The following is a 144,179-nucleotide window of genomic DNA, read 5'->3' on the forward strand; positions in this document are numbered from 1 at the left end:
ATCAATTCATCTCATTGTTACTCTCTAACCATTGTAGCAATGATCTAAATCTCCTAATAGAGTTGGCTTAACAACTATTTGTAAATCCTCTAACAAGGTGGCAGTTTTATTGAATTGTTTGAAGACCTCTAACAAGGTCACTCCTAATAGGGTGATTAAATCCTTTAACAAGGTCATGCCTAATAGTGTGTTTTGTAACCTTTAACAGGGTTGGCTCCTAATAAGGCTCACTTTAGAAGAGTGAAAAAAATAACTAGTTATAATTGGTGTTTTTTTCCAAATTGGGTTTCCACGTTAAATCCTGGTGTCAAATGTGTTCATGCTATTTTCTTTTATGTTTTTGCAACTAAGTTAAAGTAATGGTAATTACAGATAACATCTAAGATTTGCATAATCAGTAATTACCAAGTCACAACATTTTATGTGTGTTTACCGAGCATCAACAATATCGAGTTATCAGAGTTTATTTCTTTATACTGACATCTAAGCGATCTAGAATTTATTTTAGTAGTAATTGTTTCACCCCTCCCCTCTCAGTTACTCTTATATTTCCAACAATTGGTATCAGAGCTTTTGGTGCTTGAAAAGAAGGTTTTAAGGACCTAAGCTAAAGAACAGGACATCTTACTGAAGAGAGATCCCCAAGCTAAATAGAGACAATTTTGCAGCATGGCATGGACTTATGAGGTTACTATCAGTGACTCAGGATGCAAATATCTTAATACTAAATACAAGACTCCCACTGGAACATTTATTTTTGAAGATATTGTTGAAAAGAAGAATCATAAAATCATGATGATTGATGTTGCATCTACTCTTAGTTATGTTAAATTTGATGAAGTCAAAGACTACAAGACAACTTATGAGATGTAGATCAAGCTAAAAGACATATATGGAGGAGATGACAATGTAAGAAGAGATAAGGCTGGAAGTCTTAGAGGTCATTTTGATCAGATGAAAATGAAAGAAGACGAGAACATTGCAAAATATGTGGAAAGAATCAAAGCAAGTGTAAGTGCAATCAAAGCATCTGGAGGAGACATTAAAGAGAAAACAATAGTAAGCAAGGTACATAGAACTCTTCTTCCTCTTTATGCAATTAGAGTGTCTGTTGTTTAAGAAATGAGATAAGATCCAAATAATAAAATATCTTTGGATGCTCTAGTTGGAAGATTGACAACTTTTGAGTTAGATAACTTTGATAACTATGTTCCCAGTTGAAAGGTTATTGAGTTTGCTTTTAAAGCTAAACTCTCACTCAAAGAAAAGGCGAAGAAATCAAAGTCCAGTCAATCAAGAAGTGAAGAAGAATCAAAAGAAAGTTTAGACAATGATCTTGAAGTTGTTGAAGCCCTACTTGCAAGGAAGTATTCCAAAGGTACAGGAAAGTATAAAGGTAAAGTTCCTCTAATCTACTTTTCTTGTGAAGAAGTTGGTCACATTGTTGCAAGGTGTCCAAATACAGAGATCAAAGTTGAAAAGAAAAGCAATAAACACAAAGGCAAGAAGGATTATAAAAACTACAAGAACTATAAGGACAAAGGTAAGAAATCTTGTTTTATAGCTAAAGATTCTGATAACGATGAAGATGAAATGGTATATATTTCTCTAAAAGATGAATCTAATGATGAAGAATATAAGATGGCACTTATCTCTCATGTTAGAAAAAATGATATATGGATTATTGAAAATGGATGTTCACATCATATGATTGAAGACAAAACAAAATTTGAGCACATGGAATATTATGATGGAGGTAGTGTGAGATTTGGAAACAATGAACCTTGTAACATAAAAGGAAAAGGATGAATTTTATTGACTAAAGAACTTGTATGTGACAATGTGTATTGGGTTGAAGGACTAAATCATAATCTACTGAGTGTGGCACAATTGAATAACATTGGATTCAAGGTAGAATTCATGAATGGATAGACCAAACTACTGGATGGAAAAGGAAATATTGTTGGTTCTGGTAAGCAAACAAAAGATATTCTATTTTATCTTGATCTCAGTGATTGTTCATGTTTTATCGCTCAAGTAGAAGAAAGTTGGTTATGGCACAAAAGGCTATGTCATGTAAACTTTGATAATCTGGTTAAGATAAGAAAACATAGAAGAGTAAGAGGCATTCCTAGTTTGAAGAAGCCTGATATGGGTTTATGCAAGAATTGCCAAATTGGTAAGATGGGAAAGAGTAGTTTCAAAAGAAAAAAACTAGTAGTCAAAAGAAGTCTTAGAAATTATTCATACAGATTTATGTGGACCTATTAGAATAGAGAGTTATAGTGGAGAAAAGTTTTTCGTTTTTTTTGTTGATGACTATTCTAGAATGATGACTATAATGTATCTAAAAGAAAAATCAGAAGCCTTTCAAAAGTTCAAGTGGTACCTGGCAAGAGTAGAAAAAGAAACTGGAAAGAGGTTGAAATGTTTAAGATCAGATAGAGGTGGTGAATTCATCTCCAATGAATTCAATAATTTCTACATTGAAAGAGGAATTAAAAGACAAGTATCAACCCCTAGTACACCACAACAGAATGGTATAGCTGAAAGAAGAAACAAATCTATCATGGATTGTGCAAGAACCTTGATGATTGAAAATAATGTTAATCTCAAATACTAGAAGGAAGCTATCAACACTACAATTCATACCTTGAACAGAGTACAATTGAAGAAAGATTCAAACAAAACTTCTTATCAACTATGGTATGGCTACAAACCTAATGTAAGTTACTTGAAAGTATTTGGCAACAAATGGTATATCTTGAAAGAGTCTAGAAAAGGAAAATTTGATGCAAAAGGTGATGAAGGCATATTTCTAAGATACTCCTACAGAAGTAAAACATACAATGTTTGAATTTGTCTACTCATAAAATAATAGAAAGTGCACATGTTAGAATTGATGAGTTTGCATAAAAGAGTGAAGAAGAAAGCAACAAGGAACCAGAGGATTATAGAAGATTCGTTTATTACAAACCTAATACCCTGCCAAACCTATCTGAAAGAAAGGAGGTTTCATCTCCCAAGTTCCCAAAATCTCCAACAGTCACCAAGTTGCAGACAATGCAACTCAAGTCACAATCAGAGGCTACCGAGCTAGTTCAAACCGAGTCTGATGGACCCAAGTCACAAACAATGGAACCCAAGCTTGATATTAAAATTCATGATGAAGATAATGGAACTCATTCAAAACCCAAAGAGCCTATGTTAGCAAGATATGTCAGAAGGCATCATGCACCTGATCAGATCATTGGAGACAAATCTGATGGAACAATGACAAGAAGCAAATTAAAAAGTACACGTTTACTTACTGAATTTGCACCTAGAAATGTTAAAGATGCTTTGGAAAATGAAAGTTGGACTGAAGTAATGAATGAAGAAATAGAGTAGATAGAAAAGAACAAAACTTGGACTCTTGTTCCTAGACCCAAAGATAAGAATGTAATTGGCACAAGGTGGGTTTTCAGAAATAAGTTGAACAAAGATGAAAACGTTTCAATAAACAAGGCAAGATTGGTATGTAAAGGTTATTCTCAAGAAGAAGGTATTGATTATGGTGAGACTTTTGCTCCTGTAGCAAGATTAGAAGGTGCTAGAACTTTACTAGCATATGCAGCACACATAAGATTTAAAGTGTATCAAATAGATGTTAAATTTGCATTCTTGAATGGAATTCTTGATGAGGAAGTCTACATTAAACAACCAAAAGGTTTTGTAGATCGTAGCATAAGAGACATAGTTTGCAAGTTACACAAAGCATTATATGGTCTCAAGCAAGCTCCCAGAGTTTGGTATGAAAGACTTAATAATTACTTGGTATAGATTGGCTTTCAAAGAACAAATGATAACAATAGTCTGTGTATCAAAGAAGGACCAGACAAGAAGATTGTGTTGACAGAAATATTTGTTGATGATACTCTATTTACAAGAAATGATGACTTGTGCAAAGCATTTTCAAAAGAAATGAGTAAAGAGTTTGAGATTTCCATGTTTGGTGAGATAAAATTCTTTGTTGGGTTGCAGAGACAACTAAACAAAAATGTATCTACATCACTCAATCTAAGTATATCAAGGAGATACTAAAGACCAGTTGGAACCCCTATGTCTACTGAACATAAGCTTTCCAAGAATGATAATTCCAAAGAAGTAGATCAGACCACATATAGATCAATGATTGGAAAATTGCAGTATGTAGTACATACAAGGCCTAATATTGCTCAAGCAGTTGGAACGGTGGCAAGATTCTCAACAAATCCTAGAGAAAATCACATGATAAATCAAGAGAATCATGAGATATCTGAAAGGTACTAAAGACTATGGCTCATGGTATAAACTGAGAGGCAATTTGGACTTGAAATTATTTACTGATGTTGATTGGGTAGGAAGTCTTGATGAAAAAAAAAACACTAGTGGTAGAGCATTCTTTCTTGGTAAAAGACTAGTGTCTTGGACAAGCAAGAAACAAAATTGAATCTCTCAATCCACAACAGAGGCAGAATATGTGGTAGCAACAGTTGTTCTAACATTGTTTGTTCAAACAATTGTTGGAAGGAATGAAGATAGAGATCAAGGATCCAATAGTCATATACTGTGATAACACTAGTGCAATCAATATATCAAAGAATCCAGTGTTGCATACCAAAACAAAGCACATTACTATAAAATATCACTTCTTAAGAGAGTTGGTGTAGGATAAAGAAGTCAGATTGGAATATGTGAATATAAAAGAACAGATTGCAGACGTATTTACCAAGCCATTACCTAAGGATGCATTTTTGTATCTAAGAGGTAAGTTAGAGGTCATTCCCCTATTTGAAATTCACTAAATAAAGTTTAGTGATGCATCAACAAGAGCTAAGTTGAAGATCAATCAATTGGTGCAAAATTAACAAGGGCATATTGCAAATGAATCAGTACTTAAGGTACATTGATGTTAACAAAGTTGTTGTCTTTGGCATGTGTTGTTAAAGAGGGAGAAGTTTACTGTTATAACTCATAGAAATTTTTGTCATTCCAAAGAAGGAGAAGTTTGTTGTAAGAGGGAGAAAGTTCTGTGAATGAACTTGGCAGAAGTTGTTGCAGATAGAGGAAGAATCTAGTGAAAGGTAGAGCTCATACTGACAGAGGGAGTTCTTAAGAATAAATCCAAAATTTCATTGTTTTATGACATGTGTTGCCATCAATGCCAAAGAGAGAGATTGTTGGATACAATTGATTAATTGTGTATTGTCTTTGATGTTACACAATGCCATATCATTATCAGTTAGTATATGTTGAGCTCACTCGAGTAGTGAAGATAGTTTTCTGTGTTTACCAAGCATTCCTATGATTGCCTAGTTCAAAAGGTAGTGTCTACCGAGTTCCCTCGAGTGTCAAAGGAAAGAATGCAGAAGGTGAGTGTTAATCGAGCTCACTTGATTAATGTAGAAAAGTTGGATGGAACCAGTGCTAACCGAGCTCACTCGGTTGCCAAAGGATCTTTGCAAGATTGCAATGTTAACCGAGCTTTTGTTGGTTGACACATGAAATTGCTTTTGAGTTAGTTTCTACCGAGTTGGGTCGGCTAACAAAGGATTTTCTTATCTTGGCATATTAAGCTCAATTGATTTATCTATTGGTTCTAGCCAACTAAGGTGATGAATGTTAATTATTCCAAGTTGTATATGAGCCGACTTGACAATATGAAAGATATAAGTATAAGGACAAGTCAGGGATTCAAAAAGTGTGCAAGTGAAGATGTGATGAATGTATTGAAGATTTAATGGTGAAGATAGGAAGTGAATTTGAATGATAAGAAGAATATCCTTGTGGAGCAGAAAAACTATATTCAATTAGAAGGATCAAGTACAAGCCAGAACAAAGATTTGTAATCAGCAAATCAGTTGTATTCAAATCAGGTCATCTCATTGTTACTCTCTAACCATTGTAACAATGATCTAAATCTCCTAACAGAGTTGGCTTAACAACTATTTGTAAATCCTCTAACAAGGTGGTAGTTCTATTGAATTGTCTCAAGACCTCTAACAAGGCCACTCCTAATAGGGTGATTAAATCCTTTAACAAGGTGGTGTAAGATAAAACTCCAAGGCTTGTTTTCACACCCTCCAAGAGACTTCACTTGCCTCCTAGTATCCTATTTCTCTATAGGATCTTCCAATAGGCTTAGATAATTAACTAAGACCTATTCAAACTCTTCTATAAGAGTCAATCTCTGAAAACTTCACCTTGAATGATCAACACCCTAGTTTTGATTCACTTCTCCACACTCCCTTAGAAGGCTCTAAGTGTCAAATCTCTATAAACATGCTCCAACATTGCAGGGGTCTTCTCCATCATGTAAAAAATCATAATATTTCCCATTTGAACTATTTTGGAAGGATCTTGAATCATCTTCCAATCAGCTTCAGCAATTCATCATGTAGAGACCTTAAAATAGGTTTATTTCCTTGTAGTCTTCACCAGTTCGTTTTTCCCCTTTTTAGTAAATTTTTTCCAAACAACTCAAAAAAATAAAACTTTATTTGGATACCCTTTTGGAAGTTTTAAAACTTTCATTAAGGGTCCTAGGTCTGAAAGTGATCGCACAGGGGGTTCCTATAAATAAGGACAAGATGCCTAATAGGCTTGATTTCTAGGACTGAACTGTGGTTTTGATAGAAAACTTGCTCAAAGTAAATCCTAAATGACTGGTATGACTCCTATATGCATAGAATGGATAGATATGATGGTTATATTCATGAAAAATTCCTGTAGCAGTACGGATACGTACAACCATACAATGTTTCTTCACTCTTTTCACCTCTAAACCTCTAACCGGGTTGCACAAACTCGCCTAGGGCCTAGCATAATATATAGTTCTTCATGCTTTCACAACTCCTAACTCCTAAAAATATATACAAAAATGACTCCTCTTCCATTTCCATCTATCATGAATGATTATCCGTGGTTAGATTTCATGGAGGAGTCATGACTCTCTAAACTACTCAAAATAAGCTGAAAATAGACTGCCTGAACTAAAACGCCCAAAACCAGTACTTAGATGAACTCAAAATGACCTGATATCCAAATGAAAAATTTCATAAACAACCTATAGAACACCAATCAAGAATTATATTTAGTCGTTCAGTCCATTAAATATGACTGTCAACACAAACACTAGTAAAAATCTGTTAAAAATGCTTGCAGAGCTCTCTAAACTTTCTCTAAACTATTACAATAATTCCATCATACTTTGTGTTCGAGTATTAGGTCTCATTAGATGCCATTTCCTTCATTTTAGGGCCTATTGGATGCAGCATAACCATCCTATAACTTAGGGAATCCAAAGATACCTGAATGGCATGCACTCTTTTGCAATAATTGCAAAATTGAAGACAACTTCTTCTCAACACTTGGCAACTTTGTCATGTGCCTCAATCCTATATTCTAGGACTCATAACCACCTATTTTTCATGGATCCAAAGCCATTTATGACCTTATGGAATCTTTACAACAACCATTATGTATTTAGAACACATTTAAGACTCCAACTTAAGCTAAGCTCCTAACACTAGGAAATTGAAATAACAACAAACAAATGTTAATTAGTGACCTTAGTCCTAGTGACTAATTCACCTAACCAACATAAAACAATACCTTCTAAGGTCCTCAACCAAATTACACTAACTTCTTGACTTGGCTAGAGTCAAGTACAAGCCAAAATTGACTAACTAGTAGAGGTTAGCCTAGGTGCTCCTGCACCACAAGGTCACACCTAATAGCATGTTTTGTAACCTTTAACAAGGTTGGCTCCTAACAGGGCTCACTTCAGAAGAGTGAAAATAGTAACTAGTTGCAATTGGTGGTTTTTCTCAAATTGGGTTTCCATGTTAAATCCTATTGTCAAATATGTTCATGCTATTTTCTTTTACGTGTTTGCAACTAAGTTGAAGTAATGCTAATTACAGATAACATCTAATATTTGCATAATCAATAATTACCAAGTTACAACATTTTATGTGTGTTTATCGAGCATCAGCAGTATCCAGCTATCAGAGTTTATTTCTTTATACTGACATCTAAGGGATCTTGGATTTATTTTAGTAGTAACTAATTCACTCCTCCCCTCTCTATTACTCCTCTTATATTTCCAACAGTGAGGTCTTCTGAATATCAACGACTGAAGGGGCCTCTAGTTTGCTAGGGTTATTATGATCCTTATTTGCCTTTTGCACTACAATTTTATTTATGTCCTTTTCTACCTTCACAATTCACCTTGATTTCACTAATTACCATTTGTACTCCATTTTAGGTTGGGGAAGGGGACCTCTATTCCCATTATTGCTTGCAAAATTTGAAATCACATATTTTGTTAAACTATAAAACCACTTTTACCTTTTGAAGGAAACCATCGCATGCGAGAATGCATAGCCATTTATTTATTTCAATCTTTAAAATAAATGTAATTTATAATACCCTCAAATCTTAGTCATACATAACAAGGTATAAAAAATATAGTACATCTTAATACATTAGGTAAAATTATAGGGTAAAACCTTCTAGATTTCATGATAAATGTAGGGAACATGTATATATTAGTAGTCATAAATATGTTGTAGACCTACAAACTTGTCCTTTGATAAGTTAAAGACTTGACATAGAATTTTAGTTAAACACTACTAAAAAGATACTATCTTTATATATGATAGCAAAGAGAATCCATATCCTTATTTATTTGATATCATCCCTTGATTATCAAGTCAATTATCATTAGCCAAAAAATTCCATTTTCAACCCTACTATTTTTTTTTAGAACTATGATGAATATGGTGAGCAAATATTTGTTAGTAATCATAGATCTTTTCTATACCCACAAACTTATCTTTTGATAAATTAAAAATTTAGCACCAAAGTAATATCATTATCCACATCATTAACTTTTCAAACAATTAATGAACTTGTCATGTCTCCTTTTCTAGTTAGTAGTTTTGTTGCACCATTAACCCATTTTGCCTTGGTCCCATAGGCAAACTGGGTTTTCTATGCGTAGGAGCAATTTTTGGCATAGTTGATTTTCGTTGTTGGCTAATTGAGGTTATTTCAATGGGGTTTCTAAACGCTTACTATTTTTTAGTAAGTCGACAAGTTCAACATTCTTTGCATATTAGGGATGGACTAGGAGTGTCTTGCCAAGACCTTTCTGACGAGCTATCGCACATGCATATCCGAGTCCGTTTGGTTAGAGATTATAATGCCTAAAGATTTAACATATTTATTATAAAGTGACTTTATAACTCAAGTTCAAATTGTTAATGTAACTTTATTACTTATGGGCACTTTATTTCCTTAAGTGGGGGAAAAGTGTTATTTTATAAAGGAAATAAAGAAACAAAAAGGAGAATGCAAACCTGTTAGCTTATAAAGGGAAGAAGGAGCTCATTTTCAAAATACTTGATTTTCTGATTTGGATTTCACTCTCTATTGGAAGATTATGATCATTTAAATAAATATCGTGTACATTCATGCTTACTTTCTAACAATTACTCTTTTACCAATTGCTTTCAAATTTGTTGAGAACTTATTATACTCTAATCCACCATTGGCAATCAAATCTATTTCCTACTTTCAATTGTTTATATTCTTGTGATTATTATGGTTCATAAGTTTCACTATAACTCTGTTTGTTCATAATTCACTATAGCTACGTATAGTCTCTTGTTTATCAATCAAGAACAAGTCAATATTTATGATGTGTCTGTTTTGTGGTTCTATGGTCCTTCAAGTATTGCTATCTATATCACAATGGAAATGAATCATTGAGAATTTGTGAATATTCACACGCATTCATCAATCCACGACTGCAACTCAAAACTTTGTCTCAATTGAATTCAAGCTCTATCAAAAGGCATATAAACAATTATGTTTATCTCAATTGAATTCCGACTCTATCAAACATAAACAATTATGTTCCTAAATCTCGATGCTCAAGAAAATTTGTTCTAACTTGATAGAATTGAAAAAAAATAGTGTAAGCATCTACAGATTTGGAGGTACAATTTATTGGAAGATTATGATCATTTAAATAAATATCGTTATTCTCGAAAGGTTCAATTTATTGGAAGATTATGATCATTTAAATAAATATCGTGTACATTCATGCTTACTTTCTAACAATTACTCTTTTACCAATTGCTTTCAAATTTGTTGAGAACTTGTTATACTCTAATCCACCATTGGCAATCAAATCTATTTCCTACTTTCAATTGTTTATATTCTTGTGATTATTATGGTTCATAAGTTTCACTATAACTCTGTTTGTTCATAATTCACCATAGCTACGTATAGTCTCTTGTTTATCAATCAAGAACAAGTCAATATTTATGATGCGTCTGTTTTGTGGTTCTATGGTCCTTCAAGTATTGCTATCTATATCACAATGGAAATGCATCATTGAGAATTTGTGAATATTCACACGCATTCATCAATCCACGACTGCAACTCAAAACTTTGTCTCAATTGAATTCAGGCTCTATCAAAGGCATATAAACAATTATGTTTATCTCAATTGAATTCCGACTCTGTCAAACATAAACAATTATGTTCCTAAATCTCGATGCTCAAGAAAATTTGTTCTAACTTGATAGAATTGAAAAAAAATAGTGTAAGCATCTACAAATTTGGAGGTACTCCAACACTCCAGCTGGTTATCAAATGTTTATAATAATTATGTTTAAGTAAAGGCCTATTGACATCCCTTCTAATGAATTCAAGTTTCTTGGTAACATCTTTTCTAAAAATGAGAAGGCATTCCAAAATGAAGGAACAAATGAAAGGTTAATACACAAGTAAGGCTTAAAACATTTAAGATACTCTGCCCAGAATTTGGTTATTCACATTTGCAAATGGACAACAACATTTTCCACATTATTTCCCAATTTAAAGAAGCAATTCATGTGTAATCAATCTGAGGATATGCTCACTAAAATCATTCTACATACGCATGTCATGGGTCAGTCTAAGCATGTTGAGTGATTAATATGCAATGTAATTAAACACAATTAAACTTATCACACTCAGTTGGAGTCTCACACAATCAGAATAATACTAAACTAATTGCAAGAAGCCAAAATGGGAACTTGGGAAATTCGTAGTTGTCCACATTCCTTCCTAAGCTCGCTTTCCAATCTATTCATTTGGCCATCAACCAACCAAGTGAGATGAAACATTTTCATTGCTCTATTTCCCCTTCCCAAGACGTGCATGGACTCTAGATAGCGGATAGCAATATAGCCATTATAGGATAAAAATGATACACTTCTGGTCCTATTTTGGACACCACCAACCATTTTCTTTTAGAATAAAAGCCTCAAAATATGCTCAATCCTTTGTCATTGGCAATGACTTCCCTTAGCAACGAACATACCGTATAACCTACCCAACATAATCAACTTGAAAACCATGCCATCAAATGCATTTTTAAATCAACAGATGGTGATGCCCTCCTTCCAACTTTCTTACCGAGAGTCCTAGTTTCTGGTAGCCAGAGTTCCTATGGCTACATTAGTCATAGTTTAATTTGATGCTTTCCCCACAAATTCTTACCTCCAATTCCGTTTACATCTCCCCAACGGTTACCACGCAAAGTGGGAGTTACAACTCCCAAAAGGTTGTTATATTTTTGTTAGAAAAATATAGCTATTTCTATTCTCCCATAACTCCTACGATAGCCATTGTTGTTCTAGTAAAAAATTCCATTGTTATTGTTGGTTGGAGACATCATGTAGGTGTTTTACATTGTATTCAAGGTTCATATTTTCTATGATTTAATCTTGTTGTAATTTTTTTAGCTATGATTGGAATTCTGGTTTATTTAATTGTAGAGTTTCAATGAAATGTTAATTTTGAAATGCATTTTTGATGAAGATTCAGTGCAATAATATTTTGGGACTTCTTTTATCTGATTGTTTATTGGAGTTTTGCTAATAAATTCCAAAATAGAGTGCAATATATATTTGTTTAAAAATTTCTAAAATTCATTCAATTTTATTTTTTGAAAGAATATCCAATCAAGATATTACAAAACTCTTCAAATAAAAATAAAAATATAAACTAAGTACAACTTGAGTTGGCCTAGTGGTGGAGAACTTGTACTCTTGAAAGAGAGGTCACAAGTTCAAATCCCACTGGGGGGTAGGGTATGTATGCCTCGTTTGTAGCGCCAAGCACCTCTCGAAAAAGAGTACGAGATAGGCCCATAGCCTCTCGAAAAAGAATACGAGGTAGTCCCATATCACTGTCACCATATGTAAACCCAAAAACTATGGCATAGTGTCGTGGACTATAAAACTCACTCACTTTTTTTTTTATACTTATTTTTTACTTTCATTGCACCACCCCAAAAAAAAAAAAAGGTTATTTCATTCTAATTTCAATAAAAAGGTCGAATTACTAACTTTGGATTTTGACCTTCCAAAACACAATATATATTTAGGCAAATAAATGTCCTATTCCTGAAAATGTTTTAGAAGGAAAAATTGCCCATCGACGGTTACATGAGCGTCCACAGAAACTGTATGTTTCCAGAGAAGCATAGGCGTAGGAGACATCGAGTAGTTCCCCATTAAAAACTAAAAAAAAAAAAAAAAAACCAGGGAATAGCAGTTGGGTGTAAGGAACGGTCACGTTCTATTAAATAAATTTAAGAGTAGTTCGGAGGTTTCAGGAGGGGAAGGGGAAATAATAATTCTGGGGCTGCTGCTGTGACAGGCGGAGAGGAAGAGCAAAATGACACTGGGGAAGCAGAACCAGGGCCAGGGCCAGAGCCAGAGCCAGAGCCATAATCCACAGGCGTACGGAGATGCAGCATACTGGGACAGGCGCTACAGGCAGGACAATGGGGCTTTCGATTGGTACCAACAATTCTCTGGCCTCGCCCCCCTTCTACATCTCTATCTTCCCCACTCCCATCGCATTCTCATGGTTGGCTGTGGAAATGCAGGTACATCACACTTTTAACAATCTCGACGACAAAATTTATCAATTCTTCCGGAATGCAAGTTTTATGTGTATGCTGGTTATATGATTTCATAATAAATGAGATTTATACTTGTAAAGCTGTGCTTTTGTTGAGAGATAGGGAGGGAGAGACCACCCACGTAATGTTTTCCACGCTGTCCATTCGATCTCACAGATACAGGGCCGAATATCAAAATGGTTTTCGATCACTTTTGCAGAAGGCCGTGTAGCAATTTTAAATCTTGTTAAAAGTTAGAACTTTTTGGGTCACATCTCATGATCCATCACCATAGTAAGTTAGGCAGTACAATGTCAAGAGCGCAGATTCTACCCAAACCTAAATAAATTTTAGGATGCTAAGGTGGGATTATCTTTGTTGCGCGTGTTGTCAAATATATAGCACTCGAATTGTTCAGCCCAAGCGTGTCTTCAAATTGGAGAATATGGTGATTAACTTGAAACTTTCATGGATTCTAACCACTAAATCTAGATCTGCCTTAAATTGAGGGCTCCATTTTTGAGGTATCAGTTGAAGAATTTACTCAAACTGATTATATGCGAATCCACTTTCTCTTTCTGAGTGCATATCTAATAATCTACCATATAAAATTTATAGAATTTGAGTCAGAAGCATTGAACATTCTTCAAAATAAACACGAAAGTGAGCAGTAATATTGTGCTTCCTATACGTTGTTCTTATTCTACGGGAATGGCTCAATGTTTAAGTGCCATTGCTTCCGATTGCAAGAGATATTTGGGGAAGAACATATTGAATGAGAAGTGTCAATATGTTGATGGCAGAAGTGAGGGCATGCAACATGCAGTCAATATAAATTCACAGTTTGCAAAATGAACAATAAAAAATAGAATTAGACTTTAAGAATTGTACTTCAGTAAATTGTTTATTGAACAAGTCTTTAGTAAGAAGCATCTGAATACCTCTGCTAGTAGTAGAGTGAGATTTCTTCACAGAGTAATCTAAATTAAACGAGATGTGTCCGTATACATAGTGCATATGATACAAATAAACAAGATAATTCAAATGGGTGGTTGTTCTGGTTCAACATTCATTTTTAACAGTTCTGAATTTGTAGTTGAGGTTTTGCAGTGCGGAATTCTAGAGCCAATTTAGAAAGCTATTGTTTGGCTTTTAAAGCACTTGACACAAGAAATGAATTGGTGGTACAAATCAAATGTTTGACATTTGCCATTGAGTGAAGTTAAACATAATTGTTACTGGTATGGATGTGTTTGGTGCTGGCAGCACTAACATTGATGCTATTTACATCATTGCGTTCGCACTAGAAGTCCTTTGATAAGGACTTATGTCACCACCTTTGATGTTGCTAAGACTTACAGTGAGATTGGGGGCCGCAACTGATGCCAATGAAAGAGATGTTGGGTAAATGAGCCACACGGGCATAGTAGCTAAGTGGTAGAGCACCCCAGCATGTGGGAGGTCCTAGGCTCAAGTCCTAACTGGTCCATGAAAAATAGCAATTTCATTTTTAATGGGAGGTCCTAAGTTAAAGATTTAGGTTATGAGGGCTGAAGCAAGCAAATCATATCACCTATGTTTAAGAGCACACCTTGATGCACCAACTTCCGTTTTCTTGATCAATGGAAGCTGGTTTATGACGTTTTTATATTACCTTACAAGATAGGAACTTGTCATAATTGTTGGAGAGTTATGTTCGTAGTCACCACAACTTTTTCTATCTATAATAAACTCCAGCCCCTGTAAATATGGAAATTAAAGTATTTCTTTCATAAAGATTTCAGTTATGCAATGCACAGGCTCGAGCTAAATTGTTAATCTAAATCCTAGCACCTGTTCATAGACAGGTTTTATGATGTTACCTTTATCTTAGTATTTTTGATTAATTTTTCTTACAGATTTATTATTTCAAGAGATTTTTTTCTACACGCTTTGCACTTTCTAGATGTGTTATAAGTAATGTAAATGTTTACTATTTTTTGTTCATTTCATTAAGTTTGTTTGGTGTTGATAATTTTCCATTGAAAATGGAGATTGTGATTAATAGCCTAATTCTTGCTTCACAAGAGGACACAAATAGATTTATCATCTGCCTTGTTACACTTATGCCATATTTTTTTGGTTAATTCAGTCCCAGCATTGAAACATTTATGTGAAGAATAACTTGGTTGTTTTTGGCATAATTGTGATTCTTTTGTACAAAGATAAGAATTGCTGTTTTATGAATATTATCAACAATTTCCACACTAAGCTCATTTTATAAGCTGATTGGTTTGTTTGATGGTGGTGTTGGAACCAGATGAGACTGTGATTTGCTATAGACTGGACACAAGTTTCACCAGAGTTGAGATTACAGGGATGAGCTTAATCTTCTTGCTTAATAAAATATTAAAATCATTGGAACATTCCCTACCACTAGAAGTATGCTATATCATCCACTAGCAGATGACACACAACATGATTCTATGATTAGTTTTCAGAAAGATAGTCCTTCATTTCTCTGCCCTGATGGTGAAAAATCACGCCTCTCTGATTTACAAAGATAGTCCTATTAAACCAGTACAACATTTTTGAACACTGAGTAATATCACTACCAATCTTAAGAATTCTAGCAAACATTTTTGAAAATAAACACATCAATCCCGTACAAGATCTTCATCTTTTCAGTGTACGAGGTTGCATGCAAACTAAAATGGTTATTACTTGGAAGAAATTACCACAATTGCCACAACTGATGCCCATCTAGTAGGGAAGTTCTCATGGAAAAACATCAGGTCTCGAGAGAATGGTGGATATTGGATATCAACATATCTGACATGTTTAAGGTCATGCCTATGTGACAGCTTTTACAATGAAGCTCTGCTCAACACCCTGGGTGACACTTTTTACAATGAAGATCCATTTAACACCCTAGTTGCCACCACTATACATTTTGCATGTGATATGCTCACTCTGCTCCCATAGATAGAAGGACGATGCCCTCCACATAGTTGCCTTAACCTACCCAACCATTTATTAAGTTCAAAGTTTAACTCTAAAAGATTTTCTCAACAATGGTTTTCACAATGTCATCATGAGATCTTCATTTAGAAAGTTACTGCTGTTGCAATATAAAATCCGTTAAAAAGAAATTGAAAAACTATAACTTAGACTCTGTGATGAATTATCATATTTGTTTTGTGATTTGAGGCCTTCTTCAAGTACGTAATTGCCTTCTATTATGAATGCTCTTGTTGAAATATACAGTTGTAAACAAATGCTCTGTTATTTAGTTTGATGGATAAGATAATATGGAAGATAGTGAGTATTGAGGGTTGGTTTTTAAGTAGATGTTCATTTCGAAAACAGACTTTATTTCTATAGCAGATTTCTCCTTCCATAGGTGCCACCACTATAAATTTTGCATGCGATATGTTCACTCTGCTCTCATGGATAGAAGGACGATGCCCTCCACGTAGTTGCCTTAACCTACCCAACCATTTATTAAGTTCAAAGTTTAACCCTAAAAGATTCTCTGAACAATGGTTTTCACAGTGTCATCATGAGATCTTCATTTAGAAAGTTACTGCTGTTGCAATATAAAATCTGTCAAAAAGAAATTGAGAAACTATAACTTAGATGCTGTGATGAATTATCATATTTGTTTTGTAATTTGAGGCGTTCTTCAAGTATGTAATTGCTTTCTGTTATAAATGCTCTTGTTGAAGTATACAGTTGTAAACAAATGCTCTGTTATTGAGTTTGATGGATAAGATAATATGGAAGATAGTGAGTATTGAGGGTTGTTTTCTCAGTAGATGTTCATTTTGAAAACAGACTTTATTTCTATAGCAGATTTCTCCTTCCCTAAATGCTGGTCAGCCATTACTATTTAGGGTAATGTCCCGATTTTATCAATATTAAATTGTGAATTTCTAGCAATTTCTGATTCTTCTAAAGGCTTCAGAACTCCAAATTTCTTGGAGTGCTAGAGGATGGTTATCTGTAAAATTCCCTTTGTGAAATATGATTTAATAATAAATAATATGTGATAATAATTAAATTAAAATATAAATAAATAAATAATAATAAAAATAATAAAAATAGTAACAAGTTAATTAAGTTAAGGAAAGGTCAAGAGATACATAATGAAGAGATATGACTTCCTCAACATATTATATAAATGGGAGGAGAGTTCATTTGGAAGGGGATGGGGAAGGAAGAAAGAGGGGAGCAAAGGAATTAAATAAGAATTAATGGAAGAAAATAAGGAAATGATTCTTCCGAAGGGTAGCAATGATAAAGTGGTGTAACTCTTTTAAAGGATCATGATTATGTAAGGGTTGTGACTCTTTGAAAGGGTTGTAACTATGAAGGGTTGTGACTCTTAGAAGGGATTGTAACAATGAAGGTTTGTGTCTCTTTGAAAGAGGGACAATTATGCAGGGTAGTATTTTGCCAAAAGGATGACATGATGAAGAGGTGTGACTTCCCCTCATATGGGAAGACATAAAAGGGACAATGAATCATTTGAAATGAGCATCCAAAAAGGATGAAGAAAATTTAAACGGAAGAAGTGTTTGTTCTATAAGTAGGGAAAGAAGAACCAGAAGTATATATCTGATTAAAATAAGAAGTGCAGATCTGATTGTGAAAGGTTGTGTCCCTATCAAAGGGCAGAAATAATAAAGAGTTGCACTCTTTCAAGAGTGCTACTGGTGAAATGTTGGGTCTCTTGCCAAAGGGCATTTATAATAAAAAGGTGTGACTTCTCCTTTACATTGAGAGACATAAGGGGAAAAGTTTCATTTGAGGACATATGTGAGTCTAGGGTGCTATATCATTCTATTATTGATAATGGAGAAGTGATGATTAATTCATCTATGTGCATTTATAATGCATCGTGGTATGTTAGTATATATAATGACACAATCTTAATCTAGCAATAGTTTGACACAGGGAATGGGAGAAAGTCTGCAATTAGGCCACAGCCTCTAGGGGCACACTATTGTAGTGACAATTCAGGGAGAACAACTATGAGGGCACCCTAGTGCATTGTGATTGAGGAGAACCGCTGAGGGCATTGTATTGTAGTCACAGTTTAGGGTGAACAACTATCAGAGCACCTCACTACACTGTAATTGAGGGAGAATTGTTAAGGGGACCTTACTGCAGTGGTAGTTAAGGGAGAACAACTAGGAGGGAACCCTTTTATATTTTGTGTGAGGGAAAGCCACTAAGGGCATCCTATTGCATATACTTCCCCAAAATGTGTGTCAAGGGACTAGTGGTGAAACATTGTTAGCTCCAATCATAGAAGGATGTATAGAGGGAGAACTGCAACCTTATGGCACTTTTCTATACTTACTCCACATCTTCTATAATTGGAATTCACGTATAATTAAGTCTTGAATAATTATGAAGATATATTCCCTTTACTCTATTCCTTGATCAATTTTTGAATAATGCTTGCATTACTGAATATAGGTATATATGCATATCATTTTCTTTTTGGTACGGTGTTTATGTAGCTAATACAATGTTTCAAGTTAGAGATTACACAGTTAAAGAAAGCATTCATTTGGTAAACCCTAACTCTAATCTGTTATGATTGTGGTTTAGGACAACTTATAGGGCAAGTTAGGAAGGGACATTACATTAGTAGCGACTTTAGTTTATGTCAGTGAACTTAGTTGGCTTCGGTGAATCTAGTGATGCCTTCAAAATTAGTTTTTGACCTTTTATGTGCTCTCCAAACTTCTTGGGGGAGTAGTCTATTTTTATTAAGTCATTTAGTTGACTCCAGTCATCATCCATCTTCAGAATCATGTTGGTATGATCATAGTTTCTTTTTTGATGCAGTTTTGATGCTTTCTTCAGCCTGGGTGAGTTATTAAGTAAATAATTAATGCTCCACCAATGTCTAATGTTGAGAACTTATAGGACAACTAAGTGTAATAGCTTGTTGGTGAGGTGATTGAGTGATTGAATGATATAAAAGCTGGATGCTGAGATAAGGAGCCTTGATATTATTATTTTGAAAAAGGTGTCTGTGAAGGAAATGAAGTGAAATTTTACATTTTAAAATTGTATCCCTCTAGAAAAGCTATATAAGGAGTTGATGGGCTAATTTTGAAAATATAGGTGAATGGCATTGTTATGCTATTGGAATGAACTTGAGTTCTTCCAAATCTTTCGAAGAGGAAAGCTCTTTTAAGAGGAAATTATCACCATTGCTACAAATTGAAGCCTCAATGGTTTGTGGTTGTGGAGGCTTTTGACATGCAAATTTTAATTTTTTCTATGATGAGATTGATGAAGTTCTCGAGGGCAATTTTAAGGGTTTTAACAGGGTGGCCATTCCTTTTGTTAAGCTGTAATATTCTGCCTTGCTAGGCTGACAAACTTGGGATGCTAGTGTAAGGGTGTTTTCATATAATTTCATTTGATATTTGGTTTGACCTTTTCATTAGTAGGTTGAATGGTATAACTAGAGTTTGGATTTATGGGGCTGTACCTCATGTTTATTTATTCTGTAAAGGGGACCTCTGAATTCAAGAAGTGAAGCACTTGGGTTTTGAGGCAATTATCATCTTGAATAGAGGAGACTAGCTTGTTGGAAGACAACCCATTCAAATTTGAGCCATTCTTGTGGAGTTACATGATTATAGGAAGATGCACATTAATTGAGATAAATATTTCAGTATAAGTTTGTGTATTTCCTTTCCTATACTTCAAATTATATTTCATGTTGAGTGGCAACTTTGAGGTGTTTTTGGCGGTGTTTGAAGTGATTTTTGGTTACATGCTTGTGGGTGGGTTTGTATGCTTCATTTCTAAGTTTTGAGAGCATCAATAACAGTTTACCAGTTCTGATTTGTCCAAAGTACTGAAGAAAAGGATTTTTCATCTTGTACCGGCCCTTTAATTCATCCATTCAGGGCTTTATATTGTTTTTCATAGCTGGGCTATTGGGTACATATTATTTAGCATTATTGTCTGGTGTTCCTGCAGTTCATTTACATTGGCACTTTTATAGCAGCAGTTAGTCCTCTTATTTGATGTACACAATGCATATGTGCTAACATATAATGCTTTGGATGATTATACCACTAAAAGTTATCATATCTATGCACTTTATTTTGTAAGCACTAAATGGTAGTACAGTATTTTGGTTTAAATTCATTGATTTACTCACCACATTGAACAAGTGGTTTACTTGTATTAAGCTTTCCCACTGGATAAGTGGATGTTGCATAAGCTTTCCCATTGAGTAAGCGGATTTGCCTATATGCTCAACACTCTAATAAGTGAAATATGCTTATTTACATTTCTTGTATTGCATATGTACTCCACTGGTTAAGTGGCTTTGGCTTGTTTGCTGCATGGTGCTTTGCTTTCAGCACTGCATTTCAGTTGATTGTAATCTAGAGTACTCTCACCTTCCCCTAATTGGGACCTCAGTGATGAAAAAATGGAAACATATATTGCATTGTAATCTCACTTCAGCTGATGTTATTTTCAAAAAAAAAAATAGTGCAGGGTGGTTATTACACTAAAACAATTTTTAATAGTAGAGGTATCCTCTTGATGCTTATTCGTGCATGAGTGTATGCCAATTGATTGTTCAATTTAGAACTGCTTGTCCATGATAATATGGATTTTCTTTAACATCACATCTCCTGTCTAGGGAACATGACTAACAGAAATGGTCTGCAAAAATGATGGGATTCCTGATCTCAATTTATAATTTTTTCTTATAAGTATGTACTGCTGATTCACACATGCCAGAGCTATAGGTGCAATATCATTGAATAAAAATGCTCTCTCTTGTATATTGCTTGTTTCTGATGATATCTATGTTACTTTTGAAACATCACACCTCCTGTCTAGAGCACACCACCATCAAAACAGCCTCTGCAAATATGGGAGGATTCTTGATCTCATATTATTCATAACTAATAATAAATGTTCACCGTCAATTACTGCCAATTTTTGAAATTTGGAAACCTATGTTCTGCTGATGTGCCGAGATATTGTGTAACATGCATGTTTTGAATTTGATCAAATTTATATTGTGATCATAAATGATAAAGGTTGTTCTAGTTGTTTGTATTGAGGCACATGAAAAGATGACAAACTACACAGACCAACGGGGATAAAGTTTGATCCAAAACTTTTCACCATTTTGTTCTAACTTGAATGAAATATAGTTTGAAAATATCCTTTCATGCCTTTCTGCAAGGCATTTCAATTTATCCTCCTTTTCTTGACTCAGAAGCTTCATTCTGAATCAAAACTTTGTTCTCATTCCTTATATTCTATTTCAGATCTTCCAGTATGACGGATGAATCTTTTTAGGAAGTATAAAGCTAGAGAGTCTATAGTATAATCACGAAGGTAATAACCATTTAGCATCTTGATAATCCAAGCATTTTCCTATCAGCAACCTACACTGTAATATTTGCTTTCTTGTATAGTCTCTCAGCCATTGGTTGTCTTTGAAACCTGGATGACACAGTTTGCTAACATTTTTCTTCAAGCCCTTTTCATAACAGGCTCTTTTGCAATCTAGTTGCTGCTTCTAGTATTCAATGTACTCTTTGGATTGGGAGGGCTTGAAGACAAGATTTACTAACTGAAGTCTTCTTCTGCGCAAGCCATTTGCCTTTATGTATAGATAATTTTTTTGAATTTACTTGACCATTCCTTTATAGAATTTCTTTCTCATTTTTCTCCCCATCTTGTCTGTCCTAGACAAGTGCTTGCCAGGTCTACCTATTTTGAATTCCATTATTCAAAGGTGGATTTGCCAATCACTTATCTTGGAATGCTTAATTGAAAGATAAAATTTAAGTACCTAGGGATTCAAGAATTAAGATTTCTTTCTTTGTGTAAGCTATACTAGGTGAAATCAGTTTTACTCTATTTCAGAAACAGAGAACTATCTGATCTGATCTAGCGTAGAAATACACAGAGCTGGAATTGAAAAAAGTACGAGGTTGAGATATGGAAAACACTGAGAAATGGCTAGAGGACTATCCATAGAATTTTGGGCTGTTGCATTCTAGGGTGCTTGTGTTTGGGGCTTTGGCATCTCTGTTCAAGGTTTTGTCTAGGTTGCGACGTTTATGCCCAGTTACCTAGTCCTTGTGTTCACTTTGGGATCTTCCTTCTAGCCATAGAAAGCTCACATTAGCCTTCACAAGCTGATGTTCTGCAGCAGAAGTCTAGGGGAGAAAAACTGGTCATGTGCTTTTGGGGAACTACTGTAACCAGTTCCCATTTTCAGAATATTTCAGCCTCCACTGCAGTACATTGAAAAGTTGGAGTATGTAAGGTTGTGTTTTCCTTTGACTTTACAATTAGTTCATCACCACCAATAATCTGAAGTAGCACAAAGTTGCCAACTTCCATTTTGTTGGATTTCTTTGGTCAGCAAGAATATTATATTAATTATTCTGGTGATGAGTTGACAACCATTTAATTTCCAAATTGTTTCTGAACCTACAATAATATTTTATATTTCATATTATTTATGCAAATTCAATAGCCATACTTTAACTTTGCTGTATAATTGTGGTAGTCTGGTTATTATTTCATTATGGAATCAATACTTGGTTGTTTTGGTGAATCGCTATTTCTGATTCTAAAATCTTGTATGACTTTATGTATAATGTGGATGCTCTCTGTATTTTAAAATGTATGTTCTAATGGTGTTTTCAGGTGTGGTCTATGGTTTATGGATTTTTTTGATTTGTTTTCCCAAAGAACAATAATTCTCAATCCTCTGTAAAGCTTAATATATATGCTAATGTTTTTGGTGTTCAAAATCAGTGCTTTCAGAAGACATGGTTAATGATGGCTACAAGGAAATCGTAAACATTGATATTTCCTCTGTTGTTATTGAGGCTATGCAGAAAAAGTACCAAGATTATCCCCAGCTAAAATGTATCCTTTACTTTATTTCATAATATTTATAGAAGTTTTTACTTGTCAGTCATCTAGGTTGTGTTAGTGTATTTATGAAGATTCCAAATGTGTATCCTCTTTTAAAAATGTTTGTCACTCCACCACACTTTCCTGACTAGACACACAGATGTGACAATGGATGTCCGAGATATGTCAGCCTTTGGATCTAGTTCTTTTGATTCTGTTATTGATAAAGGTATGGGCAGAGTTATGCTGTTGTAGCATTTGTCTCCTTCGAAAAAAGGCTTGTACTGAAACTTCACTTCCTCATTGTCAATTTGAATTCTCTTTTCTTTATGTACATGCTTGAGTATTTTGTATATGATTCTGCTAGTGGAACTGAGCTAGGGAGAGTTTGAGTTTGAAGTTCATACTAGAATAATGTTCTGAATTGTCTTTGGTGTGATTATTATATTCAATGACATGTACGTGGCTTCTATTCACCAGGAATGTTAGATTCCCTCATGGTAAGTTTTTATCCCTGGAATTGTCTTGATTGGTTGTGAAAAAGGATAAAATACTAAAATATGAGAGATATCACTCAAACTTTTCTACTGCCTTCTGCAGTGTGGATCTAATGCTCAACAAAGTGCTAGAAAAATGCTTGAGGAGGTTCGCAGGTATGCATGGTGTAGAGTTTTTAGATAATAAAAAAAAGAAGTTATTAGAATGGAAAGAACCGCAAAATGATAAACCTTTCCTTAAAAATGAGTGAATAAAATGTTAAGAATTGCAAAATGATAAACTGAGAATAAAACAGGTTAAAACCTACCATTCTTTGTAAAAGCAAAATGAAATACTTTTGAGTGTGAACAATTGTGTTTGATCGGAAATTTGTGTAACATGTAGCATCATTTTATTTAACTGGAGTGCTTTTGTTTTGAATTTATAGATTTCTAAGCACATAATTATTGCTACAGGGTTTTGAAACCAGGAGGTGTATATATTCTGGTAATTTGTACTCTACAATTTTTTGGCATTCAGCTCATCAGTTCTCACTTTTGTTAATGAATGTTTTCATTATCATTCTAGTAAATCAGAGCTTGGAAATTTGATGCTTGATCTGCTATTTTTACAGATTACTTATGGGAGTCCTCATGTCCGAATTCCACATCTGAAGTCACCATTGTGGAGAATAATTCTTCATGTTGTAGGTTTGTAAACTTGAACAAAGCTTTAGAATTGTCCATTTCTTAAACTAAAATGTTGGAGTTTAACGATGATGGTATATAATTATATTGGATAGTCCTGCTAGTTGACTTGTTCCTTGAGATGTCATGCTTGTTATCTGTTTGATCCTTATATTCTATTGGTGGCGAGTCTCAGAGGTTGCCAATTTAAAAACTATAACATAACATCGCATCATCAAATACAACATTGAACTGCTTTTATATGTTTCTATAATCATTTATAAGGTTCCGGTTATATCTCTTCCAAAGGCCACTTCTGATTAGCCAAACCATCCTTTGACAGAATTGGAAACCATTCATAATTTTCCAGATATATATACTGAGTGCAAAATGAAGCAGTATTCCACCATACCTGATATAAACATATTAAAGTTTTTTCTTTTCTTTTCTGCTAACGATACACAAGGTTTATAAATGGAAGACATAAACATAATGTTTCAGATTAGATAGAAACTTACATTTTTTAACCATACACAAGGTTATAAATGGCAGACATAAACATAATGTTCCAGACAAGCTAGAAACTTACATTTTTTGATGTTGATATAGGCTTGACCTTTGAAAATGCCATGAGGGAGATTTGTTTCCCATTTATGTTGGTGCAGAAACTAGCCCTGCATTGCTTTGATGTGCTTCTCTTTGTACAGCTGTGCAACCTTACTGGAAATTATGAAAACGGAGTCTGGGCTCTGGTTTAACATTCTTTGGAAGGGATATGCAATTAGTCTATGTTGTGTTGGTATTGGATAAGGTAGAGAGCTAGATACACTCCACACTTTACATTGCAGAACCCTTGAATCTTTGACATTCTAAGTGAAGTCCAGGTTCTGGTACTGCAGAAATGCTCTTGTAGCATTTATATTCCATCCTCAACAGATTCATTTCCTCTTTTGTGCAGCGCTCCAGAGCATCGTAGGGAGGATTTTCATTCCTAGGACTGCAGTCTCATTCAAATACAAAATTCTATGTTGTGTACTTTGGCTGCTAGATTATTTGCTGTTCAAGATTCACCTAGAATGCTCCTGATCATTGCTAATGTGCCTTTGCTCTAGATCTTGAATGTTTTTCCCTATCATCAATCTGTAACTACTCTTGCTTATGTGGAGCACTCTAATATGTTCTATCCTCACTGTACTTTGTTATTTTCCAATTTATGCCTCTCTAAAAGATTCATTAAATGATCGTCTAGGTGGCAATAAGTTCCACCCAAACTCTTCAATGGACACCTTTCCATTCTTGAAGAGGGCGGATTTCAGGGAGGCCTCAAACATTTTGATGATTGCCTTTGATATTCCCAAAGCTTTAAGTTTTCAATAACAACTCCTTTACCTCACCTTTTTGAATTTGGATTCTTCTTCCCTCCAAAGCATAAATTATCAATACCACTAGTCCCCTTCAAATGCCATTATGTGGAAATACAGCTCTGGATTTAAAAAAGGTTTTGCATTTCCTTCCAATCATCTAAGCATGTTGTAAACCACCAATAGATCGATTGCATTTGTTGGGTAATTTTTGGATGTTGTAAATCACCAATAGATTGTTTGCATATATTGGAGTAATGTTTAGATGTTTTACCTTAAAATTTATGTGCGTAGTCCTAATTTTCTTCGAGGACAAATTCAATCTTTCAACTAGGCAAAAACTCTTCTACAATGACTTTACTTGTCCCCCCAATCCTAGTTTGAGGCTTTTTACCAATGATAAATTGTTGGTTCTGTTGTTTGTTTCTTCTGCGGCAAGGCAAGAGCTCGCCTTCCAGTAAATTTGCCACTGATCTCTTAGCATGCATTGTGCCCCAACCATCTTTGGATTCTCATGAGAAACCCCATTGGAGTTTATTTTGATTGTTCCCTTTGGCAGGGCCCCCTCCAATGAATTTGCTACTGATCTCTCAGCATGCATTGTGCCCCAAACATCTTTTGATTCTCATGAGAAACTGCATCGGAGTTTATTTTGATTGTTCTCCTTGGCAGGGCTTCAGGTATTTCTTTTCTTTGTTTGTCCTTTTTTTCCTTATCCCCTTTAATTGGTTATTTGATCCTACACTTGATAATTATGGCCTAGAATTTTTTATTGCTTTTGGTTTTGTTGTGAAATTATTAATATTAATATTTTTTATTTTAATTATGAAATGCTGAGAAGCATAGTTGAGTGTGATTTTGGCATTTATTTTTCATTGATATCTTGCTGAAAGTAGCTATGTTCTAGAGTAAAGGCATATGAAAAGGTGTTGTTTGCACCTTCCACTGAAAAATAATATGTTTTTTTTTAACATTTTGAATAGTTAATCCTACTGATTCTTTGAAAACCTTGGGCTTGGATACTAATGCACTTTGCACGGTATTACCATTTCCTGTTATAGTTTTGAACTATGATTTTAGCCGATAGGCTATTGTACACGCAAACAAATATTCAGTGACAACCTTTAATATTTACTTGCTGTTATATATATTTAACACTATGTACAATACTATACATAGGCTCCACTAAAAATTGGAACATAAAAGGGGAAAGTTGAGACATACATTATCTTGAAATTGTTATGTTTTTCTTTCCTCAATCACTTTGCTATCCTCAACCCTTCTAATTGATGTCTAGGTTGGTGCTCCTTTTGGTCCTTCATTTTCTTCTGAAACAATGTTCCATGGGTTAGAGAAGAGTACAGTGCTACTGGCAAGGATGTTGTTTGATACAGGAACACCTGGGAGTTAAGAGCAATCTTGCATCATCCAAAGTTAGCAAATAAAATGCAAGCTTCTATAGGTCTTCATGTACCTAGAAAGTGTTCAAGGGGGAACATAGGGGTTAAGGGTTAAATTATTAAAAGTTTACTAGGTCATATGAAATTTACTTCGAGAAGTTCTTTTAAATGTTCATCCATTTCTTTTACTTTCGAAGAACTCATCGATTTTGTGGTATCATGCTGTATCACAGATTAGAATATTGAGTATGTATCTTGATGTTGCATATGGCCTAAGTTGGTCAGGTTTTGCATTTTTTGTAATTGCCTTTTTCACCTCAAAATCATAATCTGTAGTTACCTTATTAAAAGTTTCCCTATTCTGTATAATCTAAATGCAACTCATCATCTGACTTATTTTTGAACTATATACATCATCAGATTCCAAATGAGCCATTATCTTTACTAAATTTTCTTCGTCATCAGACTTTCTTGTTGTACAACCAAGTTCACACATATACACTGGCTCAGAGTTTCTAAGATCAACATGCATATTGATTACAGGAGTTTTAAATGCAGAAGTAGAAGTACTTGAATTTCTTTTTCATCTGGGAATATGCTCTTCCTTCTTTGAACTGTTAATCTCTTAAATTTTGGTTGATCTATTGAAATTTTTGCTTTCTTTTCCCCGTCTTCCTTGGAGGAGCTATCAAGGAGCAAGCATGTACTTTTGCTGGGCTGAAAATCTTAATTGGTTACAATTTATAGAAGCAGTGTCATTTAGGGGCTCTTCAAAATCATGCAGATGAATATAGCTACGCACACAACCTGGAAGAATTTTGCAATTACCCAACCATAAATGAGTTGAAAGAATTCTCTAATCTTAGGCAATTCAAGAAAGGATTCTTTTGTCACCATTGCAAATGCTAAAAATATTCTTGCAATTCTTGCAAGGAGCAAGCATGTACTTTTGCTGTGCTGAAAATCTTAATTGGTTACAATTTATAGAAGCAGTGTCATTTAGGGGCTCTTCAAAATCATGCAGATGAATATAGCTACGCACACAACCTGGAAGAATTTTGCAATTACCCAACCATAAATGAGTTGAAAGAATTCTCTAATCTTAGGCAATTCAAGAAAGGATTCTTTTGTCACCATTGCAAATGCTAAAAATATTCTTCCAAGAAAAACCTAGATTTTGAATGAGAATATATCTTTTGGAGAAGCAAACATGGTAAGCATTTCTGTAGAAAATGATTCTAAGTTGTTCGCTTAAGCAAATGAAATCTTCAAAACAATCTCATCTAAGTTATTTGCTAAATAAAAGGAACATGCAATGAGTCCCAGAAATTTAAAATGTTTTATTTGTAACATCTCTCATTACACCACAAATTGTTCCAAAAAGTTGAATACAGGAAGATAAATTTATACATTATTTGAACAACAAACTCAGTATTAGGATGCTTTACATATCAATGGCTCAATATTTACATATTGGAATCATGGGTAAGATTTTTGTTACTGATTTTTGCAATTACCTACCCACAGATAAGTTGAAAGAATTCTCTAATCTTAGGCAATTCAAGAAAAGATTCTGTTGTCGTCATTGCAAATGCAAAAAATATTCTTCCATGAAAAACTTAGATTTTGACTGAGAATATATATTTGAAGAAGCAAACATGGTAAGCATTCCCATAAAAAGTGATTCAAAGTTGTTCCTTTAAGCAAATGAAAGCTTCAAAATGATGTCATCTAAGTTTTTTGCTAAATAAAAGGAACATACAATGAGTCCCAGAAATTTAAAATGTTTTATTTGTAACATCCCTCATTACAGCACAAATTGTTCCAAAAAGTTGAATACAGGAAAATAAATTTATACACTATTTGAACAACAAACTCAATATTAGGATGCTGTACATATCAATGACTCAAGATTTACATATTGGAATCATGGGTAAGATTTTTGCAATTACCCACCCACAAATCAGTTCAAAGAATTCTCTAATCTTAGGCAATTCAAGAAAAGATTCTGTTGTTACCATTGCAAATGCAAACAATATTCTTCCAAGGAAAACTTAGATTTTGAATGAGAATATCTATTCTGGAGAATCAAACATGGCATACATTTCCGTAGAAAATGATTCAAAGTTGTTCCTTTAAGCAAATGAAAGCTTCAAAACAATCTCATCTAAGTTATTTGCTAAATTAAAGGAACATACAACGAGTCCCAGAAATTTAAAATGGTTTATTTGTAACATCCCTCATTACACCACAAATTGTTCCAAAACATTGAATACAGGAAGATAAATTTATACATTATTTGAACAACAAACTCAATAGTAGGAGGTTGTACATATCAATGGCTCAAGATTTACATATTGGAATCATGGGTAAGATTTTTGTTACTGATTTCATTGAATATCACGAGTTAGAAGATAATGTTCTTCTAGGGTATCTTTGCCTTGCAAAGTATGAGCCATTACATTTCTGGAAGCATAAATACCACTAAGGCAATGTGGATGGATAAATTGATTATTCCAACCTTAAAAATTGTCAGTCAGAACTCTGGAAAAATATCCGTAAAAGAGTTAATAGAAGAAGGGGAAAAGGAAGTGTCTAATGAAATAAAACAAAAAATTAGAATGAATTCTTTGCAGTTTTGGTCATATGAACAAGAAGAATGTGAGATTGATATCAGACCAAAATGTCAATCAGTGATACCTCGTGAACTAGCATATTTGATGAATCCTCCGTAAGGAAAAGAATTGGGTGAACTGTTAAAATAACTTATGAAGGAAATTCTTTACGACCTAGTAAAAGTCCCTTTTCATGTCCAGTATTCTTGATAAATAAAAGAGCAGAAAAGAAGAGAGGTAAGAAAAGGTTTTGGATTAATTATAGACTCCTCAGTGACATCATCCTTCCTGAGCAATATCATTCACTGCTGATTTATTATAGGGACCACAAAGAAATGATCTTTTGCAATTTTGATCGTAAATCAGGTGTTTTGCAGATAAAAGTTATGGAAGTAGATAATGTAAACTACTTTCTTAGTTCCCTTCGATTATATGAATGGAATATAATGCCCTTTGAAGTTTCGACAACACTTCCTTATCTTCAGAGGCAAAAGAATCAAGCTTTAGAGTCTTAAACATTTAAAAGATTCTTGTGTATTATATATAGATGATGTAGTTGTATTCTCGGATTCAGAAACCGACCATCTATAGCATTTGGAGAAACTCTTTGGAACTATAAGAAGACATGGCATTTATTTGCTGGCCAAAAAGATGGTGATAGGTAAAACTCAGATAAACTTCCTTGGCTTGCTCCTAGAGAGAGAGAAGTATAAAATTACAACCCCGTATGCTTCAAAGAACTTAGGAAATTTTGACATCCTACAAGATTAAGTAGATTTGAAGTTTTTTTAGCTATTTGAATTATTTTTCACCCTTTTATAAGGGTCTTGGAGAAGATAGAAAATCTATCCAAGAGCATCTTGGGGAATCCAAGTAAGGATTGTCTCTAAAGGCTACTGAGGCAGTTCAAAGGATAAAACAAAATATCAATATTTATGCACATTAAAGATTCCAGAACCAGATTTCCCATTATATTTATATACAGATGCATCACACACCACATGGTCAGCTCTATTGATCTAGGAAGAAGAAAATGACAAACAAAGCATACGTGGGTATAGGTTAGGAACTTTAATTGATATAGTGTAATGGGCACCCTTGAATGTCCTAAAAAACTAAACCAAATTGCTGAAAGGAATTATGTCAAATACTTTGCATTGAACCTCTTATTTCTCCGTTTAATGTTTTAAACCCCTTATAACTCCGGAAATCAAACGTTTATTTGTTTGTTGTGTTTTGTGCATGGAATTGGTATCATACAACATAAACAAGAAATAAACTACAATAATATGCAAAGTGGAAATGAACTGCTGCCAATAAAATGTTATTTTCAGAATTCATAAAACCAAATACATGGCAGATTTATCAACTCACTAATTACTTAAGCATTATTGACATAATACTCCAGCCCATGCTTTCAAACTTGCTGCTACAGTGCCGTGTGAATAGTGTCACGTGAATAGTGCTGCGTGAATAGTGCTGCATGAACAGTGCTGCTACAGTACTTTGTCCTTCAATCAGTCCACTACCTTCGTAATATCATTCCCTCAAAGCGGCATAAGCATCAGACAAGTAGTGAAGAAGATATGAGCAAAATACCAAATCTGCTTGTAGCTGAAAATGCAACTAAACTGCCTGATAATGAAGCCAATAACAAAGAATTCCAAAGGCCAAACCCCAAGGGAATGACATCTAGAATGTTACAAGAGAGGATAAACGTTGTAATGCCCCGCCCGAAGATCCTTGGAAACAAGGATTCAAATCAAGCCAAGATATTTTTTTTTTCAAGTATGAATGCACAAGACAACATCATACAGGGATCACAAAGATCGCAACGGAAGACTTCAACACAATCCCAACAACCAACGAATCTCCAAACGCCACTACCGAACTGACACACTCAAACAAAACCAACAACCACCACAACCAAGATGAGGGCACAAGAAATGACCACTCATCAACAAAACACCAAGCTGGGGTAAAATGCAAAATCTCAAAATTTGGCTAAGCTTGAAATCTTGAAGCCCTGAAAATTGGCTAAGTCTGGGTTTCTGAAGCCCTGAAATTTCCTAGAATCCATAACTTATCTCTGAGAGGTCTGAAACCTATCTCAAATGATTTGTCGCATATATTAAAATATATCTTAAGTATAAGCTTAAACGATATATTTTAAACCTTTACAAAATCTGTTTTGATTCAGGAAGGTGTAAAAACCAAAAGGGTGTCCAAAACCAACTTCTGAACTTTCATCCGACAAGCCTAGATAGCCCCTGTTTCTCGCGCGAGAAAGAAAACTGGTCTCGAGTTTCGTGCGAGATCTTTCACCGCTTCGCGCGAGGATTCACATTCTCGTGCGAGGATTCCCTGCGCGCCGCGCAAAGATTTACATTCTCGCGCGGGAAGTGTATTCTTTCGCGCGAGGAAGAAACAGTCTCGCGCGAGGAAGAAACAGTCTCGCGCGAGAAAGAAACAGTCTCGCGCGAGGAAAATACAATCTCGCGCGAGGAAACAAATCAGCGCGACACAAAACACAAACAAAAAGCTAAACAAACAAGAAAACCTCCACACCGGGGAGTACCGGATCCACTTAAATCGAGGAATGAACACTCGAGAGCATTAACAGCAAGGAAAGAGGAACATCTAACCATCTAAAACATAAAAGCAAAGCACATACTGAAATAAACATCGCAATGAACAAAATACATTTCAGAACTAAACAACCAAATAAATGCGCGGTTCCTCCCAACCGTCAATAGCATCATAAGACCATCGTGGGTCCTGGCCATCCCCCGCGCGTAACATCCCAAGCCACCGACCAAATCGTCGGTACTGTCGTAATAGGGACGTCACTACTAAAAACAGGCAACAATATAAGCATAAGGAAATCTAACATGCTAGTAGTAAAGCATAAGATAATCCTACAGTAGATAACATCACCTATCACATGCTAAACAACAATAAGCAACAGATATGCTAATACAATAATTCACAACATCTAATCATATGCTAAACATCATAATAAGGGAATGCGCCAAATAAAATAACATCATCTAAACATGATATACAAGCATCCCAATGAAAGCATAAATCACAAGAAAGCATACTCCGGAACCCGAAGTACCAAGTGAAGACATCCAGCAACGGTCGCACTAGGACAAAAGATCGTCTCTGTACACTGATCCCTAGCAGTGGTGAAGGTAGCTATGCCTCCCAACCACGTGGCACCCATAGGTCCACACCCGCCGTGCTGATGGAGATAATGATCCAACCACAAACACACAGAAAGCACAACATCCAAGGCTAACACTCACGCCAGACAGTATGATGGCTGAACCAAGAACCTAAGACAATGCAGGGAGTACAGGTCCTAGTTAGACACTCAATAGGCTACTAAGTAGGGGCTGACATCATGGAGAGTCGCTTGGCATTGACAAGCCCAAGCTCGGATCTGTGTAGCTCAACTCCCTCAACGGAAGGCCAATACACCGTGTAGCTCAACTCCCTCAACGGAAGGCCAATACACAAAAGTACCATTTTATTATCTTTATTTTTATTACCAGTCACACATTTTATTTAGTTATCACTTATTTAAAACTTCCTCTGCCAACCCTATGGGACTAAGGTCACCAGGCTGCGAGATAGAAGCCCCCTCCATATGCTACCCTACCCTACCCATGCTCATCCTACGACAAGTGCCCGTGGGCATGCATACTCCCATCCCAACCCCAATGATCATAACTTCCGGCAAATCCACGGAAGATCGAGCCTCGCAAGTCACCCAACAAATGTACGCGTACGTGCTCGTGTGTGGTGCACCACCATCACGAAGATCATAACACAAGGACAGGAATGAGAACACAATGCAAAGAAAACACCCAATTGAAAGCAACACGGGAAGGACGGATTCTACACGAATCCCAAAGCCAATAAAACCATACATCATGAAATCACTCAATCGGCCTCAATTCGAGAGTATGGATTCTACACGAATCCCAATGATGTAACAAGACCAAAAGTCATGAACTTACTCAACCGGCCTCAATCCGAGAGTATGGATTCTACACGAATCCCAATGTCCATGAAACAAGGCAAAGGTCCAACAAAAACAATAACAAGTGTAAAATCACTCAACCGAACACAACATCGGGAGTACGGATGCAACACGCATCCCAATGCAACATAAAAGTGCAAAAGTGGTCTGATTGATATCCAAACGGATTATCAAGGTCCACAACCCACATTGTGCCAAGAAAATTAGAGAAAACAGGGCGGCACGCAAAACGAGGTAAAAATCTCAAATTTTTGAAAAACTTCAAAATTAAAACCCATTTGGCCTTTGGGCTCAAAAATCCCAAAAATTCAAAAATAAATGGAATCGGACACCGTATGCAAAAACGGCCAGCATAACGGCGTAAAATCCCAAACCCTCATCTCAAAAAACAGGGAAATGTTCATACCCGCCCAACCGGGTAGAACTAACATACAGAAACAGAGGGGAACACTAGTTCTCAGCCTCCAAACAAACGGCTACCGAAAACAGAAGCAGAAACAATAAAACAGGAAAGCCGTACCTCACAGCTAAAAGGGCAAAACGGGAATCTGAACCATAAAATAAATATCCCACAGAAGTAGCTGAAAATCGCGGCAATCCAAGGTTTCCCCGAGCTGGATCCAACGAGCCCAACCTTGCAACAATCCCATGCCCGTAGCTCCCACAACGAACAAAACAATAAATCCTCATGAAGAGGATTTTGGGTTTTACTCTCCAACTTTCCAATTTGAAAGTGAGAAGTGAGGAATTAAATTCCTCTTTGGATATTTATTCACTTTTTGGGTGAATAATCGATTAGGGCATTTAACCAGCCAATCCAGTTAAACCCCAAATCGACCCAAACGAAAACAGGCTATTCCTATAAATAGGAATTCATCTATGGCAAAGCTGCCAGAAATTAAAATAAAATAATTAAAAAGCCCGAAAACCCAAAAACACAAAAATCGCCTTAACAACTTTCGCGACAATGCGAACTTCTAAATGCACAGACACGCTTACTGGTTTAATCACATAATGCAAATGAGTTCGGATTTAATAATCACTGAAAGGTTTAATTTAAACATTTTAATAAAGGATACATTGACCATACAAGGACAACATTGGTAAAATATGAATGGCTGAATCATTAACTCCATGTGCCACTGCCAGGGATATAAATCCTGCACACTAAACAACACGATCAAGTGCAATTGCATATAATAACATAGCCGAAGCAATAAATGTATTAAATCACTTAATTTAACCATTTATTTAATTATATTAAAATAATCTATTTACATCACTCACGTTCACATAAAGCATAACAACGCAGGAATGAAGTAAATAACCATAGCATTAAATCCATCACATAACATAATCAGTGGTATGTCCAAATACCAGATAACCAGATAACATCGTAAAACACATTGTCATCTCAAAATAGCATCATCATGCAATATGATTAACTGAATAGCATAGTAGTCTAAAATCTATGATACTGGAATCAAAGAGTAACATTTGACCCTCAGGTCATCTCAAATGTAAAACATCACATGAGTAACAAATATCTCTCTAATCAGAAATATAACAAGGTAGATGTCCGCAGCACATAACCAAAGAAATCAACATGGACAATCCATTTCTAATCATTAATGCATTTAATAATGATTGATTACTCTGCATTAAAAAGGCATTTAAAACACATAAGCAAACACAGTCAAAAACATGACTAACTACTGCTACAGGAACCTAGTCCAGTGTAGCATGGTAAAAGAACATAGTGCAATCTTTGCACACATCTCAGGGTAATCATAGAACAACCTCATGATACCACATCGATCCTGGTAACCACTGGCACAAACCTCAGTGAACCAAAAATCACATCATAATCTCAAAGATCAGTCAAAAGCATAATCAAAGCAACTGATACAGAAACATAAATCCAAACACCTCGACGGTGTAGACCACTCAGGGTCATAATCATGATCCCATCACAACAAAAGATCATCAAGGTTGCATCCATTAGGACGACTTACAAAAGTCAAATGGGAGAGGCACTACAAACGTCCTCAAATGCCAAGAACGGAGCTGCAACTCACACACCAATTTCTTCTCATATTCAACCTGTCTAATGAAGCCACAAATGCTTCCTTTTATTCTATTTCCAAGGGTCTGCTCAACTCATATGGGCAATGTGGGATAAAAGATGTGTAATATATAAAACATATATTAAAATCATAGAAACGTGAATCGGAATCGGCAAGGCCGAATCGAATTGTGAATCGGCAATGAATCGGCAATGAATCGGCGATGAATCGGCAAATTTGAAAAAACCCTTTAAATTTAAAGATTTTAACAATTTAAAACTTATTTCATGCACCCTTTATTGAATATAACTTAAGCACACTATAACATCATCAAATAGAAGTTAAAACTTAACATACATAAACATGAAACATAAAATCCATCACATACGTAACTATGTTATCTAAGATTCTAAAATGTAAATTGTAGGCTAGCTGAAGTAAATAGAAATCAAATGATCATAATGATTTAAATCATAGAATGTATGTAAGATGATCCATAAGACATCAAATCATAAATTTATGTAAGAATCTAAGATGAAGATCCATGAAAGTTTGAAACTTTGAAACATATGTCTATCAATGATTCAGTATCAATATCTGTAAACAAAATATAAAAACAAGGCTCCAGCTCAAGCCTCAGGCTCATAGTCATCATCATCCTCAACATCATCCTCAAGCTCGGCTACAGCCTCAGCCTCAGCTTCTGAGTATCCAGTCTGCCTAGTAGCAAGGCGTCTAATGTAGGTCCTAGAGGACTGTCGAGCCATATCTCCCGCATATAAGATGGGCTCACGAATGTCGCTAGGGCCTGTGTCTGTGCGTGCACGTGTGCGTCTACCAATGCCTGAAGAACGTGCTCTAGCTGCCTCAGCCTCTATATCCACCTGGTCAATCCACGCACGGTCTTCCTCAGTGAAGACTGGATCTACAACCTCTGTGAGCCACTCTGATTCTGGATCAATCTCCTCCAGAATGATCGGAGAGGAGTCAGTGCCCAAAATCTGTCTGATCCTAAGACGGAGGTTGTAATGAACGAAGACAAAATCATTCAACCTCTGCACTGTCAACCTGTTTCTCCTCTTCGAGTGGATGTGCTCGAACATGGACCAACTGCGCTCACATCCAGAAGCGCTGCTTGGCTGACTCAGAATACGAATGGCAATTTTTTGAAGTTTTGGGGTTGTGGCCCCAAACATTTGCCACCATCTATCTGAAATAAGGGAAAATAAAAATAATTAGTCTCATTTACAAATTACAAATTACAAGTTAACTCTAAAATTACATAATCAACTTTAAGTTTAGAATCTAGATTCATGAACATTGAATATATTATTTAATTTTTACCTGGCTGTATTGTTTCCCGAGCATCTATGGCTACCCTGCTAGAGAAAAGTGGCCCTTCTTTATTATTGAACTTATCAAGCTCAATAATTGCAGCACTGCTATCCTCATTAGTACTCAACCTCTGGATCACTGTATATAATCCGGTGAGAACCTCCTCATCCGCCTTGAAGTCAGGACGGAAACGAAATGCCGAATTCAAAAAGTAAGCTGCTGCATGGATGGGTCTGTGGAGCTGATTCTGCCATCTCCTATCAATGATGTCCCAAATAGGGGCATACTTCTCCTGCACTCCTGCATACTGAGCTCTAATGGCCTCCTTGGCCCTATCCATGCCCTCATATATGTAGCCCATAGAGGGCTTCTCCCCATCAGCAGTTCGTAGGAGAGATACAAGAGGCTCAGTGGCCTACATATAAAGTAAAACAAAAATTTGAGTCAAAACTTAAACATAGAATAATTCAATAATATAAGGTAAAACTAAATCATTAAACAATTAGCATAGTAAACTGTAAAATATTAAATGTTAAATTGCAATAAAATTACCTTAAGTATTTCTCTAGCAGGTTTCCAAAAACCATCATCATCAAATATGCAATCCACCACATCTATCCCTGCAGTGGTCGTAGCATAGGAAGATGAAATCCACTCCCGCCCAACAAACATGCTCCTCAAATCATCCCTTGATGTCAACAAGGACTGCAAGGTGATGAAATTCGAGGCAAACCTCGTGATCCCTGGACGAGCTAACTCTTTGTCTCCTGTGTACTTCCTCATTGTGCTAAGGACAAATGAATGATTATAAATAAACTTACATATGTTTTTTGCCCTTTCCACACATGACTTGACCCACTCAAGTTTGCCAATTTCCTCCAACATGAGGTCAAGGCAGTGTGCTGCACAAGGGGACCAAAATATGGTGGGGTGCCTCTCCATCAAAAGTTTGCCTACAACAATTTTAAGATAATTAGAAATTCAAATTTCAAACATGTTAGAACTTAGAACTTAAGAAACTTAGAAATTCTAAGTTAGAATTAGAAAAAGTTCAAAATTCAAATAAATTTATTTTCAAAACTTAAAAAGTTAAAAGTTTACCTGCAGCAACATAACTTGCTGCATTATCCGTCACCACTTGCACCACATGTTGTTCCCCCACCTCTGCTATAACTTCCTCAATAACCTCACATAAGTATGTGGCATTTTTTACATGAGCAGAAGCATCAATGGATTTGAGGAACATGGTATATCCTACAAGTAACAAAACAACGAATTATAATTACTATTAGCAATCAACAAATCAAAATTTGAAATAGTCAATCACGATTCAAAATTATGTATGTAGGAAAGTAGAATGATCAATCACCTCCACAGGATACAAGAAAATTGAGGAGTGTTCTTCCCCTCCTATCTGTCCAACCATCAGTCATGATGGTGCAACCCTTTTCGATCCACTCCTTTCGGTTGTCCTCAAGCTCATGCCTCATATCCTCAACCATTTCCTCCAGGAGGTATCCACTCAACTCAGCCTCAGTTGGGGCTTTAAACCCCGGACCACAAATGGCAACTGCATCTATCATGTTCTGCCAATAAGGAGTCCTGTCACAAATAGATAATGATATTGATTAGAAATTTAGATGTCAAAAACTAAAATCATAAAACAAGTAGATATAATTAAAGTTTTACTTTTACTTTTAACTTTAACTTTGAAGATAACAAAGAAAAAAGAATCAATTACCTGGCTGCAATAAATGGAATGTTGCAAAAGTACCAGAATTTGCAAATCTCTTTTCTGGCAGCATCATGAATCTCCTTGTTCAAACCCATGCCCTCAAGCGTGGGTTGGGAGCCAGGAGTAGTGCGGGGCACAAAGTAACTATCCATTCTGCTTTTCCGCACTCTAGGCCGCAATAGGTTGGTGTTGGACTCTGTCTCAGTATGAGACCGACTACCACTAACACTCACATGAGCACTAGCACTAGGATGAAAAGGAGGCCTAGAAGAACCCTCCCCAACACAACTTACGGATGCGAAAGCTGATGCAGATGCACTTGCAGATGTAGATGCGGTTGCGGATGTGGGAGCACGGGAGCCAATACCTCTTAACCCTTCAAGTTGCATTTTCTTAGTCAACTTGTCTTGTTCAATTTTTTCTAATGCCACTAAACAAGAGCGTTTTGCCTCAGCGGTTTGTTGAGTGCAAACTGTGACATCATGGCCAGGTATGCCAGCAATGTGGTATTTCAATCTATAGATACCTCCCGAATTTATTTTTTCTTTGCAAAATATACATTTTGTTTGATATTTGGTTCTCCCAGGAAACTCTTCATTATATTTCCAGCATTCATTTTTTTTACCCATTGTGGAAATTGGAAAATGAAAGCAAAGGGCTGCTGCAATAAAAAAATTCATGTAAAAAATCAAAGTTTGCAACTAATAAACAAAAACTACAAAACAACAAACCCTAGTTTGCAATTTAGTAAAACTAAAAATAAAAAACATTCAAGATTTGCAAATGAAGTTTGAACACTAAAAAAATTTAACAAAAAATGCATACTACACTAACATGCAAAAAAAAAACCAACACTTACCTCTTGCAAATGAGTTGAGGAGTGTTGATATTGACTCCTTAATGCTCCCAGTGCAATTTATGGCCTCCCCAAATGGACTTCTGATCTCTTTGGTGCTCTTCCTTCTTGCCGGTTGGAAACCTATGGATTCTCTTTTCTCTTCTTCTCTCTCACTCTTCCTCTCTTCTACTCATACTAAGCAAATAGAAGGCTCTTTAGGGTTATAACAAAGAGGAAAGTCAACTTAGAAAGCAAATAAAACATGTGTTTTTTTAAAAAAATTGAACTTTCTATCCTTGCTGCCGCGGCCGATTTCTGGAGATTCACGATGGCGATTTTGGCGATTTTTGCCATGAATCGCCGATTCACACGAAAAAATCGCCACCAACGATTTCCGATTCCAAAAAAATCGGGAGCCATGAATCTTATCGCGATTTCGGCGATTTCGGCAATTTCATGGCGATTTTTGGAACTATGATTAAAATACCCCTTATGTCTCCGTTGGGTACACATCCCCATAAAATAAATATTAAAGTAACACTTTAATATTTTACAATTAAATTAGACGTTGTTTTAATAAAACTTCAGGCATTAAAATGTATTAGCAATCGGACTCCGAATAATGCGAGTGATAGCTCATTGGAAAGCTCTCACCGAGGAGTATCAAATCCAATCACCAAAATTGACCTGCACTGTGTCCTGCCGACTTACTAAAAATAGTAAATATGCTTGAAATTGAGTAAATCAACTTCGTTTTAGCCCAAACTGGAAATGACTAGGCCAAAACACTCCAGGATCCCATTAAACCCTTCGTTAGCCCTCGGGACCATGTAGAACAAGGCTAACGCACACACACTTGGTCAACTGCTAAAATGGGGACATTACATATAGAAACTGGATACCACATATTTGAAAATGAAATTTTGATAGTTAAAAAAAGAATTAAAAAATTTGAGATCTTCTTTAAGGTAGTTAAATTTACAGTCAGGACTATTAGTCAAGCAATGGGGCTACTGTTGAAAAGAAACTGAATAAAGATTTGGCTCAAGGATGTGTTGCAAGATGGTATTTTGAATTCCTTGGGTATGATTACGAGAATGAATATGTCAAAGGAGAAAATGATTTTTTAGCAGAGAGGTTTGACTGGGGAATTAGCAGGAATAATCTATCATGGATGCCTTATGTTGCAACTATCAGAATGAATAAAGATCAGATGGGGTTATAAGTATCGCATGGAGCTTCCTAACAATTCCAGAATTGCAGTGCCACAACTTCCAACCCAAATTATTGAAAAAATTCTTGAATTTATTTTTTAAACAAATGGTTAAATGGTTTAAGAAGTTTGAATGTTCGGCATCATATTGAAGGCACCTTTGGAATTGTGCAAGCACTAGTATAACTGGAATCATAGACGATTGCTTAGCGAGTGGCAAGAACTAGCAAGTCTTTTTGTTGGTTGAGTAGTTATGCGGCCTTTGACTACTAAAGAAAAATAACATATAAAGGTCAAAAATGGTCCAAATGAGTTTCATTTCATCATTGCTTCACTTGTATTTTGCTAAGAGGGGAAAAAATACTCTTCCAAACACTTGCAAATTGATTTTCATCGATTTGAAGTGGATTTGAGGCGGGTTTGAGGTGATTTTTGAAAAAAAAAAGATTTTATCTAGGTTTTTTTTTCCCTTTCTATGTTTTTTCTCAAAACATTTTATTTATTTTTTGTTTTATTTAGATGAATAGAAAATCATTCCTAAGTAGTTAAAACTAATTTTGACTCATTGGAACAAGATGTAACAGTATTTTGAAACTTTTGTTAAATCTTTCACTATTTTTTTCGACAAATTTGTATTTTTTATTAAAAATTCAAACCTTAGTTTTTTAAAAATTATTTTTAAACTTTGAATGATGTCTACAATTATTTAAAGTTTAAACTAATTTAGATAGGTTGTTAAATTGTTTAACTAAAATATTAATTGTCTTTTCACTTTGTATGTGTAGGTTAATAGTTAACCATTAATTCAGTATGGCAACTTTAGGGAATGATTGACTGCTAGAACCATGCCCATCTAGATATATAGGCGCCCGTCCTAAATGTGCTAGAGGATTTGGAGGTATGCCTATGAAGAACTTTACCTTGGGATTGTGATTTGCATCAAATGTGAAAAATTAATTTGTGGAGGCATAAACCACCGCAAATACCAGCTTGTAGCCATTCAAAAACATGATGCTAGGGATGTGCTAAACCACAAAAGAAATAAAAAGAGATATTAATGACATACTTGCAGCCAGGGAAGAGAAAAAATGCCAAAGGATGGGACAAAACTAGCTATTAGAGCAGCTATCTCTGAATCTTAAGGTGCTTTAGTTGACATTGAATAAGAAGCAACACTTGAGGGCATAGTGGACTTGTGTTGTGGTTTGCATAACTGTAAACTCAATACCCCCTCGGCCATCACCTCTTCCTCTAGTAGAATGCGTGTTGTTGCATCACCATCAGGAATACAACCTATAGGTAGTTATTTTGTGCTTAGGAACAAATACAGAGCACAACCATCATTAGAGGCCACTAGGTGGAATAGGGATGCACATGAGAAAATAGACATTGCATGTGCTGATTTTTGATACTTCAAGAACATGCCATTTAATGTGGGAGGGTGTCCTTATTGGCTAAATTTGGTCATGACAATGACAGATTCAGGAAAAGGGTAGGAAGCCCCTTCTTCCAAGGATTTGGGTGGCAACCTAGTAAATAGTCCACTTGATTTCATTTTTAATTGTTTTTCTTGTTTATTAAATTAAAATTGTGCACTAAGATCTAATTTCACTTTGCTTTTAACTTTTTGTAGATTGCTCCTAAATGCTGTTGATAGGGCAAGAAGAAGCGAAGGACCGAGGACCAAAGAAAATAATGGGGAAAATATGGGTGCACCATTCCTTTTGATGTGTGGATAGATGGCAAAATTTGCACCACTTTTTTTTGTTGCTTTCAAGGATAATGTGGTGCTCTTGAAACTAGTTGATGCCTCTAATTAGGTGAGAAATGCATGAGCATCTGCTGGAATGTTGGAGCACATTATCATGGGGGTGGGAGTAGAGAATGTGGTGCAAATCATCACAAATAAAGCATCGATAGGTAGAGTCCTCCAAGAGAAAGGTACCCCACTCTTTTTTTGACACTTTGTGTAACACATGCCCTAGACCTCCTTTTGGAGGACATAGGAAAACTTGATTGGGTGACTCCAGTTGTGGAAAATGCATGAAAGATCATAAAATATATTTACAATCACCCACAAGGGTTTTACATTTGATGAGAGAGCACAAAAGGGAGGGATTTGGCTAGATTTGGTATAACAAGGTTTGCAATGATTATCTTGACATTGCAAAACATTCTTGGTGCATTGACTTACTTGAAATAAATGTTTGTGAGTTAGAATGGCTAGACTCACCTTATTGAAAGAAGGTTGAAGGAGAGGGTTATTGGAATCATTTGCTTTTGTACCAAATGCTCAAACTATCAATGGTCGATATAGATGCCAAATTTAACCCGATTCATAAGAGGTGGTTAAGCCATGTCATGAATGTCCAAGGAGGTGCTGACCACAGAGTCAACAATTCCCCCTTAGTATTGACTGAGCCTTCAACACCTACTGAAGTGAGACTCGAACCCATGACCCATGGCTCTGATTCCCATTGTTGGAATCATTTTCTAATGCACTAAAAGCTCGTAATGTCAATGCTCAATACAAATGCTAGATTAATTCGATCCATGGGAGGCGGTTAACCCATGTCACAAATCTTTAAGGAGGTGTTGACCATTGAGTCAACAAGGGTATCACATGTATAGTCTTCAACAACTATTTTTACAAAAGGCTGTAGAGATTGTGAAGGTAACTTCAAAACTTGAATTTTTAATTATTCTTGATTCTAGCCTCTCATTGTTAATTTGTAACTTCATTAATTAAGCTTTATGTAATTTATATTTTTTAATTGTTGGTGTTTGAGCCCTTGGTAAGATGGTATCAAACCCAAATGGGGTATATTTATGAGGCCATGGATAGGGTTGAATAAGACCGAGGGATTATTAGTAAGAGGTGGAATAATTAGCTCCACTAACCCATTCATGCAGCGAGTTACTTCCTTAACCCTCATTTTAAGTTTGGGGATTGTTACTCAAATCCTAATGGAGGGGTATTGGAGGGCCTTATTGCATGCATTCAAAGGATGGTACTTAAGGTAGATGAGAGAGACCTCATTATGGCCAGTTTCCAAAGCCATGAGGAAGCAAGGGGTAAGCTATTCTCATCACAATTGACAAAGAGAGAAAGAACTACGTAAACCCTAGGTATAGAGCTTTCCATTTGGATTTTGGGGTTTAAGGTAATTGATAAAAATATGTTTTCGCGTTTTCTTTGCTTTCTAACTTTTCAATATTTTATTTTGCAAATGCTTGGTGTCAAAGTTGGGGTGGAAATATCCCAAATCTAAAAACAATTGCCCTCAAAATCTTATGTCAACCTTGTAGCTCATCCAATAATTGGAGCTTGTTTGAGGCCATCCACATGAAGTAGTGGAACAAGTTAGCTCAAAAATGCCTCAATGACCTTTTTTTTGTGCAGTATAATCTTCGGTTGTGCGTAAGGCACAAGAAGCAACAACTAGTGCAATTGATTTGGATGATATAGATCCTTACAGTGATTGGACATCATAGGAGCAATCTCCATTGTTTATAGAGGATGACATTATTGATTTCTAGAGGCAGGCTATGGAGGAGGGTGTGGAGTTATTTTTACATTGGATGACATTGAGGAGGATGAGTCAGATGAGGAGTCATTGCCATTGCCAAGAGAAGCTAGAGGTAGAGGCACATTCAAGATGGAGGACAAGCCACAGACTGAGTTAGACATACCGAGTAAGGAGGCACAATCATGCCTAGTGCAAACTTCTAGGACTAGACCCTCTAGTTTTACCTCTCCCTTGGTTTTTTCTAGATCTGGGAAGAGGGAGATGTAATTGTAATGATGTATTTATTTTTAGTTTTACATAAACTATTTACTATTTTGCTTCCAGCCAAATCAGCATTCTGATTTTGTTCCTACTTTGCAGTTAAATATATCTACACTTAACTTGTTTCTTTCGTGTTCTCATTTATTGACTTATTGGATGCATCTTCTCATTGAATTTACTAGAGTCTAGAGCTGCGAAGAGGAAGATGTCATTGTAATGATGCATTTACTTTTAGTTTTACAAGAACTATTTTCTATTTTGCTTCTAGCCATCAATGTTCATCATCAAAATGCAATTTCGTATCTACTTTGTTTTTAAAGATTTAGCTTGTTTCTTTTGTGTTCTCATTTATTGACTCATTGGATGCATCTTCTTATTGAATTTTGCAAAAAAAAAAAAGAATTCTGAAGTAAATTGAGCAATTTTTTAAGTTCTTGAGTTTTTTGTTGAGAGCTGGTCGATTTTTTTCCAAGTTTTTATTTCAAGCCTTGGTAAGTTTCTGGTTTTGGTGAGTTTTCCATCTATGTCTGGAATATTTGGAAGAATTTGGTCTTGAAGAAGCCCCAAATACAAAGTATGTGAGAAATTCTTTCTGTATGAACATCAAGATACCAGGACTTCAAGGGATGATGTGGAAAAAAGAATAAGTTGAATTTGTTGAAAACATAAAATATGGGTTTATAAACAATATTACAATTTGCCATAATGCATTTGAGGAATATGTTGAACATTTCAACCCCATGTTTGATCTTAATATGGTACAGTTTTTCCACCTCATTCATGGAAATCCATGTTATTGAAAAATTGAAATGCTTCACAATATCAAACATAGTATCCTGATAATGGTGTTGATCTTCCCCAAGTTGAATTCTATGCTCTTGTAAACCATTGATTTTCTCAAACATGAAAGATGTGGATATATGACTTCAACTAGCTATAACGAGAAAAAGGACAAAAAGAGATATTGCTTGTCTAGAGAGATACATCTAAATGTCTATGAAGAAGTATTTGCACCATTGCATGAATAATTGCTTAGTCCAATCCATTTCTAGCTAGCGCGTGGGCTTTTTAGTATCAAGATCTCACCCACATTAAGGTGTGATATCAAAATATGACCATGTCATAAAAAAGCAAGATGTCTTTAGCCACTTACTAATTTAAGGTGGGCCTTGCTCCCTATGAGTTTCAAAAATGTTATTCGTCCATTAGCTACTTTAGTTGTCTTTTATGGTTTAGCTAGTAGGATAGGTGTCCAATTCCTTTGGTCAAACTCTAACTCAAGATTAATTCTAGCTAAAGGATAGGTGTTCGATTCTTATTGTAGGATTCCAATTCAAGTTTAATTTTGGTAAATGTTTTGTGTTATGTCTTGACTATAAATTGGATAATTTTCTAGTTTTGGGTATCAAGTCTTAGAGTTTCCAAGTCTTTAGTGTGTGCTTGCTAATTTATAGAATATGCTTTGTCTTGAGAGTTTCCAAGTCTTAGATATTATATTGTAAGATTGGTATTTCTAAGATTAATAGTTAGAAATTGTAGCTATTCGGTCAACAACCTTCACCATTGGTTGTGTCAACAACCCCCACATTCCAATGACTATTGAAATTCTTTGTTTCTCCATCCATATTTCTTTGAGTAATTAAAAATATTTATGTATGTATGGATGAACATGTACCCATGGCCAAGGCAAAAAAAGTTGCCGTACCATCATACTTGTAACCTATACCCTAACTTGAATTTGAATTGATAGCTTATGACCTTGACTTTCTTTTGTGTTTGCATGTTATATTCCTTGTTTCTCACAAGTGTTGTCCTCATTTCTATTTTGTTGATTTTGTATGGCAAAATAGATGCTGAAAATTTGATATTTATCATTTTTTGTTTTGGAAAAATCTTGGTTAAGTAGAGTTTGTATGAGGAAAGAGTCTTGGTAGTTATTGCAAAGATTTTCTAGAATCATGTGTCACAAATTTAGTTGGGCGATCTTCGCTCTACTCTTTGTGAGAAAGCTTTATCTCAATCACAACAAGCTCATGGAGCTCTCCCCCTTGTTTTTGCATTTTGTCAAGTTATCAAACTTGGTATTGGTTTAGGGATTTAGTCAATTTTTTTTTGGTTGGTTGGGTTTGCTGAAACTAAAACCTATAGAAATGAAAATATAGACATCTTTGCAGCCTGATAACAAAAACATGTATGTGTTTCTTAAAGGTGGATGAGGCTATGACAATGATTGCATTCTTGTTGACATTGACATTCCACACCCCTTCCAAGGGATGTGGTTCTCACAATTGTTAGATTACGAGAGCCTCCCCTTTCGATGTTGCCAGTGCTTCTGTACTAGTCATCTGGCTACAAATTGCTCCCTCGTGTCGTAAAGGTGTGACCGCTTGGTGGAAGGATGCAAATGATAAACATTTAGTCGTCATGACCTCCAATTCTTGCTTGGACGGTTCTTGGAGGCTGATGATTACTCTTCCCAAGGTTACACTCCTGATTTTGCCTCCTCATACTTGGTGGACCTGATCCACCTCTTGCTGCTGTTGTGGTCCCGTCTAGGCTCATGGACCCTCCTCCAACAGCTGCTGCCTCTGACCTGCTCTAATCTTTGGCTGATGAGGCACAACATTGCCAACACTTTGATTCTGGTGCTGATTCTCTCAGAAAGAGGGTTCCATCATCTTCCCCTTGTGGTGGGGAACTTAATAAAAGTATCTCTTGGGTGGTTTTTTACCAACAATGAAATAATCGCATTGCAGTCTCTCATTCTCCTCGCTGTGATGTGGGTGAGTTCTCTACCCACTCTTGCTCGTGATGTGGGTTACTAGCTGTGCTGCTAGTCTGTTGCTAATGGTTTGTTCTTGACCTTGTTGTAACCCACTCTTGCTCTTGATGTGGGTCACTAGCTGCGCTACTTGTCTGTTGCAAATGGTTTGTTCTTGACCTTTTTGCAAATAGCTGTTTTGATCTGTTGTTTTAATGCTCCTAAGCTGTAGTTTTGTAAGGGGCAACACCCTTGTTTTGCTTCTTATCAATATAATATAATGGTGCTTTTCAAAAGGAATTGGCTAGCGCATGACTTATTCATGAATAAGTTGGTATGATTGTTAGGGCAAAGCTGTCAATGTTGTCATAATCTCATTTGGTTGGACAGCAGTAAACATGAAACAATGCCTTACAATTTTGCCCTTAAGATTGGTGATTTGATTTATGACTTGAAAAACCAAAAAGGTAAAACTTGTCAGGTTTGTCATGCAAGTAGAAAAATGCATCAAAATTCATCATGGGTCCTTGGTTTGTCTGGCCTAAAACTCATAAATTATTTTTTAAACTTGACTGCACCGACTAGGATCTGGATTCAAAATGGATTGTACCTAAATCAACAAGGTTGTAGGGAAGTAACTAATTTTTTTAAAAAGGTTTGGTTGTGTTGAGATGCCTTGATGTTTTTGGGATACTAGGGAACACCCATTTATTAAAGCAAAAGATGAAGGGATTCTCCAGGTTATGTTTGCGTGAAGGATTCCTGTTCTCATCCTAGAATGTCCAAGTTGTCTGTCAAAGCTCCAGAAGCACAGGCCTACGAAATGATGGCTTGCCACCCTTTTTCTATGGATTGATTGTACCTCTCTTGTTAATGGTTCTTTTATTTGCATGAATACAAAACAAAACATTGATGTATGATGCCTTGATGTACTTGGGATACTAGGGTGCTCCCAATTTAAGCAAAAGATAAAGGGTTTCTCCAAGTTCAAGGAAGGGAAGTCCAGTTCCCATCCTAAAATGTCCAAGATGCTTATCAAGCCCCTGAAAACACAGCTTCATGAAACAATGGCTTGGTATTCTTTTTGTATGGAGCAGTTGTACCTCTCTTGTGAATGTTTGATTTATTTGCATAAATGCAATACAAATAATGGATGTATAATGGCATAGAGGATTTTGAATTGTTGTTTGAATTTTACACATGCACATGTTACAAGGTTAGTTTAGAAACAACTACCAGCATATGTGAACCTGGTTGCTTGCAATCCATGTTTTGTGATGGGTTGCTCACTATCTTCACTTTTGTGTTATTTTTGGCTCTGTGCCAAGCCATTGGTCTAAGCCATACAAGGTTTAAATACTATTTGAATAATTGGGCTTGGATTCATGCATTATTACAAGTGGAGAAAGATTGACATGGACTGTTTATCATCCACACCCTATGGTCCATTGTTATGACTTAAGCTTGTGTAATCCACAATGGAATGCTCGGTTTGTATGAAGTTCACAGCCTACACAGGTGTTGAAGTGAACTATGAATCTATGATACTACAGATTGCACAAGTTTCTTCCAGAAAAATTCTAAATTTGTTCCAAGGATGCTTGGTGTTGAATGACTTTCTCAGTTTACCCATTTTGGACACAAGGCCCAAATGATTTTGACCAGTGTAATTTGCAAGGTGTGAACTTTCAGTTGCTGAAGGGCACAAACTTGCAATAGGGAGTGTATAACTTACTTGGATTACCAAGCTAGCAGGATGTAAAGCTAATATAGTATTGTGCTCAAAATGAATATTGTGTTACCATCTATTCATTTTCATAAACTTTGTAACTTTGGACAGGAAAATGTTGCAAAAAAAGAAAAAAAAACTAAATCAAACTGCAGAACAATATAAATATAAAATTTAATATTAGGATGAGAACAGGAATCCTTCGTGCAAACATAACCTGGAGAATCCTTTCTTCTTTTGCTTTAATAAATGGGTGTCCCCTAGTATCCCAAAAACATCAAGGCATCTCACCACAACCAAACCTTAAAAAAAAAATTAGTTACTTCCCTACAACCTTGTTGATTTAGGTACAATCCATTTTGAATCCAGATCCTCGTCAGTGCAGTTAAGTTTAATAAATAATTTGTGAGTTTAGGCCTGACAAACCAAGGACCCATGATGAATTTTGATGCATTTTTCTACTGCATGACAAACCTGACAAGTTTTACTTTTTTGATTTTTGAAGTCATAAAATCAAATCACCAACCTTAAGGGCAAAATTGTAAGGCATTATTTCATGTTTACTGCTATCCAACCAAATGAGATTATGACAACATTGACAACTTCGCCCTAACAATCACACCAACTTATTCATGAATAAGTCATGCATAGCCAATTCCTTTTGAAAAGCACCATTATATTATATTAATAAGAAGCAAAACAAGGGTGTTTCCCCTTACAGAACTACAGCTTAGGAGCATTAAAACAACAGATCAAAACAGCAATTTGCAAAAAGGTCAAGAGCAAACCATTTGCAACAGACTAGTAGCACAGCTAGTGACCCACATCAAGAGCAAGAGTGCGTTACAACAAGGTCAAGAACAAACCATTAGCAACAGACTAGCAGCACAGCTAGTAACAGAGAAATAGCATTCAACGCGAGGAGATTCCACAGTCCATCTAATAGAGTTAATGCAGTTTCTGGATTCAATTGTGTGAGTATTTTGCATCTAATTTACTCACAATTGAATCCAGAAACTGTATGATCTCTAGGAGAAATATCATGTTCAGTTAATCTGAGGTAGAACTTGTGTTGAGGAAGAAAATATTTGTAAATGAAAGATTTCTTTTTTCTTCTTGATTCCCTATACTGACTTATATATCTTTATAAGCTGGATTTATTACATATTATATTTTGTCACTATGAATTGTCTGGATTTGAGGGTCCAGAAGATGTGAAATGCAATTAATTAAAATTTTCAATAACTCAATAACTCAATAACTATTTATATGCGACTGTTCTTGATTCTTGATATTGAACATAATGACAATGGTTGTTCTATGCAGCTAAACCAGGCTCTCGAAGAGCTATGGAAACTACATCCTCGGTGGTAATTGAACCTGTTCCAGTGGATGATGATGGAAGCCTCGGTCCAGATTTTCACACTGAGGACCCCGATTTGCATTATGTTTATGTTTGCATCATGGTGAGTTTATGCTATATCTGTTGAGCCTGGAAATATTGAGGGTTTGTCATGTTGCTTTCTAGATACTCATAGCCTGCTGTTGAAAATAAGGTGCTTTTTCATTCATATTATTGAGAATGTTTTATACCTCTCATTCAGAGTTCAACTAAGGACGTCAGAGCTCCAGAAGGAGAAGATGAATAGAAAACATGATATTCAAAGCTTCCTTAAGGATTTGTATATAAACACAATAAAAAAAGAGACTAATGCAGTCAGTTGCGTTGCATGACAATAAATCATCCAACTTTGGCTCTTGCTGTGGCAAAATATATGAACTGCTCTCTTGACAAAGGATATTTGACCTGGGTATAAAGTTTTTCATGCCCAAGAATGTAACAACTATATTATCATGTAATGAGTGACCAGATAGAATGTATAATCTTGTTGCTTATTCCAAGTTAACTCTTGCACGTTGATTTCTAGGGCCACATTATTCTCCAGTTTCTAGGTTTATGCTGTTGTGTTTCATGCATAATTTGATTGGAATGCTTTATCTCATGTTATTTATCTTTTGGAATTTGTTGTGCAAGCATTACATTCATGCTTGTTTTATTTTCTCATGCTTTTGTGGAGTTTGCTACATTTTTGGAGTGTTAAATATGTCCTTATTCTATTTCAAAAACATGTTCCAAAACTGGCATAAAGATTGGATGGGATTCTTGCATTCGTAATGGCTGCCATTTTGAAATACTTACTAAAATCCCATCGTGTGGACATGGAAAATTACTTTCCTCTAGTGATTATTTGCTTGAACATTTGAAAATTAAGACATGCTTTGAGCATAAGATATTGAATAGATCTCAAGAGGAGTTAAGATAAATACAAATGCTTTTTAAATGTTGAATTTGGTCATTTTTTTTCTTTATGTAGTTCAGAAAGCTAGCCATGCCTTGAGCATAAGATATGGAACAGATCTGAATAAATTTGGGGTAGAGACATTTGTATTCTTTTTAAATGTTCAATTTAACTATTTAATTTTGCTGCAACAGGTGTTGGAATCAATAGAAATGCATTATACAATCTCAAGCTTACGTTTCTAGGCTTATAGGCAATATCTAAATATAATTTCTGTTATGACAATTGCAGAGCAATGGACTATGCCTACACGTTTGTATGTTGATTGTATGACCCACTAGATAAATAAAAAACTTCCGCCTGGTATGTATTATTTATGTTAATTGATATTGGTGTTTTACCATATGGTTGATGCTTATTGCCAACTTAGCCTTGACAGGGGAAAAGCTAAGTGCAGTTTCTAATCCTGCATTTAGACAATGAGATTCTTCAACACAAAGTCACAAATATAATATTCTGAAGGTAGGTGGAAATCTCCAAAAAAGTTCTGATTATACCTGAGCTTGTGGAAATCTTCAACAAGCTCTTATTTATAACCGTGCCTTTAAAACATTGCAAAGCTACACTATTCATATATGCTGTACCACATAGTATCAATTGTGTCAACTTATACGTTGAATGCTAGATAAAATTTTCAGTTTGTATATGAAAAAACAACAATCTTTCTAGTTAAATTGAGATAAACTTTTAAATCTATTTTTATCTTGGTGAGGCTTACATACAGAGTGTAATTTATTGTAATACGAGATCAATGATCTGTATATGACATGATATTTTAGGTACTTATGCCTACTACATATTTTTAATTTTTTTTAATGATGTTTTAATACTGTATGCTTATCTTGACTTTCAGTACAGCTAAATTGTTTTTTGATATTAATTAGTAGGACAAATAAATTATTAGTGTGAAGCTTGTTTGGTTATTTGATCTAAAACAATGTTTGATGGTCTGTATTTATCGACACTTAGAGCCTTGTGAACCAGTCGGTTGCAAAGAATTAGTTTATATTCTTAGCTATATGGTTTCAATTTAATGATAATCTAAGTTCTCTATCATATAATCGTTTTCTATGAATATAAAAATATCACTTAATTTTATTTTTCTCATTACCAGAAGGGAAGAGGTAATGTTATTTGTAGGTCATCTCTTTCATATAATATTTCTCACCATCTGTAAAAACAATCCCTTGGCTGCATAGAATTATCAGTTTGGTATTTAAAATTTAAAATTTATAAATAATCTAATATTGCAGCAAGATGTCTATTTTTTGTATTTCAAAATCTCTCTCATTGTGATTCGGTTTGTTTAATTTGATATTATTTCTACCTATTTTAAAATGTATTTTGTGAAACTCTTTTACTTTATACGAGTCCTTATTTTATTTGACATTAATAGGAAAGTTTTTAAATGTGACTACAAAGAAACTTGAATAATATGTTCTTTTAAGTTTCTTAAGATTTGGAGTTTCCTTCTTTATCTTATTTGAATGCTAACATGCCATTGTTTTGAGGATGATTTTTTTTAAAGTTTCAAGAGTTTGATATGATAGGACAATCTTTATGACTCAACACTATTCACATTAATAATAATTTGGAATGTAGTGTTGTTATAACATTTTATTATCTATTTTTTAGCTTCATAGAGAACCTGTCGAAGAATCATTTAGTAGGGAAGCTTAGATGTTACATTGCATTATTTTATTTTCGTCAAACTTTTCATTTTGACAATTAATTGGTTGAACTCTCTATTTTATCCTTTTGAATTTACGAAACTAATATCGATAAGTAAGAGATATATTCCACAAGAAGTCAAATTGTGATATTGCTATCAAGATTTAACTATGTAGTATTTAGGTTAAACTCATTGACCCATGTATCATGAGTAGTGATTCACACATGAATCCATCTCTCATGAGAATAAATGGAACACTTAGCACTCATTGGGTCTAAGTGATGCTCACAAAGGTGAAGCTCCAAGAATTCTTGGGAGGTCACCAATCCTAGTACTACTCCAACTCGAGCGTGCTTAACTATGAAGTTCCCTCTATGGTTAAACCCACTCTATTTGCAACCTCCTTTGCAAAACCTTCACCAAGGGTTGTGCCTTATGAGCCATTCATTAGAAAGCCCCTTAAGCTCATCAATTGGTAAGTATGAGATATATTCCACAAGTAGTCAAATTGTGATATTACTATCATAATTTAATTGTGTAGTATTTAGGTCAAACTCATTGACCCATGTATCATGAGTAGTGATTCACACATGAATCCATCTCTCATGAGAATAAATGGAACACTTAGCACTCATTGGATCTAAGTGATGCTCACAGAGGTGAAGCACCGAGACTTCTCGAGAGGTCAGCCATCCCAGTACTACTCTAGCTCGAGCGCACTTAACTATAGAATTTCCTCCATGGTTAAACTCATTGTGCTTGCAACCCCATTTGCAAAACCTTCACCAAGTGTTGTGCCTTGAGAACCATTCATTAGAAAGCTCATCAATTGATAAGTAGGAGATATATTCCACAAGTCAATTGATCATGGTACTTCACCTCTATGAGCATCACCTAGATCCAATGAGCGCTAAGTGTTCCATTTATTCTCATGAGAGATGGATTCATCTATGAATCACTACTCATGATACATGGGTCAATGAGTTTGACCTAAATACTACACAGTTGAATCCTGATAGCAATATCACAATTTGACTTGTTGTGGAAATATATCTCCTACTTATCAATTGATGAGCTTGAGGGGCTCTCTAACTAATGGTTCATAAGGCACAACACTTGGTAAAGGTTTTGCAAATGGGGTTGCAAGCAGAGTGGGTTTAACCATGGAGGAAACTCCATAGTTATGCACACTTGAGCTGGAGTAGTACCGGAATGGGTGACCTCCTGAGAAGTCCCGATGCTTCACCTTTGTGAGCATTACCTAGATCCAATGAGCGCTAAGTGATCCATTTATTCTCATTAGAGATGAATTCATGTGTGAATTCATGATACATGGGTTAATGAGTTTGACCTAAATACTACACAATTAAATCTTGATAGCAATATCACAAAACTAATATCTTTTTGTCTCTAAAATATTTTTAATAATTTTTTTAAATGTATTTTTTTCCTTCTCTTTAAAAAAGAATTAATTTGCTAAAAATTTCTTAAAAGATTTTTGATTCAATGTTTTTTTGTTAGAATGCTATTGGTTAATTGTGAAGGAAACAATTAAAATAATTGTAATGCAAAATAAAATTACTAGGCAACCAGACTACGTTAATAAGCAATAAATATATAATGATAATATGATATAATGAAGATCAATGATTTTACTCAATAAAATTGCATAAAATTGTACAAATTTCTTAGTTGAAACATTGTATGAGATCGTGGCATGGACTTCGAGCACTCTAGAATGTTCCCCAAAAATATATAATGGTAATATAATATAACATATCATGATTGATTATGTTTAAAAATTATAAAGAACAATGTTTTTATTGATGAGAGCTATACACATTTATGCTCTCTTGATTAATTTTGGACATTTGATGTTTGAAAATTTCTACAATTTTAGGGAACACTATTGAGACAGAAGAATTGGTTTTGACATCTCTAACGAAAGGACAATTGTTTCACCTTTTACCTTTGTCCTTTTATGAATCTCAACACTTTTTGTACATGAAATACCTTAACTTGTTTTTGATTAAGGAAAACAAGTTTTGCAGGGTGCTTGAAACCCTTTAACAAAGCAAAAGATTTTCAATGGAGTCCAACCCAAACAACACTATAGACCAAAGTTGAAATAGGTCACCAACCAGAACAAGGTGACTAGGGTGGCTACATAGATAACACACTACTACTTAGCCACAAAAACAAGTTTTAAATGGGCACCTAAAACCCCATGGTTAAAAAAGATAGACAAAAAGTCTCTAACCATGTAAAACAACAATGGACAACAGGCCAAAAAAAGCCAGGCGAGCCATAATGGGATAGGGACTCAAGATTTCCCTTTCGGTCTTGCCTTTTGAGAACGTAATGCCATATCAAAAGTTGGAGTGGAGGGCTTGACCATTTTACCTTTTACAGTTGTCCATCCATCCTCCACCAACCAACCTTTTGCCAAGCAAAGTCATTAGTACCACATCCAACCCCCAAAACCTCCGCAGCTTGGGAAGAACTCTAGATCGTAGCAGAAGGAACAACCACAAGAGGGGCAATTGTTGAAACGCCAATGACAGAATCCAAATGAGGGAGAATAGGAGAGTTCACCACCACAACATCCGAAGGAAGAACATGAGCCACCGAAGTGGCAACATCCGAACCATCACCCCCAATCGAATCTGCCACCAGAGAGTCCTAAGACAAGCCATAGTCCCCAACAGGGAGGAGGCTTTCTGAACTATGAAGTGATCATCTGAAACCCCCTTTAACCAAGAGGGAGACTTCTTCGGTCTAGATTTTTTCGGAGGAGCAATAGGCAGCAAGGTGGCCAATCTTGTGGCATTTCCTATATCGGAAGGGGATACCCTCATAATCAAGCAACTGAATCCAAGAGCCCAGAGGGGAGACCAACTTAATCTTTTTAGGGAGTCCCTTGGAGACATCAATCTCCACAAGAATGCAAGCATACGTCGTGCAAAACACATTGGAAGACACCATATCAACCAACAAGAAATCCCCGAGGGCCTCCCCCACCTCCTCCAAGGCTGAATCCAACCATAGGTGAAGGGGGAGATTCAACAACCTAACCCATAGTGGGATTTTATTGAAGGATTCTGTCAACGGGTCAAAATCCTTATACCAAGGTTTGGCCATCAAGGGGAACTTCTCCCCCCATGAGAAACCACGATGCAGGATGGGATTTCTATCTTCAGTAGTAGCAAATTTCACAATGAAAAAACCCCTTTCCATAGGGTAAATCTAGGCTGTTTCCAAAATGAGGGGCTCCCAAACTCGAGTGATCTAGGCGTGAAGATTTGATAGAGGGCTAGAAATCCTTGAATTGAAAAACAACAGCGATGGAAGAGAAGTCATCCACATAGGTGGAGATCTCATCAATAGTTTCAGACTCTAAATCAATCATAATTGGGTTACTTACAACGACATGCACAACATCATGGAGCCCCAAACACACATCCTGGCTGCCAAAACCAGCTAAAACAACATCACGAAGACCAAAATACCTTAACTTGTTATTGGTCTTATCTTTTTTGGTTCTAAAGTGGGAGATATTCAATAAGAGGACAATTATTTGCAACCAACCATGGGGAAGAAAAGCACTAAATGACCCCAACACCATGTGAAGCTAGCCCCAGAGAGGATTTCAACAAGGGTGGAGGCTTGGGATAAAAATCCCACCTAGGCAAGAAAGCTTTTCTATAACCATAGTTGTAATAGTCTACATGACAAGGGAAGTCAACATTGGCACAAGTTATAAAGGGTCCACATTAAGTCTTGTTAGTATAACAAATTAATATTAATACGAAGATGTAGTAACCCCAACAGGTTATAACTTCTTCAAACACCAAATTTTTTTTTAATATTTCAGTTGTTTGACATTTCGTCAAACACTTTGCAAGCAAGCTTTGATACCACTATAATATCCTCTTACAAGGAACTAATATGCAAGTGCAATTCTTTTGGTATTATCAGTGCAAATACATGGAAACTAGGTGCAAACCAATGACTATAGTAATGCCAAAATTTAGATTCCGAATTATCACAACAAAATCATATGCTGATGAAGTACAATGATAATAGTGATGCTCGAGAATGGAAATGAATCAAACACTGATACTGCAGCGCAACATTGTGCATGTGTACTGTAGCAACCAAAATCTTTTCTCCAATTAAGCACAAATAGAACTCTTGAATTGAAGCTCTCCTAAATACCAAATTCAATGGATATTTCACCACCTCAAATGGTTCCAACACTGAAGAGTTGACATTCTCCAATGGCTGACTAAAATCAAAAACCTTAGTTTCTTCTCCCAACTTGATATCAAATGCAATTCACAAAATCGGATGATCAACAATGAAGCTCTCCCCTCTATTTATACTTTTCCATCACCCTTCTAGAAGGAAATAAAATATTTAATAATTGCATTCTTTACAAGTTTCTCCCTTTCCAATAATTAATGTGTTTTTAGGAAATTAAATTGCTAGAAGTCTCCCTCTTCGAATAATTAATGCACTTGCTAGAAGCTTCTCTCTTACAACGCAATAATTAATTGTGCTTCTAGAAAATTAAATAATTGAAAGCTTCCCCCTTCCAATAATTAATGCATTCTCTAATATATTAAATTAATTAAATATAAAGTCACTCTCTCTCTCTCTCTCTCTCTCTCTTGACTTTATAAGAAATTAATTTAATCAATTTCTCCTTATTTCTCCACTTAGCCTTCCGAGAACGTAAAGGCTAAGAACTCCACTGATATGCTAAAAAAATGGGGACATTACAGTCCGCCCTCCTTGAAATTGCTTGTCCTCAAGCAACTCACCACCTCGATTCCACAAAAAGAACTGCATAATGTCTCTGTCATCACCGAACAATCTCTGCAATATTTGCTCAAACTGAAACTATCGTACCAACTCAATATCACCATCAAGTGTTGCAGAGTATAAGCCTTAAGTGGAAGCAAGCCAAGAGACTGATCAACCTTGCCTCCAAATTTCGTACAAGCTAAACTATCATCCCAACTATTCAACACATGCGCTTCTGAATTGTGCATCATGAATAGGTCATGTACATGAGAATAAAAAATGAAGTTGTGAGCATTCCTCACCATGTACACCTCTGAAATCTCCTCTGTGAACCTTGTTTGCAATCTTGATGCACTAGTAGGATTGCAAATACTATCAACAATGCTCATCTCAAGACTGGAATCAAGAGAGCTATCATCATCCAAGCCATAGAGTGGATTATCATATGACTAAGCGGCTTCGACTTAGAACAATGGATTGAGAATCATCTCAGGTTTCTCCTGAATCACTTTCTTCTTTCTCTTATTGTCCAACCCTTTGATAGAATGCAAGCCTCCATCCGTAATACCCCTCAATATATGCCTGCTACCATCAACCTCAAAAGACATTTCCATCTTAGGTACATTGAGGGTAAATACTTCCAAGTCCTGCAACCACTTCATTCCCAAAACTATGTCCATCTCTTCCATGTTGACCACATAAAAATCTGAATGTAATTCATAGATGCTCAATCTCAAGGTTTGATTAGCAACTTTTCTGGTGCATGCGAGAGTATATCCATCCGCTACTCGAACTCTGAATCCATCAAAATCCTCAACCTGAAGTTTGCACCGAGCTACAAAATCTCCATTAATAAAGTTACGTGTCGCACTAGTATCAAGCATTGCGATGCAACGTTGTCCATCAATTGTCCCTCTAAACCTGAATGTAGTCTCATCTTAAACATTGGCAATATATGCCATGGGAGTAGAAGTCTTCTCACCCTGATCAAGTTCTGAAGCAACCTGCTGATCAACTTCATCAGAGTCGGATCCTCAAAGTATGCCCACATGAAACGGTTCGCCTTGCCCTTAGGCCTCAAGGGGCAATCATGATCCTTGTTGTAAGACTCCTTGCACCAATAGCATAATTTCCTCTTCCTCAACTCTTCTCGTGTCTCCTCATCCATCATAGGTGCTGATTTCTTTCTCATTTCTGATTGTTGAGGAGTCTCATTTCTTGTTGAAGGGATTTCCTTATGCAAGCTCTTGTTCTTTGGTGCTGCAAACTCCATGCTCCTAGCCTTCTTCATTGCTTCCTGTAGTGAGGGAGGATCGAAAGCTTTCAACCAACCCTTCAATGGCTCCATCAATCCTTCCATGAATAAGACTACCAATCTTCTTTCACTGATGTTAGGAACCATGGCCGATAACTGTTGGAAGCCATTCACATAAGCATCAAGGGAACCGTGCTATTTTAATTGTTCCAATTCACATAAACTCACCTTAGGATTTTTGACATCAAACCTTTCAATCAACCTGTTCGTAAAATCCTCATATGTAGTGATAAGGTTGTGTCCAAGAGTGACTAACCCATGATACCACCACTTGTGAGCAGATCCTTCAAGATGTAGTGTAGTGAATCTTATGGCATCCTCTTCAGGCATTGGTCTTAAACAAAGATAATTATCAAGCTTTTGAACCCAAGACCTAGCTGTGCATTTGTTACTTCCATCATAGTAAGGCATGGAAATCTTACCAAGTGTTTGTTGATAGTCATTTCTTGGAGCATAGTGATCATTCCTTTCTCCTCTCCTATCTCTTTGCTTCATGAATTATCAAATGTCTATATCTCTCTCATATCAGGAGGGAGAGTGGTATACTCCAAGTAGGCTTGTCTAGCTTCGTCTCCAAAAGAAATAGCTGGAGCAGCATGTGGTTGTTCTTCTCTTGGTGTAAAGGTGGGAAAAAGAGGCCTAGAGATTAATCCTCTAGTGTCTTCAACACGATGTATAGACCTTTCCACTTCACTATGTTCAACTATGTTTTCATTTTGAGTGGTTTGCTGATCCATTTTTGCTAATAAGTGTGACATCATATCAAGCATGGTATCAAATTTCCTTTTAGCTCTTGCATCCCTATTTTCTTCTTCTACCATATTTTGAACTGTTTTGCCAGTATCTCTCTCTTTCTCTTAATGCTTCTAAGAATGTATTCCCTTCAACTTGAGGATTTTGAAATTGTTGTCTCCGTTGTTCCCTATTATAACATCTTATTTCTCTCTCACTCATCTGCTATTTGACTAATCACAGGATGGCAGGATGAAAGCTTTGATACCACTGTCATAACCCCAATAGGTTATAACTTCTTCAAACACTAAAAAAAATCTTTATACTTCAGTTGTTTGACATTTCATCAAACACTTTGCAAGCAAGCTCTAATACCACTGTAATATCCTCTTAGAAGGAACTAATATGCAAGTGCAATTCTTTTGGTATTATCAGTGCAAATACATGGAAACTAGATGCAAAACAATGACTACAGTAATGCCAAAATTTAGATTCTGAATTATCACAGCAAAATCATATGTTGATGAAGTACAATGATAATAGTGATGCTCAAGAATGGAAATGAATCAAACATAGATATTGCAGCGCGACATCGTGCATGTGTACTGTAGCAACCAAAATCTTTTCTCCAATTAAGCACAAATAGAACTCCAGAATTGAAGCTCTCCTAAATACCAAATTCAATGGATATTTCACCACCTCAAATGGTTGCAACATTGAAGAGTTGACGTTCTCCAATGGATGAATGAAATTAGAAACCTTAGTTTCTTCTTCCAACTTGATATCAAATGCAATTCACAAAATCAGATGATCAACAATGAAGCTCTCCCCTCTATTTATACTTTTCCATCACCCTTCTAGAAGGAAATAAAATATTTAATAATTGCATTCTCTAGAAGTTTCTCCCTTTCCAATAATTAATGTGCTTTTAGGAAATTAAATTGGTAGAAGTCTCCCTCTTCCAATAATTAATGCACTTGCTAGAAGCTTCTCTCTTACAATACAATAATTAATTGTGCTTCTAGAAAATTAAATTACTAGAAGCTTCCCCCTTCCAATAATTAATGCATTCTCTAATATATTAAATTAATTAAATATAAAGTCTCTCTCTCTCTCTCTCTCTCTCTCTCTCTCTCTCTCTCTCTCTCTCTCTCTCTCTCTCTCTCTCTCGATTTTATAAGAAATTAATTTAATCAATTTCTCCTTATTTCTCCACTTAGCCTTCAGAGAACGTAAAGGCTAAGAACTCAACTGATATGCTCAAAAAAATGGGGACATTACAGAAGACCATTTGTTGTGATATTGATGACAAATGGGGCACACAAGGTGAGGTAGACTCTTTCTTTGGTAAAGGAAACATTTCTTTATAGGACCAAGTTCATTTTAGAGTATCATTTTTTGCATCATCAGGTCAACTTTTTCAATTTGTTGATGATATATGTTACTTGAAGCAATATTTAGGCAATCAATTGAGCTATTCTTGGTCAAATAGGTACTTGTTGATAACTTCCATTTTGGGGTTTCTCCTACATTTCTTTAAGTGTTGGTCTTGGTTTTTTTTGAGATATCAACTCCATGAAAGTGACTATTGATAACAAAAATTGAGTATAGAAAAATCATGATTAATTTAATCTATTATTTCTCTCATCACCTAAGATTATTTTTCTAAATGCCTAGGACTAATTTGTCACTCATTTTTATTATTGGGAAGATGGTTATTTTCCAAAAAGACATCAAAGATAGAAACAATCCTTGTAGAATTTAATATTCATCATAAAAAAAGTCTATAGACTAAGGTAAATGTATGACAAATAATATTAGTAACATTAAATGTGGAAAAAAATTTAGGAGTGGGGAATTTCTATTATACCTTTGGTAGACACCTTACTATTTAGTGTGTTTTGTGGTCTATGTGGTTACAAGAGCATTGTTGTTTCTACACATTGTTTGACTATAAGAAATTAAATATTTTAGTTTCTTAATGCATTCCATGTAAAGATTAATCACACTATTTAGCACACTTCAAACAATAATGTGACATGCATGTAAACATCTATCATTTCATTACTAATTAAAATGAAATGCATAATAGCAACTATAAGTTCAGAATAGCACAAACAAGTTCAATAATGTCACATGCGTGTAAGCATTTGTCATCTAATTACTACTTAAAATGAAATGCATAATAGCAACTATAAGTTCGAAAAAACACAAACACGTTCAATAGAGCTTGGAAGACTTGAAAGGTAAATACAATAATTGAAAATACATTAGAGGAGCTTATATTTTCTTCAGCAATAGATATCAATTAAGAGTTGAGGTGTTCAAATTAATGTAGATGAAGTTGCACACACCATGTAGACATAGATACAAACATAGTAGCATTACATTGTAGAATTAAAGATTTTTGTTTCTAACCTTAATCTCATGTGATGAAAAGTGTTTGACATAATTAGTATTTTTTTCATTATGATGATAGGAAAATAACATTTACAATTTGATGAGTTTCATTATCCATTGGAGGACTTGAAAGGTAAATAAAAATAAAGTAATAAAGAAGACATTAGAGGAGCCTATATTTACGTCTACATTCGATGTCAATAAGAGCCAAAGTGTTCAAATTAATTTAAAACACCTTCAATTTGTTGTCCTCCTTTCAAGTAATGACTCAACTCTCTTGACTCCTACTTCTGAGGATTGCATGTGCCTTTTAGACTATAGTCATTATGTTTTTAGTTAGATACATGTCTTCAACTATGTGTTGATGAGTTTTGTATCTTGATTGACAAGTTTTATGAGACATGGTTATTATGATGTGAATCAACGACTGATTTCATGATGATGTTATGTTTGGAATTAAATTCTTTTCTAAGTTTCGAACATGTTTGTTCAATATGTGCACCTCGTCTTCTGTCAAATGAAATGAAATGGTGTATAGATATTATGATGTATATGCAATGTAACATGATGTATATTTTAATTTTGATTATGGTTTTTGGATACTAATCTATTGATGCGAATTTGAGTGATTGGTCGATTGAAGTAGGAGTATGGCATAGGCAAAGCTAGCTCCTCAATAGTGGAAGCTTAGAATGGGTTTGACACATACACACATGCACACCATGTAGTTGCAGTTGCATTACATGTTATTCGAAGAGTCTTGTTTCTAATCTTAACCTCATGCAATGAAAGCATTCAAAATAATTGTTATATCTTTTTCATTATGACAATACACAATTAGCATGTACAATTCAATTGCTTTTAATATTTATTTCAAAGATGTTTGATGATATTGTGTCCGAATGATATATATATATATATATATATATATATATATATATATATATATATATATATATATAATTTTAAGATCATGTAAGGACTAACTTTGACTCAAATGCTACATAAGATTCTTTACCATCAATGGAAAGTCACAAGATAAGTCATGGAGTCAAAATAAGCTTCTTTTAACAAAGAATTGATACATTAATTTCCATGAAAATGAGGCATCAAGATATTGACAATTCAACCAAATTGTCAAAAGAATTATATAGTACAATAGAGAAAGATGCAGACCAACTTGTTATACATCCAAAATACATTATATAAGAGTACATCAATTATAAATTTCAAATCACAAAATACAACACCTGATAGAAATTGATCATAAGGTTGAAACATAAGTACGTAATTAAGGAAACATACTATGTAATTCTCTATGAAGTGCTTGAGATGAGTGTAGTTCAAGCACTCTTACTACTCAACCGTGAAGTGACTAGCTCTCTCGTTACTAATAATGATTGTGTTGCAACCTGGTTAATGGAAAAAATCATGGTGGGGATGAATCCACAAGATAAAAATACTCTACAAAATTATTACAAAATAAAATGCACATGCATTTAAGCACGCTTCCTAGAAATCACTACTCAAAGTACAAAAAAATTATTACTACCTTTGAGACATATACAACGCCACAATAGTAATTGAACTGTGAAACACCACTTACAAATTTTCTTACTGTTCTGCGGCTTTGACTCAGACCTCAAATCAATACCTTATGCACAATCACTCCAATTGCCTTCCACATGCAATCTATTACTTTAAAATGACCAAACATGTCGACCTTAGATATCCGCAATAATAGATCAATGACAAAATAATGAAACATGTATAATCAATCAACTAGATCTGATCGTAAATCACAATGAAAACCAGAGTAATTCTTCACACGTTATCCCATATGTTGGCTGGTCATCCTCAATCACAATTTTTTTGTTTACCAATATCACTCCATTAGATCCACACAAGGATCTCCTATACCAAACTGATGTTCTTCACTATTACCCCCCAAAAGCTAATAGACAAAACCTTCTAAGTTGCACACCCAATAATATCGGACCACCAGAACACGAGATTAGGTAGATTAGACATGACTCAAAATATTGACTTGACAGTGTATACCAGACCAAATACCAAATACACAGTTTGATCAAATCCTATCATGTGGATGGGGGCACTTGGATGATTTTCCATCAATTGCAAACATTCAAGGTTTTGAGAAGTATTTTTTTCCAACAATATGACTAGGCTATTTGAATTTTTCAAGTTCATCTCAGGGTTGAAACCTAAAGTAGCCATTGATGTAGGTATGCATAACCCCACTATGATGGACCAAGATTATTAAAAGACCATCAGCAAGAAACAAAAACAACAACATATGCCAACCTTCCCACATGATTCAAAGATCTATTATCTTATAATAGGGGTACACTAAGAGTAAATCTTAGGGAGTATAACAAAATCAAGGACACTACACTACCTAAAATCTTAGGGGAAAAGAACAAGGGAATTACAATAGGAACTGTAAAAAGAAAGATAGGGTTAACTATTAGAAAAATAATAAAATGAATAGTAATAGGAAAAATAAGCTTGAGGGAAAAGATGGACCTCTAGATGAATGTTATTTATGTGGGGTGATCAATATGCTAGTAGATTTCCTTAGTGTTCATGCAAAAGAAATAGAAAATGTCAATGGGGACATGCAAAACATAACATCTATGTAGGAGTTGACCATAGTCCAATTGGATTTCAAGCTACATCTATACAAATGTTGTACTCACCTAAAATTGGTCTCTTAAACCATAGACCCCTAATGTTAAATATTGATCATAATCATAAAGTCCCAACCCAAAAGGCAATTCAATATCTATCCTTAATCTGAACTGATCATCAAAATTACACAATTTATCTACATATACAAAATAGTCATAAAATCAATAAATTCCTAAATATTACTATCAAATTTGGTAATTAAATCAATCTAAATCAATTAATTTAATTATATATCCGAGCACATTAATTTTGATTGAACCCATTTTCTGTTTACACAAACAATAATTAATTTGAATTAAAAAATGTAAAAATGTAAAAAATGAATAGTTGAAAAAATAATGAATAATAGTTGAGTTGCATAATTAAAGAAATAAAAAAAGGAGAAAATCAGTTAGGTAGACAAAGTAATTAAAAAAAGAGAGATAAAGTTGTTAACTTGAACATGCAGATAATTTTAAAAATCTATGTCATCTCCTAAAATCACTTAAAAAGAACAAACTAACTTGGATTTCACCTCTTACAACATTTGATCAACTCAACATGCATGCTTTAAACTCAACTTTTACTTAGCTTTTGGTTAAACTTGACAGTTCATCTCAATCAATCTTGATTGTTGATTCTACCTAGGTTTTCTATAAACTCAAAGCTCCTCTCCTCATTTCTCACGTGCAACCTAAGAGTATTGAACTATTTTGCTGAATTTTCTCTAGTAGTATTGTGCATCAAATTGTGATTTTTGAATTATTGTCATATTAACTATTTTTTGCATATCATATTAGCTTAAAAATCATGTATTTATACCATTTCCTTGAGGATGATATGGAAATAAATATGATGTATTTATACCATATTTGTGGAAAATTTTAGACAATTCATCTAATCTAAAACACATACCATTTTATGATAAGCTTGTGAGTAAATCCAAACCTGATTATAACACTCTCGATAAAAAATTTGATCACAACTTTGCTAATTGTTTGCTTTGTAGCTACAAGGATCCAACAGTGTCCTCCACTTGAATTGTTATAAATCTCCCCTATGAAGTCAATACTCCACATTTGAAATGGTTCTTGAGCTTACATGGTTCTCAAAGACAGGGCTCCATTATACTTCAATTTTCTAGAGAACTTTTGACATGCTTCACATTTTCTAACATAGGTATGACAATCCTCGAATATATATGGCCAGTAGTATCCTGCACGCAATATCTTATGGGTAGTAGTCTTAGCTGAAAAGTGACCTCCACAAAGTCCTTCATGGAAATCCTTTAAGGTAACTTCTACATAATATTTGTCCACACAAACTAATAGTATACCATCCTTATTTATCCAATAAAGATCTCCTTGAATTAAGACACATTTTGATGCTTGCAATTTTATAGTCCTCTTTTGATTCTCATCAAGATCATCATGACACTTCATGTGTCTTAAGTAGTAAACAACTTCTTTATACCAAGAGAAATTCTCAATACTAACAAATGTATTTTCCATATATACTTGATTCACTTGTTTTGCCTACAAATTAGCATGGGCCACAAGTTTTTCCTAAACTTGACCTCTACCAATTTTGTAATCTAGATATTGATGTTAAATTCTTGAAATTGATTGTTCCATCTACATCTCCTCCCATTAGTTTCTCTTAGTCTAAAGATATCTTTAACAATGACATTTGACACATATGCAATAACTTCAGCTCCAATAAGATAGGGCCTAAAATATTTTATAGCTTTTACCAACTCATAAGCTTGCTTTTTCATTTATTTCATAATTTAATTTAGAGCTTTGTAGGCTTTTACTAAATAATTTAATATGTTTCTCATATCCCTCCTCATTCTTTTGCAACAAGACAACAATTATTGTATGATATGAGGCAAAGGAAAATATTTGAAAAGGTTTTTTAAAATCAGGAGCCTTTAGTATTGGTGCCTCTTTAATTGCCCTTTTTTATGTTAGAGAAAGCTTGTAATGCTTAATCATTCTAGATTATCTTAGCCCCCTTATTTAAGATTTTTGAAATAGGTTTGACCATCTCAACAAAATTTGAAACAAATCTTCTTACAAAGTTAATTTTCCCAAAAATACTTGGATAGCTTTAACAGATTTAGGGACCTTTATATTTTTAGTTGCTGTCACTCTTTCATGATCTATTTCGAGTCCCTCCTTCAATACAATATGCCCAATTTTTTTTACTTCTATAGCTCCAAAATGACACTTCTTTGGGTTTAGAGACACTCCATACTCAAGGGCCCTTTTGAAATCTTTACTCAATGATAACAATGATCCTCTACTTTTTTTGAGTAAGTAGTGAGATAACCTTGATAAACCATGAGAATGAGATCAATTAGACGCTCAAAAGAAACATCCATATCTCTTTGAAAGGCGGCCCCTGCATTGGTTAAACCAAAGGGAATCCTTACATAGACATATGTTCCCCATGGAGTAGTCAAAGTAGTCTTATATTGTTCTAATTCCCTCACTTTGAATTGATTATATTCAGAGAAGCCATCCACCATGAAAAGAGTTCATTCCCTAACCTTCTGTAACGATGCCTCCATGTTGGGAACAACATAATTATCCTTTACTAATGAAATGTTTAAATTTCTAAAATCAACACAAAAAATGATATCCCCATTTTGTTTTCTTACACGAACAAGATTTGAAATCCATGTTGAGTGTCTAATAGGTTTAATAATCCATGCATCTCTCTCACATCAATAAGTTCTTCCTTCATTTTTGGGGCCGCCATTGGATTTATAGGTATTTTCTTTTGTTTGAAAGGCTTACCATCTAGCTCCAAAGGTATTTCATGTTGAAAAAAACCATCTCTATAAACTTTTAGTTCATCATAAGACCGTGAAAATACGAGATGAGGTCTGATATGACTTTAGGAGTCAAATTTTTACCAATGAATATTTCCTTTGGGGAATTTTCATTCCCAAGATTTACTTTCTCAATTTCCTCTAGTATAACAATAGGTTTGTAAGTTTTGAGATTCTCATGTTCATCAAAGATTCTCTCTAATTCCACCAATCCTTTGGGTATTTTATTAGATCCGAGATGGACAATTCCTTCTCCAAACAATTCTCTCTATTATCTCGATTCTACACAAAGCCATTCCAATCAATACTTTGACCTTGGTAATGTCCTTCACATGTCAGGAAGTCAAGTAAATACCTATCATCATCAAACAAATTCCAATTATGTATATTTTTTGGTACAAGTGGGCTATTTTTCATTTCAATTTTCACAATTTCTTATAGTGGGATATCTATTTGTTTGATAGCTAGGTTGGCCATCATATCAACTATAAATTTTTGACTCCTATCAATCTATTTTATTGAAAATTATTGAAGCTTTCAATCAAGTCCCATACATAATTTATATATTGCTTCAATCTTGAATTTTTAATAGTAAACCAAATTCTAATTTGAGATACTCTTAGTTTAGAGTCCCCCAAGACTAATAGAATTTTTATATTGTGCACTTTCTCCATATTAAATCCCAATATTAAGGCTTCCTATTCAACAATGTTATTGGTACATTCAAAATTTCGTAAAAAAAAATTTGAAGATTTTTTTAGAAGGTGATATAAGAATTACTTCTACACCATTACCTTCCATGCTACAATATCCATCAAAATGCATCTACCATAATTCCTTCTTTCTTATTGTAAATAGCCTTCATTGTATTCATCAATGTATTGAATTGGTTTAGTCAAGTTTACTTTGAAATATTCTATATCAATTTGACATAAATTAACTCCACAATCAAGACTAATAGTTTCCACTAGATATGTGAATCTTGGTTCCCTATCAATTTTGACATATATCCCATTAATAGGAATTTTTTCATGGGATATTTCTAGCTAGATGTGTCCTCCAACCAAGTCAGACCATTGTGTTGAAAGTAACATACCATAATAAGCTGATATATCCACCACATCAACATCCATCTTGTATGATATATCAAGAAAAGATGGAAATCTAAATTCAACACCTTTCATGATTCCTATTGCTAGTACTGACTGATTTTGCATTGCATAACATTTCCCATAAGGCATGCCTGCATTTAAACCCAACTCTTTTGTGACATCAACAAGCATAATATTCATTGTAACACCTGAATCTATCATACAATTCCTTAACAATTTATTGTTTAACAACAAACTTAGATAAAAAGGATCCACCTGTGGTGAATTTTCATTTATGTTGGTACCTAGATAGATAATTGGCACATCATTAGCTTTTTGTGAATTATCTTCCTTTTTTTCTTTAGACAAAAGATCTAGGACCTCTTTTCCATAGTTTGGGATTTGAACAATTTCAAAGAATGGAACTAGAATATTTGTTTGGGATAAATCATTTGAAATAAATGAACTAGCATTTATTATTTTCTTAGTCACTATTTTCATAGGATGAGTTTCCCTTGCTTTTTGTTGACTTGGTACTATCTTCTCAGTATCCTTTTGATGTAAATCAATCTGTGGTCTATTGACACTTACTCCTGGTGATTTCTCATTCTCATTATTTATAGTCTTGTTCCTTAATCTAGAAGTACTTCTAGCTTGTTCCACTATTGTAATGGTATAAGCTCTACATTCCTCTTAGTTGACTGTCTTATGCTTGAATTTTCTTCTTCCTCAGAGAATTTTTTTTGTGAACATTGTTGTCTTTCCCTCATCATGTTAACATCAGGGATGTGTTCAAATTTTGAAGAATCATCATCCCCCAAAGTGGTTTTGATGATAGAGTGTTGATAATGGGTTACTCTTCCTGTTGTCCGTCTTCCTCTAACACACAATGAGAAATCAAACATTGATTAGGAGTGTGTTGCAACTTGAAAATTTTACTCCAAGGACCATTTTCAACACAATTATTATTTCCCTTTATAGGGTCAGGGGTCTCATTGTTTATTATGGGTTTTCCATCCTTCCAATTGGTGTTATGTAGCCTATCCTTCAATCTAAACTTGTAAGTATCATTATTATTTTTCTTAACTTGTAAATCCTTAATCATACTCATCAACTTGTCAATCTTATTCTTATCCTTATTTTGTTTTGGGGCTTTAAGATTGAACAATCTAGCATCTTCCCTCTTTCCAATCTTACCAATAGGTTTCCTATCATTCTCAATGGTTGTTACAACTTTGAAGGCTTCTAAAAATCTGTTAGGCCTATACGATCTTATCTCATAGTGATTTTTTTTGTCAAAGACACTTAAATAAAATTTAATTAGAAAAGAATCTGCTGGCCGAATATCTCTCAGTATCGTATTCAAGACCTTGTTAAATCTCTTGTTGAACTGTACCACTAACTCATTGGAATTATTTTTTATGCTGGTTATTTCATGAGATGCAAAAGATGTATCTCTTTGGTCTCTAAATTTTTCAATGTATAAATCAAAAAATTCATGCCGAATTGAAATAGCACCATCAAGGAGTCCTCTATACCATTTATCATCATCATCAGTAAGGGACTGCAAAAGACATTTCATAAGTACATCCTCGTGATTCTCTTCCAATTCTTCAATAACATTTTTTAAAATTGATAACATGTGCTTAAACAGACTGAGTTTCTTCTCTAAAGAATTTTGGGATTGGATTTCTCAGTTCATTTTTTATAGGGTTTGGATACCCTACAATTCCAATGAAATTAGGTTGTTTGTATCTTTCAATATTATAGGAGATCCAACCTTATGTGTAGTGTTCAATTGATGTTTCTTTTGTCCCCTCTGATTGTTTGCTATGTTTTGCTAATCATTTTGAAGATTGTTTCTATTATTTTTCATAGTTCTATTATAATTTCCATTATGATGACATTCATTTCCTTTATTATGGTCATGTCTCCAATGCCCATTTGTATCTTCTCTTCTTCTTCTTTCATATAAGGGGGTTTTTATGTGAGTTATTGTAGATGAAATCCTTATTTTTATGAGGTAGATTTTATTTAGTGGCTTTACTAGTTTCTTGGTTTCTGTTATCATTAGTCCATTTAGGAGTAACAATATCATCTCGTTTTATACCAATCATTTCAAGCAACTCACTAGGAATCTCCTTCAAAGACTTAGTTTCCTTTTAAGGTGAAATTGTACATATTATTTGAAATGTTGCATCTAATCTGTGAGCATCTTCTTCATTTTCCTCTTCATCATCTTCTCCTTCTACATCCTCAACGTGGTAAATTTCTATTTTATATTGTTATCAAGGGATCTTATGTCATAGAAAATATTCTTCTCCTTCTTTGAATTCTTATTACTAGATGTATCACCCTCGTCAGTAAAAGGTCTATTTTCTCTATTACTAAATCTCTTGTACCCTGTATACAACATGTCAGATGATTGGTTTTTTACTCCTACCTCTTTTCTTTAGAGTCCACTCTAGAAACTCTTTTCCTTCGTAGATAGATCTCCTACCCCACATACACTTTATAAACCAATGTCTATAAATTTTCTTTGTTTTAAAGTGACAAAATTGTTCATTCATAAAATTTTACATAGAGCCACCACCTCTTATTTTGAGGATATTTTGGTATATATTTTGGGTTTCTTCTAGCGAAGTGCACTTCAAACATCTTCTAGTTTGCAAAACTAAAAATTCTAGGCAACTTCACAATGTCAATTATTAGCAATCTTCCCCACCAGAGTCGCCAATTTGTTGGTTCCTCAAATTGTTGGTTGGAAAACCCACAATCCTTTCTTGATCAATGTTGTGTAATCCAACACAATTTGGCGAACATCTAGGATTGATGCTCAATGATCAAATCCTCTTCACTTCAGGATCTACTAGGTGGGTATACCTTATGAAAAATTCTTAATGCCAGTTGTGTAGATTTCATTAATTGATGCTCTTGAGATAGCAAGTTATTCTCAAGAAGAAATCAAACTTTATTGATTATTTAAAATATTTTTCAATTATTTGAATGAGTGTAAATTTAGGAACTTGCTAAGCACTTGAGTATGATGATGACTTCCATCAACTTTGATTGAAAATAGGTTTTATTGAAATTAAACTAGACCAGTTCCTTTAGTCTAGTTGGAAAAAATAGAGTTGATAAGAAATTCAAGATCATCAAACCCTTCAGAGACAATGCACGCTTACCATCAATCACCAGACAAAGAACATTAACACAAACCCTAGTTCAATTGTTTTTAACTTCAATCTTGGAAGACCAATTGAATAAAAAACACAATGCTTGTGAATTTTAATTATCAAAGGAATATATTAGATTCAAATCTATCAATGGAAATGTAAATCTACAAGGAAAATCTATTAAACATGAATAAGATATTATTTTTCATAATTCTTGGAAAGAAATAGAGTATTTTTATTTAAATTCAAAAGAGTACAATAGAGTTGTGGCTGATTGCAGTATCCACTCAAAATTTCACATGGATTATTTAGTCTTGTGCTATGCCCTCATTTTTATACTCACTATATTCTTCTATGTGTGAAAATATGATGTTCTATCTTTTAATTTTACGGTCTTGGTATCTCTTCTTATAGAAATCAAAGAGGTGTGATAACAACTTCAAAACCTTTAAAAAATGGTTTAACTAAACTAGTTTTGACCAAACATGATATTTACATAGTAAAAAAAAAGGACATTTTCATAATCACTTTATGGAAGGAGGCCACAAAATATGTCCAACATAACATTAATGTAGGCACAGTCTCCTAGTTGCTCTCCTCACTCTGCTAGTATCTACTCAATCTTGGCCTTGTCCTCCTCTGCTTCGAGCTCATGGAAGTCACTCACATAGATGGCATAAATTTTTCTAAAATCCCATGAAACTACATACATGTTGTTAATGATATCAAATTGATCTTCATCCTTAGGAGTAAGATTAGGTTGCACTACTAGCTTGGGCTCATAACTTGTTGGATGCTCTTGAATTAGTGAACCCATTTTTCACACCTACAATTCAAAATTCTCCAACCTCGAAGAGCTTAGTAGAGAATGCTTGCCAAAACTTTGCTTGCATAATCAAATTTCAGTGAGCTCTTAATAAAATAGTGGCATTTAATGACCCATTAATTAAAAAATCCTTTCAACACAACATTCCACACATGTTTGGATTCTTTAGGTACAATATTTATGTCTTTTCTAATTAATATCTATAAAATTCACTTTGTACTTCTCAAGATATTCTGGCAATGATCATTTCACCTTTTTGCAATCTTTATGTGGCTACCTCCAAAATTGTGATGACCATTAATGCAATGAAAAAACCTCTTTTTCCATGTCGAGGCACATTAAAATTGTGATTACCAATTTGCAAGACTCATTGTACTCCTTATTCAAAATTGTGACTTCACATAGCCCATATGCAACTCATTTTGAAATAGTGACAAATTGCATTTTCAGACCATATCAAGTTTGTTCCTTGCAATCTGGAATTTTTTTTCCATTTCGCACCACCTTTTACACTACACCCCTAATGTTTTCATTGTTTTGCAAAATTCTCACGCGTCCTTCCGAAATAGTGAAAATGAAGCTTTAATACCAATTTTCATCATAAAATTGAGAGTTCCACCAACTTATAATGTCATTACCATATCTTCCCTCATATCCTTTTTATTATGAAAAACCTTTTGAAGATATGATACCATATATTCCAAAAGCTAATGTTATTTATGATGGTACTTTTATCCAATCATTTGTATCTCTTGTAGACAATAATGAAGATAAATCTATTTAGATATGGCTGTATAGAGGAGAGGATGAAGATAAAGAAGTAAAACACTATGAGATCTCTGCTAAAACATAGATTCAAGGGTATGAGCTAATGCAAGGCATGAGATATAAAGGAAAATGACCTATAGGAAAAATGAACAAGGCTTGATTCAATGAATCCATGGAGAACTCAGGGATTCTAAAGATGAAATTGGTCTGGGCTTTAAAAAAAACATTTCATCTTAGAGGAAACAAGAGTACACATAATCTTGATAATGCATCTATCTATGATGATGATTGTTTTGAAGATTAGGATGTCTTTCCTTACACTATTCCTAGTAAAGTCTCCTATCTCCTTGAAGATGATGAAGAACAAAATTCCCAAGTAAATATAGCTAAAGAGGAATGTAAATTTGGAAAAGAAGCTAAAACATCACATCTAACACATGAAGAGTTGTTACCCATCAAGACATTGAATCCTAAGTACCAAGGAGATCTCTAAAGATTAAAACACTTTGGAAGGAAAGAACAACAATACAATAATAAAATTCACAAGAATAGTCCAATCAAGAACCAAAATCAAATCAATTTGAAGAATAAAACAATAAAAACAATTAAGAACATGAATCTCATCAATAAGATGAAAAACCTCTAGAGGAAAATAATGAGCTAGAAGGAGAAGAAGAAGGAAGACCCACGTATGTAGTTGAATATGTTGGCTGACCTATTAATAGTCAAATAGATTGTCATGAATATGAATAGTTATTTACTTCTTTAAGAAACTACTCACAAATATATAGATTTTAATGTGGAATTTGATAATGACATTAAGACTTGTAGTGGTCTAAACATGCTTTCACAACTCAACTTTTTGGTTAGATATTTTGATAAACATACTATGAATGCACTTGAAATTGTTGAATATTTATACACCAAACATGTCAAACTTATCGATTGGACTTCAAATTACCAATCTATGGATATACCCACTTTTCCTAATGACTATGCATTATACTATTTTCTCAATGTTGCTGAACCTATGACCTCTTCCACTATAAAACCTAGCATAAAACTGGCAGGAACAGACAAGAAACAAGTGTTTTGGTGGCTAAAACCACATTGTGGCAGTATTGGAACAAAAAATAGTAAAAAGAAAAGACATATGTGATAGTGAAAACCTCCCTTTGATACTTGAAGATGAGATCATTGATGTTTCAATAAGACACTTTTAGGAGCAGTCATTAGTGTTTATTGAACCAACACAACCTATCAATCTGGGATCATAATAAAATCTACACATAATTCATACATCTTGATCATTACCTGAAGAGGAAAAGAAAGAGTTTAGTAATTTCTTCAAAGAGAAAAAGATCAATTTTGCATGGACTTATTATGATGTGCCAGATCTAGATCCTGATCTTATATTTCACCATCTCTCTATTGCACATGGTGTGAAACCTATAAAACATAAATTACACAAAATGCATTCTCATATTGAACTAATGATCACATATGAATTGGAAAATTTACTAAAAGAAGAACTCATCCAAGTGATTGAATACAAAGAATGGATATAGAATATTATACGTATTTCTAAAATAGATAAATAAATTTGTGTATATATTTTAAAGACTTAAATAAAGCATTTCCTAAAGATGATTTTCCACTGCCTAATATTGACATGATAGTGGACTTGATTGCTGGATATGAAATTTATTCTTTGATAGATGAATTTTGAGGCTATAATTAGATTATAATTGCATCTGAGGATCAAAAGAAGATAAAATTTACATGTTCTTGCAGGATACTTTGATGGAATGTTATGCCATTTGGTCTGAAGAATACATGGCTTACATATCAGTGCACAACAATAGAGATATTCCATGACATGATGCATAAAAACATGGAAGACTGCATAGATCATAACTTGAAAATTTTTATGAAAATATTAACACATCTAGTAGATCTTGGCTTAATCTTGCATAAAATGAGACAATTTAAATTGAGATTGAATCCTAAAAATGTGCATTATGTATTACATTTGGAAAACTATTGGGGTACAATGTTTCAATTAAAGGAATTAAGGTTAATCCAATAAAGATAAGAGATATATCGGACATGAAAGATTCAAACAACATAAGTCAAATAAGATGATTACAAGGAAGGTTACAACCAATCATATGGTTTCTCTGAGCTCAAAATAAATATCAACCATTCACTAATAAAAATCCATACAAATAGGATCAAGACTACAATAAGAGCCTAAAACTAGAAACATCTTGCAGTTCCACCCCTTTTGATGCTTCATATTCAAGGTAAGCAATTGATACCTTATATCTCAATTAAAATTACATAATTAGGGGCACTCCTAGCTCAACAAGATGAAAACAAGAAAAAAGAGCTATATATTACATCAACAAAAGCTCGGTGTCATATGAGATGAACTAAAATGTTATTAAAAATGATTTCTTAGTAATAGCCTTTTCTTCATATAAACTGAGATATTACACGCTTGTACATTCCATCAAGGTGGTTGCTAAAATTGATCCTTTGAAATATCTTCTAAATAAAGAAACATCAACAAGCTAGTTGAAAAAATGAGTTATGATCCTTAGTGAGTTTTATATTAGATATATTGAGTGAAACAATACAAAAGGAAGGTAATTTTCAATGAATTGGATGATACACCTCTTGGGTGATAAATTGGGTAATTGTCAACAAATCTATATTGCATCTCACATGCCAATCTTGGAAGATGTTCTTTGATGATCTTTTACTCAATAAGGTGTTGGTGCATAATTTCTCTTCATCACACCTCAAAGATATTCACTTTCGAAGGCATATATAAGATCATTTTCCCTTGTATTAATAACATTTCAAAGTATGAAGTCTTAGTGAATGAAATGAAACTAGCTATTGAATGGGAGTTCATGGAGCTACATATCTATGGTGTTTTCTAACTTATAACCAAGTAGGTCAATGTCGTTTCTCAAACTTAGGATGAAAAATTGATGCCCTACAAAAGAATGGTTGACGATTTGAAGTAGTACCATGTCTTTATTATATTCCAATAGATACCAAGATATGAGAACAAAAAAAATTATGCTATGGCTACAATTGTACCCATTCTACAAATACATTAAAAATGAGTTCTACTATGAGTTCTTAGTGGAAACATTGCCTTATCCTACTTATAAATTTTCTAATTGCTAGATGGCTTGTTCTATCATAGTACAAGAATAATATATATACAACCATGTCTAGTCCTACATATGTGGCCAAATAATCCTTGAAAACTTAACCAAAAATAAAAAATGACACATAATCCATAATGCTTCATAGTATCTTATCATAGTGAATGACTTGTATAGATGAGGTCTAGATGATAGGTTTCTCAAGTGCTTAGAAATAGAAATGTTTGAGTGTATGTTAGCTAAAGTCCATGACAAAATTATTGGATCTCACTCGAATGGTCTAACTCTATCCTGGAAACTACTAAGGGGTGAATACTATTGGGAAAAAATGGAGAAAGAGGCTATAATATATGTTAAGTCTTGTAAGAAATGCCAATGACCCATAATCTCATACATGCTCCAACTAGGGAGCTAATACCATTTATCACTCAGAAACCCTTTCAATAGTGGGAATTTGATCTTAGTTTCCAGATATATCCTTCATCATCAAATGGTCATAAGTTTATTATCATGATCATTGAGTGTTTCATGAAGTGGATAGAAGAGACTCCTCTTATCAATGAAATTAAAAAATAAGTATGCTCATCCTAAACTACACCATCTTTAGTTATGGAATATGTTCCTCAATTATCACAAATAATGAAGGATAATTTAAGAAGAATATGGATGAAATTTATAGAAAGTATAGAATCACTTAACATTGGTTCTATATTTATTATCGTCAAGGTAATGGATGGGTCAAATCTTCCAACAAAATATTGCTAAATATTTTGTACAAAAAAATGAACAAATTAGGAAGGGACTACCACCTTTAGCTTAATCTAGCTTTATGGGGTTATCAAACAAGAATTAGAACACCTACTGGGTCTATATGTTTTTCTTTAGTGTATGTGGCCAAAGTTGTGCTATCTATTGAAGTATATATCCCCTTTCTATGGGTTTCTTTATGTGGACTTGAAATAAAAGATGTCTACAAAATATCTATGTTGCAAGAACTTAAACTACTAGATGAACATTAGCAAGTGACATTCAATCATCTTAGAGCTTATCAAAAGAGAATTCATAGAGGCTAAAACAATAAAGTTTGACATAGATAATTTTGTTAGAATATTTAGAATAATTGAGAGGGGAGGGGGAATCATTTATCCAAGGTCTAAATGTACCGATTGAACAAACAAACACTTAAACAACTTAAAATCTTATCATTTCAATGCTTTTTCTCTACTATAAACTTTTAGTAACATTAGCTAGTTGTCCACTATTCTAAAATAACCTACTTTCAAAATATAAACATTAATCAATAATGTTGTTTAGTGTGGAGCCTGATCAGTCCCCAAGTGGGAGATTGTTAGATTGTGGTGACTGATCAGGAAAGTACTATACATACTTCATAAATAGTGGGGTTCGGGGCATCGGCCCGAAAAAATTCTTTTTGGGAAGTAGCCGACATATTATGGCCGACATATGGCCGACATGTTATAACCCTAAAGCGGTTTAATACTTGTATAAAAAGGGCTTAGGGTTGGGTATTTATGTTATGTGTGGTGATACGAAATTGGTTCTTACGACGGTATTGAGCTGTAAGGGATTACGGATTGTAATCAAGTTGTAATCACTGGATTGTAATAAGACCGACTTGCTGTTTGGTGGACGTAGCCCAGGGATTGGGTGAACCACGTTAAATCTTGGTGCCTTGTGTTCATTTTTGTGTGTTCTATTATTTTCTATTATTGGTTATATTTGCATGTAGTTTTTTATTTCTGTCCGTGGTTTATCCTAACAATTGGTATCAGAGCCTGGTTTTGGCTTGGTCATGGGTTCAAATCTCCTCGGTGCCTTCCCGACCTGCATAAGCACCTGGTATGCGCGTCGAGGGGGAGATTGTTGGGTGATGCAACGCGCTCCCCTGCCCACAGGTGGTTAATTATGTGGTGTTCCATGTTCACTAACAGTCATGGCTTTTGGTGCAACGACAAATGGGCCTTACAAGTGGTATCAGAGCCTAGTTTTTTATTATTGTAACCCTAGATTGAATCCATGGGAATGCATGAGAGGATAAAAAGAAAGGGCAAGATATATGAATAATTATTGCAGATCTAAGGGTTTTGGGTTTGATGTTATGATGGGATGTTAAAAGATTTGGGCATATGAAATTGTTGGACAAAAAGATTTTTTCGGATGGTTCGTTCAAATGAGGGTTTTGGGGGGTAGCATGTAGAAATGACCTCCTAGGTAAAAAATAGACCTCACCATTGGATCCTGGTCGACATTTCCATAAATTTTGATATATAATATGCCCTAACGCGCATACTAGGTGCTTACGCGGGTCAGGATGGCACCGGGGAGATTTGAACCCATGACCAGGCCAAAACCAGGCTCTAATACCAATTGTTAGGATAAACCACGGACAGAAATAAAAAACTACATGCAAATATAACCAATAATAGAAAATAATAGAACACACAGAAATGAACACAAGGCACCAAGATTTAACGTGGTTCACCCAATCCCTGGGCTACGTCCACCAAACAGCAAGTCCGATCTTATTACAATCCAGTGATTACAACCTAATTACAATCCGTAATCCCTTACAGCTCAATACCGCCGCAAGAACCAATTTCGTATCACCACACATAACATAAATACCCAACCCTAAGCCCTTTTTATACAAGTATTAAACCGCTTTAGGGTTATAACATGTCGGCCATATGTTGGCCATAATATGTCGGCTACCATGTCGGCTACTTCCCAATTTTTTTTTTTTCGGGGTGATGCCCTGAACCCCACTATTTATGAAGTATTCACAGTACTTTCCTGATCAGTCACCACAATCTAACAATCTCCCACTTGGGGACTAATCAGGCTCCACACTAAACAACAATCTCCCACTTGGAGACTGATCCTGTAGCAATACAACTACCGCATGGGGCTCCCACTAGATCAAACCACCCTGGACTCTGCTGTTCTTTTATTCACATTTAGTCTAAAAGGCCAACTAAATTTGAAGAGGAGTTCAGCTTCTCCCTTGTTACAACCTTTGTCAACATATCTGTTGGATTTTCATTGGTATGTATCTTCTCCAGCTTTAACTGTCCATCCTCCAAAACTGACCGAATGAAATGGTACCGCAATTGTATGTGTTTGGTCTTAGAATGCAGAGCGGAATTTTTAGCAAGATGAATGGCACTCTGACTATCTGTGAACAAATAATTATCCTTCTGAGGATGTCCCAATTCTTCCAAGAAGAACTGAAGCCATATCATCTCTTTGGCTGCCTCTGTAGTAGCAACATACTCTACCTCTGTAGTGGAGAGAGCATTAATCTTTTGTAGCCTAGAAACCTAGCTCACGGCTGCCCCACCAACAGTAAAGACATAACCTGTAGCACTCCGCCTGGTATCAATATCCCCAGCCAAATCTGAGTCAACATAGCCCTGTAAATCAGTAGTAGAGCCCCTAAAGTGTAAACACTTATTGGATGTTCCTCTCAAATATCTGAGAATCCACTTGACAACATTCCAATGCTCAAATCCTGGATGACTCATATACCTGCTAACGACTCCCACTGCATGTGCAATATCTGGCCTAATGCATACCATAGCATACATCAAACTTCCTACAGCTGAAGCATAGGGTACCTTGTACATCTTATCCTCCTCTTCCTGTGTCTTGGGACACATCTCCTTAGTCAATTTCAAATGACCAGGTAAAGGTGTGCTGACAGCTTTAGCATTCTCCATAGAGAAACGTTGCAACACCTTCTCAACATAATCAACTTGAGATAGCGTCAATGTTCTGTTCTTCCTATCTCTGCAAATCTTCATACCAAGGATTTGTTTTGCTGCCCCCAAATCCTTCATAGCAAATGCATGTGCTAATTGGCGTTTTAGCCCCTTAATATGATCCATGTTAGACCCAGCTATAAGCATATCATCAACATATAAACATAAAATAATGTAGCTATCATCATCCAACCTCTTAAAATAAACACAGTAATTTGAATGACACCTATTATATCCATGCTCATGCATAAAACTGTCAAATTTCAGATACCATTGCCGAGGTGCTTGCTTCAAGCCATATAAACTTTTCTTCAATTTGCACACTAAGTTCTCCTTACCTTTGACTGCAAAACCCTGTGGCTGAGCCATATATATTTCTTCATCCAAATCACCATGAAGAAAGGCTATTTTAACATCCATCTGCTTTAAATGCAAATCTTCAGTAGCCACAAGACTTAAAACAGTACGAATAGAAGTCATTTTAACAACAGGAGAAAATATCTCATCAAAATTAATTCCCTTTTTCTGTGCAAATCCTTTTACAACTAACCTGGCCTTAAATCTTTTCTTACCTCCTTCCTCTTCTTTCAACCTGTAAACCCATTTATTCTGTAAAGCCTTTTTACCTGCAGGCAACTTGCACAAATCCCATGTCTTATTTTTCAGCAAAGAGTCCATTTCATCTTTCATTGCAGACTCCCACTGAATCTTAGTATCCACCTGCACAGCTTCATCATAACTTTCAGGTTCACCAGCATCAGTAAGTAAAATAGAATACAAAGAGGGAGAAAACCTTTGTGGAGGTCTAATTGGCCTTGTTGACCGTCTAACATTCACTGGTGTGTGTGGTATTTGTTGTTGCAGTGGTTGCACATCATGAGGAATGGCTGGAACATCAGCTTTTGGAGTATCATCCAACACTACATAATCATCTTCTTTGTTCTCATGTTGCTGCAACAGATCTTTGTACAACACTTTTTCATTGAATATGACATCCCGGCTTCTTATAATTTTATGATTTTCAAAATCCCAAAGCCTATAGCCAAATTCATTAATGCCATATCCAACAAAGACACATTTCTTTGATTTAGCTTCTAGCTTGGTTCTATTTTCAGAGTCTATATGAGCAAAAGCTTCACAATCGAAGGTCTTGAGAAAAGAATAACTCACCTTCTTACCAGTCCATGCTTCCTCTAGAATACCACAACCCAAAGGAGTAGAGGGACCTCTATTAATCAAATATACTGCAGTATTGACAGCCTCCGCCCACATGTGTAAGGGCAACCCAGCATGCAACCTCATGCTCCTTGCGCGCTCCATTATAGTCCTATTCATGCGTTTAGCCACTCCATTTTCCTGTGGAGTCCTTGGAACAATTTTTTGTCTACGAATACCATTAGTGGAGCAATAATCTTCAAATTCATGACTGCAATACTCACCACCATTATCAGATCTGAGACATTTTAATTTCTTACCAGTCTCATTTTCAACCAAGCATTTCCATTTCTTAAAAGTTTGAAATACATCAGATTTCTGTCTAAGGAAATAAACCCATACTTTTCTAGTTGCATCATCAATAAATGTAACATAATAATGAGAGCCACCAAGGGAAGATACCCGAGCCGGTCCCCATACATCTATATGCACAAGCTCTAACTTCTCCTTTTTGTTTTCCTTCCCAATCTTTACAAAACTCACTCTCTTTTGTTTTCCATACACACAACTTTCACAGAAATCCATATTCACACATTTTAGACCTGGTAAAACTTTCCTTGAATGAAGTACTTTCATACCTTTCTCACTCATGTGCCCAAGTCTATTGTGCCACAACGCTGTATCAGAATCTACAGCAGCTATTTGTTCTCCCTGCTCAACTGCAGTAATTGTTCCTGAATATTCATTTTTCTTTGAAACAATCAAAGTAGAAGGAACAATATGACTTGTACAAAGATATAAGGTGCCTACTTTCACACCTTTTGCTACTACAAGGGAACCTTTTGAAACCTTCCAATTTTTATCATTAAAAGTAACTACACAACCCTCATCACCGAGTTGCCCTGCTGAAATTAAATTTCTACTTAGTTTTGGAACATGTCTTACCTCATGTAGTAGCCAATGATTCCCATTCTGCAACTTAATCTTAATTTTTCCCTTTCCAACAATCTGACAGGGTTCATTATCCCCCAAATAAACAAGCCCAAAATCCCCTTGGACATAATCAATGAAATAACCTCTATGAGGTGTAGCATGAAATGAAGCACCAGAATCTAAAACCCATGAATCATCAGCACTCTCTAAAGACAGAAGCAAAGCATCCTTTTCGGATTTGTTGCTTACCACATTTGCCTCTTTGTCTCCATCTGATTTATCTCCTTCATTTTTCTTTCGAGTCCAACAATCTTTCTTTTTGTGCCCTGGTTTCCCACAGTACCAGCAATCATTTGGTCCTCTCGATTGAGACCTCCTCCCCTTTGACTTTCCTCTTGATTTCCCATGATTTCCAGAGTTACTTCCTCTTTCAGTCGTTCTGCCCCTGCTTTGTGCATTTAAAGCACTTCCTGATGTAGATCCACCTGAGGATTTTCTACGAGTTTCCTCACTTAAAATAACACCGATCACATCATCATATTTTAGGGTACTAGATCCAGGAACAGAATTACTCACTGCCATTACCAAGCCATTCCAGCTTTCAGGCAAAGAACAAAAAATCAAGAGAGCCCTAATTTCTTCATCAAAATTGATACCCACAGAAGATAATTGACTAGTAATAGTATTAAACTCATTTAAATGATCTGCAACAGATCCACCTTCTGCCATTTTCATATTAAATAAACGCTTCATGAGAAATACCTTATTTGAAGCGGAGGGCTTTTCATACAGTGTCGCTAGGGTTTTCATCAAATCTTCTATCGTCTTTGCTTTTGTAATATTAAATGCCACCGATGGTGCCAAGCATAACCGAATGCTTTCGAGTGCCTTTCTGTCCAAAAGATCCCATTCAGCCTCTGACATAGTTCCCTAATTCTTGGCTTTTCCTTCCAACGGCTTCCATAAATCCTTCTGATATAAATAGTCTTCCATTTGCATCTTCCATAATTGGAAGTTCTGCCCATTAAACCTGTCAACCCTCAACTTACCCTCATCTTCCATCGCTCCCACTCAACTGTGAGACTCCCACTTAATCGTGAGACTTTCCTGCAGAGGATAACTGAAAGACAACCTTGCTCTGATACCAATTGTTGGGCCCATTTGCTGTTGCACCAAAAGCCATGACTATTAGTGAACATGGAACACCACATAATTAACCACCTGTGGGCAGGGGAGCGCGTCACATCACCCAACAAATAAAACATCATAATAACATCCACACAAGTTTCATAATATGGAAACCCAATTTGGGAAAAACTACCAGCAACATGTCACCAATTTTCACTCTTCTAAAGTGAGCCCTATTAGGAGCCAACCCTACTAAAGGTTACAATACACATTGTTAAATGTGACCTTTTAAAGGATTTAATCACCCTATTAGGAGTGGTCTTGTTAGAGGACTTTAGAGCATTCCATTAGAATGTTACCTGGTTAAAGGATTTCCAAAGACTGTTAGGTCAACCTTGATTAAAGGATTTCAAATACTATTCACAATGGTTAGAAAGTAACATGAGGTTTGATCTATAAAGTACAACTCACTTTGTATGTACAAATCTCTATTAAAATCTTATGGACTAATTCATTGTCTGGCTTGCATTGTCATCTCAATCTCTGATTTTCTTGGCAACCCTTCAAGTAATCACCCTTCACTTCTTCTGAACTCAATTCATCCTCCTACTTAGATTCACCAATCAACAACATTACTAACAAATCCAACTCTTTGGAACTCCACACACACCTAGCCTCTCTGTATACACATAAATTTCACCTTTGTTCCTCCTTAAATAGGTAATTATAATCTTTTGCCTCTTAAACACCACCATAGATCTCAGTGTCTACAATTTGATCCATTAGATACAATGAATTTTATCACTATTTAATTTATCTCTTCTTTTCTATAAACTTATCTTGGAATCCATATCTTAGATCATTTACCTAATCCTTTCCTAAAATTAAATGATCCAACTCATTGATCCTTATCTTCAACGCGCTTTTCATATCCCAAGAAATTAACTTAGCTGGCTAGAAATTACAACTCCTTGAAAATAGTTAAAATGATGTTCCTTAACCAACACTGTTTTTTGACACTTGGTCATCACTAGGTCACTCGACCACTATTAAACTTCTTGTATGGCACATACAGTGTCACTTGGTCAACACTAATACTCAGTTAATACTATCTTTTCTTGATACTTACTATGGATCGGTTGACACTAGCATCAATGGACATATACATCAAAATTATTTAGGCTTCTACTCTGTTACTCAGTCAAGCCTATACATTTGATTTATCTTTTTTCACACTTTCAAATCTTGTACATTAGTGTCTTCTTCATTTGCAACATTATTTAAACAATCACTTTATCTCATCAAAGTCTAACTAATCAAGTGTCCATTTGTTGTTTCCTTTTCATAACTCAACCTTTCCTCTAAATGCTTTTGTTATGAACAACTTCTCAAATCTTCTTCATCAATCAAATAGATATGACACTTAAATTAGATAGTAAATTGTCTCACCAATAGGATTGACATCAATTACAACATAACAATTATTTCGATTGTAGTTTCCAACAAATTTTAGGTTGGTGACTTCATCTTGAGATAGAATTTGAAGAATCAACATCATGAACAAAAAGGTAAGTTTTAACCCAATTGAATAGGTGCTTATATCATTATTGTAGTATTTGGATTTGATGCTTATCAACTCTTAACAATGAAAGGAGAAAATATATGTGAATCTATCAACACCATCCATCTAAAGAAATTCTACAACTATCATTATCACATCCTACATAAATAAAATATCCTAAAAAATACAATACAAATTATTCTAAAAGAATCTACAAATTAGAGAAAGTCCTAAAAAAATATTATAGTGGTAAAAGCCTAGCAATAGGTGGCTTGATAATACCAAAAAGTTAAAAGATAAAAAATACCAAAAAAAATCATGAAAGATAAAAAGAACAAAAAAATTGAGAAAGAAGAAAAAATGACTTGGGGAAAACCTAGTAAACAAGCATCTTGGTAGTGAAAAATAGAATCAATTCCAATTAGGTGAAAACCTGAAAAATCAAGCGCCTCTTTTATTTCAATACTCCATCCATCAATGCATTTCTTTACATTTCCTACTTTCCTAAGATCTTTTGACATCTTTCAGTAGCTTTCACGATACCGTCTAGTTATTCTTGGATCCTTTTTGGCTTAAAATTGATTAACATCACAGTCTTAGGATAATTGAATTATAATAAGGGGAGATGCTCTAGTAGATCAAAAAAGTCATCCTTGTGTCAATTATTATTCATCCAACCTGAGTCGGTTTGTTGTCTTCTAACCACTAAAGGGAATTTCCACTAACATCTTGAACACATAAGTCAAAACAAACAATCATATCTATGAATTAAAAACAAAAATTGGAAAAAATTGAGCTATGTTGCAATTTAATTTGTTTGTTTTCTTTTAATTACATTTTTTTTTCACTTATTATTCACTCTGGGAAACTTTGGGATGTCTATTTTGACTAAAGAAGCAAGGACTGGGGCATAATACTTTTCTTTGTTTTTTTCTTGCAAGTTTAGTTCCAATGATATGGAAATGCCAAATAAATTGGGTGTATATGGTATGAGCCTTCATCATGATTGGAATGATGTATATACCTTGACTCATTTTATTTGGGAACTACATTGAGGTTGGAGCTTCTCCTTGTCAATTTTGAGTGAGTTCTCATTACTATTACAATCTAGACATCTACCCTAGGATATGAACAAATGGGTTACTATGAGTATAGTATGATACAATCTATCCTAGGTTATGAAAAATAGAGGGTCATTGTAGAAAAAAAAATCACTATTGCATTATAAGAGATGTGTTTGCATGCAATAGACAATCAATTCATCTTGGTTCTTTATGCCCTGGTGCTTACTTTTTGCCTATATGATAAGGAAATGACATTTTGATCAGCCTAGACTATTGTGCTCATGTCATTTTTGTATCCTCATGCTTTCCCATAAGTGAGGGTTGTATCAACACTCTGTGTCCCAAATACTCAATGATGAAAAAAGAGCTCAAAATTAGTGACTAAAGTCCTAGGTTGCATTCCTATTATACTTTCATTTGTGTATTTTCAATATGATAATGTTAATATTTATATTGCATATATCATACGAGAGTTTTAACTTATCATCCCTAAAATTCACATTGAAAATCCTCATCATTTGATGATCCCAAGTCCATTTTTAGCTTTGAAATGGAAATTCGACATCATTTATCTTGTCAAAATCTCAAATTGATTTTTTGGTCAAATACAATTGAATTCTTGTGTAATCAAATCCACAATATAAAATTAGTCTTGAATCATTTCAATTATTTTCTCAATAAATCTATGTGCTCCATTATTTTGGTCAAACATGGTCAAATCATGGTTTAACTTGGTTAAACATGGTCAAATCATGGTTTAACCAAATTAAACTTGATCAACAAGACCCTAATTAAATGGAAAAGAAACTACTACTAAACATATGTAAATAATTCAAAATTAGATCAAATCTTTTCAATTATTTCTAAATAAAATAAAATGCTTTTTAGCAATCAAATTGCTCAAAATTCCTATGATGTCTCACCATATTTTGATTTTACTCCTAAAATGGCATGCTTAATTCAAATCATGGTTTAACCAGATCACACTTGATCAACAAGACTCTAATCAAATGGAAAAGGAACTACTACTAAAAATATGAAAATCATTCAAAATTAGATCAAATATTTTCTACATTATTTCTAAATAAAATAAAATGCTTTTTATCAATCGAATTTCTCTACATTCCTATTATGTCTCACCATACTTTGATTTTACTCCTAAGGAGGCATGTCTAATACATAACTAATCCATGATCAATATCAAAAATTGATATTTGAATCATCAGTAAGGCTACTTATCAAATAAGACCTCATCACTAGGGGCACTTCATTGCTATGGGCATATCAAACTGAGACTCTTTAATCCTTTTGAACATCTCAATTTCATCATAATCCATATCAAATTGAGCCTCCCTAATCCTTCTTAACATCTCAACTTCATCATAATACATATCAAGTTGAGGTTATTTAATCCTTTTGAATGAATGGTTTTATCATAATCATATCAAGTCACTCAAAAAAGTATCTAATCTATTGTAATGCAATCAAATCTCTAGGGGCATATTAGTTCATTAGGACCTATATCAATCTAATATCATCTTCTTAATATAATAAAGACTCATATCAAGTCAGTTATCCTTCTTAGTCTATTAATGATAGTCAAGTTCAACAAGACAAATATTAATATGATTTTTTTTTGAATCAAACTTATGGTTTAAGATTCCTTATGACATTGATCAATTTCATTACAATCAATACAATAATGAATTCTATGGTCTATCACCAATCACCCTTCATTTGATCAATCTCATAGTCAATTTCTCCTCCTCAAGAATAACTTCATCACTTCATGTCAAACTATCCTAAGCTCCAACATCAGATATTTCTTTGAATCAATGCATTTCTTGCACATCAATTCAAAGAGGGGAAAATGTAATCACCTAAAATTGGTCTCCTAAACCATGGACTCCTAATATTAAATATTGATCATAATCATAATAGTCCTAACCTAAAAGACAATTCAATTTCTATAATTAATCAAATATGATCAGTAAAATTGCATAATTCAAAAATATCTACAAAATCATCAAAAACATTAATTAATTCCTAAACATCGCCATCAAATTTGGCAATTAAATCAATCTAAAATAATTAATCTAATTAATATCCTAGCATGGTACTTAAATTGAACATGTTTTCCGTTTACATACAAAAAAGAATTCATTAGAAAAAAATCTAAAATTGAGAAAAAAATGGATCATCTTCAAAACTGATAAATGCAAGAATAAATTGTAGCTTGAGTTGCATAATTTAATAAATCATAAAAATGTGAAAATATTTTAACTAGAGATTGTATAAAAATAAATACATAAAGTAGTTTACTTGAGCATGGAAATTAGATCAATATGTTTTAATCTTTGTCATCTCCTAAAATCACTCAAAAAGAACAAATTAACTCATCTTTCACATCTTAAAGTATTTGATCAACTTAACATGCATGCTTCAAACTTAACTTTTATTTAGCTTTAGATTAATCTTGACCATTCATCTCAATCAATATTGATCATTGATTCTACTTGGGTTTTCTATAACAATAAGTCTCCTCTCCTCATTTATCATGTACAATTGAAGAGTATTGTTATCATATTGAATTTTCTCTAGTGATATTATGCATTAAATTGTGATTTTTGCATTATTGTCATATCAACTATTATTCACATATTATATTAGCTTAGAAATCATGTTCTCTTCATTAAAATAACTCAGCTTGCATCATAACTATCATTTCATCTATAGATTAAATTCATATTTTATTTGAATTAAAAAATACAAAAAATGTAGTTATAATCTTACATTCCTATAGAAATTCTCTGTCTCAATGTAGTTGAGCCATTGCTATTGCTTAATAAATTTGAGAGTATAATACTTGTATCATTTGGAGGGTGATATATTTATTTGTGTGGTTTGTTTATGTTGTTTCATTTTATTATTTGATTAACCTAACCATGCATGCAAGGATCTATTGAGTATTTTTTATTGCATCTTTCAAGATCAAATTTCACACACATAGATATATGGTAAACATTTTTTATAAAATGTTTCTATTTTAATTGATACAAGATCTATTGAGTATTTTTCAAATCCCATAATTGTATTTATACTTCTTGTTAGAGTTGAATTTATCTTTAAACCTTGGATAGTTGAGTATTATAATAGGGTTGAATTGAATATAGATAAATATCTAACTTGTAGTGAATTGGATCTTTTGAGCTTTCAAACATAGGTGAATTTTTAGGTAGCCCCATTAGGTTCATATGACATCATATTGGGCATGAATTGGCTAAATGAACATGAGGCATTAGTTAACTATAGACACAAACCAATAAATTTCCTTGATGACATAGGGAAATATATAGAGATAAGAGGTGTGAGGAATCTCATTGAACTAAGACAAAGATCAACAATGCAATTCAAGAAGGCCCAAAAAAAGGGGTACATAATTTATGTAATACATGTTAAGGATTTATATAAGAATCCTCCCTCAATCAACAACTATACTAGTTTGAAGGAGTTTTAAGATTATTTTTTAGGGGAATTAGTTGAATTACATCTAAAGAGAGAATTTGAGTTATCTATTGACTTTCATAGACCTCAACCATAATCTAAGGATATCTATGATTATAACTAAATTACACAAATTGAAAGTGCAGATACAAGGGTGTTTGGAAAAAGGATTTATCCTCCCTAGTGTATAACTTTGAAGAACCCCAATGATCTTAAAGAAGAAGGATGATACCTTATGATTATGTATCTATAACAATACACTTAATAATACAACTCTAAAAAATAGGTAGAGAAAATAAAGGGAGCTAAAATTTTCTCAGATATTGATAGGAGATTAGCGTATCAAAAACTCTAAATTAAGGAAGAAGACATATCTAAGAAAAAATTCAAGGCACAATATGGGAACTATAAGTTTTATGTCTTTCCTTTTGGTCTTTGGAATGCATCAAAGCTTTCATGAATTTGATGAACAATTTTTTTTGTGATTAACTAGATGATTTTGTTGGGATATTCATCAACAACATATTAATTTATTCCAAAAACATGGACGAGCAAGATGAAAAATTATAGATGGTTTTGCAACATTTAAGAGACATTAAATTATATGGACAACTATCCAAGTGTCCATTTTACTAGGAAAATATGCACTATTTGAGTCATATCATTTATGTAGATGGAATTGCAGTTGACCCTATTAAGTTAAGGGCTATTGTAGAATGGAAAAATTCTCAAAATATAAGGGAAGTTAGAATTTTTATAAGACTTGCTAATTGTTATAGGAAATTTGCAGAAGGTTTCTCTAAATTAGAATCACCAGTTACATCCTTTCTAACAAAAATGAAGAGATGTGAATGTAAATTTTCAGCTTTTGAAATAAAAGATTAAATGTAGCCCTTATCTTGATTATACCTAATTCTAATGGATGGTTTATTGTGATTATAGATGTATTGGGTGAAAATGTATGTGTATTTATGTAGAACAAAAAAGTAGCAACATATGAGTCTAGAAAATTGAAACAACATGAACTTAACTATGCACCTCACAATTTGGAATTTGGTTGTAATAGTATCTACCTTTAATCCATGGTGAAACTCAAATGAATATTCAAACAACCCAATCTCAACTCTAGATAAAGAGGATGATTATATTTTCTGAGTGAATATGACTTTGGGATAGGATATATCAAAGAAAAAGATAATATAGTAGAACATTCTTATAGTAGAAGGATGCACCCATCAACCATATTTTCTATCAAGACATGCCTAAGGTAGGAGACATTATAAAATGTTTCAGGTGATGACTAGTATGAGTTGGTCAAATTAGCTTTAAAGACTACCCCATTTTATTACTATTTCAATGGTTATAATTTTGATGATGGGGTTTTTTTGCTAGGGTTTACAAAGATATGAGCAATAATCAATATTAAGATAATGCAAAAATAAGAGACGACATAAATAAAATAACACAAAGATTAATACAATTGATCCAAATGGAATAGATTCAAAAAAGGGAAAAGTTAAATATGATAATTTTTCACTCTAAAACCACTTATTTGTCAAGCCTTTTGTGGGGTATTTAACAAAGCTAGTCAACAAAAAAAAAACCCTAACCTTACAAACATTTTTTTACGAGTTGATAAATGGAAAGTGCACAATACTTTCTTGATTAGTCATCACAAAATAGTATTTGAGATAAGGGTAGGATGTATGTTCTTAACGACAAAGGGTTGAGGAAACTGATCGATGATGAGATGTTTTGCACTCATTTTCTAGAGAATTTTGGTGTAAATAAGATGATTTTTTTATATAAGTCCATTGTAATTTTTTTAGTATTTGTCAAACCAATTCCATGGAGGCAAGATAACTTGTGTATAAAGATAACGTGTCATAGGGTATAATGGATTAAAAAATAAGAGTTTGGACTCTTGAAATATTGGATAAATTATGTTATCAGAGAATATAATGATACAAAATACAATAGATCACTCCTTATAAAGGAGATCATGAAATATAAAAGAAACCCTAAAGGGAAAAATATTAATAATTAATTTAATTTAAAATGTTGTAAGCATAAAAATGAAATCTTAAGATAAGAGTATAGATAACTTAATAATCATGATTAAGTTAAAACTTTATTCTAACACCCCCCTTAAGATGAACAAGAGTGCAACTACAAAAAATGCATGAGAAGAAAAAGTAACTACAATATTGAAAGAAAAATTGTGTCCCAAAAACATGGCTCGATGAGGGCCACATCATAACCAAATATCTATAAAGTGGAGAGCTAGAGAAAACCTCATGGGAAAAACTCCAATCCAAAAAAAGATGAAAAGCAATTGCAAATGCAATGTCTAAAGAGAATATCTCAAAACCATAATTGAAACCAACCCACCCATATAAGATGATAGAACGCCTATGTCAATTTGGTTCAAATGTTGAAGAAACAAAGGAAACTTGAAAAAGAAGAGGAAACCCCTTAAAGTGAGGTGAAACTGGAAGGCCTAGTTGATGCTTAAAGAAGAATGCATGAGAATCCTTTAATGGAATGTTTAATCAAGGTAGGGTGTTAGGTGTATTGAAATCATGATCTTGGAGGAGATGTGTGTCGTTAAATATGTATTCATCAAATGTACCAGGTGGATTAATTGCATGGAGTTACAATGTCAAGAATTGTTGAAGAGGAATCATTCTAACGAGACGTAAAATCAATAGATGGTGGATGTGTAGAAGTAACACCACTAGTATAAGGAATAAGACAAAAATTCAAATGGCCTAACTCTACCTCAACAAGCTCTCATGAAGAGAGTGTTTCTCTAACAATGGATATGGTGGACCAAAATGAGAGAAAGAGTAAAAGTGATAATAATGATCAACTATCCTTGTTGCAACACTTACTATCTATGATGTGTACTGAATCTCATGTGAACTCAACCATCATCCCTATCACATTGTGAGTCATTTGATAGATAGAAAGAAGATCATAGGACAACAATAAAATACACAATACATATTTGAGTGCACCATCATCAATTTCAATAGAATCTTCACCACATACAATCATAATAGTGTTGTTCTCCATCAAAATGTTTTGGGTAGTAGAAGCCTCAAAAGAAGAAAAAATTCCTCAAAATATTCCACATGGTGTGAAGAAACTGAATCTAGTAGCCATCTAGAAGATTGTGAACCAATATTTGTACATAATGTATAACCAATTCTATGGTCCAATCCATTTGTATGGAATAATGATGATGAAGAAGTCATGTGAAAAGTAGAAGAAGAGGCAATATCAATATTTATCTTCTTAAGAAGAGTTGAACTTTTGTTTTTGGATTGAAATGTGTACATTTTTTTTATCATCAATGTTTCAGATTATACTATGCGATTCATTCTTGCACTGTCTCATCTATATGATGGATTAGAGACTGTGATCCAAAATGTTGATGCTAAAAAAAAATACACAATTTAATCTAGAAACAAAATTTCATTTAATGGATTGAGGAAATATGATAATATTAATTAAGAAGAAATGTCAAATATGATACCTATTTTGTATATCCATCTAGTTTTTTCTTATAGAAATGAGACTCATCATGATTGCGATTTTTACAATAATCACACTTAGGTCTTTTTATCTTTAATTTTTCCCCCTTAGGAGAAGGTGGGTTAGAAGAGTGATGAGAGCTAGAATCCATTTGAGGCTCTCTAGTATGTAACTTTTGTTTATTCTCATGTGTCCTTGAAAGATGTGTAGGCTACCAATGCATGGTTTTATAATCCTAGAAGATATCCAACTATGTGAGCTTGGACGAATCTCAAGTAAAATGATCACATAATACCTCAAAGAAAGGCATGACATGTCATGGACCCAAAATATCCATGATAGAGTCTAATGTAGAAGAGAACATATGAAATTTACCTTGAAGCTTTAAAAGAATTAGGTAAATTCACTCGATATCTATTTTGTTCTTACCACAACCCTATAAAAGAAAAATATGCTATTTAAATTTAATTACAAAATCCTTAATAGAGGAAAACAAATAAGGTACAAGTTAAGTGAGTTCAACCTCAATATGAAGTGTCATTAATTCATTAATGGTACCAAATGAATCATTGAACTTGGTCCACATTTCACGAGGACTATTACACCCATCAAGATGAAATAACTAGTTATCTAAAACATGTAAGGAAATCAAACTCATAATTTCATCCATCTTATTTCTATGCTATATAAAATTGAATAGACATGTCAATATTAGTTGAACCACATCTAAATAGGACCACAACCCCTTGGACTCGAGAAGCTAAGTAATGATGGATCATGTATGGTAGTTGTTGGGTATGATAAGTTTAATAAAATAAGTGTTTTTGGCCATATTTTGGAGTGGTTGAATATGAATAAGTTTTTCTGTTCTGGAGTAAATGATAGAAAGAAAGAAGAATTTCCCCCACAATTCAAGAAACCAAATTGCATAATTGATTTTATAGTGAGAAAAATGGTAAAAGAAGAAACAATCTTCAGGCTTTATCTTGTGTACCTACTTAGATTTATAGAAAATTAATAGAAGACCTAAATAAAGGGTAAGAATATCTTTATGACACCTATTTGAGTTGGAAAGGAAGAGAAAAAATGAGCAATATACACCCTAAAGTGCAAAAATATCATATGAGTTTGACTGGATAAAAAGGAAACCTTAAGGACAAAAATATCCAAAATAACCTATACTATAATGACAAGCTTAGAACCGTCTTTCCAAAAATATCTCATTTTAAAAAATCCAACTATGTATGAGAAAGTTATGCCCATTTTTGTGAAGACACCTCCTAAAGAAACACACAAGGGGTTTCAATCCCTCAAGGGCTAAAGTCCTTGACCCTTGGTCACTTGAATGACCAGAGGGCTGACAAGCTTGATGGTAGTGGGTGGGTGTCACTCCAGAAACACCTAGGTGCTTCTCTACCCAAATTTATGTTGAATGATAGTAACAATGAGTTGGTGGCTGCTAGGCTATGTAACCCTTTAATAACTAGGTGCACTATTTGTTCATTTAAAAACTAAAAATCAATTAATTTTTTTATAAAAAAAAATGAACCTTATTTTGCATGCAGATGGTTGTATGACCTTGAGGACAAATATTTTATTCTTGAAAGGTTGACTATGGCCAAAATGGACAAGGTTTACCTAGAAATTAGGGTTTTTAGGCAACAAAAACTAAATAGTGAGATCCGTTTGAGCCCAAAATTCACAAAAAAAATGTAACCCCCTATTTCAACAAAAACTCTTAAGACCACCATTGAAAATATTAAGATCCTTTTGGAGAAGCTAGAATAGGGGAGAAAGGACCATGGCAATAAGGAGCTAAGGGATGATCAAGGACCTAGTAAATGATCTAGGGCAAGTTCAAAGAAACCTTAGGCTATGGATAATAAAGAGCTTGATGAACTAAGGGATTCTATAGTTAAAATGAACATTCTAGTTGATTAGGCAGTGGATCTATTGAAGACTTTCTAGCTATTCTTTTGCTATCTTTCTTTGGCATTTTTACTATCTCTGTTGTTTAACCCTTTTTTGGGGGTTCTTTATTTCTAGTTTCTAATGAATAGTTTCATTTGGATTTTTTTGCTTATATGCTTTGCTTTGTGTAACAGGCTTCGGGTCCCATCAAAACTTATTTTTACTTAATCAAAACAAAAAATCTTAAGACTTTGATCTTCCCAATCAAACCCTTGTTACTCTAAATTCTTCAAAATCTAGAACAAGTTGTAGTAGGTCTATGCTATGATACCATGTAGAAGTTGTCAATCAATATTCATGAAGTAAAGATCACCTACATGCAAATATAACTTGTCATAGGGAAGAATAGAATAAGAATAAAAGGGTTTGGGCTTTGAAAATATTAGAGTGATTATATTATCAAAGAATAGAATGCTACAATATACAATGAATCTATCCTTATAAAGGAGATCATGCATCCTAAAAGAAACTCTAAAGGACAAAAAATATAATTATTAAATGTTGAAAACATATAAAAGTAAAATCTTAAGATAGAAGTAAAAAATAACTTAACAAACATGATTGCTTGTTAAAAATTTACTCTAGCAATTTTGCCACAGATTAAGTGAGATGTTCACAGTTACATAGGCTAGTGTTTAGATTATCAATGACTCAAGGATGATCATATCTGCTAAGCTAGATTATTATATCCTCATGATACACCAAAATATATATGAGAAGTTATTAGTATGGAATTCAGTCAAGGATTTCCTAGTACTATAAACCTACATGATTTCATTTGGTCATAGCTTATAAAACTAACCAAAGTGGAAAATTTGGTACAAAGAACTTGAGTGATGGATAATTGGTTTTAGAAAATAAATTTGTGTAGTAAATATTTAGATTACATAGGATACTTGAGAGGATCATTTCTCATAGCAATACAATAATGACATCAAAGTTGTAGACAACATTGAATGATTTCTTGAGAATTATATTGAACCTCAATACTCCCTACCATCCTTTGAAAAACAAGAAAAATGAGAGAGTAAATCAAGTGGTAGAGGATTTACTTAGATGATACTAAATGGATCAACAATACAAATGAGAAGAGTATCTTCCTTTGGTAGAGTTTGTATAAAACAAACCTTACCATGCTTTATTGTAAATGAAACCATTTGGGCACTCTATGGGCATTAGTATTGTACTCCTATCAGCATGGACAAGGTTGAGGACATGCCAATGATAGGGTTTCAATATTTTGAAAGAGATTAAACAACATATAATAATTATCATGGATCAAAAGGAGGATGCAATTGAAAGTAGATAAGTGATGACAATAAGAGTCATACATTTAGACATTTCCAAGGAGGAGATAAAGTGTTCTTGAGGGTTAGACCTCACAATTTTTTTTTTGGTGTAATTCAATATTACTAATTACACTTTACCTAGTTTTACTAAGGACAATGCATTTTCATATTAGTTTTCATGTAGACAAATAGGATTTTGCACTTCATTTGAGCATATGTTGTCTCATAAACCTCTTTGTGTGATACACCTTTGTGTTCTTATACTCTCATTGTTACACACACGTTCATGCATAATGGAGGATAATCAACCTTTGGTGAACATGTTCTTAGTTGTTATGCTTATCACTTTCATGACTCCTAGTTATCTTACATTACCTATATATTTAGGTACATCTACATGTATTGTATCTCAATCTATGGATATCTTATTTGGGAATCCATTACCCATTATTATTTTGATCATCATTGTTCATATCATTTGTCTCTCTCGTTCTATCAATTGAGCTTCTAGAACTTGGAATTTTCACTCTTTTCCTTAGACAAATTCTTACATGGTATCAGAGTCATATTCTTACATGGTATCAAATCCATAAGAGTTTCATTTCATAGCCTATTTGGAGATAAATTTTTTGTAGGTCAAGATTAGAGCTTGATGGCACAAAATAGATATTGGCATAACATTTAGAAGGTCCATAAGACTTGAATAAACTTTTATTTCATCCAACTCAAACATATAAGGTCAAATCTAGAGTCATTTCAATTTTGGAGGTGCAACAACAATGATTCATAAAAGATAATTACAAAGGTTGTTTTTGATCTCTATTTTATTTGAAAATTGTAAATCCCAATTTTTCAACTCTAGAGACTTCATTTGGGCTCATACAAACACATCTTTAGGTACAATTTTTTTGAAAGTGCATAATTTTTTGTCTACTTTCAAGGTTTGATATTCATTGGGAACATTTTTAATTGGAAACAACACTTTCAATATTTGGTCTATTTTGGCCCTTGTAATTGATTAGATCTTCGAGAGATCTTGTGCCTTATTTTATTGAGTCATTTAGAGCTTCATATTTTTTGTTGTAATCATCCAAATTGGGTGTCCACTTTGGTCCATTTTGACAACTAGAAATTGTACACACACTAATTATAAAGTGGGGCATATGCATCGAGATAATAATTTGCCACCCTATTATTTGGCAGCCAATTATTTCGGGACAACCATGTGTCACCCTATTATTTTGGGATGGTCATATGCCACCCTATCATTTTAGGGCCTACTATTTCTAGAACAAATTTCTATTTTATTATTTTATAAGGTGCCACATGGCCATGGTGAAATAAAATACATTTATAAAATATTTTTTAATTAAATTAGTGTGTAACTGCTCCCATTTCTTTTTTATTGATGGAGAATCTATTTTGGCATATTCCCATGCTGGGATTTGCATTTGTGCTTCCATTGTATAGAATGCCTCTCAGCGTAACTAGCTTATATATACCTATATATTATGTCAAGAGTAATCATTCTCGAGGTGCCTATTTTCATTTAATCCCAAGGTTACTTTAATCACAATTGAGATTTATGAAAGTAGGCACCTTGAGAACGATTACTCTCGGCGTAATATATATATATATATAAGCTAGTGGCAATCACAACGTAATAGGATAAGTATTTTTCTATTTTTCTATTTTTGATAAGCAAATTATTCTTCAACATTTTATTTTTTAATTCTAATGTAGTGTTTAATTTGCATGACTTTAATTTTTATTTTATTTTACGGATATTATTATGTAAAATATTACATTCGGGAGTATAGTTATGGTTAGGGTTAGTGTTAAGGATAGGGTTAGGGTTAGAGTTAGAGTTAGAGTTAGGGTTAGAATTAGGATTAAAATTAGGGTTAGGGTTAGGGTTTGAATTTGAGTTAAGGTTAAGTTTAGGGTTATTGTTACGGTTAGGGTTACAGTTAAAGTTAGAGTTAGGGCCAGGGTCAGGTTTAGAATTATAGTTAGAGTTAGGGTAAGGGATATGGTTAGAATTAGAGATAGAGTTAGAGTTAGGGTAAGCGTAAGAATTAGGATTAGTGTTAGAATTAGGGTTACAAATACAATTAGGGTTAGGGTTAGGGTTAGGATTAGAATTAGATAGGGTTAGAGTTAGAGTTGGAGTTAGAATTAGAGTTAGAATAAGGTTTAGAGTTAGAATTTGAGTTAGAGTTAGAATAAGGGTTAGGGTTAGGGTTAGAGTTAGAGTTAGAGTTAGAGTTAGAGTTAGGGTTATAATTAGGGTTAGAGTTGGGGTTAGTGTTTGGGTTATGGTTAGGATTAGGGTTAGCATTAGGGTCATGGTTACAATTAGAGTTAGAGTTAAAATTAGAGGTAGTGTTAGTGTTAGTGTTAGTATAAGTGTTAGTTTAAGAGTTAGAGTTAGAGTTAGAGTTAGAGTTAGAGTTAGAGTTGGAGTTGGAGTTGGAGTTGGAGTTGGAGCTGGAGTTGGGGTTGGAGTTAGAGTTAGAGTTAGAGTTAGAGTTAGAGTTGGGGTTGGGGTTGGGGTTAGGGTTGCTATTAGGGTTAGGGTTAGAGTTAGAGTTAGGGTTCAAGTTAGAGTTAAAGTTAGAGATAGAGTTCGAGTTATGGTTAGAGTTAGGGTTAGGGTTAGGGTTAGAGTAAGAGTTAGGGTTAGAATTAGAGTTGGGGTTAGGATTAGAATTAGTGTTAGGGTTAGAGTTAGAGTTATATATAGTGTTAGGGTTAGGATTAGGGGTAGGGTTAGGGTTAGATTTAGGGTTAGGGTTAGTGTTAAGGTCAAGGTTACAATTAGAGTTAGAGTTCTAGTTAAAGTTAGTGTTGGCATTAAGTCATGTTTGCCATTAGTGACAACACTTATTCATAATTTTGTATGGTTACCAAGTTCATCATTTAGTCTCCAGTGTTTATCGAGTATTCAGTGGTTACCAAGTGAGTTCAATAGTTCAACAATTCACACCGAGCATTCTAGAGGCTATCGAGTGAAAATAGGCAGTGTGAAGTCTGGTAGTTATCACTGAGCAGTTAATGGCTACCAAGATTCATAGTTTATACCGAGTCATCAGTTCCTATGATGTGAAGCCAATGTCAACCGAGTGATGGGATGAGCAATGTTTATCGAGTGCATGCAAGGTAAACATAGTATACAGTTCTTACCGAGCTACACTATATCTACTGAGTCTCCAATGTTCACCAAGTTCAAAGCTATGTTGAGTGATTAGTATGAACCAAGCCTCTACTTTTATTGAATGCATGACGATGCCGAGTAATGCAGTAGATGTCGAGTATCAAAAGGTCACCAAGTTAGCTATTCAGAACCCGAGTTTCCACATTTGGGCCGACACAGTAATATTTGTGTTAACTTGTGTTTTGGCTGACCTTGTAATATGAGAATTGGGATGGTGTATATGTAATGTATTGTATCATTTTGTAGTATGAAAAAAATGATTTTTTGAGAAGAGTGAATGAAAATCAATAGTAAAGCAGAATATTCAGCAAGGTCAATTAAGGAGCAGTCAAGTTACATCTATCACAAAGAAGTGATCAACATTTCAAGGATCTAATCAGAAAATTAGTTGTAAGACAGATCTACTATTTCATCCTAACAGGTGAATCAATCTCTAAATCCTTTAACAAGGTTGACTTAACAGTCTTTTCTTTAAATCTCTTAATAGAGTGCATACTTTGTTGTATGTTTGTAAAACCTCTAACAAAAGTAGTAGTCCTAATTGCTCCTAACATGGAAGATCATTAGAAGTGATCATTGTAAGCCTTAACAGGCCAAATTTATACTACAGTACTGAAGTTTCTACTGTTCACTGAGTTCAAAGCTACATTGAGTGATTAGTATGGACCGAGCTTCTACTTCTACCAAATGCATGACAATACTGAGTAATGTAGTAGATGCCAAGTATCAGAAGGTCACCAAGTCAACTATTCAGAACCTGAGTTTCCACATTTGGGCCGACTCAGTAATATTTGTGTTAACTTGTGTTTTGGCCAACCTTGTAAATATGAGAATTGGGATGGTATATATGTAATGTATTGTATCATTCCATGGTATGATAAAAATGATGTTTTGAGAAGAGTGAATGCGAATCAATAGCAGAGCAAAATATTCAACAAGATCAATTAAGGAGCAGTCAAGTTACATCTATCACAAAGAGGTGATCAACATTTCAAGGATCTAATTAGCAAATTAGTTTTAAGATAGATCTACTATTTCATCCTAATAGGTGAATTAGTCTCTAAATCCTTTAACAGGGTAGACTTAACAGTCTTTTGTTTAAATCTCTTAATAGAGTGCATACTTCATTGTATGTTTGTAAAAGCTCTAACAAGGTGGACCTAGTAGTCCTAATTACTCCTTATAGGGAAAATCATTAGAAGTGATCATTGTAAGCCTTAAAAAGCCAACTTTATACTATATTATTGAAGTTTTGTGGGCATCACCCCCACCCCAATTTTACTTTCTATTTGGAAGGTTTCTGGGTCACCAAATATTGCGTTCATGTGCTCTGAATATTTATCTTTCAATTTCTCATGCATGTAGTAGATTAGATGAATTAATGGTGAATGGATTATGATGATCAAGTGTTGAATTAGTTTAAATTTTTTAAGGTTACCAATTCACCCCTCCCCTCTTAGTAACCTAGCTAGTCTTCATTATTTCCAACAATTGGTATCAGAGCTTTGTGGTTCTTAGGATAAAGTTTGACAGCTTGAGCAAAGATCAAGGATAATGGAGATATTCAGACTTTACAAAGCTATTGACAATGTGAAGCTAGATTTGGACATGGCCATAGCTCAACTCAAGGAAGAAAAAGAGCATCTTTCCCAATCCCTAAAAAGAAGGAAGGAACTTGCAAAAGAAATGAATGACTGCCAATATGTTGAAGAAAATATTGAATACTTTTTCCCTTCAAGCAGTTCAGATGAGGAAAATGAGGTAGTCAAAGAACTCCTAGAGAAGAATTGCTCCCTAGAAGAAGATGTAAGAAAATTCAAAAGAGAACAAGAAATTTAGTCAATAAGATTGTGTGAAATTTTGGAATAGAGAAACAAGGAAAATGAAGGCTTGGAGGCAAGGAACAATGCAATTCAAAATCAATCCCTTTAGTAAGAAGGTCTTATCAATCGGCTCTCCAATGCAAATGAGAAAATCATAAATCTGAGATCTAAAAATGAAAGGCTAACGAATGATTTAAGCACTAAAAGAGAAATCAATGAAAGATTGAAAGTTGATCTAAATTCTAAGAAGCAACTCAATGAAAGAATAATGAAATCTTAAGTAGACATGGATCAATTAAGTCAACAAAGTGGGCAAAATATTTATAAGCAAAAGGGCAAAGCAAGACTTGGATATGAGAAAGAAGGTGAATCCTCTAAACAAGGTGCTCAAAGGAATCAAAGACCTACTTGCAATCACTGTGGTAAGATATGTCATACATCAAAAAAATGTTGGAGCAATGGAAAGGAAAAATTCAATGGAAAATGCTACAATTGTAGTCAGCATGGTCATAAACCTAAAGAATGCAAGGAGAAACCAAAGTTTGAAGGTAAATGTCACATATGCAAGAAACAAGGTCACAAGGCATCTGAATGAAGATCTTAATGATTTAATCCAGCTGAATAATTTTTAAATGCAATATTTGGTTGGGACTAAAATACTTGGTGTAGATGTCATTACTGTGGAGAATATGGACACATTGGCATAAACTATGCAAGGCATTACTTGAGAAAGGACACTACAATAAGATGTTATACATGCACCAAACTTGGTCATATTGCTAGGAATTGCATGAATATATGTAGAGTTGAAGATGAAAAGAAAGCTAAAGATGATAACATTAGGAATTAGATGAGACAACAATGGATTCCCAAATCTACCAAGAAAACCAGTTCAAATGATGGCCATGTCACTCAAGAAGTGGGTCACTCCACCATTTCCAATTAAGTTGTTGACAAAGAATTGGAACTGCATTCTCAGTGTCATATCTCAAGAAGTTCCAATGAATGGAAGGAAAGATCCAAATTAGTATTTCAGATACAAAGGGATCATAGAAGCTGAGCATCAATTTATATCAAGCAAGGCTAGATCATACTGAGCAAGGTCAGGAATAAAAAAGTTTTGTTTGGTCACTGAGTTACAAGGTTCTACCAAGTTATCGAGATAGATAGTGGATGACAGCCTATCAAGCACTATGTCATTATGGATCTCTTTGTACTGAGCATTAATGGAAGGTTTTCATCAAAAAGGAAAAATTTTGACTTCATTTTCATCACAAATTTAGTATATCCTGGCGATCTTGAGCATAATTTGCAACAAAGTTTTTGAAGAAGATTTTATCAGTCTACCAAGTGGTAATGGCATCCACTAGCAACAATAGCAAGGAAAAGAAAGGTTTGGAGATGTTGGTGCATGGTGTCGAATGGAAGGCTCCAAACTTCAAGCTAGTGCCAGCAATTGCGGAATCACTCGACCCTAATGGAGCTCAGTCTCAAATTTTTCCAAAGGTACTTCTTATAAATGATATTCATACTCATTTTAAATGTGTTGTGCAAGAAATTTTAACCTTAGAAATGGACAGCACCCTAGGAGAATTGTGTGTGGATGGAACCCTTAAACCTGAACATAAACATTTAGAGAAGAAAGGCTTGACCCACATTTTGCACCTGCCAAGAAACTTCCAAATAAAATGGATTAGATATATTCTAAGTTGAGTGCACAATGGTCAGCTATGGTTAGAAAAGCATGTCTTGATAACAAAGAAGATGATTTGTAGAATCACGAGTCTCCCTATGCTTAACAAGGTTAAGGTTACCAAAATCATTAATCGAGATGAGCTACAAAAGAAAACCCTAGTCAAGTGGGATGACAAAGGACTGAAGATCAGTAATGTATCTAATGTGGAACTTAGTTTTGGTATTCATGTCATTGCACATAAGATTTATAGCTCTAGCAAACTAAATAGTGTACCATGTGAGGCTGCTGACTTAGCTTACAAGGTAGTAAAGAAAAAATTGGAATATGATTTGACATATCTAATGTTGAAATAGTTGTGCAAGAACATGGAAAGTATCAGGACATCAAAGAATAAGCCATGTAAATTTGGTTCTTTGTTAACTTGTTTCTTCTTTTATGTATACAAGTTTTTCCCTTCAAAAGGATCAATGGTATGGAGAAAGGATACTCCAGTTTTGTAGCAGATTAATGAGTTTACACAGAAATGGGTGAGAATTTTGATAGTATAATGGACAACTATTTTGAAGTTTTTAAGGAAAATATGAATAACAGGTTCCAAATTCCACCAAAATTAGTTGAAGATTACAAGGATGATGTTTGTTTCATGGTTGACTGTGATAGAGTATACATTCAGGAAATTAGGCTCATAACTGTATGGGTGAAACCTCTTCCCTATGAGGTTAATATTGATGAAACAAAAGAGATAATTGAAGCCCTAGTAAATGAGCCTATAGATCCAAAGTTACCTATCTTTGGAACATATGATGAAGCAAAGCCCAGAATAGAGCTAGAAATTAAGCTACCTCAGGCAGTGAGCAAAGGTAAAAGGAAGATAGCAAAGTTGAAAACTAAAAATGCTCCTCTTATTCTATTGAGGGCAAAGGAGAAGATGAAGAAGAATCTGAGGATGAAGAGCAAGAATCTAAAAAAGAAGAAGAGCTTATGAAAAAGTAAGGTAGTGTGATTATCACCAAGCCACCCAAGGTCTCCACAACTATGTTCACAAGAAGATCCAAGAAGAAAGGAGGTAATGGAATTGTATTTCGTAAGCCCCCACTCACCTTCCAAGAGAGATTGAAACAATTAGAAGAAGGTGCATGTATCAAAAATTTCAAAGCTTTAAAGTATGAAACAAGAACTGATGTAGAGAAAATGTAGATTAAGGAGCTAGTGCTACCTAAGATGGAAAAGTAGAAATATTCCCTAGATCAAATTGCCCCTTAGATTTACAATGAATTATTGGCAAGGTTAAAACCTAGATGGGAATTAGCTATGCAAATAGCAAAGGCAATATATGAGAAATCTCTAAGACAATTGCTACTGAGTCATACTAATGCAGAGGTTAAGGTAGCACTGAAGGATAATGAAGGTAAGATGATGATTAGATTTCATACCTGTTTGATCTTGGTGAAAGACATTGAGCATGTAGTTAAAGATGCTACTTTTATGTGGAAAAATGCTTATCATTTGCACAAACCAAGTGAGGATCTAGTGGAGATCAAAGATGATGATGATGATAGTGACAATGAAGAGGATATAACACCTTGTGTCACTATTGATGCTAAGGATTATCAGGCATTAAAGGATGATGAAGAAGAAAAAGAGGAAGAAGTTGATGAGGAAGATAAGGAAGGAGAAGATGAAAATAATGATCTAGTAAGGATAGCTATGCAAGTTATAACCTACCTTCCTTGCTCTCCACCAAAGACTACTACATCATCTGGTATGGAGACAACTTTAGCAAGTGTGATTGCAACTGCAATAGATACATCGTCTACTTAATCAATATTTTCTCCTTCTTAGCTCCAGGTATCTCTAATGGAAGTATCTACCACTTCATCCACCAAGTTGTAGCCCTCCTCTTCTTTAGCTCCTGAGCCAGGAACATGAGCAATATGTACAACATCAAGTTCTACAATTTTGTCTACTTCAATTTTGCATGCTCCTGTAAGTACTTCACTTGTAAATACTTCTAACAGTGCTCCTATTATATGTACTCCAGTCAATTTTCCACCTATAATCACTTCAATTTTGTGTAGCACTTCAATTTTGGATTCTATTAGCACTCCAGCCAGTATTGCTTCAGTAGGCCCTATACAAATTTTTATTACATGTCCTACTATTTTTACAGTTGTTTCTATTTCCAAGTCTAAAGCAGTAATATTAGAAGTAGAACCAAGGGCACCCATTAAAATTTTGATTACTAGTAAAGAAATTGATGAAGATATTGACTTGGACAAGGAGATTGAAATTCCAAAGGCAGATTTTGATAATGCAACTGTTGAACAAACGAGATTGGTGAGCCAACTTCTAGAACATAAGGCTAGACATAAGCATCTCATAGAGGAAAGAGACATAGAGTTCTGAATTATAGAGAGTGTAAAGAATATCTTGACAGAAGCTATAGGTGTGAATGTTAATTCATCTCAACATATTTTTCTACAGTTGGAGGAAGCAACAAATAAATTCAATGAGGACTCTACTGGTCAAGAAAAGTTATTAGAAAAAGTTGAGAAAAAGTTTGACGATAAGGTGCTTGAGCACATTGCTATTCATCAGGTAGAGTTTTCCTCAATTTTGGCTAATCTTGAAAATGCTTTTAAAAATGTAACATCTCTTTTTGCCAAACTTTGTAATGTTACTGAGTACACTAAGGAAATAAAGGAAAAATTGAATAAAATTGATGAGGATCTAAAGGTCAGTGCTCAAAGGTTGAAGCTTGACCCCAACTCAAGCTCAGCTCATCACATGAAGGTCAGATTTCTTTCAAAAATGTAGGTTGAATTATTGAAAGAGGAAGCAAGGATCAGGTCTACATTAATAAACATCCAGAACATGATCCTGCCAATCATGGACACAATGTAGAAACAAATAGCCTATTCAAAAACATTGATCCATGATAACAATTTTTTAATTGCAGATCATATGATTGAACTTTCAATAGAAGTTCAAGTGGCACTTCATACCTATAAAGTTTTGCAAGAGAAATGGGATAAGACATTAGCTCTTATTCTCAAGGTACATTATGAGTTTCTCTCACATTTCAGTGTCTCTGTATAAAGTATGATGTATAATTGTTTGGCGTTACTATCAAAAAGGGGGAGAAAGAGATATTTGTGGAGAAACATATGTACAATATATAATTAAGAAGAAGAAATACTTGTATATACACTCTGCATGATATTATGATTTAATATGTACATTACATGGGGGAGATATGTGCAAATGTATATATAGTAGAATTACAAAGACAAATTTTGAAATATCAAAAATCAACATGACACTGTACATAAGTTTTGGCCAATAAGTGTTTTTGTCACTAATGCCAAATGGGGAGATTGTTGGCATTAAGTTATGTTTTCCATTAGTGACAAAACTTATTCATAATTTAGTATGGTTACTAAGTTCATCATTCAGTCTTCAATGTTTACTGAGCATTGAGTGGTTTCCAAGCGAGTTTAGTAATTTAGCAGTTCACACCGAGCATTCTAGAGGCTATCGAGTGAAAACAAGCAGTGTGAAGTCCAATAGTTATCACCAAGTAGTTAGTGGCTACTGAGCTTCATAGTTTCTACTGAGTCATCAGTTCCTATGATGTGAAGCCAGTGTCAATCGAGTGATGGGATGAGCAGTGTTTATCGAGTGCATGCAAGGTAAACATAGTATATAGTTCTTACCGAGTTACACTATATCTAATGAGTCTCCAATGTTCACTGAGTTCAAAGCTACATTGAGTGATTAGTATGGACCGAGCTTCTACTTCTACCAAATGCATGACAATACTGAGTAATATAGTAGATGCCAAGTATCAGAAGGTCACCAAGTCAACTATTCAGAACCCGAGTTTCCACATTTGGGCCGACTCAGTAATATTTGTGTTAACTTGTGTTTTGGCCAACCTTGTAAATATGAGAATTGGGATGGTATATATGTAATGTATTGTATCATTCCATGGTATGATAAAAATGATGTTTTGAGAAGAGTGAATGCGAATCAATAGCAGAGCAAAATATTCAACAAGATCAATTAAGGAGCAGTCAAGTTACATCTATCACAAAGAGGTGATCAAAATTTCAAGGATCTAATTAGCAAATTAGTTTTAAGATAGATCTACTATTTCATCCTAATAGGTGAATTAGTCTCTAAATCCTTTAACAGGGTAGACTTAACAGTCTTTTGTTTAAATCTCTTAATAGAGTGCATACTTCATTGTATGTTTGTAAAAGCTCTAACAAGGTGGACCTAGTAGTCCTAATTACTCCTTATAGGGAAAATCATTAGAAGTGATCATTGTAAGCCTTAAAAAGCCAACTTTATACTATATTATTGAAGTTTTGTGGGCATCATCCCCACCCCAATTTTACTTTCTATTTGGAAGTTTTTTGGGTCACCAAATATTGTGTTCATGTGCTATGAATATTTATCTTTTAGTTTCTCATGCATATAGTAGATTAGATGAACTAATGGTGAATGGATTATGATGATCAAGTGATGAATTAGTTTAAAGTTTTTGAGGTTACTGATTCACCCCTCCCCTCTTAGTAACCTAGCTAGTCTTGATTATTTCCAACAGTTAGGGTTAGAGTTAGGGTTAGAATTAGGGGTAGGGTTAGAATTAGAGATAGAGATAGAGTTAGAGTTGTTAGAAAAAATAGTTCAACAAGATAATTGAGGGTGTGGGAATCAATTATCCAATAATTAAAACATTTATTAACCTTAATAATCTTAACCATTCAACCAAAATAAACAACAACTATAACAAGATGCACAATTACACTAGATATGTTAATTAAGGAAATCCTTGATCAGCGGGAAAACCCCTAAGGGAATTATGCCCACAAGATGATGTACTTGTTACTAAAATTTTGCACATGTGTAAAATTTTAAGTATACATGCAGTGAAAATACAAAAGCACTTTTCATTTCATTCAAACAATAGAAATGTCTTTGTATTTATTCACTTTCAATTATACATTGATGTTTTCAAACAATGAAATGAAATGATACACTGAACAGGAAAAAGTCTCACACAAGTTGTGAGTATAGCTCACTGTATTAAATTTCTTTCATAAAGAAATACATAGACAGATACATATGAATGAAAGAAAAGAGGAGTAGAGATAATCAGTCATTGCCTATTGCTTTGACTGGTTATAAACCCTCTTCTTTGGCACACTCATCCAGCTCCAAGCTCCATGATATCCAACATCTACAAAAAACATGGAAGCAACTGATGTTAGATCCCAAAGGATCTAAGCAATGACTAACTATCTCTACAACGACACATTCTATCTGTTGATGCATTTCGAAAGAATGAAAGCTGAAAGAAACAAAAAAATATTTATGGGTGTCACGAGCCCATGCTTGAACCTCATAAATAATATGCCATAGGGTACAAAATATTATGACAAAAGAATTAATGAGTGATAGCATTGAAATGTATAGCTTACTACAGAAAAGCATGGACATGATTGTTTCCTTTAATAAAGACAACAATTGACACAGAGATTTAACTTACATTTTTAGAGAAATTGGTATGTAACAGCAGTGAATTCAGTTACAAATAATACAAAATGTAATTGGAATATATATATATATATATATATATATATATATATGCAGTATATATAGCCTATCAACAAATACCCACAGTGGAGGAGAAAGTATAATATGGTAATCAAGGATTGTGTCAACCAGATCTTTGCCTTCAAAAAAGCTGTCGCAGACTACATCAAGATACAAGGAAGAGTATTGGACGTGAGTGATGTTTATAATCAAGAGAAGGACTGATATGATCACCAAGGGTTTAATCATGATTTTTGGACATGGTTTTAAAACAAAACTGAGTTTAGCAGGCCTTGTTTATAAGCATTATTAATTTTTTAAAAAAATGCCATTAAGTTAAGCCATTATACAGCAACAAAACGTTTCCAGTAAATAAGATACAAATTGCAGATTTGAACCTTTACTTGCAGGCAGAAATGAACAAGAAAATTGGCAACAGCAATAATGAAGAGCTGCGAAGAGGTTCCAGCTATGAATATAGAATCAATAGTTGGATCATTTACATTTCACAACATGTCTGAGGGCTCATTCAAGCAGAATCAGTTTGTGCCATTTACCTCTTCATCTTTCCCCACCACTTTTTCAGAGAAATAGGTGATGTGTAGAGAATTTCAAGCAGCAAGGTGAAAGAAAAGATGCTAAATTTGAGCAATATGAGTGTGAAATTGAAGAAATACAAGCACTTTCCAGAGAGGAAACTATAAGGTGTAAAGATGCAAAAGAGATTATCAGAGTCTTAACTGGACAGCTGAAGGATATGGTTGATAAACTACCAATAAAAAAACAAATAAGCAATATGAGCACATTGCTTTCACCCCATCTGAATGTGTGGTATGAATTACTATCTCCAACATATCTTGGTCTAGCAGAGGTTCCAAAAAAAGAAGATATCAAATTCAATGACCATAAGTTTTATTTAAGTCCTACTACTCGAGTTCTTAAAGACATACGAGTAAGTGATTCACACAGTCCACCTGTCACACATGGCAAAACATCAAGTGTTGTGGGAAAGAGTTTTGGTTATCAAAATAGTAAACTATAAAGTTTTCCATGTTAAGTCCTAGGAAAATTATCTAAAGCAAAAAAAAAAAAACAAAGTTCCCTGTCACTGTGATGATTTAAAAAGCGAAAATCCATTCATGACAATCAACATGGTGCTGTTCAGCAAACAAAGTATGTATAGATCTGATATAAAGAAGAGAGAAACATGTTGTTATACCTCTGTGTGAATGTAACAAATACTCCAGATTATCATCTTCAAATGACAGTGAAGCATTAAGAGAAGACACAATAGCAACAAATGTCAAGCCAGCAAAATCCAACAACAAATCACCAAGGTGGCATACGTAGAACCCTAGCTATAACTCTTCTCATATTCCAAAGTGCAAATGTAAAGAATGAGTATTTTTTTTTAATGGTATAATAGTTTTGAAACCCTAGCCGCAACCCCAAGTCATAATTCATAACTTTTGGAATCCGATGGAAGTGGAGTGTATCAAGTTTTATTAACCCATATCAATATTCATAAACTCATGTAATATTATTTGTTACTTTATAATATATTAAGTAATATAAGAATATATCACTTGAAGCTTAAATTATATATTATTATTTTACTTAATGTTAATGAGTTTTTAATTCTATTTGTTTTTGAATTTGCAAATATTGTAAATAATAATAATTAGTTGATGTTATTATAAATCAATTAATTATTATTAATTTGTGCAAATTTAAATTCAAATGATGAAGTCCATTTTTGGATTTGGGGAAATAAGGAGTTGAAAAGTCAAAATGTGACCAGGTGTATGAAGGTGAGGTGTCTTTTTGATAGTTGAAGGGTATTTATTGACTGTTGGAGCATTTTTAGGGCAGTTCTGAGTGAGTTATTGGATTCATTATGGGGTAGTGGATTTTTCTCAGGGGTAGGACTTAATTTTGTGAGTTATTGAATCATTGTTTTGAGGCTATCCTTCTGCATACGACCCAAGGGTTGGATTTTGTACTTAAGGAGTTTTTCAACTCATTGAGAGGCAGTTCTGATTTTATGACTGAGTTTGGAGACATCTTTGGAGTCCTGAGCTTTGTTACAGAGTTTGTAATTCAACATTTTGAAGAAATAATGCTAGTGACAACAATGTGATTATGCCCTATGAAGTAAATTGTCAAGTTCTTTTTCCTTTCTACAAATTTTGTGTGTGTTTTGAATGATTTGATAAGTTAACCTGTGAATGTTTACATTATTCCTTTTTTTCTGTCTCATTCCAACACCTTTCTGTGGAAAAGTAAGTCTGCTTGCAGGTTATGATATGTGTTTATAGGTGAAATTAGTCAAAGTGAGATAGTAATTTATCCTCTTTTTTTAGTTTTAGTTTTTGAAACCTTATCATAAATCACTTGTGCAAGCCTTTACAGGAAAATGAGCTTCATCTGTATTTGATAAAACTATAATCCTCTTTGTTACATGTGTGTTACGTCTTCATAGTACCTTTTGGTGTATCACCTCTTTTCTTAGTTTAAGTTTTAGGATTTAGGTTTATTTTCTGCACTTTCTTACCTTTTCCCTCTAAGTTTTCATTAAGTTTTAGAGTGTTTCACTAAAAGATATAATAGGAGCCGGCCTAGAATCCAGAGATTTCGTTTCATTATCCAGTCTCACGTAATGAAATGACTCCCATGTGAAGTAAGGATTACTGAACTTTGCCAGTTCAGTAGGGTGCAAATCCTGAAGCTTAACAATACTAATATAAATATTCCTTGTTAGAGGATGGACCCTTTTAGGAGTCTATTGAAACATTTAGTACATATGAGTCCCTGTTAGGAGTTGTGGAAGACAAAAAGACCCACTGTCCAAACAACTTCTAGGACAAGACCACTGAATTCACTATCCAAATAATCTCTCAACTATTCCTTATAGAATAATTGTCTATAATGAATTTTAAGTTCTATCTTTTCAACTAGACCAATCATTGTCAGACCTTGTAGACCATGTCACAAACCTCAGATCCAAATAATAAACTTTGGATCAATTAAAACCTTAGTAACAAAGTTCTTTCCAACTTCACTCTACTTTGCTTATCTTCACATTCTACTCTTTGTGTTGCTTACAATCATTCACTTCCATCCATACATGATAAAGGAAAATGTCCTTCCTTTATACCAAATCCATAAAAAAATTCCTTGAGTTAGGCGTTACACCTTCTCAATTAATTATTATAGGACCTCATTAAGAACACATTACACTTAGCAATAACATTAATCTTCTGCCTTGTAACTTGAATAACTTTCCATACATGTAACATTATGAAAAGAAAGCTTAGATATGTAATCTCCAACATGTCTTCTACACATCTTTAACTTTGGCTTCTCATTATAATAAATATGATAAGAGATATTACAAGTTTACCAGAACATGCTTCTGTAAACTCTATCTTAGAATAGTCTTCACCACAACTTGCATAACTTGTTCTAGACTTAATATCTTATGCTTCCAAGGTTAGCTACATATACTAGACACTTATTTTTATCTCCTTTTAACCTTGCTAGTGAAAGTATTGAATGATCTATCCATACCAACTTGATCTTTTCATTGTTCTTCTATCAGATACCACAAAAAATTGCTATGTTGAAATCAATGACAAACACAATCATGAATGCAACATATCATCATGATAATGATATAATCATTTTTTTATAATACTCCCCCATAGAAGTATCATTGGAATTCATGCTTCCAAAAATCTCCCCTTTTGGCATTGATGGAAACATAGATGAAAAACATCTAGTTCCAAAAATACCAACAGTAAAAGATTGTTAACCTTTCCTTTCAAATCCTCTTCATTAATCATTTTCAAATCCTCTTCATCAATCATTATCCCCCACTAATATACCTCAATGTGCTCTATATCATTCTATGATCTTTCCCTTTAATGTACTCTATATCAAACAATTTTTCATGTTGTAATCTCTCCCCCATTGACATCAATGTCAAAGGCTTCATCAACCATCAATCTTTGTAACAACTATCTCTAACTTTCTCAAGTGTCCAAAGACACTATTCAAAATAAAAACCAACAAGATTCCCAGATGACTCTATCCATCACAGATACTCCCCCATACAGGAAGCATCAACATTCAGTCTAGGCAAATAATAGTGCTTTGTTACATTGGACTAATGCATTCTTGCATCATCTACTCTAAAGTAGGAAGGGGCATAACCCCTAGCATACCTTGTAAATCCTCAAAAGTATCTTTGGGAAGAGGCTTAGTGAAAATATCTATAATCTTCTCTTTGGTGCTTACATACTCTAATCTGATTTCCTTTTTTGTGACTTTCTCTCTCAACATGTGATACTTGATAGAAATGTGCTTAGTTTTAGAATGAAACACTAGATTCTTTGACATATTCACTATACTTGTGTTATCACAATGTATGACAATAGGTTCACTGAATTCTATCCTTATATCCTTTGATATTTGCTTCATCCAAACAAATTGATTACAATTTATTGAATATCTTTAATAAAAAATGAATCTATATCAATTTAAGACTTTTTTGAAGTACTTTAGATAAAGCTTTTAAGAAAGATACTTACAGAGATAGGGTTTTCAAGAGTGGTGCAAGACCTTTGGCTTGTACTTGACACCAACCAAGTCAAGAGCATAGATTAGGTTGGTTTTAGACCTTAGAAGGTCATTTTAATTGTTTGCTAGGTGAGTTAGTCATTAGGACTAAGGTCACACAAATAGCCATTGTTATTTGTTATTTCAATTCCTTAGTGTGTAGAGGAAATAATGAGTTGGTGTCTTTAAATGTGTCCTAACACATATAATAGGTGGAAAATATGATTTAAGGTTATTAATGTGGTTTATGCATCAACCTAGAGGGGTTAGGGGACCTAGAAACAAGGGTAATAGCATAAATGCAAAGATGCCAAATGTTGTCAAAAAGTTGTCATGACAACATTTTCAATTTATTGTAAATGTTGCATGCAACTCACTTACCTTGGATCCCCTAGATGTGAGGAGTGACTAATCCATGAAGATGGCCTAAAAACTAGGGAAAAGGCATCTACTACTTATTGAAGGCTCAATCTCGACTGGAGAAGGAGGATTGTAAGAAGTTTTTGTGAATACAATAGTGATTGTGACTGTGATTAGTGTGCAAACTAGGCTTTTTCATTTTGTGTGGTGTTTAATAGATTGAAAGAATTGATCTGATGGTTGTATTTTGTTCCTAGATTATTTTAGAGACTTTTTCATTCAGTAAGAAAGTTCATTTGATTCAATTTTGTAATCAGAGGAAAATTAGTTTGATTTTGATAGTGTGTTGGTTATTAGTAGATAGTTTTTGCTTCCATGGATCTTACTTAATATTCAACCCTTGAAACTTTGTAATTGTGGATGAATATTAGAGTGGATACATTGTACATGATGTATAGAAATGTAGGAGTCTAGAGAAGTCAAGCTACTATTTTAAAACTCAAGCCCTAGGCGAGCTAGGAATGCCCGATCAAAAGTTTGACAGTGCTAAAATAAATGGTTAAGTGCAGGGAATAGAAGGGTTGTTCATAACAAGTATAGTTCTAGGAATATGATAGTCATATCTTGATATATCATGTAGATTAAGAGCTTACCAATCCATTTAGGTGAGTTTCCAAACAAGTTTGTAGCCTAGTCCTAGGAAATAAGCCTTTTAGTCCTATTTGACCTACATTATAAGAACCATCTGTATGGACAACTTAGGAGTCTAAGACCTACAAAATCCTTTAGGAAATCCAAAAGGGAGTTTTAATTTGGAATTTTTTTGCCAAGTCGTTTGGATTTTTTTTTCCAAAAAGAGGAATTAGTCAATTCAAAGGGCTAATTGGAACTAGGCCTAATTAGGCTTCTTAGAGACAAAAACTTGAAATATTCAAGGAAGAGGTCCAAAGATATTTCCAAATGGACAAAAATAGAAGCAAATGGAATGATCTCATGTCTATGGATGACCCTACAATGAAGGATGAAGTTTGTGAACAATTTGCGTTTAGAGTTCTCTAAGTGTGTGTGTGGAGAAGAGTACTAAACTAGTGTGTTAGTCTTCTGAGGGTAAGCACAAAGGATCAAACTTGGAGAAGAGTTTGGATTGGTGTTAGTTAACCACCTAAGCCAATAAAATATCTAGGTAGAATAGGTGACTAGCAAAGACAAGCTAGATCTCTAAAGGAGTAGTGCAAGCACCCTTGGAACACTCACACTAGAGAGACCAAAGTCTAAGTTCAAGAAAAAACAACTGGGTATGAAAGTTGCTATAGATTCTACTTGTTTCTAAATTTTATGTTAATCCATATCGAATGACAAGTTCTTTGTTCAATTTTAAATCAAAGAATGTGTTTTTATAAACAAAGCCCAAAGAAAACCCATCAAATTGGTCAGTATAAAATAGAAATCGTAGACTCAATAAGAAATATAAAGAATAAATGTGGGAATTAGAAACTACGCAATAAAAGGAAAGATTAATTATTGATAAAAGCTAAAATTAGATTAAAAATATGAAAATAAAAAAAAATAGTTTGCAACAAACTTGATTTTTAAATCAAATTATTATAACATTAACTAAGTAATCGTCATTCAAATGAAGTTATAAAGAGTCTATAAAAAAAACACAAACAATCTATTTGTGGTATTCAAAACTTTATAACCAAATAAATTGAGTCTGTGATGTATTTAGAGATTATAGTCCAAGCTATGGTATTTTTTAAATAATTCAATATTATAAATTTTGTAATTGAAAAAATAGGTATCAAATCTTGGCAAAAACACCATTTATTTATGTCCCCATATGTATTTGCCTTCCACAATTACTAAATGAAATTTAAAATAGTTAGGATTGAAAAACATACAACTCTCTTAATAACAAGGATGTGTCTATTAAGCTATACTTCACATGCAACAACATCTACCAAATATCCATAAAACACGATAAATAGTAGGCAATTATTAACATATTAACATGCATTTCAACAACAAAAGTTCCAAAACTATCCCATGAAAAGCTTGATTACTAAAACATTATCATCTCAACAATTTAGCATTGAAATTCATTAGAACCTTAAAAAATAAGAGGAGCTTATAAGTCAAGAAAATGTCTTCATAGATCCCCAATAATTTCGATAGACAAAGGCATCGAGAAACCTCATAGCCAACTAGATCCAAAATTTTAGATACACATATTGCAAAAGTTCCCTCACAAAATCATAATCTAACTAATAAAAATAAAAGCCCTGAAATGAAATATTATAAGAGGTACAACTCATAAAATAAAACTCCTTAAGTGAAATCTTGTAAGAGCTAGAAAAACATTAAAACTTAGAGCTTGAAAGCTATTATAGATTCTTTGTTTAAAAAAAAAAAAAAATCCTTCATATTAAATGAAACTGTAACTAAATTAGAAATATAGAGGATATATCGATAATTATAATTGAAGGTAGAAAATAGAAATTCTAACTAAATTAGAAATATAGAAAATATATTCAAAAATTAGAAATTGATCAATAAAAGGCAAGATCAATGGGAAAACAACTAAAAAAAGTCTAGAATAAAGTTTTCCAATTGGGGTTGACAATTTCCCAACAATAAATTTTAAAATTCAAGAGCAAAGCTCCCAAATATAAGCCTAATGGCTTAATTATGTGGTTTTATCTTTTTCAACTATGCATAGTTAAAATGATAATTATTCGCACTAATGTAAGAAGAACGAATAAGTTATGAATTAATCCAAGAATAAAGTTCTATAAATGTTGGTAATGCCTCCACAAATATTGTCTCATTTCCATCAAATTTTTTTATAAGACCTTAACTCCATTAGCCAATTTGTGCTGAGAAATATAATTTTTATAAATTTATAACTTAAAAATTAACATTTAAGCATTAGAATTATGTTTCTTTTTTTCTTTTGAATTTAGAGAACAAAAATATTGAATTGTAATTAGAAAATTAAAACTATTTTAATAACAAGTTAACAAAAACTCATTGTAATAGTATGTAGCCTATCGACAAATACTAATAACCATATTTTATTATTATTTTGGTGGGCATTATCTTGTGCTTCTTTTCAAACACCAAAATTGTGGTTTTTCTCAACCATGCAAGTTGTTTGGCCCATGTTTTTGTTTGTTTCCCTCTTTTTGAAATGTTGTTTTCTTTTTTTACCATGAGTTTGGGTTCTCGGTTGCTATTTTTTTTATATTAAAAACATAATTTAGATATAAGTTTTAATTCATTGTTCCTCCATTTTTGTGTGTGTCTATCCTCTTAGTTAAAGTTCCACCACTTCCTATGGTTGAGTATTTTCTTTGGTAGTCATTGCCTTACACCTTAACATGTGCCTTTTCTTAGTTATCTTTCTTTCCTATTAGGTTGTGTCTCTTTCTTCGATGTCTTGAGTAATTTTTGCCATGTTTTTTCCTTGGACAAAAATGTGGTTTTTTATTTCATTAAAATCATGGTGTGTGGTAGGGTGTTGGTCAATGTTTCTACTTCAATTATGGCTAATTTTCCCCTTGATAAGTTGCATGATTTTTCCCATCAAAGGATGAATCTTCCATTTTAAGAAATGAAAACATCTTCTATCATCGTTAGTGAAATTTTAAATTTTTAACCAGTCGACATAATGTAGTAGCTTTCAAATCACTGGGTATCAAAACATGGATGTATAATTGATCTCAATTTTCATTAGGGCATTCACAACCTAAAACATTACTTCTTATCCATTTCAATCTCCTATAACGGTTTTAACAGAGAATTCATATTTGATAATTACATACAAGGAGGGATCTTACGAGCAAGCTCCCCTATTTGATATTTTGCACCATTTTTCTTATGGCTTGGGTTATTATGCTCCATTAAAAATCCAAAATCTAAATTAGGTTAATAAACACGTTAGATTTTGACATTTATCTTGAAAATGTAATTTTATCATCGGGATTGGCATTCGTTTATACCAAAAACTAGGGGATGTAGGTTTGTTTTTTTTTTTTTTATGCATACTATTTTATAAGTTTGATTATGTTTTCTCTCACAACTATTTTTACTATGTATGCATTACAATATACTAAGGCCTAATTAAATGTGATTATTAATTCAAAGAGGTCACTTTCGAACATCTATTGGTGCAAAACTATTCAAAATTTTAAGATGATGTACATTGCTATATTTTAGAATTTTCTTTTTAGATTCTAAATGCATATAAGAAAGAAAAAGAAAATTATATCCATTTTGACTTCTCTTTTGAAAAGTGGTTTGCACAAGAAATGAGCATTTTTTAGGAGTGACTATCACTTGGATAAGCATAGTTTGTTTTAAAAAATGATAACAATGTAATTCTTTTGAGGTTAGATTTGTAACCTCAATGTCTAGAGGATATAATTATTTTCATTCATTTTTATTCAATATTTCATAGTTTATTGAGTTCTAAAGGGATACTAATTGAAATGTAGACCTAGGTTCCTTTGGATTTCTCTAACTTGATCTTTATTTATCGAAACTTATTTTTTCCATTTTTGATAAAATGGTAACACAAATAATTTTTCTCCACATATTCTTCATAGATTATTTTTCCTAATTTACTACTTTTCCTGAAGTGTTGAAGAAACATGTTGTTGAATGGCCAACAACCTATTTTTAATTAAAGTAAAATTTGAAAGTGACAATAAACTCAATGTGTAGTAAATTGTAGTCATTGTAGTGTTTGTTCCAAGTAGCATCATATCACTATTTTTGCATAAGATAATCTTGTTTGGTCCTTGTTCTAGACCTTGAAATGTCATTTTTTTGTAGATTTCTTATTAGTTTAAAGGAGACTTGTTATAGGTGTGACTGAGGAGTAAATAGATTATACCAAGGAGAGTTTGATCTAACAAGCTTTTATCTAACCATTTTCAATAAATATTCAAAAAAATGGAAAATAGTATTATTGGAGCACCCCTAGATATGGTTAGATATTCATAATCATAGTGATGTTTTTGTTGGAATTATTTATAATAACTGAGATGGGGGTGAATTAGTTATCCAAGGTGCAGATGTACAAATAAATTTTTCATAGCTTAGTGAACTTATATCCATAAAACATATCCATTATGCATGAATCCATTAGATCATACAATCAGTTAAATTTGTAGGTTGTTTTCAAATCAATATTGCAAAAATGTAAGCATGAAACATAACATATTTAATAACAAATTTGACATAATGATTTTACATGGAAACCCAATTGCGAAAAAACCACCAGTAACATGCTACTCATTCTCACTCTTCTAAAGTGATGCCTTATGAAAGGCCAAGCTTGTTAAAGGTTACAATACACATTGTTAAATGTGACCTAGTTAGAGGATTTTAATCACCCTATTAGGAGTGAGCCTTGTTAAAGGAATTTAGATCATTCACTTGGAATTTCACCCGCTTAAAGGATCTATAAATGACTATTAGGTCAACCTTAATCCAAAGGATTTACCCTAGACAAGTACAATGATTAGAAAATAATAGTATAGCTTGATCTAATAACAAATTACAACTCACTTGTAGATTATAGATCTTTGTTTCAGTCCTCCATTCTGCTTGGCTATCACACACTTCATCTCTGATAGCTTGTTCACCTTTCAAGCATTCATACTCTTAAGCCTTCTTTCTTTGCTTGCCAATATCAGTCTCTTTTGTTTGATCTCTAAATGAAGCAATACCTTAGACCTCTTGTCTAACTTAGTTTCTTGAATGTTGACCAACCTTGCTTCTGACCAGCCATCTCTATAAATAGAAAATGAAGTCATTTATCCTTTATCGTCCATTTTAGGGTTAGGTAGGATAAGGTAGGATTAGATGAATCTACCCATCTTTTCATTTTAATCCCTTCTAGAAACTTCTCCTTTAATCCTCTTTGAATTTGTCTCAAAATAGTTTACCACGAATTATAAAATAGTCAAGCAAAATTCATTCCTTTAATTCCACATGCTTCACAAAATTCAAGAAAATAAAATAGTTAGCTCAAATTTGTCAAATCCACAATTTAACATGAATACTAGCACTTGGCATCAATATGTTGTCACTTTGCTTCCATACTGTACTTCCACTCAGAAATCACTAAAGTTTACTGGTGCTTGACATAAACTAAACTTTACTCAACTTACACTATATCACTCGGCATACACTGAAATTTTACTTTGCTCAGCTCCAACTCATTTTCTGCTTGGATTGCACTAACTTTTCTTGGTACCTATTGTCCACTTAGTCAAACTTAGAAGACTCAATTCTTTTTACATGTTCTTATAAACATTGTCAGTGTATCCAACCTTTGCAAGCTTAAGTAGATAATCAATGCACTATATCATCGTTGTCTTAACTAATCTTTGTAGTCCTTTTTACATACCATAACTCAACCTTTTCTCTAGGTGCTTTTGTTATCTCATTTGATCAAATCCTCTTTATCAATCAAACAAATGATAGTAATCAAATCAACTAAGAAGTTGTGTTACCAATAAGTAGCAAGTTTGACATCAATGACGAAACAATGATTGAAACACATTCTCATACTTGTATCAATCTATTGTCAATACTTTTTTATCTTATGGTGTTCTTAATGAGTCCTAGGGGAGGTTACCTTGGTACATCCTAGGGGGTGGCTTGTAATGGGAGTTTGTAGTCCCAAAGTGGTCAGTCTAGGGTAACCCATCGTGTGTTGTAAGAAATAATAACTAAAATAATAAAATTTTGGTATAATGATTAATAAATCTAATTATGAATATCTCACGAATGCATTAAGCACTTGTACAAGATAAGAATGGGAATGGAATGATGCCTACTGAGAAGGTATGACTAGATCCCTGCCTCTTTATGAGAGGATATTTTGGTTCCACATGGGTCTTACTTGAAGGTCCAAGGTCCTAGAGAAACCTATCTAGGGTAATTCAAGTTAAAGGATGTTTGATAACATTCCCCTTGCATGTAACCTAGGTCTAGTATCTATTGATTAAATCTCTATTTATTTTTTCATAAACCCTTTTTTCACCCTATGCTATGAGTTATATATCATCCTTTAACTTATTTGTTCTTGTATGTGTGTGGGGTCTAGTATCTATCTCCTTAGTACAATGGGGTGGGCCTCCTCCTTGTAGTTGGGTGGTATTGATTTTTCTATCATCAAGGTTCAGTTTTTAATACCCAAGCACTTAGATGGTTCATTATTCCTATTATCATATCTACTATTTGGAGATATTTCTCCATATTTGTACCATGAGTTATAATTGTAAAATTGTATTATTGGTGCATTGCGGCAATTCTATGAGAAAATATGAAATTATATTTCTAGAAATTGTAATTATAATTCATGGCTATGAACATGTATACATGTGAAGAGAAGTTGTAAATTATATGAATTATAGTGATGTAATAGTTAGGATATTTAAATAAGTTCTATTGTAAAAGATATTATATATGTATACTTCATTTTCTATATGATAGGTGTACTCTTCATATTTTAAAAAAAGAACTAGAAAAAATTGAATTGAATTTTAAATAAATATAGCTCTATCCACATGATAATATTTTTAATTAATTCATTAGTGTTATTATCAATTTTACATCATGGAAACCCTAGAGGATATAGATCATATCTAGAATTCCACTTTCAAAATGATAAATTGCATTAATGATGTTAATGTTAAATGTTATCTTAAGTTGCTTCTAGATTTATTAATTTGTTCATGAAATCATCAATTTCATTTTGTATGTACCTTTCTTTTTAATTTTTTTAATTTTTTGCATCATTAAGTCTAGTTTAGACATCCTCATGGGTTCCCAAGTGGGACATTACATAATTAAAGTTCTTATTAATATTATCAACCTTTTAAGAGATTTTTTCTCAAGTGTATTCTTATTAATAGAATTATTTTAAAAGTGCAACAAACATATCTTAGATTAGAACATCACTTTTATACTCTCATTTGTAATCACAAAAATGGTAAAAAATTCTTATCTTTTCTACTAATGCTTGTAAAACACTTGTATTGACACCATCCTTCCAAGTAATCAACATATTAAAGCTTGAAATTATTTTCTCAAACTCATTTTTATTAATATTATTAAAATCAATATTCTCTAACTCGAATATTATCAAGAATGAAGAATTTTTTTTAACAAGGACATATTTTTCATTCACACATGCAACTAGTGATATTTTCTCATTCTTGCCTTCATCCCTTTTCTATTAGAATAACACTTATTAGAAGTCAAAACAAAAACTCCTTTAACGTATGGCTTAGATGTATCCATCATATTTTATTATTATTTTCCTTCATTCTATTTTTTCATCATATTTATTTTACTCTTATTCTAACACTATCTCCTATTGTCTTATGTTTGTGGCTTAGATTGCAATATAATTTTCAAGAGGAGTAAAGTTTCTTTCTTCAACATTCATTTTTTGTACCTATTGGCAAGTGAGTGTTGAGTGAATGTCCAAGTGTTGTTATTTATGGCAATATGTCTCATTTTCATGATCTCTTGGATTAGCAATCATTTTTGGTTGGTATGTAAAAGATTCCTAAGTCTAGAAAAGGATTACAAGATATAGTCAGATAGTTTTGGTCAATAATGACAACATAATTATCAATTATGGTTATAAATTTGGGATTATACAATCTTAAATTGGGAGCACCTCAATTTCATGATGGTCTAGCACCCATTTAATGTGACTCCATCATTCATTTGCATCTATCCTCATTTCCTCCCCTTTTTTCTCCTTTCTACTAGGTGCAATTAGAGTAGGACCTAATAGATCCTCTTTAAAGCTCCTATTTTAATGGCATAAAGATTGAGGTAGGATATAACCACTTAGATCCTCCATTTCCTTTATCCAAGTACTCATAATCTATTTTCCACACTAAAACAACTACATCTTGATTTTTGAACCTAATTTTTAGGATCCAAGACTTGTTTCAAGACCCCAAAGGAATCTTGAGGGTTATGCATCTTGGTTGGGGAGGACATAGTGCATCCCTAATGGGCCTATCAAGGATTTAGTGTGTCCCTATTTGGGGCCTATTTTGGGTTCACTTTCTAGGTTTCATATTTGTATTATTCTAGGGTGTTAACTTCTAGGTGGGTTGGCCTATGGGAGAAAGTTAATTATGAGCCCCTTATAAACCTGTCCATTTTCTCCATTTTGCATCCATAATCTACACAAGCATTCACATGCTCAAGCTCTCAAGTTCTCAAGCATTCCTTAAGCATTCAAGGCATCCAAGCAAGTTCTACATTGAATATCAAGGATTTAGGCATTCAAACCATTAAAGGAGTTTATGCAAGATCTTTCATATCATTTCAACATTCAAGATCTCACTTCATACATTCAAGATCATTTGTTTTATCTTCTACATTCATCCTCTTAAGATCTACATTCATTCCTAAGGTGAATTTCAAGAACATTCATTCATCAAGGTTTTGGTTTCACTTTGATTTCCTTTCCTAGGATTTTTGAAGTTGAGTCAAGGCCATTACATTTACATACTTGATAACATTAAAAATTCAAGAGCATATTCATATATTTACATTTCTTCATGTTAGATCTATCATTAGCACTTGCTAGCATTCCATTTCTATTTTGCTTCAAAGTTAATTAACTCCTAAACTAGGGTTTGACTGAGGCAATCCCCCCTCCCCCAACCAACAAATAAAAACTTTTTTTATTACAGATCTCAAATCTTGGATTGATGAAAAGATTGCAGATTCAAATACCCTTTTCTTCATTCTTTAGAACTATAAAATCATAATCAAGTTCAAACACAGTTGATCGGGGACACATTGCTCCCCTATTTTAGGAGAAAGTTGACCTTGATTAAGAGAAATTTGACCTTCCTTTCTCCTTGAATGACTTCTAGGTTTCATAGATCTCACAATTTTTAGTCCAAATTGTGGGATTCAACACTTTCAAAGGTCATTTGATAGCTTGTTTTCATGTTTGTATCTTGTGAGGAATATCATCTTTCCCTTTTTCATTTTAATACACTTTACCATATCTTTATATTTTAGTCTTATATTACATATCTACTTTCTTACAACCTCTTAAGGTGGAGGAGAGATGGAAATAAATCTAAGTAATTCAACCTTTTGAATTAGGTCTTGCATTAATCCTTCCTTGTGTGGTAATCGGTCATATCTTAGGAGGTGATCTTGGTTCTCCCCCTTTATAAGGTGTTAGGGTGGTTGATTCCATTTCCCCCCTTACAGATTTTTGGTGACCCCAACTTTTGATTTTGGAGTTAGATTATATTATCTTGTTATCTCTCTTTACATTTTAGATTTTGGTGCATCTAGATCTACATTGTATTCTATTCTTTGCATTAGTGGTACTTAGATCCCCTTTTGTATAGTTCTCATGTAGTTTACATTTAATATATTCACATTTGTAAATATTGAAAAAAAAACATCTAGTTACTTGCATTGCATTTCATTTCCATGGGGTTGTTATCTTTCTTTTCAAGTTTCATGCATGATCTTCAAGATGTTTCATTTCAAGCATATGATAAACACTTCATTTTTCCTTTCATTGATTCTCATTCCTCTTAAAAGGATAACCTTTTCAAAGATGACGATATGGTTATTTCTTCTTATGATCAACCACTTTCTATGTATTTCATTGATAATCCTTCTATAGATGAGGCCTTGATGAGTTTTTTTTGTCCTTCTCCTAAGAGTGCCTTAGATGTCATAAAAGACCACACACTTTATCCCTCTTCTCATTCCTTTCGAGACACATCTCAAATCAATTTAGGTCTTGTTGAATATGATGATCATTATGACCTTATTTTCACATAGTCTAACATAGATCCTAAGGATCCTACTCATTGACCATCTAAGTGACTTCTCAACTCTTCAAGATTGGGACACCTTAGATTTCACATCAACATCATACATTCTTAATTTTGTGCGTCAAACACCTCATTTAATGAGTATATGCATGTTGATCGTTTCTCTTTAAAATTCCATCTAATTACTCGTAAGAGATCTTCTTCTATCTACACCTAAGATATATTCTTCTATGCTTTATTCTTATTTTAAATTCATTGTCTATGCTATGTTTTGTATGATTTGCAATGATGAATGGTTTCTTTTTTGCGATCATTTTACTTGATGGATATATGTCTTCAACCAAAAGAGGTGAAGGTTGTTGACATCATTCATTCATTACTATGAAATTAATATGATTAAAAGATGAAAGGTTTCGATAAAGACAAACAAATGAACAATTAATCAACTATTAAATTTTCCCCAATTACAAAGAAGTCTAAGATAGATTAAACATTTCGATCACAAAAATTTAAGTGCAAAATCCTAATAGATTTATTATTCACCCATACACTTGACTCAATGATATAAGATGGTAATTAAAAATGTGAATAAAATTATTGGCCAATTAAATTCATTCAGAGAAAGAAATACCCAGGCCCACAGATCTGATGTAAAAATATCTCTTTGTTTTCAAATACACCATAAAAACAACACAAAAATCATTTTTATGCCTACATCCCAGTTAATCTATTCAGAAATAAAAATCTATTAACTCCCCCCATTCCTTGTTACAAAAAGCATTAGAAATCTTCCCTCCTCATGTAGCCTAGAGACTTGCTAGAAGAAAAAGTGGTTATCCCGACTTTCTATTCCATATTTATTTCCCCTCTTCAATGAGTCTCTTTTCAATTTTTAAAACTTATTCTTGTAGAGTGATCCATTATATATTTCTCTTTTCTTCTAGGCCAGATATCTTTATAATATTGGAGCATAAAGGTAATGATGTGGGAATAATAAAAAAAGATCCACCTATATTTCATTTAGGAAGGTGGCATTTAAATGATCTGATTGCAGAACACTAGTTATGTAAATGGATTTTGATAGTTGTCAAGTGTTCCTCAACTCTGCAATCCATTTGTATAGAATTCTGCTAAACTAAACATTCTTTCATATACTTGAACTCAAATCTCCCTGATGAAGCATGAATATTTGAACTAAGAAAATTGAAGCTCTTTAAAAAATTTCTCACATCTTTCATTCATGGACATAATGCCTCCTATTTTTATGAATAAACCATTCACTCATCACAATAAAAGTTGTATCTATGGTTACCATTTCTACAAATGGAGGTTAGGGATTCAAACTAGATAGAAACCAATAGAGACTAATTTAATATAAGATTGTTCTCGTTATTACCATCGCCTAGTTTTTTTCATTTGACAACATAGGTTTCTTTGGAAGAGATGCTTCCTCTCAATGTATTGTCTATTACTAGTTTCTTCAAGAGAAACTATCCCAAAATTGTACACATTTGTCTTTTTAGTGAGTTGACCTTTCAAAGCATTTTTAGGAGTTCCATACCAATGAATAACAACATACACAATCATGAACTCCCCTTTCTCAGTGTCTATCCTTAAATGACTAAAACATATTTTAAGGTCACAATTTGCATTCAATGGAAAACTATTGGGTTTGAGGTCTCTACTCAACTTCTACCCTTAAATATCACATACTAAAGAAGAAAGTAAGCTTGGAAAAATAAGTCAACTTTGACTTTTTAACACTTCTAATGTAGGAATCAAGTCTTAATGTGTGATGTTCAAGCCATCCAATAGGTAGCATACAAATATTGTAGGCCTCTAAAAAAGTGATAAATGAAATATTGACAATGGTCATCTATAGGTGGTTGAGAAGACCCAATGATCTGATGCAAACCTATATCCATGAGCTCAAACACAAGGTAAGCATCAGTAAAATTAAACCTTTCTAAAGGTTTTATGATACCCTTTACAACAATAATATTGTCATTCCTCATCTAAGAGTCCTTTGTGGATCAGTTCTATCCCCAAAAACATTGATAGTCTACATATTTGCAATCTCCTCATCAATCTCTTTATTTTGAGAATAGAAAACAATTCCATAAGAATCCTTACCAATTGGCTTTATCGGTACATATTTGGTATCAATCTCAAATATGTTCTTCCATATGGGATACTAATTTTTTCCCTCTGTTGCAAGTTAATTGCAAAAGCTTTGTGCATCAAATTTAGATCATTGAATACCAATGTGAACACATCAATTTATCATGGCTCATTGAGCCTATTGACTTAATATAGTAGCCAAGACCTTAAATTGAAGCAATTTAAGTCTAAACCTTTGACAAGTTGTTTGAGTCAATATTTTTTCAAACAGTTTGTAATGTGCTCCTCATGCTTGTGATTTGAGCATATTTTTGTCTTTGATGCCAAATCCAATATTTTCTTGGTGCTGAGAGAGGATTTATAGAAACACATTATTTAGGGGACCCTTTACCAAGCCTAAAAATTTTCTATAACATGTAGTTGATATACCTTAAATCCTATACTAGCAGCTTTCTTTAGACATAGCAAATTCTCCTATAGTATAGTTTTATGGTCAACATAAAGAATAAGAATAGTGGAAAGCATATCTGTAATTTTCTTAAAGTCAAACCATTCAAAATCTAAAAATGGCCTGTCCATGTTACCATTTCCTTTTAAAGGCCAAGATAACAAAGAAAAGTCCACATTAAATACAATTCGATCATCATATCACTATGTGGCTCAATGTGTCAATGTATGTTGATTGTGTTATCTCCATAACCCTCCAAAGCTCATAGTAAGTTTGTATCTCTTTTCCTTCCATTCATTGGGATTTCTATCATTTTATTGTCTTACATTGTAATGGGAATAAATAGTGCTCTTGGGATTGTGAACTTCTCCCTTAGACTTCAAAAGTAATACTTGCACTATCCTGATTGCTTGGAAGAGATGAACTTTTGGCCTTTTGAACATTGCAATCTAAACTTCTAAAAGTGAACTTCAAATTTGATCCTCAAACTTGAACTATGAGCTCCTATGAACCATGAACCATACTTCTGCATCAATGAATATGTGCTTTGAACCTTAAACCTAGACCACTTGGTTAAATGGTTCAAGAGCTCTTCCTTATGTAGCTCCTTTAAAAATTTTAATTTCACAAAGTGTTATTAACAAAATCAATATAAGACATGGGAAAACTAAAGGAATTTCTCCACATGGACTAGTTTTCAAAAGTTTGAAATACGTGTTATAGTCAAGCCGACATATATAATGAGGACAAAACCTAGAATACTAAATTCAAAAATTTAGAAAACCTCAATATAGTTCAAGTTATGGATTTTGATGAATTTGAGGAACTTGAGTGAATTAAGAGTCTTGAGCTAAATTTATGATCAATTCTTTTGGTTAGGAGACCATCATGTGAAAATTATTAAGAGATATTTCATCTTGTAATTGGCTTTGATAATGTTGGTATTATACCCATTACAATGAAACTTGTGAAGAAGGTTGTGAAAAACATATAATCTAAGTGGGACAAATGTGTTAGGACCCTCACAAACATCAAGTAGGAATATGTATGGCTTATTTTAAAATTTATAAGGTATAAGATGCACTACAACAACAAGCACAATTCAATTTCTAGAGGTATTATTCATACTACTTATAAGATGGTAGTTGAACATGAATACTTTGATGTATGTGAGATCTTAAGGCATAAATTATTGGAGAACATAACAAGGATTAAGCATGAAAAATTGCAAGTATTAGGTTTGGGTCACTGATCGTACACATGTTTTTCCATATTAAGCATAAGTTTCCAAACATACATCCTCATGCATGGAGAGACGATATACCAACAACTCTTTTGATCAATGAATGTTATAGATTGCAAGAAAGGAAGTAGATAGACATTGATTTGTTTGGTTTGTTTAAAGGATATTAGAGATTAATGAAGAAAAAAGTGAAGATTCGTAGGGGAATAGTAGAGAAGTATGCAAACACAATGCTTTTATAGTGGAAATAGATATTGCTTGTATGGAAACATTTGAACCAAGAGTTCGATAGATCCCACCTATGGGGTATGAAGTAGATACATTCATAGTTTTACAACATGTTGATGTTGTTTTTGTATCTAAAAAGTACCCTAATGCAGAAAGATGGGGTACTTATGAGGAGGAGTATAGCAAGGTGAGAGAAGAGCTCACTAGAGAAACTAGAAAATATTATTGATTAGATAACAGAGGAGTGGATCACCATGGAATAGATGGAATCTCTTAGTAAAGAGAGGGGGTTAGATAAGAAATAAAAGATTGAAGTATTTTACCTTGAGAGACCAATAGAGTAAGAAAGCATTGATATGCAGTCACTAGAGGTGTATGATACAAAATTAGAAGTGGTCATTATGTTTGAGGTCACTCCTAACCTCACAAACCCACAAGTTAATATACAAGGGTAACTCCACCTGCCAAGGTAGAGAAAGTTAAAGTAGAACCTACATTGAAGACTTATAGTACTCCCAAAACCAAGGATAAGGCTAAGGAGCACAGTCCAAAGAAGGCTAAAGTTACTAAGGCTAAGATGACAAATAAGGATAAGGAACCAACAGAGATAAAAGAAGAACTAGAGGCAAAGAAAGATGATCTAAAGAATAAATGGAAACCTAACATGAAGAGGATAAAAAATGGATGGTTTGATCAGTCACCTGAATAAATATTATGATAGGTATGAGCCTAAAGATTAGAAAATACTAGAGGCCTCTTTTATTTCTTATTTTTTAAACTTGAAGATGAATTTGATAGAGATTAAGGAATTAATGCTGATGATTTTTTGGAGAGGTTAGATGTAAAAAGGTGGAGATAATTAGAGGAAGGTCAAAGAATTAGAGAAAAGACACTTAACAATTTGTGGGTTCTAATCACTTATGATGAAATGCATAATATTTTGAAGAAAGAAAAGGATAAGATGATATCAAAAATGAGGATTATCAAGCTTATGGAAGGCATGTATGATGAGATTGAAGAAGAAATAGATAGGAATGTCTTTAAGTTATTGATGGAGATTGATTATAAGGCTGTTCCATCACCTACACCTAAGCCTGAGGGGATCATAGTTAAAGAGGAGACTATTGCACATGTGGGTCTAAATAATAAGGATACAGATTATGTTAATCAATTTTTTAGTGTAGTGCAACAATCAAATTTATGTTTCAAGAGTACCAATAATCTTAGAACCTTCTAAGGAAGAGAAAGAGAAGAATACCCTCGTTTATTTTTTTTCCACTGCAGCAATTAAAGGAAATCATGCTTGAAGCCCAAGACATGGATGTGTGTGTGTGTGTGTGTGTGTGTGTGTGTGTGTGTGAGAGAGAGAGAGAGAGAGAGAGAGAGAGAGAGAGAGAGAGAGAGAGAGAGAGAAGAAATAATGACTAAATTAGAATCAATGAAGGTAAACCTTCAATTATCACAATTGATGAAGTTGAAAAGGACAATATTTAGTTGGAGCATTCATCTCCATAACATGTTAGGCTTATCATTGAACCTACTAATAAGGGTAATTTTCTTAAGAAGACTGAGGTAATAGTTGATAAAGGGGAAAGTCTCATGGAGACTCCCACTAGTTTTTATATAACTTTACTATTGGTAGTGATCTTAGCAATGCACTACTTTTGAGAAGGTTTACAAAGTTGAGCAATCTCATTACTCCTCATATTTAGATTATGTAAGAGTTGAAATTTCTTGAGACAACCCAAAAGTCTTATACAATTTTCAGACCTATTGACCTAGAAGCAACTAAGATAGAAGTGTATGCTCTGTCTAGAGAGATTCAAGTTGCAAAGAGCTTAAATAAGACTTGGAATACTGACTTTCAAGCATCGCAATTCAATTTCGTAAATATTTTAAGATTTTCGTAGATATAGTTTTCTTTGATAGAAAAATTTTGTATGTAAGTTTAAGTGTCTTGCCTTAGAGGCTGATGTCAAAGGGGGAGTGGTAGCATGAAAAGTGATACATGTACAGTATATTGTAAGAGGGTGGGGGATATAGTATAAGGTTGATATCAACACTAGTACATTTGAGGCCATTTTTTGACCAAAATTGGTCAAAATTTTGACCCAAATTTTGACCAAAGTTTGACCAAATTTGACCAACCCATTTGTCGAAGTTTTCCTCGTCAAAATTTTGACCAACCTACTAGTTGGTCAAAAATTTGACCAATACGTTGGTCAAAAATTGTCAAACATGCTGGCCCAAGTTTTGCCAAGCATTGGTCAAAATTTTGACCAATGCTTGGTAGTTCTCGACCAAAAATTGGTCAAAATTTTGACCAACCCTTGGTAGTTCTCAACCAAACATTGGTCAAAATTTCAACCAATACTTGGTACATGTTGGCCCAAATTCTGCCAAGCATTGGTCAAAATTTTGACCAATGCTTGGATGTTCTCAACCAAACATTGGTCAAATTTTGATCAATGCTTGGTTGAAAACTCCAAGTATTGGTCAAAATTTTGACCAATGTTTGGTTGATAACATCCAAGCATTGGTCAAATCAAAAAAAAAAATTAGGCTCACACTTGTTGAGGTCCACTTTAGCAATGGTCCTTCCTGTGAAATTATTGTCTAAAACCTTTCTAATGAGATAATGTGTTATGAGCTCTTCATCAATGGGATGGAATGTGAGTTGAGGAGGTAGTTGTACATCATCCATATCATGACTATAATTAAAGTTAAGAGCCTCTATTATTAAGTTCTCTTCTGTATCACCCATATTCATTTCCTTTGCTATGGGAAACAAGGAAGAGAATTCAATAATAAAGGCTCTTAACTTTAGTTATAGTCATGATATGGGTGATGCACAACTGCCTCCTAGATTCATGTTCCATCCCATTGATGAAGAGCTCATAACACATTATCTCATTAGAAAGGTTTTAGATAGAAATTTCATAAGAAGTGCCATTGCTAAAGTGGACCTCCACAAGTGTGAGCCTCAGGGAGAGTTCAATTCCCTCCTTTATTATTCACTATGCATATAATCCCACACACCCATTTGATCTTGAATGATGATGTACTGAATGCTGAGTGTCTATGCTAAGTGCTCCAAAACCATCCATTTCATGCCTTCATCTCTACACAATGTCTTTCTAGTTTCTGTCTACTCGCAAGCCCATTTCATTTCATATGATCATCTGAAAATTGTGTCACTCTAAGCTCTCAACTATTTCCTCTTGATTGATCATCTCATAACTGTTGAATGAGAGCTTTGGGATAAGCTATAGGCATCCATCAAAGCATAAATATATTTTTCAAATAGTGTAGATGAAGTAGTAGAATTTTCCTTGGGAGACATGCTTGCAAAATGGAAGCATTGATAAGTCATGTGAACTGTTTGACAGGATGCCTGAATGTAATGTGATCATCAAAAGCCATGGTTGCTAGATATGCACAAAATAGATATATTGAGAGAATATATTTTTTTAAGTTGCAAATGCCCTAGTAGACATGCATGCAAAATGTGGAATCCTAGATGAACAGTTCAATTGAATCCTCCTCCTAGAGGAAGGCTACAACAAATACATAGTTCAATTGAATGTGTTGGTGTTTGAAACTACTGAGCAACAAAATGCTCAATATCACAGTGAAATTACTCACACAATCTAAGCATTAGCCAATTCCTAGTAGTAATTACATGAATAAACCACTTTGACCCAACTTCAACAAAACCAAAAATGGTTTTCTACTCTTTAGGCTCTGCTAAACTAAGGCAGGTATACCTAGGGATGATTCTAATGCAAACTGTGGTATGAAATTATCTTAGTTTCATTCTGATTCTCATCTTTTACCCTTAGGCACATACACAGTTTATCAATTTTCTATAAAAGCTTCTCAAATCTATATGCATCCCCTATAAGCATATCTGGTTATAAATCTCCTATTAGTTTACAAGTATTCCTGGAATTTGTGGCTATCTAAGACTCAAAAAACTATATGCAAATGAGTGGTAACCAACATTTGTAACTTTAAACAAAATGGAATGAATTAATTTTGATTTTTTAAAAGTGATTTGATATGTAGTAGCAGAATTCACACTTGTCCATTTTTGACTAATGTGACCAGTGCCTTATCCATTGGGCAAAACATTGACTATTGGCGAGAGATCTAATTCAAATAACTTGCAAATGAATAAATCAATTGTAATCACCCATTTCCCTTCTTATGAAATATCATTTTTATAAGCTCACAAACCCTACTGATTCATTGAAGCATTTCCATAATTCCTTGAATTATAAGCAATAATAAAACCAACATACAACCCATCCAGATTGCATTCAGCCAATTAAACCTTATTTAAGTGACTTCAAAGTAAAAAAACTCATAAAATGGAGACAGAAATTGGTGACACAAATATACTGTTAATACCCCTTTATATTATCCTTTTGAATGACTAATACAATAACCAATAGAATTCAAAGAAAAGCCCATAACATCTTGCTAATTCTATCATTTCAATATCACCAGAGAGTACAAGTGGAAGCAAACTCAAAAAAACTACATACTATTGGACCGACTATCTGTACTTTTCTTGAGAAACACAAAAATTATACAAGTTTTTGGACCATCACATTGCCTTGAAAACTATAGACATGAGTTGCAACAAGCAAATGGAAATTGTGATTGACAAGTCTCCTTCCAAACAAGAAACAAAACATCATAACAAGAGACAAAAATGAGCATAACAGAATGCCAAGCGCATGAAAAATTCTTTGGAGAGGCCCATTTCTATTAATACTACAAATCATCAACTTTTGATTTGTCCCTTACTATTCTAGATCTTCAGAATATGTGGCTGCCAAACTAGCCGACGAAGGGTTATCCTGTGGTGCCTCCAAATCAATTTTTTCCTATGGATTTTCACTGCTTTCACCATGAACAGGTAATATTACTTTTTCACCTTCTGCTTCTATTAAATCTGGTGTTGATGTGTTAATGATCTACACCTCACCTTTTAGTTCTTCATCATCATCTATACCACCTTCTTCTAACTACTCATCAGAAGTAATATTTTCCATCTAGGTGTTAAACTATGCATCATCAGGCCAACTAAATTGCATGATATCATCTTGCTTCTTTAATATATAGCTAGCCTCATTTTTGAGACCAACAAACTCTTGTCTCAAATAATCAAAAAATAACTAGACTTTAACCAATTCCTTTGTTGTGATGGCCCACCAGGCATGTCCCTTTTCATTTACAACTTTATTTATCCTTATGTAGAACAGGTCATCTAGTTCTTTACTCCATGCATCTTTATTTTTCAATTTACTTTTTCTATCCAAGGCATAAGGAAACAAATCAAATTTTTTATTCTTGTACTTGTTTAAATAAGAAACAATTTTTAGTTGCACAACAATTCTCCTGTTATCAAAATCTGACAAGTCATTAGCAACATCATACATTTTTTCAATATGGTCATGGGAAGACCTTATAATTGACTAACATAAAAGGGTGATTTCTTTCTCCCCTTTCCCCCACTTATTAACAATAGGCTTGAGGGTTTCATCATGGGTTTTTAGTTCCTCCCATATACTTGTTACTCTTGCCAATTGATCATAGAACAAGGGCCATTCAATTTTATCTACTAAATACATTAGGGCTTTTTAAGCTTATCCTCATATTGCATATTTAAATCTACATGTAAGGCCCATAGCTTGCTTTTCTCTTCTTCAAAATCCTCAGCTATGTAATATTCTAGCCTTTGAGGTGTGTCTAGTATTTCTACAAGGGAGGTGGATTTAAAAGGTTCCACTGGAGGATGGGGGTATGTTATTCTTGGCTTGGTAGACTTCCCCATTAGCTTGTCTTCAAGCTCAATTCTCCTTTTTACCTCCTTATTATAGGCCTCAAGAATTGTTTCATATTTATTTTGTAACTCGAACATAGCCGGTTCCTCCTTCCTAGAAATGGCCAAAAGAAATTTGGATGAATCCACATTCCAGTGTGCTACCTGTACATGTGAAGTATCAACAACCCTTCTTACAATTATGTTTCCCATCAATCCAGACTCATCTGATTTTGATGGTGTGGCTCTAGATCCTCTTGTTAATCACCAACTAACCAATGCAGCTTGATCCTCAACAAATGCAATGCCCCTAAAATCCTGTTCATTGTGATCTTGCAAATTCAATTTATTTGAAATAGAACTAAAAACTAAGGCATCAACAATATCCCAATTTGGTAACAATAAAATGTTAGATGCCTTCACCATTTTGCTCCCCTCCTTAGGGCTTATATTATGAAATTCTTACACCAATTCTTCTTTAGTTTGTTTCTGGATGGAAGCTTCATCCATTTTTGGATGCTTTATTTTTAAGCATTTGCATCTCTCTTAAAAAATGTCCATGTTTTCCCTCCATGCAAACTGCTAGAAAGCCCGAGATCTCACGAAACTGTCATTAGCCAAAAATTGACGACTTGCCTATTCTAACACAGGGTCCAATTCCCTACCTCTATAGTCTGCTACTATTAGATCCAAACTTGGGAGGGGAGGTTCTGGAGGGTTGCCCTCATCTAATTCTACTTGAGTAATAAAAATAACTTCATGTGATCCCATTTGTTCAATTTTCTCACCAGTGAGTTGTTCTTCTCCAATCCTCAAAGGGAATTGAGTGGGTGAATATTCCTCAAATTGAGGCCTCTCTTCTTTCATTACCTTCTATCTCTTGGGACTAGGTTTATTAGGTCTCTCCTCTTGGGCTGTACTGGTGGATCCCATTATTTGCTTGCCCTTATCTACAGGAGCCCTTTTATTTTGAATTATAGTGTAACTAGGCTTCTTTTGTACAATTATTTGACAAGCTCCTATATTAGGAGTGAAAGCCAACCTCCTCATGACTTCTCTAGCCTTATCAGGATAAGAATCAATAAAAAATTATTTCTTCTCATTCATAGCTTCCATTATTTCAGGGAAGTTATTCATGAGCTTATTTATTCTGTTAGCCTCTGTATTAACATTATCTAAGGACTATATCTCTGATCAAAATAATGAATGAATTCTAGGACCCGGGAATAAACTCTCCATTTTTCTTTTTTAGTTTCCTACTCCTACAATGAGAATTCATTCCTTATAATATCCTCTGGATAATATGAATCATGCTTGACCTATCCCAGCTTAATTCTACACCTCAAGGTCTAATTAAAAAATCCCTCAGAATCACAAAAATGGAGATGGGAGATAGCCATCATATACTGATCCAAAATTTTATGCAAAAAGAGCCAACCCCCTTTGGTAATCACAAACTAATGGGCCACTATATAGGTAGGGAAAATTGACCCTAGTTGCCTTTTCAACAAAACAATTTCTTCTACTCCTCCTAATTGCCACAAAACTTTAGCCATTCCTACCTTCAAAGGTACTTGGTAAGGAAAGACATGAGGAATCCCTTTAAAACCATAGATTCTAAAAATTGTAGAAACAGGGTAAGGAATGATATCTCCCCAATTATGTGAAACTTTCAAGTTATGGGGTTTTTCCATAGGTTTGAGGAGGTCCATTAATACCTTAGGGATTCTCGGATTGTCTCTTAATATGAGACATCTCAATTTAGAATCAAAATACCTATCAAATCTGACAAAATTGGCATTATTTGCATCCCAGGTCATATTCGCACTCCACAACTAGACTGGTAGTGCTTCCCCATTCTCTTCTCTGTTCAATTCCATCTCATTACCAAAATATGTCACCCCCTTGAACAAGAACATATGCATCAATAGAGAATAGTGGCCAAAAGTTTTCTCCACTTTGCCCTTCGCAATTCCAACTAAACCAGTATGAATTTCCTCATCCAAAAAGGAGACAAAATCAAAGATAACATCTACACTAAAAGAAACAATCTAAACCATCATATACATAAGGCCAATGGGCATGAAATCCTGCTCATCCTCACCAAAAACACGACACAAGGTTTTGTATATTTCTACAGCCCAGGAAGTGAAAAGACTCTTCTTAAAAGGTTCCCTAAAGGTTGCAGTAATTATTGGAAGATTTCCTATTGTACCAATGTGTGCCCTCAGTGCACCTCCCCTAATCGCATCCTTCTTTTCTTTGTATTCATTTTCTAGTTCTAGCAGATTTATTGGCACATGGTAATCTGACAATGGTTCTAGGTGAAAAACCTCTCTAATTTCTTTAGGACTAATCAAGATCAAAGGCACACCATCATTTCTTCTTACCACCCTAATAGCTTGGTCATAATTCTTGGCAATGGCTTCAAGAAAATCATAATCCATGAAAACACTTGGGACTACTGGCTTTCCCAAATCAAAATTCTAGACATTAGCATGTAGGGCAAACAAATTCCTATCTAAAAACCACTTTTTAAACAAGACAAGACTAGTTTGCATAGTTATTGCATCCCTAACCTAGTTCCCCTTTTCATATAGGCCATCAAAAATCTTAAGCCTAGGGTTTAAGGAAATTAACCTTTTGACTTGTGCAGGCTCGGTGGTGGATTTTGGGAGTAATTCTAGCAAATCATCATGGACATTTCTATCCATATAATTAATTTTCCCAGAAAATGCTTTCTTAGGAGGCATCTTGATCGTAATAATAGGAATTGGAATGCTATAGAGGTTGTATGTGAATACTTACTGGACTTGCCAAACTTTTTCTTCTTTGAACCTCTACAATTGTTCTTCGAATAGATAAGAAATTGCGTCACGTCTTTACCAGGTTTAACACAATACAATCAACAGGCTCTTGTGCTCAAAAAATATGAAATCTTTGTTTGAGTGAGACTAGAAGTGATGAAATCTCATGTATTGTACTCTATTTTTCTCTCACACAAAGCTTTCATTCATCATAAATGCACAAAATAGAGAAACAAAGTGGCACCATACTTCCTTTTAAATTTGCACCATCGATCTTCAAAAACTCCTACAAGCATGGAATGAAAACTGGGCTAACTCACATTTCCTCTTAACACGATGGCAGTCAACCCAATAAAATAACTCCATTTGTACCTTTCCTCTAATGCTAGCAGTTCAAACTGGGCCCACAGATGATTGAAGACACATGTCATCAACTTGCTACCTTGCTATACATAACTTTTGAGCACCTTTCTATAGCAAGCTAGCGATAACTATTGATTTTACTTTGATCTTGTGGAAGACATTTGATACAACCCTTAAGAGAACAATGGTGGGTCCCTCACTCGCTACCTCACTATACATAAATTTCGCACATCTTTCCATAGCGAGTTAGTGAGTATCATCAATTTATGCTTGATATGACAATTTAGAATCATTTACATGTTCTATGCATGGGGAGTGGTTCCAAGATACTGCTATCACTGAGCTGGCTTAACATGTTGGCACACATATATATTATTTAATTTTGAATGACATCATTTTTCCTTGACTCTTCCATGTTTTTCATTTTCAGGGATGTTGCTACCTCGCTACCGGCAAAAAACACAAACTTGCTAGTAGCAAAATAGCAAGCTCTGGCAGAGTCAAAACTTTCAGGCTATAAATGCTAAGTAGGATGCGACTGTGTCATTTAATCTATACAACTTATTTCTGATGAATCACTTGTTTGGGGCCTATCTCTTTTAAAATTTCCATTACATCACAACTCTCTGACTAGTTGCTACCTTTCTATTGGTGAAAACACCAACTTCTCGGCTAGCGAGATAGCGACTTCTAATGGAGTCAAAACTCTGGTGATGGAGAACAAAAACACATTGATTGAAAAATCATCAATTAATACTGGTCTTAAAGAAGGTGGTCACACATATTTATGAACTTGCATGGGAATTTCCACAATCACATTAGTTTTTAAAACAAATTGTTGCTTCCTTTAAAATATGGGCACTCGCTATGTCGCTATTGGTAGGTTGCATAGATTTTCTGATAGTGACTTAGCGAGTCATCAAAGAAACTTCAATTCTGGTGACACTATTTGTGAATTCCTCCTCGTGCATCCTTTTTTGATACTGACAATCCTGGGCCAGTTCACTAAAGCCTTCTTTAATACTAACAATCCTGGGACATAGCATGTGATCATAATGTCTTGATATTAACACACCTTTTTTGGTGTCAGACTTCATTTTTCAGCACTAGGACATAGTTCTTCGATGGTCACTACATCGCTATAGGAAACAACCTCACAACTTTTTATACCAAGTACATGACATCTGTTGATTCTAACAAGATTCAATGGCGAGATAATATTTTTCAAAAGGTCTCAACAATGACCTCGACATAGGTAGGAAAGAATATTCAGTTGTTGTTAAGATTTCTATGTCAAAATAAGATTTAAAAGGCAAGACCTAGGGTTTTACACAGATTTTAAAAGATATAAAAAATATGAGACCAAAACCTAAAACCCTAGGACCTAATAAAAGAACTCACATCTGATTTTTTCACCATGATTCTAAGAAAAATTAATAAGTAAAAAATCAAACCAACAGAATGGTCTATAGATACCATCAGGATAAATTGCAATTATGGATAAATCATCATACTAGAGAATCACAACTATGGATAAATTGTCATTTAGAACTATTTTCACTAGTAGCTAAGATATCAATTTGCATCATACATGGAAGAAGTTGAAGAGCATTCAATACACATCAACATCATGAGAAGAAGTGATTTGGTTAATGAACCGATTACTAAATCAATATGGAGTGACACAGATTAGCAAATGAGGAATTCGTAATGGGTATTCTGATTCCCAAGTGCTAATAAGTATGATAGCTACTATGAAGACCAAAAACCAAGTGATAATTGATCAATGATTATATGTATATCCAATGATGGTCCATGATTACTATGTAATAGGATGATACACAAATCAGGAGAAGTTGTATCAATAAACATAAATAATCAAGAGGACATCAATCAAGATATGACTGAGCAATAATAAGCATACAACACTCATAACTGATACCGATATGGAGGAACAACAATATGTTATGATAATGATTAAGTGAAAAAATTACAAACTTTGATATTTATTCAACCAATGAGCCATATTATCATACTAGCTCATACACACTAACTAGTGAGATTATTACTATTGGCATCCAATAAGGAGAATATTATAATCAATAACTAAAGGCTGATTAATTATTGAATAAAAGGATGAAAATCTAACAAGGAAAAGGTGGATCTAGAAATGATCATGTAGGGATACAATCTTCATTATTAAAAAAATTTATACTAACTGATCTTATTGTTAGAAGACTTGTAACAGAAAGGTGTGATTAGCAAAGGAAATGAAGGGACACGAGACATGTCCCATATAATGGCACTCCTCACTCAAGGATGCAGATATAAGAAAGCTTTTCCATTGATCATTTAGAAATACAATACAAATTATTCGAAACACAAAACGATTTAACACAAATGTCTTATATTCATTTAAAGATGTTCTTCAAAATCTATTTCTTCTTTCAATCATTTTATCTTTATTATTCCTAGCTAAAAGAAATGAATATTTCTAAGTTCTAAATCTACATGAACAGTGCACAACTTTTATTCAACAAAGGTATGAAGAATACTCATGATAGATAGTTGTTGTCAGTACGCTCTAGAATACTGTCAGCTGGCTTCTTCTCGTATGTTTTGATTGTCTCCAAGTAATGAGCACACTCTTCCACACTACAATCTCCAAAAAAAAATCCTAATTAAAGACAAAAAAATTCTGCCATTTAAAAGAAAATAAAATAGTTTTTCATGCATGTTTGACCCTATGTTCTAGGTGTTCCTTGGTGGGGTAGTACAAAGGATCCGTGGTGTCTTCCTAGGAAATTCTGCAAGAGGTTGGAACATAGTAAATTAGAAGAAAATCCTAGTAACAAATGTATATTGTGTAGTAATATTAAAACCTAGAAGGATTGCTATCAAAGAGGCAAAAATGATGCTAAAGATAACAATCTAATTTTGGAAGGTGAAGTAAAAGCGATTGCAATAGATGATCTAGTACCCAATTATGAAGTATTTGCAAGGACTTCAAAAATTGTGGCAAAAAATTCATGTGAGTGAGTATTTTAAGAAAGAAGCCCCATTTTATACGTTTGTGAAGTTGTCTATTAAAAGTGTTACTCAACATTTTGACTTTTACTAGCTTTGAGGATGAGTCTCTTTAAGGAAAAGGGCATGTTTTGTGCCTAGACACAAAATAACATTATACTTGTATTGGTATGATTTTTCGCATGAAAAAATTTCCTTTGTCTAGGTATAAAAAGCAGGTTGGAATCCATTAGTGGTGACTAGGGTTTCTAATTTAATCACCCATTTGTTAGCCTTTGAATATTTTTGTTAAAACCCTATGTCTCAATCCTTTTAAAAATTTTGGGCGCAAAATCTTTTGAAAAGGGAACTTGGGTGAATATTCTATTTTCCTTTTATTCTGTGCCCCCCAAGTAGCCTTTTCTCTCATGTTCTCCACTGTTCGATTTGGAAAGATCCATAGTTATCGCTATCTCGATATAAAAAGATGTGTACTTTTTATGCATAGTGAAGTAGCAAGCACTAAAAATTCTAAAAGAACGAGACTGTAAAATAAAGGGATGGTGGTTGGGGATTTGTGTTGTGGCCAAAAATTTAGTCACATGCACTATGTTAGTACTGTCAGGCAAGAAAAGGGACCTAGTAAAAGATAGCCAAAAAATGGCACCGAAACAAAAGTTTTCCAATGCCTCACTACCTCACTATCAAAAAAAAAAAACATTCCACCATTAGCGAAGTAGTGAGTAGTCATGAAATCAAAGAGCAAGGTGACCTTCAAGTTTCTTGATAACTGTACCTTGTCGAAGTGAAATGATGAGTAATAACTTCTATTGTCAAAAGTGTTAGGATAAACCACAGACATAAATAAAAACTACATGCAAATATAACCAATAATAGAAAATAATAGATCACACAGAAATGAACACAAGGCACCAAGATTTAATGTGGTTCACCCAATCCCTGGGCTATGTCCACCAAATAGCAAGTCCGATCTTATTACAATCCAGTGATTACAACTTGATTACAATACATAATCCCTTACAGCTCAATACCACTGCAAGAACCAATTTCACATCACAACATAATGAAAAATACCCAACCCTAAACCCTTTTATAAAAGTATTAAACTACTTTAGGGTTATAACATGTCGACCATAATTAGCCATAACTTTAGTGGCAAATCTACAAATGGCGAATAGTACCAAAATGATTGGCAAATAGTACAAAAAAAAAAATTTGGGGAAATGCCCCAAACCCCACTGATTATGTAGTATGTACAATACTTTCCTGATCAATCACCACAATCTAACAATATCCCACTTGGGGACTAATTAGGCTCCACACTAAACAACAATCTCCCACTTGGAGACTGATCCTATAGCAATACCACTACCGCATGGGGCTCCCACTGGATCAAACCACCCTAGACTCTGTTGTTCTTTTATTCATGTTCAATCTAAAAGACCAACTGAAGCTGAAGAGGTGTTCAGATTCTCCCTTGTTACAACCTTTTTCAACATATCTGTTGGATTGTCATTGGTATGTATCTTCTCCAGCTTTAACTATCCATCCTCCAAAACTGACCGAATGAAATGGTACCGCAACTGTATGTGTTTGGTCTTAGAACGTAGAGCTGAATTCTTAGCAAGATGAATGGCACTCTGACTATCTGTGAACAAATAATTTTCCTTCTGAGGATGTCCCAATTCTTCCAAGAAGAATTGAAGCCATATCATCTCCTTGGCTGCCTCTGTAGCAACAACATACTCTACCTCTGTAGTGGATAGAGCATTAATCTTTTGTAACCTAGAAACCCAGTTCACAGCTGCCACACCAACAGTAAAGACATAACTTGTAGTACTCCTCTTGGTATCAATATCCCCTGCCAAATCTGAGTCAACATAGCCCTGTAAATCAGTAGTAGAGCCCCCAAAGTGTAAACACTTATTGGATGTTCCTCTCAAATATCAAAGAATCCACTTGACAGCATTCCAATGCTCAAATCTTGGATGACTTATACACCTGCTAACGACTTCCACTGCATGTGCAATATCTAGCCTAGTGCATACCATAGCATACATCAAGCTTCCTACATATGAAGCATAGGGTACCTTGGACATCTTATCCTCCTCTTCCTGTGTCTTGGGACACATCTCCTTAGTCAATTTCAAATGACCAGGTATAGGTTTGTTGATAGCTTTAGCATTCTCCATAGAGAAATGTTGCAACACCTTCTCAACATAGTCAGCTTGAGATAGCGTCAATGTTCTATTCTTCCTATCTCTGCAAATCTTCATACCAAGGATTTGTTTTGCTGCCCCCAAATCCTTCATAGCAAATGCATGTGCTAACTGGCATTTCGGCCCCTTAATATGATCCATGTTAGACCCAACTACAAGAATATCATCAACATATAGACATAAAATAATGTAGCTATCATCATCCAACCTCTTAAAATAAAAACAATAATTTGAATGACACCTGTTATAGCCATGCTCATGCATAAACCTATAAAATTTTAGATACCATTGCCGAGGTGCTTTCTTCGAGCCATATAAACTTTTCTTCAATTTGCACACTAAGTTCTCCTTACCTTTGACCTCAAATCCTCATGGCTAGGCTATATATATTTCTTCATCCAAATCACCGTGAAGAAAGGTTGTTTTAACATCCAGCTACTCTAAATGCAAATCTTCAATAGCCACAAGACTTAAAACAGTATGGATAAGAGTCATTTTAACAACAGGAGAAAATATCTCATCAAATTCAATTCCCTTTGTTTGTTCAAATCCTTTTACAATTAACCTGGCCTTAAATATTTTCTTACCTCCTTCCTCTTCTTTTAACCTGTAAACCCACTTATTCTGTAAAGCCTTTTTACCTGCAGGCAACTTGCATAGGTCCCATGTCTTATTCTGTAGCAAAGAGTCCATTTCATCTTTCATTGCAGACTCCTACTGAATCTTAGTATCCACCTGCACAGCTTCATCATAACTTTTAGGTTCACCAGCATCAATAAGTAAAATAGAATACAAAGAGGGAGAAAATCTTTGTGGAGGTCTAATTTGCCTCATTAACTGTCTAACATTCATTGGTGTGTGTGGTATTTTTTGCTGCAGTTGTTGCAAATCATGAGGAATGGATGAAACATCAGCTTTTGGAGTATCATCCAACACTACATAATCATCTTCTTTCT

The 144,179-nt window shown here is 34.0% G+C and overlaps 2 protein-coding genes across 6 annotated transcripts; one reads left to right on the plus strand and one right to left on the minus strand.

The window, feature by feature from the left end:
• The first annotated feature begins 12,559 nt into the window (after window positions 1-12,559).
• Window positions 12,560-52,023, plus strand: LOC149543012 (uncharacterized). 5 transcript variants are annotated; one of them, XM_089797949.1, is made up of 10 exons: window positions 12,560-12,976; window positions 22,808-22,921; window positions 23,070-23,138; window positions 23,390-23,409; window positions 23,510-23,562; window positions 23,863-23,893; window positions 24,021-24,096; window positions 50,294-50,433; window positions 51,559-51,630; window positions 51,707-52,023. In XM_089797949.1, exons 1-9 carry the CDS (start codon window positions 12,763-12,765, stop codon window positions 51,598-51,600), a joined length of 759 nt encoding a protein of 252 aa, XP_089654075.1. In that variant the 5' UTR covers window positions 12,560-12,762; the 3' UTR covers window positions 51,601-51,630; window positions 51,707-52,023. The 5 variants fall into 5 exon arrangements, 3 of the variants coding, with proteins under 3 accessions (XP_089654075.1, XP_089654074.1, XP_089654073.1); XR_016355581.1 differs by having other exon boundaries at window positions 24,021-24,092; window positions 51,559-52,023; XR_016355580.1 differs by lacking the exons at window positions 51,559-51,630; window positions 51,707-52,023 and adding an exon at window positions 50,572-50,869 and having other exon boundaries at window positions 24,021-24,092.
• LOC149543013 (uncharacterized) lies at window positions 36,004-39,819 on the minus strand. Its single transcript, XM_089797946.1, has 6 exons — window positions 38,642-39,819; window positions 38,270-38,502; window positions 38,002-38,154; window positions 37,453-37,853; window positions 36,910-37,315; window positions 36,004-36,775 (listed from the first exon to the last, which is right to left on the minus strand). Exons 1-6 carry the CDS (start codon window positions 39,313-39,315, stop codon window positions 36,195-36,197), a joined length of 2,448 nt encoding a protein of 815 aa, XP_089654072.1. The 5' UTR covers window positions 39,316-39,819; the 3' UTR covers window positions 36,004-36,194.
• Window positions 52,024-144,179: the final 92,156 nt, after the last annotated feature.

This window comes from Cupressus sempervirens, chromosome 8 (genome assembly GCF_028749045.1).
Source record: "Cupressus sempervirens isolate cs-2001-9-10 chromosome 8, ASM2874904v1, whole genome shotgun sequence".
In the NCBI taxonomy this organism is placed as follows: domain Eukaryota; kingdom Viridiplantae; phylum Streptophyta; class Pinopsida; order Cupressales; family Cupressaceae; genus Cupressus; species Cupressus sempervirens.

What these genes read in the sequence shown, in the direction of transcription:
- LOC149543012 (XM_089797947.1), top strand. Translation starts at nt 12,763, where the DNA reads ATGACACTGGGGAAGCAGAACCAGGGCCAGGGCCAGAGCCAGAGCCAG. An exon ending in ATGCTTGAGGAGGTTCGCAG is followed by an intron (nt 23,563 to 23,862) that starts GTATGCATGGTG and finishes TTATTGCTACAG; the next exon opens with GGTTTTGAAACCAGGAGGTG. An exon ending in ATGTTTATGTTTGCATCATG is followed by an intron (nt 50,434 to 50,571) that starts GTGAGTTTATGC and finishes CCTCTCATTCAG; the next exon opens with AGTTCAACTAAGGACGTCAG.
- LOC149543013 (XM_089797946.1), bottom strand. Translation starts at nt 39,315, where the DNA reads ATGAATTTTTTTATTGCAGCAGCCCTTTGCTTTCATTTTCCAATTTCC. An exon ending in ATTCCATTTATTGCAGCCAG is followed by an intron (nt 38,503 to 38,641) that starts GTAATTGATTCT and finishes TATTTGTGACAG; the next exon opens with GACTCCTTATTGGCAGAACA. An exon ending in CTGCTAGAGAAATACTTAAG is followed by an intron (nt 37,316 to 37,452) that starts GTAATTTTATTG and finishes CTTTATATGTAG; the next exon opens with GCCACTGAGCCTCTTGTATC.